Source organism: Pempheris klunzingeri, chromosome 3 (genome assembly GCF_042242105.1).
Source record: "Pempheris klunzingeri isolate RE-2024b chromosome 3, fPemKlu1.hap1, whole genome shotgun sequence".
Classification (NCBI taxonomy): Eukaryota; Metazoa; Chordata; class Actinopteri; order Acropomatiformes; family Pempheridae; genus Pempheris; species Pempheris klunzingeri.
In genome coordinates, this window is record NC_092014.1 from 19,790,710 (window position 1) to 19,910,497 (window position 119,788).

Here is a 119,788-nt window from a genome sequence, read left to right on the forward strand (position 1 = left end):
TGATGTGATAAGAACTTGCCACCATTTAAATGTCCCCCTTATCAATTGAAAGTGCCTTAAAAATGCTTGCAGAGAACCTTAGATTCATCACAGCAGTCGAGGACAAACTCTAAATTCATTTTGATTTGAAGGCTTCTTTAACTGTGAGTCCTGTTGTTTCTTTTTCTGTTTTAATTGGTGTGGCAGAATAGATGCTTTGCAGTAAACAAGTTTAGTTTTGCCTTATCTTTGTGCAGACTTGTACAGCAAGGCAGTTGAGACCAACCAAAATTTGCTCAGAATTTGACTGGAGTTAAGGTAAAAGGTTATTATTTGAGACTGAACCTGCAACTTTGTGGAATCCCAGTGGCAGTTTCACCAAACAGCATCAATATACTTTATATGGAACATAATAAACTGCCTATTCCATTCTTTAAGGCACCCACTGTATAAAGAAAAATGGTAAACAATTTGCCATTAGAGAGGTCATTGCTGTCGTTGTTGTAGTCTATCAGTAACATGACGTCATAGCAGATTCACGAAAAACAAAGCCAAAAGACAGACAGACACTACAATTGGTGGGGATACAACCTGCACCTTCACATTTTGAATTGAAATATGTGGATTTACACACAACGCACCATATGACAGGGCAGCAGAGACATAATTGGACAACTCTGTCTCAGCTCATGGTAGCAGGACGGCGCTAGCCGCCAAGCGTAGCGCTCGCTCTCCGGTTTATATCACAACCCCACCAAAGAGGAAGCCACTTAAAGTGGCTCTCTGTCCCCCTGTTCCCACTGCTCTACGTCACTATTTTTTCAGGCACTTCCATGTTCACCAGAGTTAACCCATTTAATCCCATCGGTCACAATAGTGACCGGAAAAAAATATTTTGATTTATAGGACTGTTGCTAAGAGACATTTCAATGCAATTCCATCAAATACTGAAATAATAAAAGGTCTCAATGCAATATGTGAAGTGTCACATGTTTAGAGTAAATTGTCACATGACCAGAGCTGTTTATTTCCTGGGTGCACCATGAGAAGAGGATGGCGGCATCAAAGCTCCAAAACAAAAGGTTTATTTTTGTTAAAATAAAGATGACAAAAATATTTTTTGATACACATTATCTCTAAGGTGTCTAGTAATGATGATATGCATTTGCAATTATTCAATATTGTTCAGTGTGGTCATAGAATGTGTAAACATGTTGATGGTCACAATAGTGACCGATGGGATAACAAATTGTACCTAGGTGCGCTCAACTTTCATGTACATATAAATGTGAAAAGTTCCCGTTCTACCTAACTTTTTCCTTTTTTTTAACTTTTAGATTCACTTTGAGTGATGTTCTGGATATGTTGGATGTAGGTGATGGTCCAGAAAAAGTATGCAGCATTGCAGTTATCCCTCAAAATGAGAAAGATGCTGTTGTCAGTGATTGCGACAGTGATGGGTCAGATATGGACTATCAGGGGGACACAAGCCATTTGCCAGCCAGGATGGTGAATGCATATGCTGAACTTTTGGAAACAGATAATGATAGGAACAATAGTATCAGTGACGATTATTTCCCCCTCCCCAACATCCCTCCCACACAACCCTCCATTGTTGATAATGAAGCCACTGTTGGTAGTGAGGGGCCAAGGGCCACTATTCACCAGAGGAGACAGCATCCAAGGATCTCCAGCCGCCTCAGGGGCCAGCAAGAAGGGCCTCCTAGGGCCTCTAGCCTCCAGAATGGCCAGCTAGAAGGGCCTCCAAGGGCTTTTAGCCGCCAGAGGAGCCAGCAGAAAGGGCCAAGGGCACAGCTGGAGGTGGTCAAAAACAAAGATCGCATGTTCAAACGATCAAAGAGGCCTGCCACCGCTAACATCCCCAAACACACAGTATACAGCCCAAATGCTGCAGAATTTTTAAAACAAAATCATCCCAACCTAATGGATGTTTTTCTGCAAATGTATCCACCCACTCTAAGAGAGATGACCATTGAAATGTCCAACCTCTACTCCATCCAGACAAAGGGCAAGCAACTGGGTCTGAGTATGGATGAGCTTCTTACATTTTATGGGATTCTTATAGCATCTGGCTACAGCACTGTTCCAAGAAGACATATGCACTGGTCACTTGACAGTGATGTACACAATGAAAGCATTTCAAATGCAATGCGGAGAAATCAGTTTGACGAAATAATGGCTTCAGTACATTTTGTTGACAACTTGAAGATCACTGAGGACCCATTTTTCAAAGTAAGGCCCATCTTCTCTAAGCTCAACAAGGCGTACAAAGTCATTCCATATCCAGAATCGCTGTCAGTGGATGAAAGTATAATACCATATTATGGCCGCCATGGATGTAAGCAATCATACGAGGCGTCTGACATATCAAAGTTCAGATCATTCATTGTTCATTGTAGTCTGTAAATTACAGTCCTCAATTGTAAATGTTACTTGTATGTTCAATGTGACTGTTAGGACAGTAGGCCTGACTGATCATAGTTCAAAATAGTGATGTACAAACAAATCGTGCACTTTGTTCTGAAGTTTACCTTAGCAGTTATTTGTGAATATTGCACTAAAGTACAAGTTCAAATGTTACAATAAAGTTACAATACAAATGTTTCAACACATGTTACACTAATGGTATACTATGTGGAAATAAAGTAACATTGATAAATAAATGAAGTGACAACACATTATCCCACCGGTCACAATTGTGACCGACCAAAAAACGAACTTTTTTACCTACTCTGGTAAAAACTACCTACCACCTGGAGCTGAACCCGCTCAAGACTGTGGAGATGACAGTGGACTTCAGGAGAAATGCCCCGACACCTGCCCCCCTCACCATCCTCAACAGCACAGTGTCTACTGCGGACTCCTTCAAGTTTCTGGGATCCACAATTTCCTGGGACCTAAAGTGGACTCAGCACATAGACTCTGTCCGGAAAAAGGCCCAGCAGAGGTTGTACTTCCTGCGTCAGCTCAGGAAGTTTAACCTGCCACAGGAGCTGCTGATCACCTTCTACTCTGCCATCATCCAGTCTGTTCTCTGCACCTCTGGTTTGACAATCAGGTCTGCAGAGAGAATAATTGGAGCCGATCTGCCCTCCATCCAGGACTTGTACCTGTCCAGGGTCAGGAGGAGGGCAGGTAACATCTCTGCAGACCCCTCACACCCCGCACATAAACTCTTCAAACTCCTCCCGTCCAGTAGGCACTACAGATCACTGTACGCCAAAACCACCAGACACAGAGACAGTTTCTTCCCCCAGGCCGTCACCCTGATGAACTCTCACTAACCTCAGAGTCTCTACTTTGCACTACTTTCTTGCACTGCAATTCTGCACTACATCTACCTCCATTGTATGTACCGTTGACAAAGAGATCTATATTGTTTATTACTGTACATAGAGAGTCAAGTTTCACCAAGTCAAATTCCTTGTTTGCCTGCTCAAACTTGGTCAATAAAGTTGATTTGATTTGATTTGATTTTGATTAGTTAACCCTAACATCTTATGGCACTAGTTTGATGAGTAGGGACAGCTAAATGTAGCAGTTTAAGTTTACTTAAGAAAGTTACATTTTTTTTTGTTGTACATGGACATTTTATTTCCCACTTTTCTCTAAAGTATAGCAATAATGCTGCTGAAATTAAAGTCAGAAAGACTGACTTAATTTCAGCAGTGCCTTCTTTTTGGAAATATTTCTCATGAGATATACAGTATATTGTAAAAAAAAAACTCACAATACTTATAGAATCTAAATACATAACAATCACAATGTGTATTTATTTGGCACCCAAGTATTGTCATAGTATTGAATTGGGAGATGTAATGTCCTAGCCCTACTATTTACACATCCAGCAAATATGGAGCAAAAACACCAACAAATACAAATTTTGAAATCAGGAAGAGGGAATTTCCTCTGGTTTGCAATTCAAAACAGCTAAATATTTTTAATATTTTTGAAAGTGAATTTCAACAGTCTAACGTACATTTGAAAATTGGCCAGGAGGTCAAGGTGTCAGCTGATGAAAACACATGTCCCACAGTACTACCGCAGAGCTCATTACTGCTCAGGTTTAGTGAGAGCATGGACTCCTGATGCAAGGTTAATCCAGTGAATGTGAGAACAAACATGTTGATATTTTACCAATCGATCTGCACGTTGTAATTCAGTGAGTGCTCTCTCTCAGGGTGACCATAAGTGAATTAAAAAATGAGCCGAACGCAAAGAGCGTTAAAGTGCACTCAACAACACTGATAAGTACGAGAGATGACAAAGACAAAGGGAAACAAAATTTTCAACAAAGCTTTAAAATGACTCATACTTTTTTCCGCTATCCAAAGTTCCTGAAAACTGGTTCACTATTGATAAATTGCTGCATGAGAGGAGTACTTAAAACATTATGCATCATATAATTATGCAAATACGTAGAGGTGAGAATGTAGTGCATTATCACATGACATGAATGAGTGGGTAAACAATATTTTCTTCCAAATGATCTTCCAGCATATCCACACGTACACCATTTTACTGTACTTCAGCTGGTGAGAGGCGTACCATCACAAACAAAACATGAAATTACTCAACGCCTTCTCAATGAACACAGCTGGCCAACACACACAACTCTGTGAGAAAGTGTGTGTGATGCTACTTTTCTTTGCATTGATTCAGAGAAGCATCCATGAAAATATTTATCAGTGTTTCATGGCAGCATAATATGATGTATATAGTGATTAATCACATATTTTGTGAACAAAAAATAATAAAAAGATGTGTTTTGTAACATCTGCATGACTACTGGTGCTGTACAGTTCATATTAATACACTGATTCATCCGGTGCATTCAGGCAGCACTACATCTATTTCCATAATAGCTTTCAGGCAATTGCTGTGATATCACGCAGTACAAGTAATGATAAGACTCCTTTTGTTTCTTTGTGTCATATTAACACAGTATGAGCATGCAACTGCATGCTCACACATGCTAAAAATTTCTGGACTCTGTAGGTGTTCCTACAATCCACCTACCAGCTTAATTAACATTCTACAGGACCTATCTTAGACCCGGGGCAGAGCGGTGCACAGCACAGAGTGTTGTTGTTAGTTTGCAAGTATCAAGTGTACTTGCGCCCATCTGTGCGGTCATTGGTGCGTTGGTGTTAAAATGAGGATGGGTCAGGTACATTGTTGCTGCATTGTTATCTTGAAGCAGCAGAACGCACACAGTCGCTTTTAATAACAAAAACCTGGTCAAAAGTCAATGGTATAGTATTTTCACAGCTTTTTAAGGGGCACATTATTCAAATGGTAAGATACCCTGATTTAGGCGGGTTAACAACGTGCAGACACTCTGTTAAACACATAAGAATGTAGCAAACAACCATTCACTTCTTCAGCTTGACGAATCTGTCATTTAAACAGCAATGCGACACACCCATTTTTTAAAAGGAATGAGAGATGACACTCTGATTTGTTTAATTATTGTTGCACCCAAAATATACCTGATTACTCAAGAGACTAAATACAACCCATCTATGCCTTGTGCCTAACTTTGTGCTGAGATTATGCGCCATGTAACTAACAAAAGTGGAAAAGGACACGCCCTAAATGCACTTGTGCTCTGCACGTTAGACCATGCACTTTAGATTGTTTAAATAGGGCCCTACATCTCACTGATTTAATTCAGAATTAAGTTGCAGAGTAAATCTTATTATACTTTAAAAACTGCCTACATGATGAACCTTGTTACTTGGCTTCATAAAGTGACATTCTAGACAGTCCTGTTCTCTCAGACTTTTGAGTGCCACTTCACAACAGACTTCATCACTCAAAACTTTCCTCTGAAGGACTATGTTCAACCGCACAATCGTTATTCCAGATGTGTTCTTCTTATCCTACACCTGCACAACCCAGAGCTCACAATAGCCCTCTATTGTCTAGGAACCTCTCCTCTGATCTTCACCTCACTGAGGCACAGGGCGTCTCTGACCACAACAAGCTCATAATGCAGTACCTGGCCCATGCGGTGCTCTGCAGAGCCGAGTGAGAACAGAGCACCCGGCTCTACGTGAGGGGCATTCATGTTCACTTGCTCTCTGGGTTCATGAAACCATGATAATGATTTTTTTTTTTTCCCAGTCTGTGTGAGATTCCTCCACTCCGCTGCTCTGCCCCTCCCTATCCTCCGAGATCGATTCAAGGCGTTCAGGAAAAAAAGCTTTTCTCTGCAGACCTGTGGTGCTGACCTCACTGATCACATCGGGGTTTTCTACCAGCCTGATTTAGAAGCCAGAGGGTTTTTATATTAGTGATCGGAAAAAAAATAAAATGGTATATGCCTCATATATCATTATAAGTTTTCTCTTCATGTTGGGAGCTCATTTTGAAATGTCTCTACTGTGAGTGTGACTTGCATTATTCCCATCCAAAACTGTTGTTTTGAAAAAAATGCAAATTTTTTGGCTATTGTTTTACTGTCCCTAAGTATGAGAAAGTTTGACAGTTTTTTGTAACTTTTTTAAAAATTTATTTCTCCTCCATCGGAAAATATACTTTTTTCGCTCCTACCTGAATTCAACAATACCTGAATTGTTCTGTCTGCAGAGACGTTAGAAGTGTCCTTCCTCTTCTTTCACATGTATTGTTGTTAACAATTTCCCGTCTCCATCGACTGGCGACTTTGGCGTCATTTCAACAGGGTTCTGTACACGCCCATCGGACTGGAAGTGTTATCCAAATAACAAATATTAATGTTTTACAAGCACAAGTTTTTTAAAAGAGAGACTGAAACAAAGAGAGAGGAAGAGTCTGCCAAAGTACAAAGGCAGATGTATTGACGTATTTAAAAGGCAATCTCCGCCATCAGTCCTCAGCAAGGCCATATTGGACATATCGAACTCCCCAGGGCCCATGCCACTGATTCACCACTGACTATACACTGTGAGATTTCTGACACACACATTTGTGACAGAAACACATCAACTACACATGCAGCATTCATTGTGCCTTTAAATCATTTCCGTAGCTCAGTACGCAGTCCGTTGAAGGGCAGACTGACTAATTGAGAATTTAAAATAACTTCTGAATACTGGTGTGGAAAATGTGTCCATGGGTTATTTAATAATTACAGCTGCTGAACAACATGATGTTCTGTCTGCTGAGAAGTGAAAACAAATATAGTTCCAAAAGGCAGTAACACTTGAGTAGCTGTGATGGGAAAGCTTCCAAGGGTAAGTAGGCAGGGTCCAAAATGAAGGTAAGAAACAAATTGCATTTGGTTGTTAAAGCTGCATTAATAAATGCACTAATAACCCCACCACTTGGGAGCAGGACGTCTCCAATACAAACTCAATGCAATTAGCCTTTAGCTTATCACGTTGTTACAGTGAACATATTGGAAACCAATTTTGTTCTTAATCCTCCAGCACAAACAAAGCAATATTATCATCCCACTGGAGTTGTCTTTCTGGCCACCTGACAAATGTTCAATATTCACGTAGCCTTTAGGTGTAATATCTGAGTCATGTCATTGACCACAAGCCAAAAAATCCAGAAGACTTAAAACGCCTCTTGACTGGCAAGAGCAACCCCTTTCACTCCCACACAAAAAAAAGCAATAACATGTGATTCTTGATTCCATTTCTGTATTTGTGGCCTGTTAGTGGCTCATTATTCATTATTCATTGGCAAATGATTCACTTACAGTCAAAGGTTTCTCTTGAAACACTGTCGGACTATAACTGCTTATATATTCCAGTTGAATTGTTTCTTCCTTAAGTGCTCTGTAGCACTGCAGCAGTTCTCCTCGAGGCCTTGCTTTTAGAAAAAAACAAAAAAAACATCTATTTAAGCTGCTGGTGAAATGAAAGCAACAAGAAAAACAACAGCAGATAGAGAGAGAGAGTGACTTATAGAGCCCTGATCATGTTTTTGTTGTTTTTTTTCCCATCAGGATTTGAGAGCTCTTAAGTCAGGTAAGTTGTGAAGTGAGTAGCAACAACATCGAAGGCAACAACACTGCAGAAAAGATGGATGGCCTTGCATGAAAAATGTATGTTTTCTCGTATACAGACATATGTTATCAGAGCAAATGTGTGTAATAATCATTTATGATGTCGTAGTAAATAATTAAGCTAATTTTTCAAACCTGCCACTCAGTGTTGTGTCACATTGTCTGTTTGTGTGTCTCCATTCAGCTTCAGTGACGGGGCATCAGAGACTTTGGAAGCATAACAACTGCAGGCACGATTTCCATAAAACTTTTTTCTTTTTCGAGGTGATGATTTTTGGTGAGTTCCTGGTGGGTTTTTTTTGTGCCAAGATTTCCCCCAGGCAACACTTTGTGCCATGACAACATACTGCATCGAGCCTGACGGCCAGATTTCCTAATGTGACTTATCATCTGGTACCACTATCATTTTCCTCATTTTCCACATTCAACAAATACCAAAACCTAATGGATAGAATTTTGCCAAGGCATTGGGAAGTGGAACAAGCTGTAAACATTACATTATCTCTTTGCAAATTAGCTGTGGGAATTATGTGAGCAAACTTTTTTCCACATTCAGCAGACACAAAGCATTATCATTAAGCATTACATTAGCATTAAGATGAATATAAGGCCAGTTGATGGACCAACTCAAACATCTGCCTCCTCAGCTGCTAAATGCTCCACTGTGTTCACCAGCTTAGTCCCTAACTTTGTCTTTCTGTCATTTGGTGATGAGCAGGTAGTTTGAAAAGTCAGCTATGTGTGGTCGGTCTGGTTTGGTCCTAATTTGGACCAAATGAACATGGAATAAATATAGATGTATAGAAATTAGATAAATATAAATTATATTACAACAAAATTGCTATTACATCTTATTGTTTTTTCGTGTAAATTGTGCTACACAGATATTGATATTAGGTATATGTGGATTAATCACTATGCCCCTTTCACAGATGGTAACTTGATCCATTTTTTATACAAACTGTTCTGTGTTCAATCTGTGTAGCTTTAACTTCAGCAACAACATATAGAATAGATAATTCTATATGTTGGCAGACTGATGTGAAAAGTATTGAGCATATTCATCTCAAGGTGATAAACCATTTCAGTGGCCGGCCACCGTCGGGGCAAATTGTAAATTTTTATCTCTTAACTTATGCAGCAGTTTAATGTTATGAGCTCTAATGTTCTTCACGTTGTAGCTACTTAGAGGAGGCAGCTAGCTTTTTGTCTATGCTGTCTGTCATCCATGGATAACTTGAACTCTTCAACAGTCCACATACTGTTTGTCTGTCCTCTGTTTTGTGGTTTGTTCTTGTTTACTGTATTAATTTTAAAGAATTGTGCCTTGCATTTATGCAGGTGTATCCATCTCTTTAGTTCTCAACTCTTCACCTCATGTGGGCTGTGTTACTATTGTGCAGGGATTATTTGTAGGATTCAAACTGTGCCCTCGTTTTGCCTTCCTTTCAGCCATGACAAGAAGTGATTTGGCAACCAGTGATTTTAGAAATATGAGTTTTGTGTAACAGAAACATTCAAACCGGGATTGTCTCCCTCTCCTGTGGAATAGGTGTGGGACAGGCTGCGTCTGCCTTGGTTAGCAGTGCAAGACTACAAGCGCTCAGAGAAATACAAGATGCAACATGGCGTATGATTACATCTTTCAGTTGGCAATCAAAGTCTGACAGCATCTGGGCAAAACTGGGCAGTCAAGCTATAACAGCATCTAGGTTGAACGTGTAGCTCTGAGCTGAAGAAAAAAAGCCCTGACGGCGCACTTGTGTGGGTTTTAGCACCTGTTTGGAGACAAGCGGCAGATGTGAATTCAGCTTTTGTTTTCATTGTCAAATATCCAAGACTTGAAAGTATACAGCTAGAGATTAAAAAACAAACAGTTATTTGATAGAGGATGGCCTGGAGACGTAACAGGCCAGGCAAGCAAGTTGGGATTCAAATAAAAGACAAATAAAACGCTCAGCAGAGGGAGAAGGAGACAGGGGAGCAGGAAGAGCGAATAGCGAGCAGCAGACGAAGCAATGAGGCTAAACAATGACAGAACAGTAAAAAGAGATCAGCAGCAAAGGCAGTAAAAAGCAGTAAAAGGAGAAGCAGAAGATAGCCAACACAAATAACCTGAGAGGCCACTTACACCTGAGGGGAAAACATGTTTGTTTATGACAGATGGAGAGCAGCAGGAGCAAACACAGACAGAACACGGTAAAACAAACACAAAAGCGGTGAGGCATTAATCACTAATTACACCTGTTCAACATTTGCAACAGTCTACAGTAATTTAATTGGATTTTGCAGGGCTTTCAGCAGCTGTTTTGATAATGTTAAAGTTTTTTTTTCTTCCTTTTCATGAACAGATTTGCACTGTGCATCAGTGGCAGAGCTATGGATGTAAGGTTAAAGTGTAACTTCACCCCCAAGTCTGAGACTTACTCCAAACACTCCATAATTTTGAAAAATGCTAAAAAGTGGGCAAAGGTCTGGGGAGCTGCGGCTGACATGAGTCGCTCAGTGGTGTGATCTCCTGGCCAGAGAAAAATGGAAAGAGACAAAGAATTGCAAGGCACCTTTGCCACAGAGGGCTCTTTTTAGATGGAGGGCTTTCACCGTCCCCTGAAGCAGACATTAGTGTGGTGGTGGATTGTAGTCCTGAGCCGTAAGAGTTTGCAGCACCAATTCGAGCTGTTAGCTTCAGTCCCAATAATGCTCCAGATCCCTCAAAGATCTCTCTTTCATCATCTTTGGTGGCAATATGGTGATAAATGATAATTGCAGATGTGCTTTTGGACCACTTTTGGTGCATGTTCACACCAACACTGAGCCAAATTTTGCACTTTGTGCGAATACAAAGTCAATACAAAGATATGAGTAGATTTTTAAGTTGGGCTGGGTGACAGGAGACGTGCAAAATTTGTGTGACCTTTGAGTTTAAACAGAGTTGAGCATGAAATTTGTATTATTCATGTGAGTCTGCATGTACTGAAACTCGTGCAAATAACACAAGGTGAAAAATTGTTTCACTGTTGGTGTGAATGCACAATAAAAGAGATCCAAACAGCTAATCATACTGCTAATCTTTTAGTCACACTCCTATTGTTAGTGCTATAGTCACTGCTAGTACGTTGGTTGCTGTTTGTGTTGTCTCTCTCTCCCTCTCTGTCTCTGTCTCTCTCTCTCTCTGTCCAACCTCCACCCAATGCGGACCCCTACAGAAGCCGCCCACATTGAGCCTGGGTCTGTTCGAGGTTTCTTCCCGTTAAAGGGGAGTTTTTCCTGCCACTGTTGCTCAATATAATATCTGATGCTTGCTCATATGGGAATTCTTGAATCCTTAATTTTGAATTCCTGAATCGTTGGGTCTCTCTCTAATTAGAGTTTGGTCTAGACCTGCTCTTCATGTAAAGCGTCTTGAGATAACGCTGTTGTGAACTGGCGCTATATAAATAAGGATTGATTGATTGATTGATTGAAACAGCGTCCTCGGTTTCGATGATGATGCCTGTGATACTTCTTTGGAATTCTTTCCTATAACCTATTTGAATCTCTCTGACACTGATAAATTTCCACTCTCCATGGTTTTCAGTTCTTTCCTTCACACATCTATTTATCTATTTTCCTCAACATGCAGTTTAGGTTAATTTGGTGACTCTGTATCATTTAAGTGTGAATGTGTCTGTGTATCAGCCCTGTGATTGATTGGCAGCTTGTTCAGGATGCAATCACCTCTCATCCAGTGTCAACTGGGATTGGCTGCAGCCCCCCTGCAGCCCTTTAAGGATCAGCGGTGATGGATGGATGGAATACAATCTTCACCATCAGTCACTTGTCATGTTGCTCTCTGGGAATTGACCCTTCAGTTCCCCTTAGTTTGTTGCTGAGCGTTAAGCTTTCCAATCTTGCACTGCACAAGCACAATGTTGACAGATTTATCATTTGAAAATATTAACAGTGGGTCACTCAGGAGTAAATAAAACTTCTAGTCGGCTGCCATCTGTTTTCTCAGCTAAAATGACACCTGTTGCTAGCAGTCTATCTAGCTACTAATCTAGCTAGCTACCTGATGCTAACAGTGAGTTTGTTGAAAACTACATCTCCAGCTTACTTTATTATGTTTCCAGGTGACTCACTTTAAATAAGAACACATACTAGGGTCTCAAATATACACATGCCGATGGCTGATAGTGAAAGGCATGTTGACAACTGAGGCTAAATCTCTTTTTTTCAAGGCAAAAATCAGTTTCCCCACAAGTTGATGGTCCATGCAGAAGACAAGGGGATAAAGAAATAACATTGTTGATATGATACACTGCAAAGCTAGTTGGCACTCATATCTTATAAGGAAAATGTCATTGAAATGATTGCATCCAGCTTGGATGGTTGCTATAAACACAGGTTTGTGGTTTATTGTTCATATATTCAAACAGTATGTAACATTTCAAGTCTTTGAGGATGAGTAGAGGATGAGTGAGGCAAGCTGAAGGCTATCTCGGGTAAAGAGATTGTCTGGAGTCAAACGTCCCTAGATTAAATAAACAGCAGGGCTGAGCTTACATTAAGCTCTGATATAGAAGCGTCTTGGTTTCTTGACCCCACAAAATAATGTGGCTAACAAACGATAAGCTCCTTTTAAGCTAATTAGCCAGGCATGCTAACGTTTGCAGTTTACATTAGAGCAGATAAACGCCCTGTTTAATCAGCTCCTTACACTTTTGCTCTTGTCACTACAGCCCCATGCACACAACTAAGGCTTTTGGAGAAATCCAAATCTTGGTAGGCCTGCTGGTTCATAATCAGAGGGCTTTAGTGAAGTTTGAGGTCATTACCACTGTTGTGCTTGTAACTCTAGGTCGATAGTGTACAGTTTGACTGAAAGACAATGAACACAGGTTTCCCACTTTACCCTCTTTTTAAACCAACAAGCTATAAATTTAGCATTTCAGATGCTTCAGCGTCTCTGATCTGATAGCAGCTGCCAACTCTCCCCCGTGTTACATAACAAAAGATGCCATATTAGCCAAGTGGAGCAGATACCAGCCCCCTGTTGTCTTTGCATAAATTAATTGTACTAAATGTCAGTAGCTGCTGGCAAGGATGCAGGCGATTAAAGACAGCCATCATTTAGCATCATGTAGCTCGTGATTTTGATAAGGGCAATTAGCCCACAAGCTGCTGCAGAAAATCAATGGGCGAAGGAAAAGGCTGCCACCCAGAAATTCCCAGAGACTGCCAGTGCTAGGAGGAGTGGAGGAGAGAGGTAGAGACTCATTTGAACAGAACAGAAATGGATGCAGGTGAACCCTGAGACATCATCTTCTCCCAGCAAACTTTGAAAGGTATGGCAGAAAAAGAAATAAAGGCTTGTTATGCAAAACAGGAAATCAAGTTGTCATAAAGCCGTTGTTTGACAACTAAAGTGAAAGGCGAAAACAAGGACGTTGTAAACTTTTTTGAGTTTGCTCAGATCTCGGATCCAACTTTTTTTATTTAATGAAAGCACAGTTTTCATACAACTCCAATCAAAGTGTGCTTTCATTTGTTCCAAATTATCTAGCGGCTCCAGAGGCCATTATTCAAAAGCAATAAAACCCTGCAACGCTTAATGTCAGAGCATTATGGATTCCTTTCCAACTTTAAATAATATCATTTACAGAAAAGACTTGATGTGTCAATGAAAGGCTTTCCCTCTCCCATCCTTTCAATATTCATCTCCATTCCTGTGATTATGTGCCGCTTGCAGGTTTGGTTCATATGCATATGAGTGATACTGAGGGCAGATAAACCATCCTGTGGTAATGAAAGACTCTGCGGCTGACAAATGGCAGTCTTCACAGCTCAAGCTTTATTAGGTTTAGTCCTCTTTAAACGTCTCCTTGGTGGCTTGAGAAAACTTTCAGCTGTGAGGCGCACATGGCACAGACAATGTTCAGGGGCTTTGACTTCTCTCATTCTCAAGGTGGTGTCAGGCTGTTGCTGCCTATCAGGTGCTAGCTGTTCTCTCACAACCTGAGAAAACAGCTACGTGCTCATATTGATGTATGGTTGAAATTTTACTGTGACATTTAGAGTCTCCTACACAGAGGCCGTAATATCGACTTGCTGTGTCTGACACGAGAATCTGTCAGCTACACCGTGACATACAGTGTTAAAAAGATGATGGAAAATATTGCATTTGTCAGTCAATGTATGTCACAGGCCCTCAGGTCACAGAAGTGATCAGAAAATCCAGGAAAAATCCTAAAGGTTTTCATAGCAAGTGCTGGTGCGGTCAGGACAAGACATCGTCTTCAGGGATTTTTTTTTTCGTTTTTGACATTTTGATCTTTTGTGGATTATTTTTCTTTAGCAGACATGTGTCGCACTGTGGGGAAAAAGGCTTTTCATTGCCCTTTGGTTTCCATAAAGTATAAGCATTCTTCATTCACAGACATAGACTTTATATACTTTCCACTTTAACCCCAAAATCCCACCAGGTACATTTGCGTCGCATTCTGGCTGTGGTAAAGTTTTGCTCCATCATCCAATGGGCTTCATATATATACATATATAGTAGTATAGTAGGCTCAATCAGCGACGTGACACAGAAGGTCCTAGTGGGTTTTAGTCCTTAAGTCTGTGATGAAAAGTAAAAATATCTTTACATATGTATAGTAGGCCTGTTGCAGCTTTTCTGCTGACCAGATTTATTTATTTTATCTCCATTAGCCAGAGAGAGAGAGTCTCTAACATAGTTCAGTGTAGTGGTGAGTTCAGGTAGCCAGACATTTTATGTGGTGTCCACATGGTAAAAGCATCACAGTGTGTACATTCAAACGTAAATCTATAAGACGACAGAGAAAACATTAAATTGAATTGTTACAATTGTCGTCAAGTTTATTCTTTACTTTTTAAACTGTTCAGACTTATGGTGCTGGTGTTTTGTCTTTGTCTGGTTGATTTTAAGAAATGCATTATGCATATAAAATAACCCTTTCTATCTTTGTGAAAATTAAATAGGTCTCACAATAGTTTTATTTATATATTTGTATTTTTTAATTGCACTAACCGACAATGAACAAACGCAGATATGCATATTCATTATCATAGTAGATGTCTGAGAGGGCAATAGAAATGCTAATGTTGTATTGTTGAAATTATATAATTGTAATATTGCTTTACTCGTGTCCCACTGTAAATTAATACATGTATTTCTGTTGAAATAAATAATGTATATTATAATATCATAATAAACAAGATAATCACTGTCAAGATATTGTTTTACACGATTTTGGCCAAGATGATATTGACAAATGCTACACACACATTAAAAATCAGCCATGATTTACATTTTCATTACGTTCTTAATCTGCAACAGAAACTCTACCTTGCTCAGTTTTCAACAACAGTGTCAGTTCATAAAAAAGAAAACAGTCGTCATTCACACAAACACTAATGTGAATCCATGTACTGCTGTGATGCAGTTACCCTGAGTGAATTCATTGCCAGCTCACTCCTCTTCCTACTGCTGCTGCTGCACTTTAGAGAGATAAGGAACCTCAGACCAAAGTCTAATTCATGCTCATCGACAAGCCATAAAAGCACATCTGGAGCGTCCAAACCAAACCAAACCACCATGATGATACGGTGTCGAATATAAAATCCCCATTTAATTTCCATTGTTGTCCTGTGATCATTTGATGTTTGGACAAAAGACGACTCGTAAAAACAGGAGAGCAGAGAGGTTTTACCAGCCTCACTCGTACACTCAGTGACCAGTTTCTTATTCTTTACCTATTTTGGAGAGGGTTCTGGAGAGGGTCAGTATAAATACATGTTTTCTTTACTGTCTTTCTGTTTAAATCTATTCATTTATCTGTTTTTGCATATACTGCATATGCTTCATGTTTTTATGTCTCTTTTTAAAAGTAAAGCACATTGTGTTACTCTGTAATGAAATGTGCTGTACTGCGACCAGAAGCACACACAAGAAGCCGGAGTCAAGCTCATGCTCAACGTGAAGCAAACAGATGGTAAAAGGTGCAGTTTATTGCTGAGCATGACCAACAAAGACAAGGCACCAAAAACAGGCACAATCCAAAAAATTTCAAACACCAACCTAACTAACTAGACTCAACTAGATACTAAAACTGACTACAACACTCGACGCAAGGGCACAAGACGATCTGGCACAGGACAGGGGAAGACGCAGACAATATATACACCAGGGAAGGGAGCACAAGTGGAAACAATCAGGGTGGGGCAGATAATCACAGGAGCGAGAAACACACACAAGTGCAGGAAGTCAAAGTGTCTGAGATGAAAGGGAGAAGTTGAACACCACAATAAAACAGGAAATACACATGAACACATGAAGTAAACTTCACAAACTTGACCTAACAGTGCTCTATAGATAAAGCGCGGACCCCTACAGAAGCCGCCCACATTGAGCCTGGGTCTGTTCGAGGTTTCTTCCCGTTAAAGGGGAGTTTTTCCTGCCACTGTTGCTCAATATAATATCTGATGCTTGCTCATGTGGGAATTCTTGAATCCTTAATTTTGAATTCCTGAATCGTTGGGTCTCTCTCTAATTAAAGAGTTTGGTCTAGACCTGCTCTTTATGTAAAGCGTCTTGAGATAACGCTGTTGTGAATTGGCGCTATATAAATAAAGATTGATTGATTGATTGATTGAAAGCTGTCTCGCCTTGCTTTCTAGAGTTCATTTTATAGACAGTAAATCTTCAGATCACGTTACAGGCCATAAACAATGACAGGCAGTCGTCCAGCAGTCTAAAGATCCCCAGACAGAGGTTATTAGAGTCCACAGAGGCAAAATACCTCAAGGTGTCGCACCTGTGCCAAAGCTGAGCAGTTTGTGAACAGTACAACAATGCAAAATAATGCATTAGAAATGAAAGATGACATTATTGTACCTAGTTTAAAAAGTACATGCTTAAAAAAGAGCTTACACCTGCCTCTGTTAATCACTGATTTAATGCACCACCCAGCGAGAAGTGACCCAAATGAGGCACAGCCAAGGTGGCACGTCACCAACAGGTACATGCTTGATCTGGGTCCGGCTAGCATGCTAAATGTTGAAATGCTCACAGTCAATCCTCCAGTGGTGATTTCTACATTCACTGAGAAACTTGTACTTTCAGTGAGCTGTGTGGGGCCTTTCTAATGTTTGTAACAATTTCTGTCACAGCTGTGACTGCAGAGTGTCTTCCAGCTCAAAATGTTTGAAAACTTTGTGGAGCACAGTGGGACAGTGTGGACTGATTGTAATAAGCTTCGATAATGAAACTCACTGTACAGAGAGGGGCATCAACAAATACTGCATTGCCTGGCAATGCTGTGTTCTGTGCACGCTGTAAAAAAAAAAAAGAAGGGTTTAATATGGGTGTTTGTGACTGCAGCCTCAGTGGAGTTTGTATGGTTTATACATCTCTGTGTTGGTTGCCTTGGTGATATCTTTTTCTGCTGCTAAAGTGGCAGAAATTAAATTTATTTAGCCTAATATTGTTGCACCTGCTGTGGTGTCCATATTTCTTTTTGTTTAATGTTGCTCATTTTTGTTTAATTGTCCGTGTTTTGTCACTTTTCTGGTTAATTTAAGCGAGGCTACACTGAGGTGCAGGGCAGCTGTAAATTTATATTTGAGAAGCAGCTGCAACGTGTCGTCTACATGAGTGGAATTTATTGTTGATCTCAACACGAGGACTCAGTGATGTGATGTTGTTGCTGGATTGACATTTAACACAATTTATTTTGTATTTTATATTTTGTAAAGGTGGTATTTAACATTAGCATCATATATCACCCCCATTTATAGATTATCAGTTGCTCACAGTACATTTTAATTAACTTATTAATTTTTCTCAGTACACTCTCATACCAGTAGTTAAATAACATTTTAGTATCCTCTCCATTTCTGGAGACTAGCTGCACTGGTATGACCGTGTCTCCCCTGGGGCTGCTTCATAACAAGGTGTTCTTTGCCAGTGTGCCTGCTGAACAAAGGCTGAAAGGTGTTACGATGCAATACATACACAATCAGCATGGTAATTAATTGTGTTAATCTCCTCCTCCAGACCTCATCTAATTGTCCAAAAACAACAACACTGTCTGAAAATGTGTTGCTGAGTCACCGCAGGAAAATGGTTCAACAACAAACACTGAATACAAAAGTGTTAATTAGCTGCCTGCTTTGAGCTATAGAGAATATGCAGGCTATGAAACATCAGAACAGCCTGTTCCATTTTTACAAAGAAAACTTGTTACATTACTTGCAAAGCATATCAAATCTCATGCATACCTCTACAAATATTTGTTTAAGCTATTGAGCAAATGTTTTACAGATAAAGAAAGAGCAGTGATCGGGCGGTCGAGAGTAAAGAACACCCTGGTTTTCTTTCACGATCCTTCACAACGTGTGAGAACAGCCTGATTCCACAGAAATAGATGAAATGACCACAATTTCTTAAAACTGCATTATGTGGCGGTGACATATAACGTGGTACAATTACATGCCGACACCAAAGAAAAACACCAGTGGAAAGTCAATTAGGATTTTGCCATAGTGGACACACAACTTCCCTTTTTCAACAGCATCATGCAATAGGTGTTGGTAGTCAGTTGACTGCTGTCTGTGTTCTGTGTCAAATCAAAAGACAACATTGATTTATTTTAGTTTACATACATAAGTTAACTTGCATAATGAAATCAATTTTAGTCACATACATAACGTAACTTAATTTACCTAACTAAAATACTTACTTAATCCAAACCATGATCATTTCCTTTACCTAACCAAACTGTGACCACATCACAATGTTAACCATGTGTTTATTACTGCTACCATCACAGCGAAAGTCTGGTATGCTGTTGCTGGTACTTTCCAACGGTCATATATATCATGTAAAATGGTTCCTGTGGTGGCAGCACGTAATTTGAATACATTATGTGCCGCCACCACGTAATGTGGTGTTAAGAGGCTGTCAGCATTTCATGTACTTCTGTGTGATCAGGTTGTGTGTGTAAAAACTACTTTTCCCGCTCTCTGCTTCATTGTAATTTCTCCGTCAAAACAAAAATTCATAGAATAGCATCTTGTCCCATCAAAAAACACGCTGTGGGAGGAATGGTTCTCTCCCTTTCTCTTTAAAACTCTGCGTGTTATGACAACATTTCCATTTAGGATTCATGTGAGTGATTCATGTGGTTGTTGCTTTTTCACATAACAAGGTGTTGTATTAGTATCACCTCTCTGCACTTTGGGGAGATTGAGCAGAAAGAGGGAGGGCCACTAATGCTAGGAGCAAACACTAATCAGAAAAAAATCTCCCATTGGGAGGGATGAATGAAACACAATGCATCAAGTGGCAAGCGGATATTGCCAAGGCCAAAGTGTCATATGATGAAACCACTTCTGCAAATTAGATATTTACTCATCTTTGTGAGAAAAATGGAAGAGTGGAGCTAGGTGGGGGCCGATGTAATGTGGATAAACAGCACAGAGCAGACAGTGTTTAACGATAATGTCTAAATACAGAACAGACCCCGGGGTTTGGGTCGCACCAAACAACCACATGTTTGTGGCCTCAAAACACTATAATCATAACCAACAAATCACTTCCATTAATACAAATAAAGACTCAATTTTCTTAGTGTTTAGGGTGCCATGGCACAAGGTTTTATTATATTACAGACACATATCACAGAGTAGAGATAGCATTGTCACAAACCTACAATTTTAGTGTGAATTTTGATATCAGGCTCAGGCACTTTCATAACATAATGTTTCCGCAGCTGTACTCTGTACTCAGCGCCAAACAGCAGGCAGACACAGTTAGTGACTAGCTGTTGAACACGGCGGAGCGTCAGCAGCTGAAGAGCCACATAAGTTAGACGCTGGTGCAGAGATAAAAGGAGAGAGTGCACATTCATCGTTTCATTCATCGGGTGAACACAGACACAACTGCTGGACATGCAAATAAACAACTGTTTGCTAACAGGTTAGGTTTGCCATATCAAACATATCATGTTTTAACATGATGATATGTCAGTGTTGTGATCGGTACTTGTTTCCACTGCCCCCAAGTGACCAAAAAGTCAGTTATTGCAGGTTAAAGTGAAAGTACTGAAGTATTATCAGTGAACTGAAAACAGCCCCTGTTAAGTGTTCAAATCTTAATTTGTTAATGTGCACTCACTGCATTTCCATTGTGTTGTAAAATTAGCTGTTCATACATACAATAGCTTATCTGTAATTAGAATTGTAGAAACCACAATGAAGGTCTTTTCAGTTCTGCTCAGGCAGCAGTGATATTTTTACAAAAGTTACTTTTTTGCAGAGAACCTCAGCACAGCTGCTGCAGTTTGACTATACCTCTATTCAAACCCTTCTCCTGCTTATTCTTATTCTTTAAATGGGATTTCAGCTTGCGGAGTCAAAGTGCATATTGCATGAATACTTAATTCAGCACTCCAGTGATTTTCTTAACAAACTACGGGGTTACGTCACAGAGTCATGGAAGCACAACAGCACTAATAAAATTAGGCACAAGGCACACTCTGCAATAAGATTAAAAGCCAAAAAAAAACATTGGAAGTTTACTATGAAATTTGATATGAAACTCTCTGATAACCCTGGAAATTTAGGAGATTTAGCAGTAAAAATAACCTCTAGGATATAAAGACAAAAGAGAAGAATGGAAAAATGAAAACCACATACACAAACAGTTTGTGAAAGAAACAAGCATGCACTCAATCACAAAACACGAAGACAAGCTTACTGTTACCGGCAGTGATGGGACTCAGCTCCTGTCATTTATTCACTCATTCAATTGCCTGTTTTATGATGGACAGACCTTCCTCTGAGTAAACAATCTTTTCCCAATCAAAAATCGCTGCAGGCTGTGCCAAAAGAAGATACCTCCCCACTCCGTAGCAATGCCTTGCCTGCCCGTGTTTATTTGCTTTTTGTTTACAACTAATACCCAGAGGATTTCCAGTCATGTCAATTCTAAACAACAAAAAGATTTTCTTTTTCATTTTCCTGCTTGTTCCTTCTTTGTTGGTCTGTTACCTTCTAATGCCTGGGTCAACATGACTGCAATCATTTCTCCACGGCAGCAGATTTAGCTTGATAAAGCACTGGCATGTTAATTGTACTGTTTGTGAATGCTCCAGCTTGCATTGCTCCTCCCCAGCGTCACATAAGAATGATAAGTTCATCATCCCCTTGCAAAATAACAGGCTAATGGCAGCATGGATGGAGCACATTTGGGAGGCCCCTGAAATTACACACAAGGTCCCTGCAACTGAATCCCCCTCTGGCAATGTTATAATTCCTGTCCACCGAAACGTGTGTGTTTGTGTGTGTGTGTGTGTGTGATGGGGGGGGGGCTCCAAAAATGTAAGGCAGTTGTCTCTTATCTCCAGGCAGCAGTTGCATCCCTCTGCCTTGTGTCTGGCTTGTTTTCATATTTATGCAACAAGTTCCCACTTAGTCAAACAGCCACTGGGGAAGAGAGGTCACAGGATGCAAGAGGAGGGAGAGGAGAGAGGATAAAAGGGAGGAAGAAGATGGAGGAGAAGAGGAAAGGGGAAGGAAATGAAAGGGGAAAAGAGGTGAAGATAAGAGAAACAGCAAGGATAGGAAAGGAAAGGAGAAGAGAAAAGGAGAAGGAAATAACAGGGCGATGACAGAAGCGAGGAAGAAATGTGTGATAAGGAGACAGGGAGGTGGAAAGTAAAGTAAGAAGAAGGAAGGAAATAAAAGAAAATAACAGATGAGGAAATTAGAGAAGTACAAAGGAGACAGGCAGGAAAGAGGAAGAAGTGAGGAGAAGAGGGAAATAAAAAGAGGAAGGAAAGCAGAGGAGGTAAGGAAGTGAAACAAGAAAATAGGGGAAAAAAAGAAGATGAAGAAAGGAACAAAGGAGAGAGGAAAGGAGACATGTAAAGGAAAGACAGAGGAGACAAGATTAGATTCAAAAAAGGAAACAGCAGACGAGGCGCCAATGGTGGAAAGAGGAAGAAAGGAAAGAAGTGGTAAGAGGAAAGAGGAGGAGAGAAGGAAAAGGGGAAAGAAAGGAAGACTCAGAAGAAGAGAAAAGGAAAGAAAATTAGAAGGTGGGAGGAAAGGAAATTAAAGATGGGAGGAGGAAATGAACAACGAAGGAGGGAGAAAAAGACGGAAGGAAAGAAAGGAAGAAGGAGAGAGGAAATAGAGGAGAGGAGAGGAGACGAGAGGAGGGGAAGAGGAGGAGCAGGGAGGAGGAGGAGCGGGGGTGGGCAGTTCCAGAATAAGCTTGACTGTTTATCGTTTAATTCCCCCACGAGGGTCAAAATCCTGTGAGAACTGACTACTGTGGAACCCTGGACAGACTCCATGTGTACAGGGCAGGAGGCACCGGGCACGAGCACACACACACACACACACACACACACACACACACACACACACACACACACACACACACACTAGAGTCTAGAGCAGCCAGCTACATCATAACTCAGCAGGGTGCTAAGTGCTGAGGACTATTACACAGCGACTTGCCACCTGCTCAGTCAAAATCCATTTTCAGAGCAGAGATATTGATAGAAATATGTTCAGCGACAGTTTACGGCATTAAGCCATAAGAAATACATTTCTTCTAGCTGTCTGCGAATGATTAATAAGGATGACTGATAGCCGGAATGTAAACATCCGCTCACTGGACTTGATCAACTTCTCAAGACGAGCCTGGCAAGAGTGCGACGTGTTATGAACTGGGAACGAAGGTTGTGAACTGTTTCCCAATATGTGATACGTCAACATGCAGTTTGATCATCATGTCACGTCAACTTTTGACTAAAGCCCAACCGACCGCTGAGAGAACAACTCTGGTGTGTTTCTATTTCTCCTGCATGTTATGGGAGATTGATGTCTGTGTTTCCCTCAGTTAACTCCCCCACGGCCCGAGTAATTCCCCAGAAACAAACAAGAGCCCGAAAAACGTGACGAGGGAAGGGTCAGAGACTGCGCCAGATGTCGTTGGTTCCCACTTCCCCCCCCCCTTCCAGTGCTGACTAGCTTTTTCATGCACAATTGCAACACAAATGATCATCCCATCAGCATTCACAGCCAGGCCCTCTCCCCGCTGCCGTCTACCTATCCGCTGGCAATGCGGAGCGTCTCTTTCTGTCTCATTTTTCACATTTTCTGTTTCACATCTCTGTTTCAGCCCCCCTCCAACTCCCCCCCCCACCCCCCACCCACCCACCCACCGAAAGGCTCGATAAATTAAAGAATGAGAGAATGAAATAAATGAAAGCAGTGGTTTTGACATCGAATCTGTGCGCTCAAAACGTATCCCCATGGGAGGGGAAGGGAAGAGGCAGATGGAGGAGAGGTCAAAGGGCAAAACACAGTGGAAAGCAGAATCTTCTCTTACTACAAAGATCAAACTGTGTGGTAGTCTGAGTCTAACTCCTACACTCTCAACTTAATACACACGTACAAATCACACACACGCATGGATGGACAAACACGCACCAGGACGCCGCGCTGTATTGATTAACAGTGCCCCGTGAAACTGAGAGCAAATAATGTGGCTCCCTGCAGACTTGCTCAGAGAGCCATTTTAAGGCTGACCTTTGTTGGGGAGAGATGCTGTGAATTCATTGGCATAGTTTAGAAGCATTTCTGCTGAGCACAACCTGAGCAGAGATCAGGGAGCCTCACAGAGGAAAAGCTCTCAGATGTGGCCGAGTGAACGGTCCTGCGTGGGGACAGAAGACCGTTGTGCAACAGGAGGCCCTGTCCCTCCATTTAAAGCAGCGCCGCTCAGAGTGGATGTTGGGTTTTTAGAACAATGCCTCGTGCTCTTTTTTTCACAAATAATAGCCTATTATTTGGACAGTTTAATGCAACCATATGTGCTGCAACAACCCCGCGTTATCACTTCATTTGAAGGAACAATGCCAACATGGTAGCAAAGTCCAGCCGTCGCCGCCACTTTTCCCCTGATCCAACAAAGGAATATTTGTCTCCCACCTGATTTCTCTTGAGCAATTATGTTCCATGTTACACAGTTCAAATATTTACAAATGCACACTCTCAGGGGAGCATTAAACTCAATTTGTGGATAAGCGCTCTTTGGGAGAGGCCACGTGGCGGGACTTTGGTTCATTTTCTAAAAAAAACTCAACAGGCGGCACACTGATTTTGTGTTGAAAGAAATGAATGAAGGCAGCCAGTCAAAGTGAGAAAGCATAGATTTGCTGGCGCTCTACTTTGACACAATACGATATGCAGCTGTTTTTGTCATGACTTTTTCAAATGTGCACAGTGTCCCAGGGGTGCCAAACCCATATTCTCCCAGCCGCTCCTCTGTTTAATGTACACACTACTTGTCCGCTGCCTCTTGATTTGCTGGGAACGTTCCAGAGAGAATACCGGTAGTTTTCTTCCATTTGTGTTTGCCAGCCACATAACCCAATTCACCCATAAATATGGGCTATCATGTCCATTTTCCATGCCTGTGCCTCAGACTAATTTACCACGAGCATTGATATGAAAGATGAGCCTTTTGTCTCAAGGAAATAGGATTATTCTCATTGATGGGAAGAGGCAGAATCACATCAGCTTTGATAAAAAGGGGACTGCTGCATCAGAAGATGACAGTCACAGTGCAGCTTGGGTAGGATGTAACATATACAGGAATTAGCAGGGCAGAGCTTGTAGAGGTTTCACGCTCTTGTCATGCAAATTAAGCAAAAGGCTTTAGCATATAAATGAGAAGGTCTTTCTGTTCCCGCCAAAGTGGCTCGTGTGCTCACCACACTCTCTCAGTGAATTTCTCTCTCTGTCTCTTTCACTGCATCTCAGACACGACACACACCTGCTGCTCGGGATCCTTGGGCTCTCTCAATTAGCTGTTTGTTTTCACAATATCAAATCATCCCAGGAGTTCACCTACTACGTTTTGTCTTTCTCCCTGCCTCTGTCTCTCTGTTGCCACGGTCTCCTTTGTCTTATTATTACGTTTCCACAAGCATTTTCATCCGCCCATCTTCCATGGAACAAATGGGATCTATATCATGATAACATCCATATATTCGATGATAATCTACACCATTTGGACCCATGATCGCCGACACATCCCTTACAATTTTCCATGGTTCTGATAATTACCTGTAATGCATTTCTTGCCTGTGATTTGCAGGCTTCCAGTCCTGCTTTTAGCTCCACTGAAAGGTTTAAACTGCACGTAAAATACCATCCTTCTGAATTATTCATATTTACCAGGCACTGGCATGACTACTATTGTGTAATGAAATGAAATGAAATTACAAGTTGGATTGTTTCCACAAGTGTGTGTAATTACAGTCCCATAGTGCAATGTCTTACAGGTGATTGTCACTCAAATTAAGATTACAGCTCAGATACAGCTGATGGAGAGCACATCAGTGAACAGCGAGGCTATTAGATGAGAGTAAGAACAAGAACGTAGGAGGGAACAAACTATAGAAACGGGGTTACAAAAGGCTACAAATGTGTTGAAAACTGTAGTGCTAATTCTATATTATTTATTTACCTGTTGTCTTCCTGCTACTATGCGTTGTAATTCTACGACTGCTACTCCTTTCTACCCTTATAGAAGGTGTCGTCTTTTATAAGAATGAGGTAAGTTGACTACACAGGATGGAGACCACGATATTGTGTCACAGTAAAAAGCCACTCTTTAGTTCTATGGTGTCTTTAAAATTTACAATCGCATCTTCTTCAGAAGTTCACAATGAACAAAAGACTCACAATGCACGATAAAAGTAAAAGTAAAAAAAAATCACATCACATTGTTGCTATGGCAACTAGTCCTGTTTTCTTTACAGCTGTGCCAGGTAACTTCCGTCTGTCTGTTCAGGAAACATCTTAAAGGCCCTGAAAACTTCTTCTCAGTGACTTTCTGACTGTAAGTGATGGGCTACTGCATACACATACCACAGTGCTGGTTATCATGAGAGGTGTCTGTGTTTGTGTTTTTGCTCTGTGCTCCTCTCACTGGCTTGAGGTGGGCGGGGCTCCGTGGGGAAAAGGTGATGCCGCTGTGAACATGCTCCAATCAGAGTTTGGCAATGTTCAAATGAGAATCTGATGACTATTGGTGAATAGTTTTCTCACTGCCACTATCAATAAAATCTCATCAAACCTCACATATGGTTTCTGAAGAAGCAGAACAGCTGCATTAGAACATTTTTAACTTGAATTGGTTATTTAGTCAAGACTGTTTAATGCCATAGAGAATACTGAGAGACTATTTATTGTCAGCACTGCTACGGCTGCTGCAATAACACCGATCAATCCTGTAAATTACAAGCTGACAAATAAAGGAGGTAGTATTAAGGTCCCAGGGTACATCAGAGATTTTTGAGGGGTGTAGAAGACACAATTACTGGACTGTCTCTGGAAAGAGGAAAATAACTGCTGTTGCAATAAACACTAAAATGGGACCAGGATCGATACACAGTGTGATAAAGTAACCATCATTTTATATCTCAAAAAAGTGGGTTTAGTTTTAAATTACTCTTTAAGTTTTGAAACCAAGTTTTAATGAGCACTAAAAAGTGCTGCAGCATCAGAGCAGAAAAATCCATTATTACCATCTGAAGCCGAGTACCTTTGCCCCATTTACCAAAGTAGTTGTTTACGGACATTTCTCTAATCATAAGAAAAGAAGAAATGAGAGAAACATAATCACAGCAGTGAGTGAGCCTGAAACGCCACAGCCAGTCTGCTTGCATGCTGTGTTCAATTTACTGAAAACACCGCACAGGATCTGTGAGAAGTGAAGTTCACATTTTTTAGCTGCCTGCCCTTAAGATCCACTAATGTATCAGGTTGCCTAGTGCAACTATAAGGGTCCATTTGATAGTTTGACTGTTTCATAGTGAAATATTAACTTTTGACTCATTACCGGCATTGTGGTTGACCCCTATGGGATTTAAGCGGACATAAAACACTTACACATTGATATTCCGGCCTGACACTGTAGTGCTGCACACACAAATGGTGTATTTTATCAAAGAACAGAGATGCTGAGGCACAATGTTTGAATGCGAGATTCACCCTTTTAAGTAACCTGCAGGCACCAGACAGCAGAAGCTTCAAACACATCTTTAACGTTATTAAAAGTACGACTGCAGTTGTGACCTCTGACCTCCTGTCCAGGGTGTCATTGTTGTGCCGAGTTCCGTCACCAGCACAGCATTTTTGCCTCCCTGTCTCTTTAAAACACCCCCACACACACACACACTTGTCCAAAATCAGGACAAACACAACAAACCAGCTGCTTTCATTAAGTTGCCGTCATTAAGGGCTGCAGCGATGAAACAGCAGAGTGCTCAGGTATAATCTCCTTCAAACGCCCACCGGCCTATCCATCAGCACATACTAGACAGTCATTACGACACTACAGCAACCCACTTCAGCTGCCCTCTCTGCTTCACACTGACTTCACTGTTCCTGTGTCACTGCACAGATATTCTTCTCTGCTGTCCGTCACTTGTGGAGAGGTGCTGAGTTGCAGCACAAAGAGTCTGAATAATAGAGAGAAAGAAAGAGCTCAACTCTTTGTTGCATTTATCCATGATAATTACGGAGTGACACAGTGTCCCAGGGCCTACAAATGTGTTGGTTGTTTTTTTAATCTTCCACCTCTGTTAAACACTCTTTCATAATCCTCTTTAATCATCGTTGTGCCCTGACACCACTCGGATATTTCAGCAATGTGTCGTGTGCCCATCATGGTGACTGGCAGTTTAACAGGAAGTTCAACTTGGACAGACAAATGGATTATTCAATGAATCAATCAATCAGTTAACAGAAACTGAACTGAGAACTTAACCTAATCCTAAAATTACCTTTACAGGTTGAGAAAATGTACATATTCTTAATCTAAATAAACCAATTAAAACCCCATTGTATCATCTGAAAAATGCAGTTGCAAATCCAAAAGCAGCGATGATGTGTATGTATATGCATAACTACTTTTAAATGTATTGCCTTTATACATACACTATATAATTGAATTTAAGACCTGAATAATTTATCAAGCAGAAATGTCAGACTGTTATTATGTGACTGAAATTAGATCAAGCCAGTGAGATGTGGCGCTGGAAAAAGTGAGTAAGTGGACTTTACAAGTGGTTGCAAAGCAGTCCAGCCCCTTTATTTCAGCAGCCTGCTTTGCAAAAGTAACGTTTAAACAACATGGGTCAACCAACACACTGACAGAGATGTTAAACTATTGGTCCCATATCATACAAAATACACGTCTTAATGTCTTTGTCAACTTTAAGATATGTCCTCGGTGCGTCTAGAGAATGCCAAACTATGAGAAAAGACCATCCTCTCCATTTTTCTCCTGCTCCCTTTCACTTGAAAAACATGCTGTTTAGATTTGTCTCCCTTAATGATGTCATAAGGGGATCTGCTGAACATGTGACCTCCTACGACCCTTCAGCAGACAGGCTTTCCCCGCCCACTGAAATCCTTCTGAACAGCTCCTGGCAGCACAAAGATGTCAAAGGCGAGAGCAAAGCAGCAGATTGATCTGTTCCTCTAAAATGTAAATAATGCAAAGAGGCTGTGAACAGCTGGAGCAGCCGTGTCTGCTAACCACTAACCATGTAAAACTGTTCTAGTAGGAGCTCCAAATACAAGCAGGAACTTGACAAGGAGCAAAATATTGGACCTTTAAACAACATTCACATTACTGCACCTGTGTGTTTTGGGTGGTTGGTCAGACAAAAACAAGCATTTTAAAGATACCTTTGAATTTGAGAATGTTTCATTGGCATGTTTTACCAAATGATTGATTAATTTATCAAAAGTAAAGGAGCTACAATCAGAGACACATTTTATTCATACTGTATGAAAGGCTGCCACTGCATGCAGTCACTTTTGAAAGGCCAAATGTATAATGTGTATATAAGTGCTGCACTTGAACTACATGCATCAGTATCTCACCTTTATTACAAATTCCCAAACTAGGTTGTAAAATGTTTCAGGTACAAAATTGGCCTTTTGGAAATCGATGCCCTTGCTGCTCCAACTCCCACATGTTTTTTTTTTTCTTTTTTATGCAAGGCACTGCTATGTCAAATGCTCCTCTCTACAGCCAGAGGGAATTACCTTGCAGGTCTAATAATCACGTCGCATAATGCTGTGTGGTCTCTGGGCCGATGGCAGCTGATTGCGCTCGATCATAATGAGCTCCCGGAAAATAGATTTGTCTAGGCAAATTATTTTCCAGGGAAATATCCACTGCCCAGCTTTGCTTTGTGTCTCCAATCAGACCCAGAGGCCTAACAGCCAATCAGCACAGCATTAATGGCACTGAGACACCATTTTAAAAGATATCTCGGAAACACTTTCGAGAGTCCTGATTCAGAGAGGAGCTGACTGCCAACTATGAGCCGGCTGTTAGAAAATATGATCCTACTTCAATAATATGTTCTTGGATGGTTTAAAGTGTAATTTAGATGACAAATACAGACCTGTGAAGAAAAGCAGATGACGGTAGAGGGAGACAAGAGTGAGTCATCACTAACACTGTGAATAATTTCGAATATTGCAGTCACCTCGAATAGGCGGGTGTCACGCTGAAAAAAAAAGATGAACAGTTTGTAACATGTGGGTGCCTCACTTGACATTCATCGTCAGCATGACCTTTTCACCCCGGCCACCTACGGCACACGTGTGCAGTGCAGACACGCCCATCCTCCCACATCTACATATAAAAACACACACGCACGCGCGCGCGCACACACACACACACACACACACACACAGTCATTTCACAGCCATGTCAAAAGCAACTTAATCCCCCCTGACGCCCACATCCTCCAACTACAAATGATTGTTTGTCCTGTATGATGTTTACGGCTGCTGACATTTTGTCCCCGTCTCCTCGAATAGCGGCCGCACTTAACCACTATGCTTTGCCTTTTGGAGACGGATGTGCACTCTAACCTGATGATCCATGCCCCGATTCCCAGAGGCTAAGTGTGTGTGTGTGCATGCGTGTGTATGCATGTGTGTGTGTACGGAGAGGGGTCTGCTGACTTCAACAGCTGGCTTTTTCCAATAGGCTGTCAGCAAGCACGTCCGCCTAATGATATCACTGCTGCTTGCTGATGTGAGAGGTGAAGAGAGGCAGACAGAGAGGGAAAGGAGACAAACACACACGTGTTTATCACTGAATGTCCACTGACAAACCCTCCGTGCTGCTTTACAATGTTGAGGGATTTGTTCACATTTTTCAGGTCTGTCCACATGTGCGTGGAGAGAGTCATTAGTCGCTGTGATTGTTCTTCCTGTCTAAACTGACCTGGACGAGGTCACTTCTTCGCTCGATTCCAACAGGAGTAAGTATGCGCAGAAATGCATTCAAAAGTTTGGTGGAAGCTAATATGAGACTTCATCAAGCCTGAGTCCTTTGTTACTTTCCCTCTTTGCACTACCGTCTCCCTGCCACAGCTCAAGATGAATAAAGGGAAATACCTCAACTTTGGACGATAGATGCTCACTTGGTCTAAATAACTCAGACAGCAAGAAGCCTAAAATTATCCTTATGTACATTTGGCTGAACAGGGGCCACTGCAGCTACAGGTGGCAATTGTTTGATTATAGTAAATGCAGAGTAACAAGTAATGCCCAAGTACTGAAGAGTCACAAAATCAACAAACTGACTCAGAAATGGGAGTTACACAGAAAAATCTATCTAACATTTGGCAACATTAGCTAACATAAGCTCCACAGGCCTTATCTGTGAATCTATTAAACTGAGGAAGGATGCCTATCATTGCTTATTATATTCCACTTTTGTATTTGTTTTGTATTTATGAGAGGGAGAATGTGTCATTATTTATTTCAAAAGTTACACAGACTGGCTTTAAGTATGCATCGACTAAAAGCATCTCCACACATTTTTGCTTTAAGTATGTATTTTTGCACACTGTTGATTTTGTCCTCCATGTGATTATCGTATTATGACATACTTGGAAAAAAAATGTTTAGCCTATCCTTTGACTTGAAAACTGGCAGCTTTGTTCATGTCAGAATAGATTTAAAGCCCTTTGCTCCTAAATGAATTCATCTGACTTTCAAATTTAGTTTTCTGCTATAATCTCTCATTTGTGAGCATCAGTCTGAGACCTTTCTCTCTGTTTAGATTTTCTCTGCAGTAAATCTTGGATTTGTCTCTGGCCCGAAAAATCGCGCACAACACTGAGCGTGGAGCATCAGCACGACTGCAAACCTCATGCGTTTGTATGTGCCGCAGATACACGCGGACATTGTCTCACACACACTCCGTCTTTCTCAAGGACTCTTGTAGGTTCTGTAAACGTGCAGGGACGCACTCCACCATCACAATATGCACCAGGCTCTGCCAGACGAGGTGCTGGATATACTGTCAGAGACATTCCCAGAAGAACCATTTAGCTTTCTGGAGAGAGTGCTGCTCAACTGCCTTCCTGACTGTCAAAAGGAATGCATTCACTTACACTCTCCCCACTGGGAAAAGCTATATTCTTTGTATTCACTGCACAGCTGATAGTCGATCTTTTGTTTTATTCACCCGTTCTCCTCAATCTGATGGGGAGAGCAAAGTAAGAGAGAGAGAGAGAGAGAGAGAGAGAGAGAGAGAGAGAGAGAGAGAGAGACCGACGAAGAGAGAAAGACCAGTTAATCAGGTTCTGGTTTGACAGGCTCCATGTCTTTACTTAATGACGCATACCGTGGCAACACAAAACGGCAAACGAACCGTTACTTCTCCACTTCCCGTGCCTCGCAGTACAACTGTATCTGACATACACAGCTGATTCATAAACTGACTATGAAATCCGAAGCCTGAGCAAACACGCAGTTGAAAGGAAAAAAAAAAGATTAAAAATTTCATTTCGTTTTGGGAAACCGACATCTGAGACAAAAAACATCCATCTAATCACAAACACGATTAATCTGAGCAACAAAGAACATTTGCACATATTCCATTCAGGCTCATTAAGAGCTGAGCTCCTTGTTAATCTCTTGCAAAGGTCAGATTCAACGGACCGGTGAATTTGCACTTTTCTCTTTGAGTGCAGCTGAAGCACCAGCATGAGAGGACTTGTGGGTTTTGCCCTCTTGGTCCCAAAATTTTAACACCGTCACATCACAGGTAGAGCAGCCCCTTCCTCCTAACACCAGATCACATTCAAATTCAGACTCACATGTTTTCTAGACCTGCTCTCTACTCTTCTGCTGCCTTTCTACCTTTCCTAGCCTCTACTGTGTGTGTGTGTGTGTGTGTGTGTGTGTGTATGTGTTTCAGTGTAACATACAAAATAAGATAACGTCATCAACCTGATGCTTTCACTTGCTGTGGAGCCTTCACACCAGTTCAGGAAATGGGTTTTATTCTTTTAAGAACCAGCATTTTTCCCACACTTTGTCGTCACCATTGTCATCATCAACATCACCATTATTCTACCCGTCGTCGTCATTACATCATACAAAATGGCACAATACTGTATCCATAACAACGAAAATAGAAACAAATATTCAGACAGGTCATTTTGTACAATATACTGTCATAAAGTACAACACATATCATGACTGCACTATGTTGGTTTCATTTATAAAAAATAAAAATAACATTGACAATAAAAACATGGTTTCACTGTGGTGTTCTGCTCTGTTTGGACCTCTCGTCGTGGTCAGTGTCGAAGCTGCACGGTGGTGGAAGTTTTGAAAACGCTGCACGTAAAGCTCATCCTTGGAAAGCCTTTACAAGCACTTACACAAGCCAGTGACCCATGCAACAATGGTTGATGTACTTCACAATGTAAGTACAATAAAGTAAAAAAAAAGTATGTACATAAAGATGGAGTCCATCATACATATCTTCTAGCGTCCCTCTTGCACAGTATTTTTTTGAACGACCTCCTAAAGTCGTTGTTGAAGATGGTGTAAATGATGGGGTTCAGTGCGCTGTTGCAATAGCCGAACCAGAAGAAGAACTTGAACAGGGTGTCGGGCACTGGGCAGGACTCGCACAGTGTCATCAGCATGTATGTAAAGAAAAAGGGGAACCAGCAGATGACAAACACCCCAATGACCACAGCCAGGACGAAGGTGAAGCGTTTCTCCCGGTTCTGACGGCCCTTCCAGCGGCTTCCCTTGGTGCTCGGCACCCGTCTGTGGACGTCATTGTCCCCCGGTTTGATTTGGCTCAGCTTGGTTTTCCCTTTGGCCGCTTTCTTTTTGATGGAGCAGGGATTGTTCACTTTGTGGTCAGAGGAGGACGACTCCTCCAGGTCCACCCCGTTGACCTCGCCTTTCTCCTCATCTCCTCCTCCCACTCCCTCCTTCAGCTCGATGACCCGCTCACCGTTCAGCTTCTCGTGGCAGAGGCGGTCCTCTGCGTCGCCCACGCCGTTCTCCTTCTGGTTGGTGGCGGCAATGGTGGCCGTCTTCTGCATCTCCTTCCGCTTCCTGTCTCCTGGTGGCGCCCGCGTCCTCTTTTTGGCGATCTGGTAGATCCTCACGTAGACCAGGACCATGATGACGCAGGGGAGGAAGAAGGAGCCGATGCAGGAGGAGATGACGTACCACTTATCATTATTGATCTTACACACAGGTTCCTCCTCACTGTTTTCTTTCTCCATGGTGATTAGAGGTGGGAAGGAGATAACTGCTGCGATGACCCACACGATGACGATGATGCACTTGATGCGTCTCGGTGTCCTCTTCAGGTTGTACTCGATGGCCTGCGTGATGGACCAGTAGCGGTCTAAGCTGATGGCACAGAGGTGGGCAATGGAGGCGGTGCAGAAAAGAACATCAAGTGCCAGATATATCTCACACCACACCTCGCCAAAGTACCAGTATCCCATGAGCTCGTTGGCCAAGGAGAAAGGCATCACAAGGGTAGCCACCAAAATGTCCGCCGACGCCAGAGATACCAAGAATAAGTTCTGCGGAGCCCTCAGGGCCCGGCTTGTAAACACAGCTATGACCACCAGCACGTTGCCAAACACCGTCAGCAGGATCATGATCCCCACCAGCACAGTGAGCGGCAGGGAGATCTGGAGGCTGTAAGGGGCCACGTCTGGAAGAGTCTGGTTGGTCTCGTTGTCAAACCCCATTGGAGCAGATTGGCCCACTTCCTACGTGAGTTCACCTGAGGTTAACAAATATCATCACCGGGAAGGACAGAGCTAGTAGCTCACAGCAGGGCTGAGAGAGGAAGCAACTAAGTCACTCCTCTGAGGCTTTCCCGGATTTTTCTCTTTCATCATGTACAGGCTCCTCAAGGATACGCTTGTGTTATTCATAAGGCTGTCAGTTCATCTGAAAATGTGAGGCAATAAGAGGAAACATAAGACACCTTTGATGCTATTTAAACTTGCTGTTTTCCCCCCAATTTTTTTTTTTATAATATCACTGTTTTAATTATCTCAATCAGTATCTCAGGTCTTTTCCCCGAATAAATCAAAGGGGGGGAAAAACCCATATAGAGATCGAAATAATCTTACCTGAAGCAAAAAGCGGTGGCACAACCTCTCCAGTGCCAGTAACGAACGGGCATAGAGGAAAACTGTCAGCGGGTAACTTCTTGCAGCAGATCAATGGGGAGCAAAGGAGATCCATTTGGCGGATGAAGCGTGAAGTCCTCCCTCTGCGTCTCCCCCCTCTCCCCACACAATGATCCCTGTGCTGCATCTAGTTGTGCTCAGTAGCGGACCTAATAGAGCGCTAATCATGTTATCCCGGGCGCTGCCGTGCTGCCGTCTGTGTGTGGAGTCTCTCTCCTCAGTGTTAACCAGTGCGCCACTCCCTCTCTTTATAGCCCGCACGCTGCAAAAAGTGTCCCGCTCCCCGGGTCACTGTGCGTCCACGGAGTGTCAGCGTGGACAGACAGACTGACAGACAATGTGGGTGTGACAACACGTGACACCACAGACAGCAACACCGGCTGGAGAGAGGGAGGAAACGAATGATCACACAATGAATTTATTCATACACACACACACACACACACACACACACACACACACACACAGGTGCAGGTGAGAAAGAGAACAGGTCGGCCTACACATGCAGCCTGCTCCAAAATACTGTTAAATTAACGAGCTGGGTGTGTTGACTTCACTTATCAATAAGTAGATATGCTCTGCCTGTTTCACACTGACAGTGTTCAGTAATACTTTCTGTAAATATCTGGTTTGCTTCAGTGTGGCAAAATGTAATTTTTAAATTATAAATGTATTTACAGCTGAAAGTGTTTACATAAGGTGAAGACATGCCTGTAAAAACAGAATAAAAGGGGAAATAGAATTAGCGTAAATTGGATAAAAATAAAATCAGATGCAAATACACGGATAACTACTGGTACAGTGCAGTTATTAACCTGAGGTCAGTGACAGAAATTAAAGTGCAGTAAAGAAATGAATCAATCAAAGGCTCAGCAGAGCAGAGATTTTATTTTAGATTTAAAAAAGTAAAGGGTTCGAGTCAGAAGAGTCAAGAGGAAGCCAGCTTGTCTGTTTGCAAGTTTGTTAATAATAAAAGTCCAGTTGACTGGACAGTCATCAAGATCAAGTTCAGCCTGATTTAAAGTTGGTTTCATTTTTATCTCTTTACACTCTTCAAACTTCAATTTTATTTTCCATAAAAATTGTGGATGAAAACATCATTTTTTTTGTCGCTGGGATGATGAAGTATCAGCATCTGTTCGGTCTTGAATCTGTTTAATTTCCTTCACTGAACTGAAAAGAACCCGTTGGCAGACTGAAAACACAGACATTTAGAGAGTAAACCACACGACCTGCTGGGGAGGACATTTTTTGCAGCGCATGTGCTAGACTGGGTTGCTAAGCAGCAGCCAGAGCCACACCACATGGATATCAACAGAGGCGTTATATTACTTTGTCCAAACTCACTTTATTTAGCCGCCTTTTACACTTCATGCCCAACACACAGGGGAATTCCCAAACGCTGTTAGGAGCAGGACTCAGACCGCCGACCAGCTACTTTGCTGTGTGTGACTTGGGTGCAGTGAGACAGGCAGGCTGCTACTCATCCTCACCGTGCTGAGCTTTACAGTCTAAAAGATTAAACCTCTTGTGTGTTTTTTGTCAATCTGTGGCCTTAAAGCTCCTGTAAACCTGCAGGTTTGTTCAGCCTGGTGCTTGAACAGTCCCAGAGAAGGCAGAGGTCAGGTGGAAACATTTCTGTCTGCCATGTAGAAATTTGATCATTAGAAATCCGGGTTATGAAGCACAATCTTCTCTGTGTACAAACAGCCAAACATGCATGACCCGATTGTTGAACTCAGCGTCCCAACTGGAACCAGCAGTAACAAGGCAAATATTTAAGCTGACTGGCCATCAGTTTACCGAGTACTGTTTAACTGGACATATTCATGTGAACATCATATCCCTGAAAAAACAAGCACCATCCTGTTTGCTTTCTCCACACAAATAAGGTGTGGCAGGCGATGGTAGACATGCAACAGTTTATGTGAAAAGAGTTGATTGTGGAAGCAGAGTTGGGGGTTTCTGGAACAACTTCACTGACTTCCAAAGTGCAGAGAGGAGAGAAAAATGTCTGAGGAGGTCAAAACTCCAGCAACAAAGTTATACCTTAAGTGTTGCTGGAGTTCAATACGTTTTTAAAAAGACTTTTTTGGTTGGTTAGACCCATATTGAATAAGTATGAAATTACCCAGCAGTAAGAGAGACAGCATGCAACAGTTCTCCAATTATATTAGTTATTATAAAACAGAAAATGAAAAAGCTCTGAACAGGTTAACTTATATCATCAGTGTCAGGCCAGAACACTCAGTTTAACACCAACCCTGCGATGGATGGAGCACACTGGTGGATACCCTGCGTCATTTCAGCAAATCGACACAAAAGAAACAGCATGTCCTCAGATTTCACCCATCGGGGGGATTCCTTCCTGGAACTGGAGTCCTTTCTTACCACAAACATTTTGACTCTCAGTCACACAGATTCATTATCATTTGTCTTCCCTTTCTCTGGTGAATTTAAACTCACTCTGGGAGGGCGGCATGGAGGAGAAAAATTCCTGAGCAGCTGTGGGAGGACAGAGAGTACAGTTCTCGCCATCCCTCTGCTCTGGACGTGGTCACGTTCGGTACGACTCACAGTCGTGTCCACGGGATCAAAGTGCCCTGTAGTTTTGCAATGATGTTGACTACATTACCCGTGTTTATTTTATATAATGTTATTTCTCTGTCTGGCCTTGATTCTGTGTCTTCTATTCATTTATGTTCAATATTTAATATTCTGTTCTGCTTTAAGTGTGCAGCTGCTTTTGAATTGATGATAGAAATAATATGAATAAAGACAACACAACAGATAACACTTTATTCTACAGGTCCTTCAATCCCACATACTTTCCATAAGATTTTGCATGGAAGGAACTGTGTAATTTTGTTCTTATTATTGGCAAAATAAGGACGGTCAAAGTACAACAGGTCGCTTAAACATGCACAAATGAGAAAAGAGAAAAAAGAGATTTGTCTACGGGCAAACATACGATTTAACCTAATGAAGAGGTAAAGATAGACGACCTGATAGCTGAATATTTACTCTAGTTTAACCTTTGATGCATACTTCAGGTCTTTAGTGACCCAGAGCTGCATTACACCCTCCAGTCCCTGACATTACACAAACTATTTGTCTTCAGCAATATTCTGGTGTCAACATGTCAAGAATGATGAAAAGCATCGTTTTCCCAAAACTTTATGGGCGCTGTAAACCTTCGACAGCGGTCCCAAGAGAAGCCACGTCTGCTGTGGGGGCAGGGACGTGTAGAGGATGTTAGAGGGGCAAATGATTAAATAAACATACGCCTGGAATGACTTCTTTAACAATATTGTTAATGGGATTTTAAAATGCATGTATTTAAAACAAAGCCGTGAGTGTTGGAGCGCGGCCACGTGACAGCTAATTAATGTCACGTGAAGGGTATTTCAGTAAATTCTCCTCACATGTTGAGCAGCCCTCTGACTGACTGCCTCACTAGCAGAAGCTCGGCTGAATGCTGCTGACAAAGACACTCCTCCTCTGTCGCCTCCATATTCCTCCCTCAGCACGTCTCTCCTGTAATGACGGGCAGTAAGGACAATGTTAATATCAAGTTAGAGGCCTGCAATTAAACTCATGCAGTTACTGTTAAAGTCCATTGGCCTGTTCGCCCACCAGAGACCCCAGTCAGCATGTGTGATATTAGAGAATATGTATTTTCTTTAACAGGACTGAGAGAGAGTTAATCTAGTACATTAATACAACAATAAGACGACATTAAAACTGCTGAGGGTTTTTTTTTCAGTGGATGGTACAAGAAGTTGACCAAATTTCACTGATTCTAAAAAATGTATCAATGGTAACAACAGCTAGTTGGCACATTTAGAGCTGCTAAATAGTTTCAAGCACAGATAAACCTCACCTGCCTGAATAATATCAAGCAGCTCCTGGGGTGCATCAGTATCATCAACATCACTGTAGAACAAATATGAACAGTATATTTACTGATGTCTGCCTCAAGATAACTCGACACACTGACTCATGCTGACTGTCCAGTGTCTACACGAATGCACGCAATATCAGGTGTGTGCAGAGATCAGGTGGGAGGGAGGGTGGAGGACGTCTCCAGGCCTGATGTTCTGATTCAGTCAATTTACTGTGTGTGAGAAACGTGAACTTTAACAGGCTGCACTGAGATATTAACGGGGAAAAAAGCATGAACATTTTCTGACACCTATAAAGGATCTATAAAGGAAGTCCATACATGGCAAATATTTTCTTGTGCGTTTGTTACTGTTAATAAAATGATTTTGAAATAATTTGAGCTTTCCAGCAAACTCTCAATGAAATTATCAAGTATATGCAACCATAAAATAAAGCATAACCTTTAAGTTTTACACTTGGAAGATATTTTTTTTTATACCTCAAAAAGAATTGATTCGAGTTTAGGGGGGAAATAAAAGAGGATCACCACAGTGACGTGCTTTCTGTCCGTACAATGAGTGTGATCGGGGCTCTGCATTGCTTGGGTGAGCCGGGCACGCACCTGCGCTAAGTGACGTCACTCACACCTGTTCCCCACCCGGAAGCGGAGGCGTGTCATGTGACCCCCGGTCTCCCCCTACCGAGCGGGACCAAGAGAGACTTTCAAAACCTGTGAGTGGCATGAACGTACAGCTGGCTGAAGACGGAGCCTAATGGATTATTAGATCTACCATTTCCCCTGAAACCACCGAGTGTCTGTCTGAGGGAGGCGCGAGAGGCTTTTAACCACGGTGAATATTCAGATATTTAAAGCGCCCACCTGTGAGACAGCGCTCACACACACACACACACACACACACACACACACACACACACACACACACACACACACGGTCAGCCCGATCATCCTGTATTTCCAGGCTACTAAAGACTGGCTGCGTGTTGTGGGGTAAATATGATCGCACCGTGGCGCTTACTGTTGCATGAGGGCGCAGGCGAAGCGCAAGGATACAGTGACACCTGTCGTCTCCTGCAAGACTTCGGGAGGGTGAAGTGATGTTTGCAGCCGGAGGTGTGGTGACAGCTTAGAGGATGAGGAGCTGCAGCTCCGTTTTTTTTTTTTTTTCTTTCTATTTGAAGTGACCTGCTGTAGTTTGTACGGGTGGGAGCGTCCAGCAGGTGGAGAGATCCACAGTTCAGTGAGACTGGATGATGGACTCCGTTCATCTGCCTTTCAGGTGAGATGCGATAATGACAGTCATCAGACCTCAGTGTCAGAGGAGCACAGGCAGCTCCGAATGAGACTTCATTTCACCAGCAGGGGGCGGTGCTGCACTGGAGCTCAGGCCACCCAAAGAGGACCACAGGAATAAAAAGAAAGACAGAGACATATTCACCTGTGGCTGCTGCTCTTTATACCTGCTGTCTGTCTATGATATATGGTGCGAAAGTACAAGCAGACAGGGCAGGAGCAATCAGTTTATTCTACATATGACTCTCAGCAGGGTTTGCAGGTTTATTCCCTGTGAGTGATGTTTATGTGACTGAATAGAATAATTAATATTAATATTAGATAATTTAATATTTAATTCTATAAGCAATTGCGGAGAAGAACAGGTTCAGTTAGCTGACTCAGGTCAGCGGTTACAACTTATTGTCACATGTTTTCACTTATGATGAGAAACTCACATATCTGTTGATTTTCAACAGCAGAAGTAGAAAAGTAGGTATTAGGTTTGTTGATTTTTGAGTTTTTGTTACTTATTTAGTTTGTACTTATTCATTGTTACATTTATCTTTGTGCAGTCTGTTTTTTTTTTTTAATTTATACATGTACTTTTAAGTGTTTGTTTCTTTGAAAATGACAATTTAACTGTAAAGTTGAAACTTTTGTGTTTTCATCCCGTCAGCAACTGTCTGGATATTTTCTCAAGAAAAAAAAAAATCTGTAAGAAGCAAATCTTGGTTAAAGTCGATTTTTTTTAAAAGATGCTATTCGTCTCAGTAGAGATGTGGACAACATTTTTTTTTTTTCTTTTAGGAAGCTTGAAAAGACGAGAGGCGGCCAGAACACTTGATAAGTACAGAAAAACAAAACCTGTTGAGCAATGAACTCCTCAAGTGTTCCAGCCTCACCATGAACAATGCACACAACACATTGTAAATTTGTAAATATTTATCAGTTTATTACAGTTAAAAAGATGTATGTACATACAGAACATCACCAAACATGGTCATTTTCACTCATTTGCAAAGTAGCACTCTGCAACTAGTTGGTTTCAGGATAACTGTCTTACAATGGGGCGGCATTGATTAAGTTTGTCATTTACAACTAAGCACACAAATCAGTGTATTTTTTCCTCTTTTTCATTTGCCAAATAATACTTAGTAAAAGGCGTTTAACCAAAGTAAAACAACAGAAGGATGCTTAGTGAAACAAACTGTTGAATTGCTGGTCCAAATCCAAGTTCCTGCTGCCACCGCCGGGCTTTGTATGTACACAGGTAGAAACACCTCAGACTGGATCTTGGTCACTGTGGTTAGCAATGAAGACTCACATAGAGGTAGTCATGTCTGCATCTGCCCGTCCAGTCAAGAGACAACTGACCCAAAAACAACATCTGCTCAATCCGTGGACCCAGATCCCTTTACTGACATTAAAGAGAGAGAAGAAGAGAAGTGATTATCTGTCTTTCTTGATGAACTCAAACGGCCATAAAGGTTTTGCTTGGTGCGCATAAGGCAGTCAAGTAAATGTATGGAGATAGCGGAGCAGGAGGCGTGTGAGTGTGTGGGAGGGATTCAGGGTGTCAGGTAAGAGCTGGCGGCTTCACATTAAAAGGGCCATTCCATCAAAATTGACTTGTTTTAGTTACAAAAAGTGGAAAATTATGTGGTTATGTGCTCTCAAGATGAAGGACACAGGATCCAATAACATCAACCTCAACTGTCTAAAAAAAAGTGCAAGCCACATTTGAGTATTATTCCTTCTCGTTTCTGTTAAAGTTTCAACAATCTCAGACTATCAAAAAGCTGAGGTCACACAATTGCAACGGCATGACTCAAACCTGATACGACTCGCGAGAAAAACACATGAGAAAGAAAATTTACAAAAGTAATTTCTGTGGGAAAAGCTCTGCCTTTGCAGAATAAAAATGCAAGTCAGTTTTGGTGGAATTCCCCTTTAATGCCAAAGACAAGTGAGACGCAGGCTAATGCACATCCACTTGGTAGCATAATGGCATTATCTTCCATTGCAGTCTGTCTTTTTGTAAAACTCTCCTCACATTACAGATTTTTGTAATACTGAGTCTACCGTAACATCAGATTACTGTACAGAGTAAAAGGAAAAATAAGACAGAAAGAAACTAGACCCAAATTTACATTGTAACGACCAGTTGCTTGTCATCAAGTACAGTCAGTGGCCATAGACACAAGGAATAGCCAAACAAACACATAAAAAAAGACCATTAAGGCTGCTTGTCAATGTAGATTAAGTAGGATTAAGCATTGCCACACAATGCTTCGATACCCTTTGCAATATACAAAAAGGGAGCATTTGCAGATACACCAAATAGCCACTAAATCGAAGTCCTCTATGCAAAAACGCCCGATTCTGACCCAGACAAATCATGTCAAATGTGTTCAACGTGCTTGTATCCTGTACAAAATAACCAGGCAAGAAAGAAACAAGTTGTATGATCCAGAAAGAAGAAAAAGATAGCAAAAAAAAAAAAAAAGGAGCGAAATGACTTTGATTCTGCGATGCTCCCCATGGCCTAAAATCACAGACAATAGAAAAATAAACACCAATTGTTTTGGATGCACCAGTATGCAATACATCGTCACTGTTTTGATCCAACGAGTCACACCTTGAACTGAGCGGGCCAGTGGGTGATCTCCATCGCCTCCACAGCACATTAAAACTACATTCCAGGATCTGATAAATGCTCTCCGGTCGATTATCCCAGTTCAGTTTCCGCCCCACCTCCCATCATCCTCTGCGTCTTCATACACTGGCATTCTCAACCTTGCAAAATGGCACATGAAAAAAGTAAAAAGAGAGACTGAATGTAAAAATGGGTCACAGCACTCTCGCTGCATACCTAATGCACATCTCACTTTTGAGTACTCGTTGAAGGCATTTTTCACAATTGTTTACAGCTAAAAGTAAATACACACAAAAAAAAAGAAACTTCCAAAGCTTTTATATAAAACCCAGGAATGCAATGCCTCCGGTGTGTTGTTGAGCGTGAACACAGAAAGCCCTTTTTACAATTTTTTTTTTTTTTTTGTTTTTTGTTTTTCCGACAGTCTTGTACTGTAACTGCGTTAAGCTCAAATATGCACCTTGTTGTGTTGTCTCATCATTGTGTCCGAACGATTTGATCTGTGAGAAAACCACCGGGCCTGACGCCAAATCGAAAAGGTCAGTGGGTTTTTGTCCCTCGTCAGGTTTTCGAGTGAAGTCTGTTATCAGTGTTGGGAGTGGATCATTTCCCCCATCTCCTGCCCTCACTCTTGCCCCAACCCACCCCAGCAACCGCCCCCCCCCCCCCTCCTCCACCACCAACATCTTGTACAGCATATGTTTCAGTCCACGAAAAGCAGCAACAGGTTCTGCTGGTAAAAGAAGCAGCGGTACATCGTCCCCCAGACCTGGCCCCGCCCCGAGCTGAGCTGTGGCGCCTCCCTGCGTAGGAGACCGAACCACAGCCCACGTAAAAAACACACCAAGCTGCTGCTGCAAAACAAAGTAGACCCACACATTTCAATACAAAACAGAATCATGATTGAATATAGAGCTGGGAAGCAACACATTTTCAAAAAAGAAAAAAAAAATGTTTGGTTTGATTACCTTTTTGTTGGGATTTTTAATGTACAGTCACTTGAAAATAATACTAACTGAATACACATTTCATCGTTTAGAAAAAAGAAAAAACACTCAATGGAAATTGATTTAAAATAAACAATCCTGATCTGAACTGCAATAAGCCTTTTCACTTGCAATGGAGAAAGCAGGATATGGGAATCTCAAAACATCTCACAGCCACACAGACCCTTTTACAGTTCAAGAGAGCAAGTTCCTTTTAAGATTGACAGGATAAAACTTCCCCAAAGAAAGTTACTAGTATACTCTGAGCCCGCTAAACTCAACATTTATATTCAAAGTGATACAAATTTACATGATAAACTGTTTCTTTGACAGATAAAATACTTCTTTATGAAACAAAATGCCCCCAATCAAAATCACAGATGAGGGGCTATTGTGTGGTTTTTCTTAATATCGAGGATGCCAATGTGTTTTAAAAAAGTGCATAAGAGCAGCAGCATTGCTGGGACAGTGTGGGACAAAAGAAGATATTTTCAAAAAGAAAATTAAATTAGAAATCTAAAAATCAAGGGAACATTTTCCATCATGTAACTAAGATTCTTAAGAGACCCTGTAAAAAATAGAGGAAAATTAAGGATATTAACAAAAAAAAAGGAAGTGTTACCTGCCAATGTTTTATTATCAAACCCCCTCTGATACACTCACCACCTGCTCCAGAGACCCGGAGAATGTCTTTCCTAAAACGTCTTTTGATATGTTGGTCGATGATCAACTGAGTGACAGCTATGCAGCCCAACATTGAAGATAATTTCAAATAAGTAAACAAAACTAAGAATTGCACTCAAGGCAACAACCAGGATTTGTATACATATATAAAAACTTCTCCTGTCATTTATTCCATCACCTGTGTATGTTTGACTTGTTTTGAATACCTTTTTGTCACACAAAAGCAATATAGACGGGGGCCGTGACACCACCCGTTTTGGAGACGAGTCCAACTTGCTTCTTTTTTTTTTCCCTCCAAGCATGTATGATTGGCATTTCTCATATGTGTTACATTACTAGCTTAATGTTTAACAACTACTGCTGCTATTTGTTAAAAAGATCTCCAATCACCCTATTTTACAACTGATATCACTTGCTTTAACAGATCAATGGAACAGCAAAAGGAGCACAAAAAAAATCTAAATAAAAATAAAAAGGAAAAACCAAAGTAAAAACAGCAGTAATAAAAAAAAAAAAAATATTGAAATAATTTATATCTTTGTATTATCATGGACAATTGTGTTTAGAAATGAACCACTGGATCACTCTAAACATAGGCACAGTTTTTAAAAAAGAAACGTAAATAAAAGGTAAAAAAAAAAAAAAAAAAAATACAAAAGAAATTATAAACACGCCATCATTAGACCTTTGTTCTCTATGGTAAAGAAGCAATTAACATAAGTTATCTTGAGTGAAAGTGATGTAAAAAAAAACAATATATAACAAGATGACAAAGTTAAAATTACGCCAGCAGCAGTAAATGTGAAGTTCCAAAGACTTTTTTTGTTTGTTTTTGCATACAATTGTATCCTTGCTCAAATAGTAGATGCTTGTAATTACTGTAAATACATTGGCAATGGGAGCACGGCTTATATGGTTAAAAGACTTGCCACTTAGCTCACAGTTACTCAATATATATATAACTTTATATACCTTCAGTTTTGGCAAAGAGATGGAAACATTTTCCTCTTGTATGATTCGGAATGAAAGATGAGCGGGGGTGGCTGGGGTCCCAAAATGACCGTGATAAACTCTGGAGTAACTCATAAGTCAAGTCTCCACATGTTCCCCCTCGTTTCTGCCCAAGGATGGTGGATGAAACATTTTCTCCTTCTTCCTCCCTCCTCCTCATATTTGCCCCCCCCAACCACGACACTGATTGTGGCGAGTCTGTTTTCTTTACAGTGTATAATACACGTAATGGGGGCGGGCAGGCGAGAGGGTGCAGAGCAAGTGGAGGGTTTTGGAGTTAAGCAGGACTGGGATTGAGCTGCTCTTGGCTCAGACCATGGCACGGTATGGTCCCTGCATCTTGAGGAACTGGATGATGAAGGAGGGGCCTCCTGCCACAATCTGGGGCGGCAGGTGGCTGAGGGGACAGTTCTCGATGCTCATGATGGACAGCTTGCTGCAGAGGGCCAGCTCGAACGGGAGGCTGTGCAGGTTGGGGTTGTCGTTGAGGTACAGTTCCTCCAGGTTCTCCAGTGTACCTGAGGACAGACGTCAGTTACTGTTGGTGGAGGCACAGGCTGTGAAATCAGCCACCTGTCAGCAGTACACGTCGACAAAATACGACTCTCAGGGATAACAACAAAAAAAAAAAAGAAAAAAGAAAGAAGTGTCCAACACCACTCTTGATGCAATAATTCATTTGTTATGCTAAATTGTGCTGCAATTCGAGCATACGCTTTGAAAAAGTTACAGCACGTATGAAATAATATAATGTCTTACTGGGCTGCAAGAAATTATTATTTTCTTATGTTTTCCTTCCAGATAAAAAGATGCAGAAAAAATGGCCATCTCTATTTCTAAGATCCAAAGGGACATCTCCAAATTCCTTGTTTTAACTGAGCATCAGTCCAAAAGTATTGGATTTACTATATAAGATGCAAAAAAATATATAAAATTCTCAAACAATATTAGGCATCTTTGCTTAGAAAATGACTGAAACAATTTATTAATTTTCTATCTAATGATTCTGTATTGCTGCGTCAATTATTTGTACCACCAGTGAAACGACCTGATTAAAAAAACACTGTAGTGGCCCTTTAATTCAAATTCCACCGTATCTATGTTGTGCGGATGAGCTCGTAAGAAATCACTACACCAAGACACCAGAGAAAGGGAAATCATTAACAGCCCTTGAGCAGTGATGAAGAGACTGCCATGGTCTTCCTCAGGGCTCTGGTATATCTCACAGTTACACTAAGGATACTTTTTGTAAAAAGAAAAAGAAGTGATATTATTAGACATTTTATACTGTCACACTAAACGTGTATCGACATGTAGTTATTTCTAACGACAACCTGAATACCTCCAAGCCACAGGTATAATTCAATTCTGGGTCTGGGCTGAATTCTCTAAAAATACACCTGTAGTTTCTTTCTCCACCCATTTTAATCTCTGGCTTAACCTTTAGCCTCAGCAGTAACTGGCCTAGCCATGCCGGACCAATCACTTGGGAGGAAGGGGTCAGAGGGTGAACGTTAAGCTCTTAAATCCCAGTGGTTAAATTTAGCATTTGTAAAAGGAAATAATGTTACACTTTAAATGACTAATTAGCAAATTATATTCTCAAAAGTGGCATCCACTCATCAGATACAAATCAAAATATGTGATGGTACATGTTAGAGGTTAGCCAACTTGTGTCCTCCATTAAATGCCAAAGTGTATAAATATAAACATACAATGTGCAGGTCTTTCACCATGTGGGAAAACTCTGAGAGAATGTTGTGCCAAAATAAAAGATTGTGTTTTCAGACAATCAGCCAAGTAGTACATATTTCCATTTCCTGGCACACACAGAATCCAGTTAATTCCCAATGAGGTATCCCTGGATCGCTTCCAGTTCCCCACCAGCACGGACAGACACTGTCCTTCCAGTAGTGAGGCGACATTTTTCCAGGTTAACTGAGCACGTTACTGATCTGAGCAGTCGGGGTTTGAGGGCAGTACTTACCAATCTCCTCTGGAAGGTGTTGCAGCAGGTTCTCCCCCAAACCGAGGTGAGTCAGGTTGGTGAGGTGGCCGATGCCTCTGGGTAACGTACTCAGCTGATTATTTGTCAACACCAATTTCTAATGAGACAGTAATAGCAGAGGAAGTTTGTAATGTGCTCTACAAGTTTGGTAAAATGAGAATAGCATTTACCAGTCGAACAGTAGGATTACAAAATGGCACCTTAGATTAAGTTACCAAACATACTGTGCAAATAAAAATATCCCTCTCGTTGTCAACACAATCAAACCATTGAACACCCAGTTATATCCAACACCATCGTCCACTCCTCACTGAGACCATCTGGGGATGATTACATAATGGCCAGACAGCATGTCCACTAACCAGTTCCTTAAAACTAAAATTATTTGTATATTGTGAAGAATTAAGCTCTCAGTTTTCTAGCTTGTTGTAACGACACTACTCCACTCTGAGTAACTTTCAACCCACTAACCTAAGATTGATTGATTTTGCCTACTGATTCAGTTTCCTATTAGTTTCTGGTTCTAATCACTGGTCTATCATTAGAGCAAATAAAATCAGATTAAAATCAAATATCCACTCTTTTATAGTGCGAAAAATCGCCAAAATCTGATTTTGTCAAATCCATTTACAAGCATCCTAAATCATGAACTGAGATGAATCAAATGCCTTTAAAAATCAAAAAGAAGCAGCTAAGACTGAAGCAGTGACACCTTAAGGTGGACAAAAACATTATGGTTCGTGGCCCCTGTATCTATGTAGTAGTAGTAGTAGTTGTTGTTGTTTCCCATAGCAACAGATATGACAAAGCTTTTGAGACAACAAAAAACAAAAAACATATAATGGAGTGAAGTGGGTTCCTGGAAAACTTACCTGTAAATCTTTAAGATAAGCTATTTCATTAGGTAGAGATTCCAACTTGTTTTCCTCCAAGTCGAGCTCCCGTAGCTTTCTCAAATTCCCAATACCATGTGGTAACTTCTTGAGAAGGTTATTGGACAGTATTAGAACCTGTTAAGACAGGGAAGTTTTTCACAATAAGACACAGATCTAACATGACAGTCTGGCATAATTACAGTCAAGCAATAAAGCCGTCACTCCTGACATGTAATCGCCATATATTCTCAAAAGATGTCAGATAGTCCATGATGAAAAGTTTAATTCAAGTGGAACCATGGACATTTTAAAAAGCCTAACAAGGTACGCTAGATCACACTGCACTTGTCCGCTCACCTTTATCATTAATGATAAGAACATAATAACTATAATTCAAGGTCCTATAGCTACCCATGTTTAGTACACTAGTCATTAGCCTCAAGGATTCCCACATACAAGAAAGGGTTTAATTCCTGGACAATACTTCTATTCCTAATTGGAAACCTGGTTCAACAAAATGATGATTTCTGTAATGACACTTAAGACTCACTGGATACTGCACTAGCAAGCTAAACTCAGTGTGTGTGTGTGTGTGTGTGTGTGTGTGTGTGTGTGTACACAAGAGACTCACCTCCAGAGACACTAAACCACAGACGTCCTCTGGGATCTTTGTCAGCTGATTGGTGGCCAGGTTGAGCTCGACCATGCTAGTCCATGTGCCAAAGTCCAGTGGCAGAGATGTTAACTGGTTGTCCTGAGGAAGACAATGGCATACCTCTATTAGCAAAATAAGTGACAATTCAGAGAGTCAACACAAGGACAACACTGTTCCAGAGGCTGAGCAGGGCACTGTGCCAGCAACATAAAATGTTTATTTAAATCCAAACTACCTCTGGTATGGACAAATGGCATCTAACATGTTAAAGGTTTTAATGCCTGCCTGGCTGAAGGCCAATACAAATTCAGACAGTCTTAGTTCTGAACAACGGTTGAGATAAATATGAGATAAATTTTTCCAACACAGTTTCACTCTACTGTGTTGAACTGAATGGCACAACTGGCATTTAATACACACATTTAAATGCAATTGTTTATTTCCAAATTTCCTGCATTACTACCTCTCACTAAGACAAACCCCACCTTCGAAAATAGGTGCCCTAGAGGAATGTGCACATCTTAGCTTCTTCTAAATACTGACAGATGCAACATTGGACCATGTTCTGTTTAAGTGTACGATTATGTCCACCTTTCCTGTAGTAGCTTGGTTGCATTAAAAATGTAACCAAGATGCTCAAGAAGACGGTGGATTTATCACTTCTGATTTTACAATTTCTGATTCTGATTTGTTCAAGATATTACTTATGTGAGAGAATAATTTCTGTTTTCGACCCAGTGTAGCTTAGGTTTGACAAGGTCCAATTGAATCTCACATGCTCTCAGAGGAGCTAGAGATATTTTGACAACTGTAAGTATAAAAAAAAAAAAAAAAAAGTCAAAAAATCATGGCTCAATTCCAATGGTCCATGGTGGCTCACTGTCACAGCTTATTGGGACACGTGAATAGAATAGAGCCATTATTAATGTTATCACCTGTGCTTTTCCCACTATGAAAAAATGCTGCTGTGAAAAAGGTCTGTTTATCACAGGTTTTCATATCGTGTGATGCTGTGATAACACCCGACTTTGGCAAAAATGAAAGTATGAGGCAGACAAAATTAAGGTGGTAGTGACTCATGATTATTTCGACACCGTTTAGAAACCGTACACTGAAGAGTTTATGTGACTACTTTAACAGACAAACATGCATATCTACCTTCATGTTAAGCTTGCTTAACACTTTGGCTCTGGAGAAGATACCAAAGGGGATCTTGTTGATGCGGTTGTGCTCCATGTTGAGAGAATAGATGGTAGAGAACTGGGATGGTCCGCCCACAGGGTACGACTGGAAGCAGTTCCTCGCCAGCGTTAGACTGGTCAGGTTGACCAAACTTGACAGTAGGCCCTAATCAGTCACAGAAACACAGACATGACAGAAGCCACATGATCAGGACGGGACTACAGGCTGTAATACTTAATGTGGATGCACTAGTAGCTCTCGGACATACAAGAAGTAGATTTGCTCTATGCAAGCATCTCATCTCTCTATGCGAGCATAATAGAAATGAACTGCAACTGATGATTATCATCATTATTTGTTATTATATAGCAATTATATTTGAAATTACAAGCTATTTTTGGTTCTGCTTACCTCTGGCAACACTGAAATGTTGTTGTTTTCAAGGTTTAGCTCCTCCAGTTCTCGACATTTGGCTAATGATCTGGGGATGGCCGACAATCTGTTGTATCTCAGACCTAAGCGATTTATGCTTGCCAGATTGCCTACAACAACAAAAGAAAAACTTAGTTGAAGTGAACTTTTTTTCACCTTCACAACATTTATCAAATCTAGCTGGTAAAATAAAACAAAAAGTGTATATCGAACAATAGCAAAGATGCAATAACTTTAATTTTGAGCCTTAAAATGCATTTAATTCACCTATAGTCTCTGGGAGGTCCAAGAGCTCATTGTGCTGCAAGTCGAGGTTGGTTATCTGAGTGCAATTTCCAATCTCCTTCGGTAGGTGTTCCAACTGGTTATGAGCGACATCCAGAGTTATGAGGTTGCATAGCTCCCCTGCAGAAAGATGCAGACCACACTGAGATATTTGGCAAGTTCAAGATGAAAGTAATTTCAGTGTCAGATGCCGAACACAGGATAACATAGGTTTTAGAGCCAGAACTCTATGTTACTATTAGACCATGCAGAAGTTACAATGAGTAGCTGGATTCATCAATTAAACGTTATGCAATTTGCGTGTGATTATTAACAGGCGGATATGTATTACTACTGAAGAAGGGCATGGACTCAATGACCATTAGTGCTAGGGTCCAGGATAGCACAAGACTGTTGTACTGAACAGGACAGGATGTGTAAAATACATTATGAGCACAAGATGACCTGCACTCTGGATGGAAATTTAAATAGCTGAATACAATAAACACTGCAAACTGCAGCAGTCTACCTCTTTCCACACAGGTTTTGCTCACCTATCTCTGCGGGCAGCTGTTTAATCTTGTTCTCACGGATGCTGAGCATAGTGAGCTTGGATAAGTTTCGGATGTCCTTCTCCACTGTCGTGATGCGGTTGAAGCGCAGGTAGAGCGTGGTCAGAGATGTCAGCCGGTAGACCACAGCAGGTATCTCTCTGAGCTTGTTGTGCCGGAGGTCGAGCATTCGAAGCTTCTTAAGGGAGTCCAGGGAGTCAGGCAAACTGGTGAGGGAGTTCTCGCTCAGGGCTAGAGTGACCAGGCCTGACAGGCAACCCACCTCAGCCGGCAAGCTCTGCAGCTTGTTGCTGTACAAGTAGAGTTCAGCCAGCTGCGTCAACTCCTTAATGGAGGTGGGCAGCATGTGAATGGACCGTTTAGATAGATCCAGTCTCATTGAATTCTCCTCCCGGCACTTGTTAAGCTCTTTGATCACCTCGGCATTGCTGGACTTTTTGCGTGTACCTGGTGCCGGGTTTGGCCGCTTTATCGTATTGTCAACGGAGAAGGCAACACCCGGTGTTGAGCTGCTGGTGTCCTTCTTTCCTTCTTTGGCATCTTTCCCTTTGGTTTTCGTTTCTTTGCCACCATCCTTGACTAAGCTGGCTAGAGCCTTGGCCTCCTTTTCCCTTTCTTTCCCAGCTGGACCACCTTTAGGGTCCTTTTCTTTCGAATCTTTTTCTTTGCCTAAAGTACTACTCATGTCGACGTTATCGGGCCTCCTGCAGAGTTGCTCATGGGAGTCTCTCTTGTCAGGTTACTTATTTGGGAAAAAAGGGACACTGACAGCCAAGAAGGCTTTTAAAGAAAACATCCCTGTGCAGGTCCACACATTTATGATTATCCTTGAAATAAAGGCCTTGTGATCCAAAGGTTCTTTTGGACACTTTTGATACTTTGTTCCTTTGTTAAAATGCCATGGGAGAAAAAATCCTTTGAAGTAGCTGGATTGTGGCACCCATGGGCCACATGCTTAAGTGTCTGAACTGCATACAATCCCAGGACCTTTGGTTGTAAGTTCTGTCAGGCTGCAAAGGTCCTCAGTTTTTTTTTTTTTATCCCTCTTAAGATTTGCTGTTGGAGAAAAGAAAAATACATTTGGTCACATTTAAAATTTCATTTTACAAACACTTTTAGCATTTTAAATGTCAACAATTGAGGTGTTAGTATTTGTCACTTGTTTCTACAATTTCAGATACCTCAATCCCTGAAGCTCATCCTTTTTGTTTTATGCCAATTTGCAGAGAGAAATTAACGCATATGCGCCAAAGGAACACAAAAGTAATTTTCATCTGGATTTTCTGTCCATGTGCATCCAAAACTTTTCTATTAAAACAAGACACTGCTCACCACAATTAACAGTAAACTGAATCTTCTTGTGACAAATACTGATAAGATTATGCTTCCAAGGTTAGGAAAAGAGGAGGAGGAAATTGGGAAGAAAATGCAAATAAGCTGCGTATGTTGCATCAGATTATTTTCCCTCAATAAAACAGAGTTATTTCTCAGGTTAAAAACAATACAGTGGAGACCGCTGTCAGTGATCACATCTGTCTGGGTCAAACTGATCACTGTAAAAGGAAGAGTATTAAAACCTATTTTTTATTTTTTTCTGATACAAATTTTAATTTTTATTTGTACAAATTTTAATTTGTATCAGAAATAAATTTGGAAAGGACAGCATTGCTATTCATTACGTTATGCATTGTGTGATCTGGCAGTATCATAGTTGATGAGGGCGGCTTCATCAACAGTTGTCTCCCCTTGCGCATTTGTTTTATGTCTCCATCACCAGCAGCCACGACTTCTCACTGTTTGAGTAGACTACATAAGGCACCCTGAGGAACACCTGATTTCGCTGCTGCATCTTATTGGTTCGTTTTGGCAGTTTGTCATAAGCTTTGGGAAGACAAAAATTTTCATTGAGAGAAAATGACTGTCATGTCATGTTTTTCCTGATGTGCATGCAGCCTCAGCTAGCCAGCTGGAAGCAGACAGGTTACCGCCAGGCATGGCACCATAGGGGTGTGTACAGGAATTATACCATCCCAAGCAAATGTATATATATATTTTTTTATAATTGACAGCATTTTGGTTTGTTTGTACTAAATAGATAACCAGAGAAAAATGTTTTAAGCGTTGGTGAATAAAATGACTTCTGGCCGCTGAGTATAACCCTCCACCATCATCATAAGAGACTTAACAAGCTTGGATGCAGCTTTGGGAACGATCCAAACACACTGACATTTTTTGGAACCGTATTAACTACATTAGGCCCAAATCATTTCCTGATCCACTGTATGTTTGCTCTGGTGGGCAACGTAAAAAAAAACAACAACAACAACAAAAAAACTATTGCACAGCGATTACCACGAGTTAAGACTGACAGTGTGAAACCGTGTAATGTGTACAGGGGCAGTTTCCTTGTTGTGCGCCTATTTCTGCGACATTTTGCAGGTGAACCACACCTTTAAAGAACTGCCTGACAATATTGGTCATCATTTAAGAGACAAAAAAACACTTCAACAGGTTTGCTGGGTTGTCAATGCAATGAAGTACGTGGTGTTGAGTGTGTAGTGCCAGTCCAAGCAAATCTGTTGAATGTACTAAGCATAACCTCACACCAACTCACTCCTACTAAACAAACATGGCCCAGCGGGTGTTGACATTACTGTAAGCCTCCAGCCCCACCTAAACATGCATTCGACTATTTAGCCATCCCCTATAAAGTCTGTAACGCAACAATCACATTGAATATTTATGTCTCAAAGACATGCAGACAAAACACACAGCCCTTTGGATCTTTACAGGACAAACTGAGCCAGAATGTCTCTGGCGGCCTGTCTCTGTTTAGTCTCTGTTGCTGTCGTACCTCTGTGACTGTGTAAAGCTAGTGCAAGCTAAGCCGTGGCAAAAAGAAAGGCAGGTTTGGCTCAGGATCAGAGCTAAGTGAAAAGGTTAGGACTGCTGAGAGTAATCTTTAGAAGTGGCCTTCAAAGCACGAAGCCCCCACAACAACAGGTCATATGACCTTTTGGGTAAAAGAAACGTTGGGTCAATAGCAGCACCCCTTACATGATAAAATGCTTGACAGTGTGTTCTTTAAATAAAAGAGGCATCCACTGCTCTTTCAGCCTGTCATAAATAAGAGGGTGAACATTTAACACTGGCTGTAATGGGCATACCTGTGGACAAAATAATTATTAACATAAAATGAGAATAGCCAGACCAGCCCAATTGCTGGGGCCATATAAACCAAACTGTGCAAGCAACTTCCTTTTATGGTTGTAGTCTCCATGTCCCTGCCTGGTACATCACTCTGTTTATAACAAACTGCATGTAAAAGTTATCTGTATAGATTCATCTCTGCATTTAAAGACTTACCTAACTGAATGGGACCAGAGCAAACGTTTAACACAGAGGTGATTTCCTAGTTCATTTTTACAATTTGTAATGATTATTATATCAATACTGACGTTTTTGGTTAAGAAAGCTTAGTAGCTAATGCATGAACACTTTTTCAATTCATTGTTTGGCCAGGTCATGAAAACAAAACATCAACCAAACCAAAGCAGGCATACTTTTGGTTGTGTCTTTCAAATGCTTTCAGACTTTTCTGTAAAACACTCTGACTTCACAGAGAGGAAGACGCAAACAGTGGGTAATGGTGGTATTAAAAAACCACAGAGCATGATCTTCAGTTACTTTTCCATTCCTGACAAGCTTAAGGCAGTGCCCCTTTGTTGTGCATGAATGTCATGACTGGATAGCCTGAAAAGTCTGAGCATAAGGGAAGGGATATGCAGAGATACAAACAACCCATTGAATCACTTTTTGGCCATGCAATTGACAGATTTTGATCAGAAAGCTGCATTATTGATGGGTGCTCTGTATCCGTTTAGAGTCTTTCTGTCAACCCTCACAACTGTCTACTATCCAGGTGTGGCTTATGCTGGTCAGACCCATTAGGTCAACAGACAATTTAACTGGCTATGATAAAACTTGCAAGCATTTTGAGTAAAGAGTTTAGCTCCACTGGGTTAGGGCCACACGTTTAGTACATGTAAATATGATGTTCAACTCAGGTATGGCATCAGACAAGCTAATATGCGTGCAACACCACCATAAAGTGCTCCTACACACTTGGACTTCACGGCACTTGTAACCCACATAGAGCCTAATGAAGTTTCCATTACAGATATCTTGGGTCCATCCGATAATGTCAGTGCATTTAGGCCTAAGCAGAGCCATCTACTCATCTACCAGTTCCCTCGTGCTTTTGAGCATACATGGCATTGTCTTCTGGATTAACTAAGAAAGGCGTTAATGTCACCTAATTAGAAAAAACAATAAAGAACTGAGGTGCTGCGATTTGTCAGAGTAAACTACAGAATCTGATTCAGGAGGTTACCACAATTCAAGCTCCTGTGTTACCGCTCAACAGTGCGCTAGTACCAAAGTACAAGAAATGACACCCCAGGAATGACTTGGCCTGTCAGTTTAAATGGTTATCTGTGTACAATTAGGAGTAAAATAGCAAAACTGAGGTGAGGTGGCAGCTATGAGCTACTGCTACTCCACAGGACGCAGCTAGCTTAATGGCTACGTGTGCCAATGACAAATCCTTGGAAACAGATTACCGACCAAACGCGAACAGGTCGGGAAGTCAAGTCACCTATGGAGCTTCATTAATTTACATAAGACGAACACACAGGGAAACATCACCAGGGCTGGTGGCACTTTATGGTGCACGGTGTGACAGTAGTGCCTTGAGGCGGACAGCATTAATGCTAACTTAGACGGTAACGTTACGCTGTGACTGTTAACGCCGACCAGCTAGCTGTTAACTAACTAGTTGTCGTTAGCCAAATCACGTCGGCTCAATCTGTCAAATGTTAGCTGAGCCAGTCTTGAACCTGACAGGGAGAAAATGTCTACAGCACATATTCTCAAGCGAACAACCTTCAAAAAGAGAAATACACAGTGGATAAGCCTCCTAAAACGACTGACAACAAGGCAGGAAATAAAAGCTGCTAAGCTAAACGTCAACAGCGAAGCAAACGTCAGTGATGCCAGACTGCTAAGTTGCTATCGTCAGCTAGCGAGCAAGTTAGCCCACCAGCTAGCTGACAGTGTTTCAGCGAGCGATCCTGCGAGTCAAACGATGAAATAATGAAACAGGCCTCTGTTACGGCGCGATTTGGACGGAGCAAATGCTGTCGAGGTTTCCCTCTGACATATTTACTCACATCCAGCGGTTAGCTTCACATCAAGCAGAGCGACCTGTGTATGTGTGTATGTGTGTGTGTGTATGTGTGTGTGTGTGTGTGTAGGCCCGAGCAGAGCGGACCGAGCCGTCCGCCGTGAGTCCGGCCGAGAGGGGAGACCTCTGCTGCAGCCAGCTGAGCGCGACCGGGCAGCGGACACCCGAGGAGGAGCAGCCGGGCGGAGGCAGCCGATATCCCGGCGGAGCGGCCACTGAAGGCACACAAGGGGCGGACTGAGTGCAACGCGGTGTCTGAGCGCCGTTCCCGTGTTGAATATTAGCCGAGGAAAAAAAGAAAACACTCAGAAAAACAGCGGCCATTCCGAAGCTGAACAAAAGAGTGCGTTCGTACTCACCACCGCAAAATGACACTTTGGCGACACACACGCGTTAACGAGGGGCCGACGAGCGCGTTATCTCCGGGGGGACGCGTGGCCCTGCTGCGGGGGGAAAACGTCCACTGTTAATGTGATAATATAACTGTTTTACCTTCAGAGGTGTGACTCCGCCATCCTCACCGCTTCCTCCTCTTTTCCTACACTGCCGCTCCGCTCCCCTCCCTCCCCGGCCACCAAACTGCGTCATTCGCACGCCTAACCAATGTTATCACGAGACTTTGAAATACAATCAAATATTCCTGGCTTCATTTACATACAGGCTGTATATTACACAAGGAGAGCACTGGATTCGTCACAGGTTTCTATAATAACAGTAATCAGTCCCACATTCAAATTTTTGGCCTAAAGACCCCCTCCAGCATGGTTTAAGGCATATAAAGTACTAAGTAAAGTAAAATACTTGGAATAATAATTTGTGCTTGCCATGATCCCTCCTCCCCCAAAAAATGTTTTAGAAAATATCAGATGCACCCATTTCTCAATTCAAAAGCGCAATTGCTGGACACAAGGATATTAATAATAATAATAATAATAATAATAAGAAGAAGAATAGTCACTCAAATTAAAGTTGCAAGGTGCTTTGCATGGTTCACCCAGGATTTAAACATTTTGGGAATGCAATGAGACAATAAAATCAAACAGAAATAATAATAATTAAAAAGTCAAAAAGAGTGTGTGACCTAGGGGGGTTCAAGTTTTCCTCCTCAGACTTGGCTCACCAAGATTGGTTTCCAGGCGAGCTGTGATTTCACAATATCTGGCGTGTACGTACACGCCTTAAACTGAGTTTTAAGATGAGCGCAGAGAAACTTTCCTCCTTCAGGAAATTATTGTGAAAACAGCCTTCTAGTGTCTCTGTATATACTGCATTCTGCACAGTAAAGCTCAAACATCCACGTGAAGTAACATACAGCAAAACACATTTTAGATGGATCGGGACTTTAAGAAAAACTGCATAAGTCTCAGCAGCAAAAACTTAAAGTAAGTAAGTACTAATTATGCAGAATGGGTCTTTTTGGAGGTTCATATCATCATATTTGAAGTATCTGATTGTTATTAGTTCATAATCATTAATAGATAAGTAGCATTTTCATGTTGCAGATGGTGGAGCTGGACCAAATTTTAACTAATTATTACACTGTTGGACAATTTCATTTATAACAATGAATCATATTTCATGATATGATTATATGTTTTGTCTTGTCCAATGGTCTTCTATAATGTAGCCTGTAAATGTAAATGTCAAATGAATGCAGAGGAGTCAACAGTACAATATTTTTAAGCATCAAGTCGTATAAAATGGAAATGCAAGCACCTTACAACTGTACATAAGAACAGTACTTTAGTAAATGTACTCACTGTCTACCACTGAATTATTGCATAATACCAAAGCTAAAATTAACAAAAGTACTTAAAAAGATGTGAATTCATATATGAGTCACCACTGGGAAGTTGTAGCTTTAATGTGACAGAAAAAAAGTAAAATTACAACACTGTAAATGTGAGTGCTTGTAGTAATTGAAAACACTGTTCAAAAACATCAAACATTTAACAAGCAAAAATGAAAGAAAGGAGCAGTGTAAAAACACCCAAACATCTTAGTCCAATATGATTTTGTGTGGACTTGTTCTGAGAGCCGCCTCTAGGTGTCAGTACAGTAGTGTAGCTGAGGAAGCGAAGAAGAAGGTCACGTGATTACCACGGAAGTGTTGGCTTGACAACCGCGGTAATCTTTTGCTGGTGCTAAAGGTGAGATTATTTACAATTCACTCTCATGAGCAGTGTTTTTGATTTAACGGTCTCACGCACGGCAACTGAAAGATATTTCAGCGTATTGTCAGTGATAGCAGCGATATTTGACGGGTAGTTCTCTAAAAGAGCAGCTGGGCCCATGATGTGTCGTTTAGTTAGCGTGCTAACTCTAGCTAGCGTTACCTTGGGCTAACGACTATTCGATTCAACAATCTGCAAATTAGCTCAACGACTCAGTCAGTCACTTTGCCTTAAGGTTATTGGTAATATACTTGGACATTAACCAACTAAGTAACGCATTTAACGCTACATCAAACAGGAAACACAACTGTGGTGTAATTATGCAAATATAGCACAGGACAAAGGCGATAATAAATCATTTTTCCTTCAGGATTATCTGGTGTTACCTGTATTCTCATCTCTTCCTGAACAGCCCGATAAATGTTGGTGTCATGAATCTATGTCAGATAGAATATTTCAACCAAATGCAATGAAGACTTCTTTTTTTTTTTTTTTTTTTTTTTTTTAACTTGCAGGGAGCTCTCAGAAGACACAATGCCAGAAGTCAAGTCAATATTCAGAGAAGTTCTGCCCAAACAAGGTTTGTACGACAGCAGTTAGCTATTTGGACCGCTGTAGCTGCAAACAAAAGGTTGTTTGTGGAGCTCAGTACAACATGTGAACTGTTTAGAAATTTGCAAAAGCTTGCAAAATTAGTCAGTGGGTGCTCTGTGCTGTGTGCTGTGTGCTCCCTCTTTACTGCTCAACACCATTGATATTGTTGCTGCATAAACAGTTATACAATCTGGTAATAAAATCTGGGTCAGTGCCATAGCTGGATAACAATGTTTTCTAATGTGTACAAGCTGCTCAGGGGCAGAGCACCAGATGTGTAAGTCGTCCAGATGTTTCATGCAGTGACATTGGTAGATGAACGCTGACCATCAGTGAAGCAAAAAATTAAAAACACTGGCCACAGGTAAAACAAGTCCACCAATGAAACATTGGGCTCCGCTTTAAAATCTCGGGGTTGCAGGCTACTAGAATGTGTTTTAAAAGTTTAATTGGAGGTACTTCTAATGTGTTAGAGGCTTTTGTGAAAAAATAGCAACAATCTAGCCAAGTGTTCTCATGATCTTTGCATTCGAGCCAAGATTAGTTGATGAAATGTGAGAATTTATGTTGTAGTGTTTGTTTGTTTTTTTCTGTTTTGGCAACGTCCTCAGGGCAACTTTCCATGGAAGATGTCCCTACCATGGTACTGTGCAAGCCAAAGCTGCTCCCACTCAAATCAGTCACTCTAGAAAAACTGGAGAAGATGCAGATGGAGGCTCAAGAGGCCGTCAAACAGCAGGAACTGGCAATGAAGGAGCAGTTGCAGTAGACGCCCAATGGCGGATTCGTTAAAAGAAGGAGTAGTTGCATTGGTATAACATTCCTCTTGATGGATGGCACAAATCCAGTGTTTTCAAGCGCTGGTCGATTATGTGTTCATATGGACAGTAAAGTGCAATGCCAAGAAGTTAGTAAAGCTGTGCTTCAGTGCAGATATGAGAAGTCTTGCTGTTACCGAGTTATTGTCAATCTACTGCATGTCATTAGTGAGGATTACATCTATAGTTTAAGAGATTGTCCAGTGTGGTTGGCGACTAAGACCTGTACATTTAATCCGCTTTCTGTTTGTATTATTGCATCTGTGATGTGGCATTAATGCATCCAAGAAAGTCCGTTAATGGCTTCCTTGTGTGTGGGACAGAACAATTCACATGTGGATCAGACAGTTAGGCTGCAACATGTAGTTAGTGCTGTGTCTTAATACTGTGACATTCACAAGAACAGTCTTGGATTATTCAATAGTGATTTAATGAATAAACAAGGAGCAATACGTGGTACATTTCATACACCAGTATTCCCCAGATATAAAAATAAACACTCTAAACACCATTTTGTGAAGTTACCCGACTGGTATTTGTTTTTGCACGGTACTCGACACCTCGACACCTTTCACGAATGACATCTTTGTGTAGTTTAAAGGGTAAAAAAAAAAAAAGTCAAGCACAGCATAGAAACAGCAGCTAGTTAGGGAGACAGTATTGCTTTTAGCCAACATGCTCCCCCTTTATTTATTATTTTTTTATACCCCTTTATAAAGCTCTTGACACAAACCAGTCATCTCTGTACAAACATTGCTTTCTAGAAAACACAAAAGGAGTGGCAGTGAAATCAAGAAAATACTGTACAAAACAACATGGAATGACTGACACTGAGAGGTGTGGCACTTTAAGGGTTAGCTTATGTAAATGTTTATATTGAAACACTTTGGAGAAAGTGATCTACTTCAGTTTCAATCAAAAGTGCATTTTTTTTTAAGCCCACCTCAATTTCAGAAATGTACATTCTTTTTGACTGTTAGAAGGGGAAAAAAAATTGTACCCAACTATTTTGAAAAATATGCAAGTAAAAAAGTAGCTTTATCCTCTTCTTTTCAGGAAATCTGGCACATAAAAAGAGCTCCTCAGTAGCTTTCAAGTTTGACAACACCGCCATCTCCCTCGCTGACGAATCTCTTGCGGCCCCTGAGAAGAGACAAAAAACCACAATCAACAAACCACAAAGAACAGGTTAATGTGTTGCCCGTCAGAGAGGAGCGTAATGTACGTGTCTGAGAAAAGCCGCAGGGAGCACTTACCGACAGGGACAAAGATCTCTTAACTTTTCATCAATGACTCCCATACTGAAGCTCTTATCAACAAACTGCTCCAAGATGAAATATGCACGAGGAACATCGATGTTGATTTCAGCAATGTCCATATAAACTCTTTCATAACCCTATAAAAGAGGAGAAGAAGTCACTGTGAATAGAACGGCACCTTATGAGGCTGCCAAACTACCGAGCAGGTGCACGGTGAAATAAATGGGTGCAGTGCAGGGATTCAAACACTAGGTGGCACCTTACCCTTTTCATTTGGTCCACAGTGATGACGGAGGAAGCAGAGAGCGACTTGAGCAGCTGCAGAACCATTTTGAACGTTTTCTCTCCTTTGGACTCCAACACCATCACTATTGCCTGATGGGTAAACAGCAGTAATATTCACAGCCTTGTCACAGCCACTAGAAGCCCTTGCTGCACGACCAAACAGATTTATCTTATTGACTTGTTTTAGTTTAGATCAAGCCATGTTCTGCTTCAGGCTAAAACAGTTTACCTCGTAAACAAACTCGTGGTGGAAGTGAGGAACCTCCAGGTCTTGCAGGCATCTCTCGGCCTCCTTGCTGTCTCCTGACAGGATGAACTCCTTCAGCAGCAGGTTCATCTGACGGGACAGACAGAAGGAAATTACAATTATTGTGGTTGGAAAAGGTGAGAAAAGTAACAAAACATGAATAACAAGATACTGGGCTGTTGCTCACAAAGAACAGATTGGTCTTCTCATGTAATTTACCTCTTTGATGAGCTGTATGACAGGTCTCTGGCCCCCGCCCGCCCCCCACTGGTTGTCAATGCGTAAGCCACCCATACTCATCTTCAGCAGCACAGCCGCCCGGTCTAGTGCAGCCCTGGAAGATGAAAACAGGCAACATTTACACTCAGCCATCTTTTCGCTACTACCTGCGAGAGAACATGCTGCTTCTCCTCTAATATGCAATAATCCCCCTTTTTTGCAAAAATAAGAAAGGCTCCGTTTGATATTATTGACAGAACCCCCCCGCTTATCTTTAGCAGTAAATATACTCTCACTTGCAAACACTTAAAAGCCAGAAAATTCAAATCACAGCCACCAGAATTTGGCCAACAGGTCACCCACCTTGTGTATTCACAGTCAACTCTGCCTTTGTAGCCCTCGATGTAGGTCTTGGACAGTATTTGGTCGCTAACAGCGCGTGCAATGAATTGGCCCACCAACTGGAGAATAAACACAAAAGCGGGATAAAGGTTAACAAACCAAAACAAATTGTACAGCACCAAGTTGGGGATGGCACAGTTTGATTGAAACTTGATCCTTAGGCCCGTCACTCTGTCTACCCCTCATGCAGAAGGTCCCTTTGTTTAACATGCACAAGTCAAAAGGTGTCGGATGTTGACATGGCATGGACTGTGTAGAAGAAGTGGGTGTAGCCACTGTGACGTCATCCACTGGTTTGTGAACTCCTGTTTTTAAGTGTCGAATTTGGCTTCACGGGCATCGTTATCTTGCTTTTTTTGCAGCCAAAAGATTAACGTTCATTCCACAAAGACAGTCTCTGATTGGTTAGTTATAAGTCACACGTTTACCGAGGCAATAAATCAAATGAGATGTACACTCATTGTCTCACAGACTTCCATACAATCAAACTCCTTTTTGGAGCCAGTGTGTTGCTCCCTAGCCATTAGGAAGAATGCAGGTTTAAAGCTCTTCAGTATTGGCTTTTCAGACCCAGAGGCTACACCCACTTGTTTTATACAGTGGCACGGTCAGGAAAAATGCTATGTGTGGGTTGTGTTTTAGACTGACATTATCTTAGCATCTACCATAACGCTACGCTAACAAAGGGTTGACTGTGCAGCAAGTTTTCAACATGCAGGGTGACAAATTGCGGAGCAGCTGATGAATCTTATACTTTTATTTGGTTACCAGGCTGACAAGACCCACACCATCTAATATATGATTGGATACCTGAAAAGGCGATAGTGACAACACCAGCACCTTCCTGAAAAGTTCAGAGATTTTCAACTACAAGTGCTTGCAGCAACCACACAAACAAGTCACAGCGCTCTGGTGCCACTTGGTGGCCGCACACACACACTCTCCTGATTGCAAACAATTGAGAGAAAGACGCTGGTGCTCAGAAAAAAATGCTATGTGGACACAGGCCCTTACAGATGACTGACAGTGGCCTCAGGGGCGTGTGTGTGTGTGTGTGTGTGTGTGTGTGTTTGTTTACAGTAGTGTGCGCACATGATTTAGGGACATGAAAGAGCTGGCTTTGCACTTCTAGCTACCACAAAGCCTGCGCTCATCACTCATCATTGTTCCTGGTCAGACAAGAGGCAGCTCCATCTCATCTGACCCCGTGGCTTTGGCTAGACTGGCAGGCACATTGGGTGAAAGAGAGGAGTGTGTATGTGTGTGTGTGTGTGAAACTGAGAGAGACTGAAAGGGATAGAGGGAAGGAGGTGGGGGCAGGGCAGAGTCATAATGCCCCTTTAAACCCACAGAGAACTGTGAGAGTGGGACAGAAATGACTATTGAGCCCAAATGAGACAGTGAAAGGGGGGGATGTGGGGGACGACGACCAATGACCCTTTGAGCGTCCTTCGCTGAGCTTGCATTTTGCGAGTGCTGACAGACAATAGCCACAGATCTCATGTCTGTGCAGGCTGAAAAGGAAAGCGCTCAAAAACACACACCACACACTTGCTTTTTCTCACACACACACACACAGTGTTGTTCCCCTGCACCCCACCACAGACTGTAAAAACTCACACAGAAAGCACACTGAACAAATCCCATGTGTTTACTGTAATGGGTAGGAGCCAGTTCTGCTGAGCATTTTGTTAAAATATCCTTCAAGGTCACAAAAACGTTAAATATCCTAACACACAAATGAGTTTACCCAAGTAACCAGCCTGAATTCATGAATATTTTCAATGTTAAAAACACACACACACACACGCGCACGCAGACACGCAGACCCTCAGGAGGCTCACCTGTGGGGCCCCAGGTGTGTCCAGAACAAGATCAGGCAGCTCTCGGAGGAGTTTGTCGAAGGACTTTTCCATGTCGCCGTGGGACAGAACGGACCCACACAGGTCAGCCAGCAGCCTGGAGGTGAGCTCCCGTTGGCTGGCTTTGGCCTCCAGGGCCAGCGACACAGCCAGTGAGGGCACCTCGCTCTGCATGGGCCCCAGGTTCAGTTCTGCAAGCAGCTCCTGGATGTGGAGAGAGACACGTTACCTCAGCATGTTCTTCCTGGTTGTGTTATCTTTAGAGCACTTTGTAAAAGATCGATTCCCATCTAGATTTCTGCTTCTGTTACGCATGTCTACTGACAGATGGTCTCCTGCTCACTTACCACTACTTCATTTGTGTCGCCGTGTTCAAAGTACTCTTGCACTATGGGAGTGACGGTCTTCTCAAAGTCCCCCTCATCCAGCGGGGGGACCACAGTCTCATACACACAGTTTTCCTGTCAAAACACACACACATATTCCAGGTCTAGTGTTTGGAAGATTACGTAAGGACGACCGGCCAAAGCAGTTAGTAATATTATCGGGCATCAACATTTACAGAAAATGACTCACTTTTACAGTTTTATGCATTTAAATGACACATTGTTGTGTTATCCACCATATAGATAAATTAGAGAAAGAAAACATGTAATATGATGGACTGTACTACAGCAAACTACACCCTCAAAAATACAGTGTGAGCAACAACAAAATCTTAACAAAAATAATACATTATTATTACAGGTAGTGATGCAAAAACACTCCATGTCTAATGAAAAATGTACCGTGTCAACACTTCGTACCTGAGCTTCGTCATAGTTGGGGTCTTTCTGATCTACCTCCTCCGGTCCATAAACTTCACCAGATCTGCCCCACACGCCCTTCCCTCCAGCACCACCTGCGGACAGTGACAATGTTAGAGACCATCACTCGTGTCTAGGCAATGAGGTAAAAGAGAAAGACCAGGAACGGTGTCACTCCTAAAGGATTTAGTGGCAAACATATCTTGGTTACCTGAAACATGAGTTGTTTTGTTTCTTAAAAGAAAACCACAGACACACAAAGTCAGACTTAACATAGTGTCCCTGAAATATAAGCCCCTGACAAACACCTTCAGAGCAGACGAGTTAAGAAGGTGGGGCAGTGAGGGTTACAGGGCATGAAACCATGTATCACAATTTTGAGACACGGGAAAAGAAGGGTGATGCCGATCTACAGCAGGAAAAACATCTCATATCTCAGGTGTTCTTGTTGTTCAGTTTGTGTTTCACTGTTTAGAGAGGTGTTGATTAAACTGTATTGTCATTCTGAAGGATGGAGTTTGTGCTGCAATTGAACTCTATTGCATTCTACAGAGAGGTGTTACTGTTATTTAGGCCTACCCTCACTAATAAAAACAGGCTGGACACAATAATAGGAACATCTGCCAGTACGACACAGTATAATTCAACAGCAACAAAAGTAACATCCTCCAAAAAGACAATACAGTTAAATCTACACCTCTCTGAAACAGGTTCAATATTAACTGAACACTATAACCTTCATGAAGGAGGATTTATTGTCGGGCTGTTGTATTCCCAATGCATTAGTGTACCTAATGTACCTTGGTGTACCTAATAAACTGGCAACAGAGTGCTAGTTGCTATAATAATATTACTTATGTCGTGAGGATCATTGTCTGAGAGTATAATCTGTACCAACTCCCGTGCTACATGCTGTGATATAATCCCTGCATTTGGAGAGGTGACACCATTGTATGTGTTACACGAACAAACATCTGCTGGGTCTGAGGTCAGCACTAACAGATTGCAGACAGTTTAAGAAGCCCAACACCAAGCGGCTTGTGCGACATGCTTTGAAACCCCCATTAGTTCCAATCCTATATTTTGCATGTGACATATGTGCCACTATATTTAGCACACTGGTTATGCAAACCTGACCAACTTCAGCGTAAAAGATGGCATGCACTAGTTTGCTCCGGCCAGAAACTCGGAACATCCACTGAATTTGGCTTTCAAAACTGTAATGCATAAACTTTTAATGCAGGAAAACGCAGCTCAAACAACATGGCTCTACTGGCATGGCAGTTCTCTTATGTAACCAGAAAAATGGACAGACACTGGCCCAAGAGAAATCACACTTGGTCCAGTTCCACTGCCCATGGGAAGAGTGAAATGACTGAACTGTGCTGCAGTCTGCCGACAGTCTTACATAGACACTGCATGCTCACATCACCCCATGAGGACCAGCTATATTATCAGAACAGGCTGACAAATTAATACTTCTTTGATGAGTCTGTGTGTGTGTGTGGGCCAGGACAAGGCAGGTCAGAGGAGCCATCTATGGTTTGAATTATAGCCTGGATAAGACACCATCGTACGCCATTATGCAACAGTTTCAGCTGAATGTCAAATGATATTATTAGTATGATCACACAGAATGAGATAGAATATATCCAAATATAAGACTGTGACCGGGTGCACAAGATCATCTTACTCAGCGCCACAGAAACAGACAGGCTAATCTCATGCACAGGACAAATGCTCCATAAACCCTTTGGCAGTCCAAAAGGTGAAATATGCACGTCCTATCCACTGCATTGACAGAATATCACAACAGAAAAGCGACTCATGGTACATTATAAGCAAAGGTTGACAAAGTTATTATTCAACCCTCAAAAGGAGATTTCAATTAAAGCTTAGCTGAGCAGACGACAAGAAAAGGGCTCTTTTAAATGTAAGTGACCTGCTTGGGATCACCTCGCCATTTGTGTACATGCCAACTGGTTTATGGCTCCCAAAGGGAAAGCCTCCAGGTGATGACTACAGTGGGTCACACGGTGACGAAGGCCTTCCCTTTGAGGCACAGAAACACCAGTGGCTCTTTGATCAACTTTTACTCTCCTGTGGTAACGGCCACCAAAAGGTTGTCTTTGAAACTAGAGAAACAAAGACATTTGATCTCTTTGGTGTCTCAATGTTACTTGATAACATATCATCATTCTGACATATTCAGAGAAAACAAACTGGTCTGAGGTCTGAGGTTATTAAAATGTTAAACATTCTTACCTTTCTTTGGCAGACCTCTGCCCTTGCCAAGCCGGGACTTTCTGTCCAGCAGCTTGCTCTTGGGGCTGGTGGGTGCAACCGCGGATCCCCTGACCACTTCCCCGTTGTCGCTGAGTGAGTCCCCCCTGCCAGAGTCCCTGGAGGAGTTCTTCCTCAGCCTCCGCTTGGCCTTCGCCTTGAGACGCGCTTCGTGGATGCTGTTGCTGGACGAGGACACCCAGTTACCATTGATCTCATTGTTGATGTTTTTATTGGCGATAACCACCCCTCCATTGTCTTCATCTCCTGAGGCAAAAGAGTCACTCAGGTCCTCTGCCTCTGTTGAATTACAAGGAAAAAAGTTTTAGTTTGAGTTGACAAACTATGAGCAAACAGAAATAATGTGCAGGAAAGATTTCAGGCCTAAGCATATAAAAGACATTCTTTTTTATTTCACTGGGGGCCACGTGTCAGCACATCTCACTCAGAAAAGATGCCTTTAGTGAGACTGAAATAAACTGTTGTCAATGTCTATCTGCAGCCTCCCACACAATGTGGGTTCGGCTGCAGAACGACATCAGAGCCAAATTCAACATCGCTAAACCAGCAGGCCGTGCAAGAAAATAAGCCATCAACCACTTCCGCACGAAAAAGTCCCAGTGCCCCACATCAGACACAGCTGATGGAGCATTTCAGTCGCAGGGGCTGGCTCACACGTAGCTGCAGCCTCTGGGCTCACACTCACCGACGGGGTTTGAGTTCAGCCAGGCCTCGCAGTCAGTTGCCATATTTAAAATACAAAAGAGATTTTGCAGCGGAACAGCGTGCAAAAAAAAAAAAGATCTTCAAATGATACCTGCAACGTAGGAGAGGAAACAGAAATGTTATATGCAGACATGCGTTAATAACATGCCCAGACATGCTGCAACGCATCGGCCTCCCCTCCCCCTATTCATTCAAAGTCTCTCTGTTGGTAAACAATGGCTAACGCTACGTTAGCTTCAGTGCTCGCTGGCAAAGGAAATAACTGCGTCAAAGCACCAAACTCCACAGTAACTGCAGAAAGGCACATTTACGTCGAGCACTAAGCACCAACACAGTCTGTACGTGCAGTTTACAGCTTGTTATGCTCCCTAAACATCGCTGACTCGACATTTATCTGGTGTTGAAGCTCAAACGTCTGTAAAAAAATAAAATAAATAACGTTACAATCTCACTGCAGAGTCCGTTAGCGTATCTTAGCTACGTCGCTAAAATGGTTAAATCTTTCACAAGGCTGACACGTAAAGCATGTATTTTAATGCCCATTGCTCTGTCGATTAAATAACTCACAATAAAATCCCTGACCGTCTGTTGTGTCCGAGCTTCAAACTCTAACGCCAACCCTGTTGTTTTTGTTTCATCTACCCAGCAACGCAGGCGCGTAGGTCTGTGTTCTCCTCCTCTGATTGGTCGACAGTACGTGGGGGTTTAAAACTAAGGACCAATCAAAATAGAACACGGGATTTTCTTCTCGCACCTTCTGTGTAGTCCGTGTGTCTTGTGAAGTGCTGCCCCCTGTCGGTGGCGGTGTGGGACAGCTCTTTCCAGTTTAGCGCATCAGCTAAAATATAGTGGTTATTTAATGATGCCATTGATTGACATTGATCGATTGACTCTGTGTAAATAATCATTATTTATCTAATTTTATGTTTTCTGAACCTGCTGTGTGAGTAAGCAGAATGGATGTGCGACATAAAACAATCATTTTGGACAAAATCAGTGTTTAAATGTCAAACACAAACATCCAAACTGAGTTCAACAGTTTCATTTAGACCTCCAGATCAAGATTCAGCACCCAGATGTATTTTTTTTGCCTCAACACTTGGGGGAGCTCTTTTACCACACACCCACTCACGTCCTACTAGAAGGTGTTAAGTTACTTTGAGGTTTCTGTTCAGTACTGGAGTGTTTTTTTAATTCACTTTATGCCATATATTTACACACAAAACATGTCAACATGTCATTTTTAAAAAAAAAATTTAAGCAAGATTTTGAGGTTTCAGTTTCTCATTTCTCAAACATGTTGCTGCAGTAAATATCATTGTGAGGTTTGGACAATAGATAACCAAACAATAACTGGCCTGGTCAAGAAACAAATTATCAGATGAATCTGTAAGGAAATAATTATTCATCGCAGTCCTATACAAAATAGTTAATAGTTAAAATGAGCTCCACTTTAAACAGCTACAGCAGTGATACCCTGCTTTTACATTAATGCACGAGTAATAATAATCTAGTGGTAGTATGATAATAGTGACAATAACAGTCACAGTCAAACTCCACCACTGCTTTGTGTGTGTGTGTGTGTGTGTGTGTGGGGGGGGGGGGTCATCACTGTATCACTATTATACCACACAGCATACACAATATACTGAAAAAAGCAAACATGTCTATTGAAACAAGTTTAAAATGTTTATTCAAGTTTTTTTTGCATCAAAAATCTTATGAAAAGTTTGTCAAAGAAAACAACACTATCACTGATCACAGGATCAGTATTCACAGTATACAAAAACAAATTCTGGCTTGAAAATCCCTCCGTATAAATCATTTTAACATCAAACACTGCATGTTTAACTCTGATAAATTAAACACATGGTCCAGTTTAAGGTCTTCAGTATTTAAGGCATTACATATATTGGTGCATGTGACTGGGATTGTCTTTTGAATTCAATTCACCACAAAACTCCAAGGAAATAAAGATTGTTTGCATAGTTGAATCATTATCAATCCAAATGATGGACATTTTTACCTGACAGACAGATATTGACAGATATGAAATCAGAACAGTAGGAGCCTTTAAAGGCCCCGATATAAATAAAAACGTAATTGTTGAGTACTGAGCTTTACATCAAAATCTGTTCAACGAATACAACAAACCTGAGAATCCGCCTCAGTTTTTTCACTGAGTAAAAACATTCCTTGGCACGTATTTCAAGTCATTTTGCAGCTGTAAATGTATCATTGTCGCTAGGATGAGCATCATTGATTCAAACTGAAAAAAAAATGGACTAACATGAGCCCATACTGTTAAAGTTTATCTTTGCAGTAATTAGACATAATTGTAAATACATTTCCATTCAAATAAAAGAACAAATCTGATCACACACAATCCAATGAAATAAACTATAAGAAAATTGATAAGCCAAAAAAAAAAAAGTAATTAAATATTGTAGCCTTATTATACAATACACATCAGATATGTACAAGATTGAGAGCATCTGTGACGGGGATTGGTGGTGCCATTCAACACATCCAAGCATCCCTCCCCCGAAAATACCAAAACCAGTGCAATTGTCTACATACTCGATTCCATGTGTCACATTCTCCGTGCTGTAGTTTTGCACCAACAGACGACACACACGAATCCTTCCTCTGCTGTTCGCTGTACAGAACGTGAGAGGTTCGGCTGGTGTCACTGTGCTGCTGACGGTTCATCGACTGTATCCGTCACAGCGTCCTCTGCCAGCTGGGACAGGTATTTCTGTGGATGGGTGGAGGAAAAGACACACATAAAGCCCAAATCGAAAAAAAAAATTTTTAACAGAGGCATGGCACGATACCAACACACTGACGGTAATCATCTGATTTTACTCAACATTTTTTAACGTGTTTTTGCTTTTTGAGAAGGTTTTCCACTCATTATTATTTGTAAATTTAAAGTATTATGCATCTGCATATAATATCACGATTACCAGCTTCAGGCTGAGAAAGTAAAACCGTAGCCATTTAGCTTGATTGCAATCTGAGACTGAGAGCCTTGCTCAGTCAAAGCCCCACTTTTTTCTTCAAAAAAAAAAAGCAGAATAAAATCAACAAACAACAAATATTGAGTGTCGAAGTGAAGCAATGTAGATGAGTGAAGAAAGTCAAACAGAAATCTTTGATCAAAAAAAGTACAAAAACTAATCTAAAACTAACAAAACACCAAAATGCACACACACACACACACACACACACACACACACACACACACAGAGCTGTGACAGACAGCACAACTGTTTAAAACGGTTTTTTTCCTCCTGGAATGTAATCCATCAGATGTTGGGGAATCGCTGCTCCTCCAGCTCGCCTCAGCTGTGCTGCTGCGATGAGAGACATGCAAGATGGCTACATGCTGAATGGTCAATAATCGGAAACCTTATACAGTTTCACGTTTACATGCAATCTGTATTTTCATGCATTTTCATTCTTGATTAATCTGCTGATTCTTTTTTCAATCAACCGCTAAAGTCTATAAAATGTCAGAGAAGAAAATGCCTTTAAATTGTTTTGTCCAACAAATGGTACAAAAGCACAACATTTAACAACATTTCATTTAAAATCATAGAAGTCCTCAAATTTGAGAAACTGGAACCAGCAATTTCTTTTACATTTCTCCTTGACAAAGGACTTTAAAAATGAATTAATATTATAGGAATGATTTCTGATTTCCGTTTATTAAAAATTGTTGTTTGTCTAATCGTTTCAGAACTATTAGCACTATTGTGCATATCGCCAAAATTAAAAATGTTGGAATCTACTAAGAAGAGCATTACAAAGAGATTAAAAATGTACTGCGTAGTCTTGACTCATGTCCACTTGCAGATATCTCGTAATCTTAAGCACCGTTTTTGATGAAACATGTCAAGTAAAGCCTATCCCCAACATAAGACAAGTATTAGAAGAAAGGCAGAGAAAATTAATATAACATGCATGTGCTGAATGTGAGTGTGAAGACATTATTCACCAACCCCACAACAGGTGGTGTGAAAACGATTGCTACCAGACCACAGTGACTGTGGACCACGCCAGCAGTGCCCTCAGCACAGTGGAGCATGCAGGCCATTCTGAATCTGTGACACTGTATTTACTGGTGTGAACAGAGTGAGAGCAAATGCACAGGCAGACAAGTTGCATATGCGCATACATTACACACACACACACACGCACACTGGAGTACACACATATCTACTGCAGCGAGGGTTAGCCTGCTCAATTCAGGGAAGACAGAATTATTAATGTAGGACTTCTGTATATGCGTACCTGTAGGTTCCTGTAGTGTACGGTGCTGCGGCAGTGAACGGTCTTTGCAGCGTCCTCACTGGTATAGAACAGTCCGCAGAGTTTACAGTAGAAGCCAGTCCTTGGCACAATGAACTCCACTCCTGTTCAAAAGCAAACAAAAAAAATACAATTTAATCCCAGAAATCACCACCTGGCGGGTGACGGTGAGAAGATTTCAGGCAATATTGTGATCCAGGTGATTACGAGCTGTGCTTTGTGTCTTTGTTTAAAATTGACATGTTTTTAAATCGGATTTAAAATTTTCAAAGTAAAAATATCCAGTTTCTTTTACTCACTTGTTCATTTGTATTATTATTTTTTTTAAATTTCTTTCAACAGTGACAACGAGAAACTAAATTATGTCTCTGTCAAAGGCAAGATATAAAATGTAACATCTCCGGGTGCAGCCCTCACTACACCACTCTCTTTTGCATTGTGTGTATGTTCGTGTGTGTGTTCATTAATCATGGCTGAATTCTATTCAAGTGCTATTCCATATTGTTTAGGTGACTGAGAATATGGCCTGAAAACATGGCTGTACAGCCACATCCATGCCTACACCCACGCTGTAATACAGCACATCTTTGAGCTGCCTAAGAGCTGTTGGATGTGTTTGAACGCAGCCAGGGGTAAACTCCTTCATACCACTGAGAAGGAGGGCACGATGACTCTGGCATGCTGTGTCTGTCACAACATGAAAAAAGCGCTCCTGTACCACCTGGAACAAAGTGCAGGCCTCAGCCTGCAGGACTCACAGCCCAAAGTGGGACCTCCTGCTGCACGGCTGCAGTTCAGGCTCACCGTGACCTAATGCAGCGTCTCTGATGATGATAAGGATAGACAGGATATCTCAGAGGGCTCAACCTTCACTGCTCCAAGCCTTGTTTTTGAATTCATTTTTTATCGTTACTCCCTGGCTTCCACCTTGGCTGCCATTGTCTCAGTTTCCTCACATGTGAAATTCTTTTCCTTTAGTGGTCATGCTTCTCTCTCACACATCAAGTGCACTGCATCACAACTCTGAAACCGCCCCTCTCAGGGTGACTAATGACCTTTTAACGGCTACCGATGACAGGATGTGCTCAGGGCTTGGTCTTCTGGACTGCCTTGGGCACAGTCAGTCACAGAATTCTGTTAGGCAGTCTGAGGCACTGGGTAGGAATATCTGGTACGGCTTTAAAATGCTCCTCTGCATGCCTGGTACACAGGAGGCTCTGTGTCCATTAATAACCATGTCATGTTTTGCTTCTGTCATGTATGGTGTCCCTCAGGGGTCAGTGCTGGGACTAATTCTATTTTCTCTGAACATGTCCCCCCTGCTACATATCATCCTATAGACTTGGTGTCTCCTTTCATTGTTAGGCAGATGACACGCAGATCTACCTGCCTGTTAGAGGCACTGATCCTGGTATGCCGAGTTCACTGTATGACTGCCTATGTGATGTCAAAAACTGGATTTCACAAAATTTTCTGCAGCTTAACTCAAGTAAAAGCGAGACCGTCATAACTGGCTCCCAGCACACAGTAATATAAATCGTGTCATGTGTTGGTTCCCCGTTGGAATTTGATAGCAACTTCAGCTTTGAGCAGCACATAACAAAACTGGTGCAGTCTTGTTTTACTCGTCTTAGAAATACTTTCATCTATTTGATCTTTGAAAGGCACAGGGACCATTTATACACCTTCATCGCCTCATGGCTATTGCAACAGCCTCCTACCCTGCCTCAACCAAAAATGTATTCATCAGCTCCAGACTGTACAGAACTCAGTGGCCAGGCTTTTAAGCAAAGTGACCATATCGTGCCTGTTTTAGCCTCCTTGCACTGGCTCTCAGTGTGTTTTAGAATTGATTTCACCGTTGCCTTTGAAGGCTCTTCATAGCCTCTCTCCGTGCTATATATCTGACCTCTAAGTTTGCAGCCTGAGATCCTCAGACAGAGAGTTTTCAGAGGGGCGAGCTGCCTGAGAAGATCATGTCAGCAGAATCATTGATCTCTTTCAAATCTGTTCTCAAAACATACTTTTATGAGTGAGCGTTTCCTGATTTTATATTTGATTGTATTTACTGCCCATTTGCTAGCGATACTGTGATTGGTTTTATTTTTATTTTTTTTATTTGCCTGCAAACACTATTTAATGTGGGTTTAGAAAACTGGCCTATAAATAGATTCTTCATTATTATATTGTATTATTATTATCATCTTTAATGCCAGCAGTGCTAGCTACGTGTGCACTTTGTATTCCAGTACAAATATACCTTGATGGCTTGAAATTAGAGAGTAAGTCTGCATGTTATTTTAGTTACAGAAAATTAACGAAATGGCAATAACAACAACCACATGACTCATCGGTGTCAAAATTGACTCAGTCACGCTATCAATGGACACAGTTTGTTCTGGGCACACGCACACACACATTCTTGGGGCGTCATGCAACAGAAATAGCCACACTCTTGTGTCTGTACTGTCTATTGTTGATACCCTGCACCAGGGCTTATGCAAGTCTCCATGCAGCAGGCCCCACACCGGCCATGTGCTCGGCCGTGTCATTCTAGCCCTAATGATAATATAAATACTCATCTCTCAGGGGTGCATTTCACAACCTGCTCACAGAAATAGGTCAGCAAGTAGCCAAGCAATTCCAGTCAATTAGAGCGCTAATGCAAGAGGTTGTCAGTGCACATATTAATGGTGAACATGATAACACTTTATCTTTAGGACTACGACCAAAGGCACTATTCTCAGTGTATTTAAAACCATTCAAGTTAGAATTAGAGTGATAATGGAACTTATTATGCTTACCCAAAGGGATGCTGTGTTCACTGACAGCTTTGTCCTGCTCAACAGGTGACGAGAGGACCTTAATCTCTGTAAAAAGCATATAAATTATGAGAAAGACAGGATGCACAAAACCTTAGAAAAGTATGCTTTTCCTTGGGGAAGAAAAAAGCTGTTTGCAACAATCATTCCTGCAAGCAAAGCTCATATTCTATAGCTGTAATAATAACCAATCTGTCCTTTAACATGCTTAATGTAACTGACACTAGATCTCGTGCCATTCTGCTGCAAGCATCTGATTTCTAATTTGAAAAGTACCTTTTTTAAGACTGTCATCCTTGTGTTGTACCCCATTATTGATTGTTTCTATGACCTGTCCTATTTCCAGGGTTTTGCTGTCCACTGATACAGAAATGTGATTCTCTATTGGCTCTTCTGATGGCCCACTTGTGGATACTTTATCCTCTAAACACGTCTCATCCAGTGCAGCCTTGAACTCCTCATTGGGGAAGTCACTAATGTTACTAGTTGGTATCTCAGGAGTCACTGGACTGAGTTTGTGGTCTTCAGGACTTGTTTTTGTTAAAACATTCCCTGTTTTCTCAGTTACAGAGGTGTCTGCCTGGGCTCCAGCATCCTCACAGAGCTTCTCCTGGTTAGACTTTTCGTCAGATGTCTTCTGCGCATCCAAGGACGAGGAGATGGGTGGTAATGCGTGCTCCTCCACTGCTTCATCCTCTTTAGACTCTTTGGGGCAGGATGCATTTTCCAGCTCAGGAAGGTCCGGCTCAATAATGGAATCATCTTCTCCTCCCACTTCATCTACGGTAACCAGTTCCTCCATGTTCTTAGGATACCAACACTCCTCATCAGTGTCGTCCCCACTTTCCCACTCCTTCACCTTAGAAAATGGGTCAAGAAAAGAGCCGTTAATACTCTATTCCAGCTACAGTCGCAGTTATGTACAGCTTCAAATAGGGTACCAACACCTTTACAGTTAGCCTGGTAAATAAAGGCCTGAAGGAGTGAGTGTGTAATACACATCTAAATGCTTACTTACAGTATCTCTATCTTTACTACATTCAGTCGTCTCTTTTGGTTTATTGCTTCGCTGAGGTGACACCGATTTTTCTTTTGACTGGTGATCCTGGGAAAAGACATGACTCAGCAGTTACAAGGGTGTGCCGCATAAAACAGGTATACAATAATTTTGTAAAAAAGTTACTCACAGTGATTTCAGTAGCATTGTCTCTCTCGTGCCTTTCCGCAGCGGTGTGCCTCCTGCTTGACTTTTTACTCCTGCCCCTGCCAGGTGAACCCTGCCTCTTGTCTTCTACTGTTCTGCGAAGTGGCTCCTCCGTCATCTCAAACTCAGAATACCTCGCTCTACTGTGGTAGTCACCACCATCCCTCCTTTTTGGCTTCACGTCATGCCTTTGGTACGGAGGTCTGGGCGGCTTGTCTGACTTGTACATTTGTTCCTTCATGTAGAAGTCGTCCTCCATGTTCCTGTAGGAGTTGAAAGACATGCCTTGAGGGCTGCCTCGTGGGTGCCAGTCTCTGTTGCCCCTCATCCCTTCACCTCCTCCTCCCCCTCCCCCTCCCCCTCCTCCTCCTCCTCCTCCACCTCCTCCTCCTCGCTCATCTGCAGATCTTGAATTGATATGATCCAGGGTTTTCTGGTAAGCCTTCCGACGGTCAGCTGCCCGTCCATTAGGCCGTTCGTCATCCGCGCTGCTCCCGTTTCTCCATGGGTCATCTCTCTCCCTCTCGTCCTCAGCCCTTCTCAAGTGTGACGACCAATCCCAGGAGCCCCGGCGGGGGCCCAGGCCATTGCTGCCTCTCTCTGGACCCCTGCATGATGCCCCCTGGGGGCTGTGGGCTGAGCTGCACGATGTAAAACTGGGGCTGTGGGAATGAGGACTCAGAGAACGGCTGATAGGGCTGCGGGAGCGTGCTCTCTCTGGCATGTAGCTGCAGGGAGATGATAGGTAGACACATGGAAAAGTCCTCTAAAGCTGTACTGTGCAGTAGCTTTTTTCAGAAATATCACATATAGATCACACACTTTTAGATGCATTTTTTCCCTCAGTGACTCCAAGAACATGGCCACATTAAACAAGCATTTGAGACTGAAAGGAGAGTGAAATGTTGCCTTACTGTTCCAGTTCTTGCATCTCATCCCTCTCCCGCTGAGAGCTGATATCCTGGATGATTGACTGAACATCTTTACCTGGTTTCTATACAGAAGATAAAATTCAAGTTTAGTCATTGGATAACACACCCTATTGCTGTAAACTGCTGTTTACTTTGTTCCTAAGTCTTACCTTGAGCTGCAGCTCCTTGTACCTCTTTGACATCCGTATGAGAAGTTTCTGATTGTTAATCATAGCTGGAGTAAGTTGGTAGTATTGAACCATGGCCTGAGCTGCTTCAACGTACGCCATCTCCAGAAATGCCTGGGAGAACATAAAGTTGCTGTAAACAATAATCCCCTTCTGACAGTTATATGGTCTTTCTTGCGGGAGATCGGCGCAAACATATTCCACATCTCAGATGTCAGACTGGATGTAAGCAAATCTTTGAAAATCATCATCACAAGGTATCACCTTTCATTACCGTAGTAAATCAGCACAACAGTTGCTTTGGAAACCAATACAAGGATTTTAATACGATTGCTTTAAATTTGATAGCAGTGATATTAATGTTGCAGTTCAGCTATGATAACTGACACCTGGGAACCTGAGAGAGCTGTCATGTCCTGGTAGTTAAACAGCCAGTAAGTTATGACAAAGAGCATGATATACACAGCTAAAAATGTACTGTGGTGATCTTCCAAGTGAAGTAATCACAGGTTCAACACCCTCTGTGCAAGCATGCACAGAGGGTAAGATGGTTTTGAGTTTGAACAAGAAGATGACTGTGACCCTGAACTCTACATGGTGTCCAGGGTGTACTCCGCGTTTTGCACAACATCAGCTGGCTCAAGCCCTCCTGCGATCCTTAAGGTAAACAGTATAGACAATAGATGGATGGATGGTTAACCTTCTTGTACTAAAATGCACAATATATGTTGCTCTGAATAGGCGTGTCAGCCGAGCACCAAAAAAAATATCTATAATTTTATGATAAACAACCAACAATAAAATATTTATTGATTAATATGAATAATAAATAATTGGCAGATAATAACGAATTGTACCTGGTGGGTGGAGCGCATGAGGATGTAGTTGGTGACTTTGCCAAAGGGTAGCCCCAGGTTGATGACATCATTCTCTGTACAGCTGCCTTCAGGGAGGTTGCAGATGTGAACGACTCGTCCTGCAGTGGCCTTTCTGGGTGGAAATGGCTGCATAATCAACATAATCAAAAAAATTGTTGCCATGACTATCGTTTTAAATATCTGATCAGAGGGGAAAATCTGTTGAACACCTGAAAACTGGGTCAACAACCTTTATACCGGCATACCAGTATTTAAACATTCAAAATCAAAGTAACTTCTACTGGATTGCAATGACATTAACAACATGATCTTTTAACAATGTTTGTAGCACATCAGAGTCAATCATAATGTAGGGAACTAGTCTGTCTAACATCAACGTAACACTATCACACAGGATATCATGTTATTTTCCCTTCTTGATAGAGACTGTTGCGTCTATTAATAGTTCCCTGGCAGTAGAGCAGCAGTGATAATGAAAGTTTTCTTGTTTGGATTTAGACACTTGTCAGCTGACTGGCCTCAGACATTTCACACATTTGACACGAATCCCTCCAGACCACCAAGTGTACTGACCTGCATTTCTCAACATCCCATTGTCTTTCCCTCTTTTTAACTTCAAGGAGAGAGGATAAATGAGCACTGAATTACATTTTACTTCATGGAGGCTGTGAGGACACAGTACAGAGGAGGTAAAAGTAATTTGATCTGTCCTGGTTTTAGATGTCTCTGGACTCTGGTTGTTGTGGTTCAGGGGCATGTAAACTAGACTAGTATCCATCATGCATTGTTTACACCCTTTTAAATGTTGTGATGATCTAAATACACCTTTTAGTGGTTGTTTCACCTGTCCCATTGGTTCCCCTGGACAATTTGCCTACTTTATTTTACAACTTTAAAAACACAAACTACCACTTTGTGATTTCATGTGTGTATATCCATCATCAAACTGGCCCGTGGACATACCGTTTGGCACCTCATGTTCTTTTAACATCATTGAGGAAAGCAGCAGTAAATTAAGCTCGTCATATCACGGAGTCTTATTTCTGCAACCATTGTGCTGCAACTGCAGAATTTCCAGTGCCCCTCCTCTTCCTGCCTCTCTGGCTGACGGACCTGATAGACAGTCCCATGTGTGGGACAGACTGGGGTCCTAATTCCACCTCGGACCAGCAGCCGGGGTCTCTGTTTTTACAGGGGGTTTGTTCAGGGAAAATCCAACAGCAACATAAACTTCACACTGGGCCAAACAGCCGTGAAGTGCAGAATGTATAAAGGGGACGAGGAAATTTTTACAATCTCGAAGTCACTTTACTATGCATGTCGAAACATAATCAGAGGCGAGTGTATCAGTGTTGAAAATGTACATGACGCACTGATCCGAAGTAGTACATAAATAACCTTGGTCTGTGTCCCACCAAAAAACCGACTGATAACTTATAAAAGATAGTTAGTAAACTGAGGATTCACACTTTATTTTAAACGGGGACTTTGGGATAACAATACCAATCTTTTATAAATCAATTATTTAGTACTTTTAACAGGGATTGCATTTTAGATTGTAGAAGGGCCATCTTACTGTTGGTAGTACCCCAATCAAGAGATGACCTGAATGAGCTGGATTACTGGATTTCTATGTCACAATTTGAGGGTTTCTGGCCAGCAAGCTCACATCAACGGCTTCAGATGTAAGAGTGATAATTCTATTAACAGCTCTGTGCCAGTGCTGCTTCCACCACCAGAATACATAAAGGTCAATGCAGGTTGGGCTCAATAAACAGATCCAGGAATAGGCTGTTTATGTCCTTGGAATATTAGAGAGAACAAGAGTCTTGCTCACTGCACTCACTAATGTCTGACCTGTAAAATGTTGTCTGTGTCTGACTGCCCAGACAGTTTGACCACTGCATTGATATCACTGTCAGGGTTGGCTCGGGCTTTGAACAGTAGCTGTTTCTGTTAACTGCAAACCATAAGCTCAGCGTTAAGCCATGTAATTGCCAACTCACCAGGAGGCACTACACACACTTCCAGGGGCTCCTGAATGGTGCATTTTACGGATGGGACTAACAACAAAAACAAAACAACATCTCGTCTAAACAACGTCACAGTTTTAGGCTTTGAATCACTCACACAAAACAGATTATGTAATGACATTCACGAGAGTGTGATGCTAAGGTTTTAAAAAACACAACTACAGGAAGAAATACATGAGATGACATACTGTTTATTTTATTTGCCTGGTTAATAATAATGATTGTCAAGAAAATCTTTCAATTGAACTGGGAATTTATCATGATTGAAATGTACCTTGTGTAATTAAACCCCTTCTGTTCATTAGAATTTATTACACTTTTTATTAAAAATGTTACTTTTTAGTTGTGACCCTAAATTAAGCCTAAACAAAACAGTTGTGAAAAAATACAGAAATGTAATATATTTTGTCATAAATCTACTGATCAGACTTTTTGCACCGTGCACTACAGACAACAGTCAACTCAGGTAATGGCTTTAACTGCTACAGTTTGTTCAGCCATTTGCTCTATAGCTGAACACTTCACACTCTCAACACTCTGACCTAAGGGGCGACGGTCAAATGGTGTCAATGATAACAACCATTTCACACAGTGTTTTCCTGTTTTCGCTGACAGCTTGCTGACTGACATCAGCTGGAATCTCTCCTCAGGACGTGTCTGTTTATTGTATCTGTGTAAAGTAGGATCCATGTTGGAGGATACAGGGAGATGGTCAGGCTGGTTTCACAGTTTCTCTCCACGTTCCTCTGCAGAGCAACCGCATGCTGATCTCTCAGATCACTTTACCAGTCTTTCACCAGTCTGAAACTTAACACCGCTGCCTGGGGTGTGACCCGGGGGTCTTAAGGTCTGTGCTCCTAACAGCAGTTAGCTGTAATCCTGTGTTTATCTCTGTTAGAGTTATGTTTTCACATGAAGCTACTGTGTTACTTCAACTTGGGCTGCTGGACACTGCCGTTCAAACTAAGGACTGCTTTGTGTGTGCAAGAATGCACGTGCTTTTGCATATGTGTGTGAGTTTCTGCACATAACTTGTAATAATTGTTGTTGTTCTTAATTTTGATTTAAAAAATCAATTGTGTTCAAATTCAATTTGCTTGATTTCTACAGTGTTTCTACACATTATACTACATGGGTTAACCTTTTAATTCTCATGTCTACATACACAAAAGAATACAACGAATCTAAGTATGTAATAAGTATGTAGTTGTGTGAGTGCTCTCTGTTCAGCAGAAGGCTCTGAAAGCAGCAAAACCCCACCTGTTCTGCTTAGACAGGTGTGTGTTTATAGCAACTAACATTAGCTCCTGTGGCACAGCCTATAAATGTTTTCCCACTGATTCAATAAATCATTTTGTCAATAACCAACCAATGAAGCATAGAAGAAATCGCTGATAGAAAAAGCAGAGTTATGGCCGCATGTTTGAATGGATGAAGTAGTTTTACAGTGGAAGGGATGTGATTTAAATAACATGGCCTCAGAGTTTGGAAGAGACCCCATCAATCCTGCAAGTCTTTGTTCTCGGATCTTAAACTTTCTTTATGGGGCCCAAATTGTCGTGTGTATTCTAATCTTACTCTTCACTTGACAATTTATTTTTTTACGTATAGCATTAAGATGTCTTTTTCCTTTTCCTTATTTTATAAGATAAGATAAGATCAACTTTATTGATCCCGAAGGAAATTACTTTGCCAGAGTACAATACAAAAGTTGAAGCAACAGTACAAAAGTTGAATAATATCTGTATAAATGTGTGTAATATTTATTGACATTTCTGTGAAAATCTCACAATGTCCAAAGATAACAAAAACATCAGGCTGAAATACAGATAAAAGTGTTAATAAAGTGATTTGTGAAGTGAGATATATTGCAGCATCCACCCCTGAAAAATTTTATTTTCTAAAATAAATATACACATTTTAAGATGGCAAAAACTGGATAGCAATAGCTTTAAACCCATGTCAGCATAAATGTTCTGTAAAGCAGTAATATAGAAGAATCAGGTTAAATCTGAAATGTGTTTCAAATGTGTTATACAATAATATATTCATACAACAATACTACAGTATATTATAGCACTGGAATTATGCTTGGTGTTTTGTGTTGTTCACCAAAGAACATACATATCTCTGTGGTAATTACATAGTTTGAATTGTGTCAGATCAGTTTTTCTTTGTGTTGAACAGGACAAGGACATAATGCTGATCCTATCCTGGGCACATTGTGCAGTTCCTGCTCTTCCTCTCTCATCTCCATCACCCTCTCTTTCTTTGACTCTGAGTCTTCTCCCTTTCCAAAGCAGAGCTTCGATTGACAGTCTTAACATTTTTTGTCTGTCTCAGTGAACAGAGTAAACACTGGGTGAATTGATGTTTATATGTAAATGCTACTTGACTCCGTGTGGATAATCTTGCTATGAAAACAAAAATATATAGACTAATCGATCATTTTAGCATGGGTTTCAACCCTTTGCACAAACTGAGCTGAGAGAAAAGTATGCCAGTGCGTTCTTCGCTCATTATGTATATGTTAGACAACAGCTGCTCTTTTTTAACCCTTGTCAAGAACCAGCACTTTTGAAGAGGCAAAGTGCATGAACGGCATCAAGCTGTCACAGACAAGGGTCAATTAATGAATGAATTAATTAATTAATTACAATACGTAATTCGTACAATGCATCATCTTTGCACCATCCACTGTAATCCAAGTGTTAAATTTGAGTATGTTTACAAATTGTAGGGCCAATAAATAAAATTGACATGAAAAACGAGAAGCTTCATACTTAATTAAGTTAATTATGCTGTTATCTATACAATATGGATAAAGCTATCTGGATGAATGTCCCTTTAATTTTCTGTTGCTGTATTACTATCTATAGATGTACCGTGTCATGCAAGTGTCACTGCAGCAGCAGCTCCTCAGCAGCATATTTAAGAATATTATCAAAGAATATTTACAAATGTACAAACAAGAACTTTTATTAAGTTCTGCAGTTACGGTACGTGTGTGATGTAGTTGGAGCAGTAGTAGGGCCCGTGCTAAGCTTAGGAAGACAGCTGCTTTTGCTAAGATGAAACTTTTTCTGTTCTGAATTTGTAAATGTGTGTCACCCTCCCCAAAATGGAACCAATGAGTCATTTAATGTATAAACATAGCATGCACGGTAATATCACAAAGTATGAATAATTTCACAAAAGTCCATTGCTTTACAACATCTTCCTCAATCCAAAGGCCATTCTGTTATGTATCCCTATTGTTCTGCTTAAATTGTACCCACAGGCTGGATGTTAATTAAGTGGTGAAATAACAAAATATGGAAAATCTCAACACAGAATTTCTAGCCAACACTGTAATAGCCTGGTTATCCAGTTGAGTGGAAACGAGTTATAAAGCCCAGACAAAGCCTGTTTGTGGGCCCCAGCAGCTGTCAACAAGGGGATCTGGGTCCATTCATTACGCAAAACGTTCATTGCGCTACTTACACACTTTTTCCAGAGCCACCAAATGTTAAAATGCAATGTACAGAAAAAAATGCAGTGGTTGATGTAATTATAAATACAATGTAACAACTTGTCGTTCTATCAGGACTCTGCACCAAGGAACACCAAGGAAAACTGACCAGTGCCCTTCGAGTCCACTATTGAGGGAGTGATTAATATGAGTCAAATATTAATAATTCTATGAAGCCTGTCACAAAATTTGACTCATATGTCGAGGGCAAACTCTAATAAACAATAAACTCTGATAATCCTGAGAAAAAAAATCCATACATTTGTCTGACCTTTGACTCTTGCGGGTGTGAGGCAAATCCTGTGTCTGACATGGGATAAGTCTTCATGGCTGCAGCTGGCAAGTAAGATGTATTTGCTCCTGAGGATACATCTGTGGAAACAATTTGAAAATTGTTGAAATTTGGATTTTAAATTATCCTCATACAGTGGATCAAGTGAGGAAAAAGTTACATCTGATGTCTTCATAGCAAGTCATTCAAAATTTTCATTCACAATTCTCTCTTTTTTTGTTACTTTGTTGTGTAATTACGGAAATGGAAACCACTAAGGTAGAATAATAAAGCTCAAAACATGCATCAGTACTAAGAACAGAAACACCTCTGGGAAGTGTGGTGATACTCTGCTGCAATATCAAAATACCCTCAGGTCCTCAGTTATACTCTATGGGGTTTAAAACACACAGTTCTAAGTTGAAAACTCCTTTTTATGGAAATTTCGGGGTACCTCTATAATATACATCTAATTGTTAAATCAAGGCTTATTCACAGTCTGAGGACGAGGTTTAAACTAAACCTTAATTAGTTGAATGGGCAGTAATTATACTAACATGACTTCACTACAATGGCCCATGGTGCCTACTACACCATCGGTGTCATGGGTAGCTTAGAAAAAAACACAGTTTTTCCTTCTTATTTACAGCCATTGTTCACCAAAATTTCACAAAATAATTAACAGAAAAAAGAAGAATCAACAATAAGTTACTGGTTGTAACCATAGTTCTCAGAGTGAAGAGACTATCTTCCAGACTTGAGGCTGCTTAAAGACAGCCACCCACGAGTGGTCTGACTTAAAGTAATTATACATAAGGGTTACATATAGATACATATAGATGTTGGGTGGACAGATACTATCAATTTGTTTCTGTGTAGAGCACTACACTAGAGTCTCATCAGCTTTTTGGTTTCGCTGTCATTAACATGTGAACCAAAAGTTAGAAACAAGTACAAATAAGGGTTTGGGTTACTGTTGTGGTCCACCATATGATGGACTTCAAAAGAATTTATTCTACCAGCATATATCAATGTATCAAAATACACCGTGTCGAGTTATAAAAAACGTGTTGCCTCATACCCTCACATAACTCTAAAAATACTCCTTGACCTCCATCTATCACTCTGTTTCACAAATTCCTGCGATTAGAAAACACGACTCTAACCTCACCAGCAAACAGGGACACTTTGGGTGACCACTGGGTGATCCTACCTTGACTTGCAGCAGAGTAGACCATGGAATTTGTCCCTCCGGTGTTCAGTCCTCCATCAGAGGGCCTGCCGACAGCGTAGTGAACAGCTCCAGCTGATACCACAGTGGAGCTGCAACAATCATAGAAGGCTGATTTTAGCTGCCTCTCCCCTGCCTTGCTCACTCATATCTTGTGACAGAGCTCATATTCATAGAAAGATTAAGACAGCTGTACCCGGAGTAAGGAAAAGGAAAACAAAATGCTTCCAACACTCAAGAGAGATATTTCCTCTGAACTCAGTATAGTGCAAAAGCTAAAAAATCACATGTAAACACAGCTGGTTGGTCAAGGACAATAAGAAATGCAAACCTCATTATTATTATTCTGGAAAATCATCAGAAAATAGGAGACAATGGCTTTATGAACATTGTAAATTGTTACTCAGTAGAAATTGCAAATAACTCACCTTTCGTTTGTGTACAATGTTCGGTTCTGCAGGTGTAGTTTTCCCTTCACGTGCTGGTCCCAGTCCTACAAACACATGCAGACACCATCCAAACATAGACTCAAACAACTTTGACACCCTGGAAGATCACTGCTTGCCCTCCCATGGTAACTCTGACATACCTATTGTATAAGCTCATGGCTGAGTGCAATTAAAGAGATATCGTCATAGATTAGTTAGTTAGTTCGTGGCTGCCCATAAATTCAAAACATTTAGCTACAGTATATCAGATACAGAAGTTTCCATTTCCTCATCCACAACCAGGCCATTAACAAATTTTAGGGTTCGGAATGAGCATCAAACGACCTCCTATTTTATTTGAAAACAAGCTGCTTGAGGACTGGATTGCTCGCTCGTTCAACTCGCCATTGAGTACTTTTGATTAAGATGTGTGTGAAAAATGTTGCAGGCACATTTGCCGGTGAAGAACTTTAGTTTAACTTCAGGTGTTCAAATTCTATTGACAAAACAAGCAACTCCTCCTACAGTTACATGCATGCATTTATATTGTGAGTGATCAGTTGACGCACCTTGAGGTTGTAGACCTTCTTGTCACAGATGCTACACTGGTGTGGCAGTTGAGTGGGTGTGACTGCGTGGTAATCATTGACTTGGTATGGCTGAAGTGTCCTGGTACCAGAAGATAGGGTTTCCTCACTTCCATGCTGGTAGCCCCCAAACCCGTGTGTTCCACTTGAAGCAAAAGAGGAAACCCCACTACTGGGATTAAACTTGGGGTCAGGGGTCGGCTCCTCTGGGTTATACAGTTCCGTTCTTGACCGAATCGACTGCCCAGCTGCTGTCCACACACTGGCAGCATTAGAAACTATATCCACCTTTCCAGTGTGACTCAAGTTAGCGGGGCCTTTCCATTGATCCTTAAGTCCAGTGGAGTTATAAACATTGGTGTTCTGCTCATTGACACTAAACCCAGCTTGTTGCCCCAGCATATCATGCCCAAAGAAATCTCTCTGAAAACCAACACTGTTCATGTTTTTCGCCTGAGTGTTAATCACTGAGTACTGTCCATCACCAGCAGTGGCTGATGCTGCAGATGTCCCCCCACCTAAGTTGTACTGAAGACGCCTGTCGGTATCAGAAGGGTAAGTTGACCCTGACTTTTTACCATATTCCGCAACCTGTTGGGCCACTGCGCCCCCACCACCAGGAAGGTTCAGTCTCACATTCCCTGGGTTTTGGTTAAATCCTCCACCCACAAAGGCCCCCAAGGCATTTGAAGAGGGAAAACCTAGCACCCCTGTGGGGAAGGCACCCTGAGGATTCCCAACCATAGCTGAAGTCCGTAGCTGATTGAACAAGGGTTGGGACATGGCGACATTGGAAAGAACCTGATTGAGAACAGTGGCGGCAGTGGCTGTATTGCCCTCTTGAGCCAGTTTGAGGCGGTGGAGGGTAAGCTGGGCCTGGAGCTGAGCGAGCTGGAGGCTGGCTGGGGTCAGGACGAGCTGCTGGTTCTGCTGCTGTGGCCCTGCCTGCACACCGCCTGGAAGCTGGCCCCCCACCTGGACACTCTTCTTACTGGTGCTGTCCACAGGCACTGCACTGATGCTATTGAAAAAGAAAAAACATACCATACACATACCTCAGGAATCAGGACAATTTAGACATTTTAAACAGAGATTACATACACTTAATATTGTGTGAATGAGTGGAAGGTGGTTCATTTTTCAACAACTAGGATGGAAGACTGCTTTTGGCTGGTGACCAGTCCAGGGTGTACCCACCTCTTGCCCACTGCCATACAAAGACCATTTTTGCAGAAGTGGAAAGGGTTAATGAACATTCATATGAGGCTCTGCAGACCAGCAACGACCAGCCAGCTATGTTTCATTAGCTACTTTCATTAACCACTAACCTAACCCTATTCTTGTTGACACCACACCTGTTAGAAAGTTTCAACTCTCCACACAGTTATGTCCCTCACAGCTAGCATCAGCAAACAAGGCGAATCTTAAAGTGATCAACCAGCAGATTGCCAGCAGTTGAGCACAGCCATCAGCTGGCTGTCAGTGCTGCCGGATTTAGGATAAACTTAAGAAAATAATCAGTGCCAAGAGGTATTACACAGCAGTTTGTTCCTGAGGAAGTTGCTCTTTAACCGAACAATGTCTTCGTTCATGATCAGTAAATGCATTTTAATTTGACTCTATGGCTAATGAAAGTAGCCAGAGAAGATTTGACTTGAAATGCAACCAGAAATCTTAAATTTCATAACACCGTAATCTCCTGTGTTCTAATGTCTAATGTCAATGTAAAGTGGTGAAAACATTCTAAATATGGCGTACATGTAAACTGATGTTGATTTTTCCTGCTGACAACGGTACATTGCTTAGCGTCTTTGCTGAGGCTCCTGTCTGCTCCTCTGAACTGGGGGCATGCTGACCACAGGCTACCGTAAATAATACACAGACTAGGGATACGTACCTCATACACCCCACTCCAAGGTTGAGGACATTTCAATTCAGCTAGATAACATGAGATGATATAACAAGAACCATTGTAGAGGCTTTGCTATCTTTTGTAGTTCAAGCATCATTTCGACAACTTTGCACCAAAATGTGGAAAATTATGGATCTGACCTTCCACAGAGAGGTCACAGCACCTCAACCACAGACTGGGTGGTGTGACATACATTTTCAATTTCTTGAATACTTAAGAATTATTGGAGTAAAAGAGGGGCGGCTGTATAGAGCACTGTTCAAATATCGAAAGCTGAGCTACCCAAGTGTCTATTTGCCTACTGCAATACTGTACCATACACCCGCTTCCTATGACATGAACTGCTGTAATAGAACCACTTAGAACCACATCGGCGACTGGTGCTGTGACCCTGTTTGACTGGTTTGTCCTTTCAATTTTTGATGAATGCTCTCACATGCTGTCTAAACTTAGTCTGCTCAACTATTCATCACTTCATCTATGTTAAGCACCTGGTACTGCCCTATCTAGCCACTGCTCCAACCAATCCTGCTGAAAGGTGAGAGACCAATCAGATTAGGCATAACAAAATTGTTTTGGATGAGGATTTGTCAGCCATGGCGGTTTGCACGAAGAGACATTGATGTACTGCAATTATGGTTATTTGTGATCATGTTTATGCAGATACTTGTGCTGCATATGTGGAGAGATGGATTTTTAACACAGGTTATGGTTGTCTTTCTTAAATATAAATAAGTTCAAAAGACATTTTTCAAATATGAATTTATGCAACTGAATCTTGTGGAGGATTATCGCCTCTTGGTCTATCTTCCTTCTAGCTTCTGTAGCGATGATACGGTCTTGCACCTACATTGCCACATCATAAACTCATCATATCACTCATAGTCCCACTAAGCTATGAACTATCCTCATGTAGACATATGGTCCTGAAATCACATGTAAAACAATGTAGGTTTGTTGAGCAGTTTGAGATGACTGAAAAACCTAAATACTGTGACTGATATCTAATAATTACATATATTAGGTAGGTTTTTAAGGTGCAATTATAGCTTCACTATGTGGTGTAAGTACTGACTAATAATAATGGTAAATAATAATAGTGTGTCAAAGCAATTCTACAGCCAAATACTCCTGATCATGATCAATATTTCTTTAATTTCGACATTTACTTGTCATACTCTATATTATGGCTTAGTATCACAGCACTGACTGGCAGTCGGACTGACTTGGCAGAAGTGTGACTTCACATAAAAAGATAATTTTGAATCACGCTGGATTAAATTCTAACCAGAATTCCAACCTAATAACAATACTCTAATATATAAGGGAAACAGTAGATATTAAATCCACTGAAGCTACGATTTTCATATAAAATTATGCCTTGTAACTTTTAATATTGTAAAACACTGTTTAACGTTTTATCACTTTCACCTACTGTTGCCCCATCAGCTTCAAACGTAGTAGACAACATTGCAACACAGATGAAAACCTAATTCAATCACTAAAGGTATGACTGAGAAAAAAAAATTAAACAATGAAACAAACATTAAAATACATTTTCATTGTTTGTATTTAAAACATTTGTTGGGTACTGAACTCAAGTCAAAAACATCTGATAGACGTTTTAGACTAAAAAAATTGCTAAAACTGTATCAACTTCTCTCTATAAAACACTTTGTTCAGAAAAGTTTTATAAAACAAAGTTTTCCAAATCCAAAACCAATTGCTGCCAAAATTATGTACATTAAGTTATAGAACTGCATGCTTCTTTTTACATAGTTTAAGTTTTATTTTGATACATAAAATTGCAAAAACAGTTTTATACTCGTGCAAAACCACATAGCACTGTCTAAAATGGACTTACACATATAATTGTGACAACTGACTCACTTTGGATAATTGACAGGTCCCAGTTTCACTGCCGATTGTACATACTCTTAAGTGAGGAAGCATGCTGATGGAGAGATACACTTACACCATTCCAGCTCATGACTCAAGGCTATAAATACTAGAGTTGCCCCCTGCCATCCAGACACACAGCGTCCTTAATAGACTAATATGGACTCTTGGGCCACTGGCACAGTGTGCTAGACACTTCAGACCAATCTTGTGATGAAGACAGGGAATATAGATGACAAATAAATTGAAACCAGGTGTAGAGGGGAGGGTTTAAAGGGGAAACACAGGATATTCTGTAAATAAGGATGACAAAAGAGAAAAGCTTCGTAATGAAAACATGAAGACAATTAACCTCACAAGGTCTCACTGTGACTTAATGGTCTTATTTTGAAATAGTCCACACAGCCGCACTTCTAGGAGACGCCTTTACTACAACTGTTTAAGTTGAACAGTCTGTTTAAGAGTACAAATTCCCATTATTTTCAGTCCCACTACACCCTTCATTGTTGCATCACAAACAGAGCACTGTTGCAAATACTTATCAAGTACAGGATCAGAATATAGTACACACAGCAAATTTCTCGCTGTCATTTTTTTTTTTTTTTAACCCTTCTTGTTTTTTAAATGTATTGTTCAAATGTGATGCCAGTGTGTTTTTCATGGGTTACTGCTGTCCTGCTCTTCAGGACTGTGTCTTTGGAAGCCAAAACAGGCCTCTGACAGTCAGAGCTATGTCACAGCTGAGCTTCTTCGCCAACATAGATTAGCTCAGTCTCGAGAATAGCTTCATGTAGTCATTTAAAAACTTAAAATGTACACGTGTCAAGGTATTTCTGTTGTTTCACAATTAAAAAGTAGAGAAGTAAACAAAGCATAAAGAACAGCTTAAATGCCATATTTGTATCATTCCAGTGAATTAATGACATCACAATTAAACTAGTAGGCTTTGTGTCAATTGTAAGTCGTCTGTAGTGTTTAAAGCATTGTACTTTAGCAGCTCACAATGCTTTAACCTGCGGCTTCTTTCATTTATTTTACCAATTCTGACTCAGAAATGTGGCTCCTGCTGTTGCTAATACCTGCCCACACCACATCTGTTTTCTGGCTTTGACCAGGTTTTATCTACTGAAAGAAGATGGCTTCTGTCATCGGTAGGTTTGCTGATCAGTTTGAGAAAACATACCTTTAATTTAATTGAAGGGCTTTATCAGGCGAATAATCACATGTCATGAAGCTGCGATATGTGAAATTACTGTTATGTATGTAATATTAATTTAGGATTAAAAAAACACAGGTGTAATTAAGATATTACAAGATATTACAACTTGCTACACTCTGGCATCCAAAACACTAAAAGTAACAATTAAATGTGACCATTAACTGGCAACAATTGACAATTATTACAGAAGCCCGTGATTCACTGCTGCTTCAATCAGTTGGCTGAAATAAAAATCATCTGGGATTTAATACGGTCTAAATGACATCAACATCAGTAGCTATTGATGGATAATGGTTTCCTATCACGTATTAAAAGCTTTTAGGGTTCCCAAGTTTCAACTTTAAAGTTAAACATGCATAAATATTGCAAAACATTACAACTAATCTGGAATCTCAACACACATGCCTTGTGGCCAAACACAGTATATGTTTTGATGACACTTTCAGCAAACAGCATCTAATATGTACATTTGTCAGGATAGCTTCAGAGAACAAAAGCATTCTGTTTTTAATTCTACACAACCTTATAAAAAGAAGGAGAAAAAGAAAGAACACGACACACACACTTTGACAAAGGTCAAAGACAGCTCCATAGTCATAACAAAATGCCACATGGGTCCAATCTGTCCACAGAGCCTCATCCGTGGAAGTAACAAATTAGAGGAAGGATTCAAGTCCAGTCCCGCCACAGGACAGCCCTCCACTGAGTCCAATTAGACATCCAACAAAATATCCCACAATGTCCAAACACACTGCAGCTGCACCACATACAGCTATAATTCCTGCATCTGTGTGGATCCCCAACACAGTACAGCTGACATGACTTAACACCACACACACACTGCACTACAACAGGCTCATATGGAAAGGCACACCTGGAGGTACTGAAGAAACACACTAACCTTGGAAAGCCAGGCAGCGGAGGTCCAAGTTACACCCCTGACACTAAACTCTGCACTGCTTCTCTGTAGTGTGACCTCTGCACAGCAGCTGAGACTGACGTGTGCCTCTACCCTCTAACATGACGACTACCGCAAGCACATGTACATTAGCACAACATCACTGCTAGTGGTCTTCACCCTATGTGATTGACGCTGCGTCCCTGTGTTACTAAACACTGGACAGGCAGGGGAGACGCATGTAATGAAAAGTCACAAGTGGTCATGTGTGTGTGTGTGTGTGTGTGTGTGTGTGAGGACGGGGGTAGATCGACACACAGGGAGGAGAGTATTTACAGAGGAGGCCTTGGGGTAAAGCTGCTGCGTCCATAGCGGCAGCCGTTTGGCCCACGTAAAGCCTGATAGAGTCAGCAGTCATGTTCACAGCAGAAGAAGACAGTTGTCAAACTACTGAGCTATTACCACCTAAATCTTGTGTTCTAACATATGTAATGTATTAAATCACAGCTGTGCAAATTGCATATTGTTTAAAAAACACCAAACAGTATGCCTCTCACAGATATAACTCATTTAGTTTATAAGACACCGTGGTTTTGATGGACTCTTTCATGGCAGAGATTTGTATTTTTTCCTGTGTGCCTGGTGATCAACAGACAGGGGGCATAAGGTACAGTGTACTCAATAATAAGAGGGCTTCAAGGAAAGGCTTTTGTAGCTCTGGAGAAGTGTTCCTACTGTACAAGTGGCTTCTTTGGAAAATTCGCTGTGATATAATCAACTATTCCAAAAGGAAAAATGTAGCGGGGAAGAGTTCCTACAAGACTGGAACAAATGTATCGTGATATGCTGGCATTACTCTTCATGAGTTTGAACAACTACAATAAAAAAAAGTTGTCATGAAATTCTATTAACTTGCGGGACATGAACTGTTTAAAACTGATTTTTACTGGTTTTAAGTGAAATATCTCTTCTCGAGTTAATGTGCAGCGCAGGCATTTGCTGTGCTTCTAGAATTTCAGTTCAACTTATAAAGTATCAAGAAGCTGCCTCCCATTGAACTGTGTGCACAAGTTGTTTAACAAATTCAATCCTTAAAATACCCTCAAACAAAAAGGGAATTTTCAGGGTAATTTTAAGAATAATGTTTTACAGTGAAGGCGATCAGCAAGTCAATTGCTGACTTTTCCAAATTAATTACTAAAAATACGTATTTACTATTTTGGTCACATATTCCTATGTTCATAGAAATGTTGAGCAAAATTGAAAATGGTAGCTCAGACCACTGGGTAGAAAATAATTTAAACTACTGTATGCCACACATTAGGCCAAATAAAGCTTTTTTCACTAAACAATCTTTTTCTAATTTCTAACAATAATCATTTTATGAACATATCCAAAGTCGTTTTGACTTGATCAAAAGAAGTAATGAAAATTCTTGAATTATAATTCTAATTGCTAATTATGCTCATTTCTGCTTTCACTGTATGATGCTGCCAGAGGGAGAGCAGCAAGCCTGAAACACACCGACACTGGAACAGCTGCTACTCTAAACCTTATTCTTGCGTTCTTTATGTCCGTCAGTGCTGGCTCTGTGTGAACACATTTAGCATGAATTGTTCATATTTTTTTTTTACATTTTATACTGAAAGAATTTCTTCCGTTTTTATGTGTAGAAAAAATGAGGTTGTTTACTTTTCATGTGAATAGAAATTATTTTCCATTCCATACAATTAAACTACAAAAACATGTTTGTGAAATTTATAATTATTTTCTGCTTCTGTTTTTGATATACAGTATCATTATATGAGGGCAATATTTCGAATTCTCTATCATGTTCCTCACTCCCCAATTGAAGATGGCAATCAAATCAAAATGTTTAATTTCTTTTTCATTCATTTTCATTCATTCTTCTTCTTCTTTTTCTTCTTTTGTTATTCTATGGCATCGTGTTTCTGTCAGCAAAACATCCAGTCTGCTGCGGTCTGTTGCAGACAAAAAAAAACAAAACTTGATATGAACCATGATTAAAAAATCAGTAAACTGAGTCTACAGTTTCATCCATTATAATTATCACTCAATTATTTTTATCTTCCTCTTCCACAAAGCTCCATCTGTAGATTTTTAGCAGCTATAAATGAGCCCGTTACTTAAGCATACAAGCACTCAACTCCCACTGAGGTAACACCCTGACAGATTTACGGTTACTCCATCTGTTAGCATCACACGCCGTTCGCAAAAAGAGAACAAGACGCTTTTTATCCAGAGCCAATACCGTATGCACTACACCACAACATAATATAATAGTAATAATAATAAAAAATAATAACAGTAATAATAATAATAACATTATTATTATTATCATTATCGTCGCCGTCATCATTATTATTAATAACAATAATAATAATATATTTTATTATTATCATAAACCTGGCCAGGTTTTATTCTACCATACACTTAAATATTTTCTATGTGGGTTCACAGGTAATACCATCTCTGCCAATGAGATGGTCTGTCCAATACTGTGTGTGTGTGTGTGACCTTCAATGTAAGATTACAGTTATCACATAATTATGACATCAGGATCCATTTTCAGAACAATATTTCTGAAATTGAGACATATCACATTAAAGCTGAGATCCAACAGACAGACGCAATCAGTAACATGTACAATGAAGAAGAATGATAATAAGAATATTTGGTCATGTTGTTTAGTTTTTTTAGATTCATTTAAAAACAGAACTTTTGAACTTTTGTTTTGTAGCTGAAATGTCTCATGATGCTGGTCGCTCCATTGTAGAGCCGTCCTTATTTGAACAGCAGCTGTACATTCGAGTGGGTGTTGGTGTGGAAGGTTTGGATCCAAAACAGATGATTTACAGCTGTAAATCTCAGACGTATTGCATCACTGATATTTACTGAAAACTATTCAACTCCTTGCTGATTCGACTCCGTGAAGCGACACTTGTGTTTTTGACATTTCATTTTAAATTAATTTATAAATTAATTGAATTGTATTTCAACTTAATTTAATTGATATAAATACATAATTTTTTGTTCATTTATTTTTGTTGTTTAGCAAATCGTCTGTTTCCTGTGTTGTAGAACAGGACACAGTTTATGATTATGGTATTAGGAGGAAAAACACACACAATCACATTCATGCAGCACAGGTGTCTTGTAAAACTTTTTTTCTGTGGCCCACTAGGTGGTGCCACACATCACCACAACTGGCCCCAGGAGGTCTGACAGGGATGTATCAGCCTGCCATATGAGGGCACTGTACTCATTTTTTTCAGCAGGTCCTGTCTCCAGCCTGCTAGAATGGGATCATGATGTTTACATTTGCAGGCAGTGATCCTCATACTATAACTCATAATGTCTCTTTGGTTAGTCGCCGTTGTAATAGGCTTAGAAGATACTTTTTCTAATCCCTTACATGTAGCTGGCTAAAACTTTGCTATACAGCCACACAGACAGAACGATCATTGCAGAAAACAAATGCATGCAGACACATGTACTTCAGAATAGGAGATCATGCAACCCTTACTCTTCCCAATATGGCATAAACAGTTACTGGCATTCCAGAGCCTTAATTTAACTTTTCAACAAATCAGACACGTACCGCGGCCTGCATAGTCAACACATAGCCACCGTCATGCCATGAGAGACGGTTTCATGGGGCGAGGTATGGGTGAGGAAGCAGGGTCAGCTTGCCTTGTTCCACATTTGGCACAGATGCATACGGGGTGGTTCTTGATTTATGGTGCCCTTGCAATGGGTGAAATATCTTGGCCATGGAGACATAAGATCGGGCCCCTCACAACCCACGACGAGACTTTGACTCATACAAGGTTTTCTGAGGATGCTTGTAAAATGGCCCGGATTTATGCTGGGGATCAATCATGGGGTTTTATGAAGTCATATCAAAAGGTAAACTCAAGTTTGTGAGGTAACTAGAATCGCATGTACCCAGCCTTGGCCTATCACTGTCAAATAAGCCTTTAAGTTCACATGCTTGGCATTCAGTCACTGAATCTCATCGCACACAACCTCACAGTAGGCCCATCAGAGACATGCAGCTAAACCATGAGAGGCTTACGCTATAGAAACATTTTTCTCCACTTCTCTCTCACATGCACATGGTAGCCATAGGTGATCTTGTTTCAACCATTAGGACGGCGTAACGTGGGACACCGGGGTCGCACAGAAACATACAGGTCAAAAGGAACCTTCTGACTTGACAGCTGCCTCCCAACTGTGGAACTTTAAGAGCATTCCAACAAATACGTCCTCCAGCAGGAAAACTGCAATTAGTCTTTCCAGCTCTGCTGACAGAGCGCCCACTTGACTGACACCTGTTTAGGTCATTTGCCATGAAATAAAATATCACTGGGAGCGTGATGACAAACCTCTAAAAATCAAAAGAAACAAGGCAACGTCACAGAGCATACAGCCTGGGTTTCTTGTCCGGGCTAAAAAGGTGCACATCATGCACTTTTCTAAAGTAAACCACACGCTTTCAAATGTAAACCATAAATTCTGACACCACCGTTTTTTCTGACAGATTATCAACACTGCTGGCCTATCGAGTGTTCCGTGGTTACTTTTGATGTGAGCGTGCTGACTAGAGCTAAGAAAAGCCCTCCAGTTACCTGGGATCCGCTGACATTGAGTGTCAAACTGGGTGCTGAGAGCTGCGGGCCAGGTGACTGAGTCTCCAAACAGCTTGCTTGGACTTTGGACAGAGTGACATCAGAGGTCCATGTGGCTTGTCAAGAGTTGCTGCCGGCGAAAAAAAAAAAAGGATGGAGACCGCACAGGCTGAGTGGAAAGTCTAAACTTACAGCAGCTATTGCCCCTGTCACAGGAGCCTCAAGTTTGACAAAAAACACCCTTAATCCTTGGGTCAGTCAAACAACTGAAGGAGAGGAAACTACATAAGAGGGACAATTAAAGGAAAATGAGGTAAAAAAAAAAAAAAAAGAAGAAGCAAGAATTTCCTCAGCATGTTAATGTAGTTTAAACCAGATTAGAGAAATATTTGTCAGACTGGGATTCGAGCACAGAAAGCGTCACAAGACTCTGGAGGTGAAGTAATATGAGGAGTGGGGGATGATTGTGTTGGCTTTGACAACTGAGCCAGGCCAGCCATTTTTCCTGCTGCTCTGAAATAGTTATTTATAGCCGCTTCCCTGGTATAGACAGTAAATTTCTTTTTCACTGGCTGCTGCGGTGCTCTCCGGTGTCACGTTAAAACTTATAAATAATAAATGCACTTTTTTGATGCAGTTCCAGCTATGAACACAAAATGACACACTACTTTTCCCACAGGATTACTAATTTGTTCTATTCATGAGGAGCTGCAGGGTACAGTAAGGAACACCTAACTGGAGTCTTCCCCAACCGTGGTCAGCAACATCGGAGCTATATCGGTGTACAAGGTGACGTAGCGATGATTCCCACAGCCCCTCCTTCAGTCTCTCTCTCCTTCCTTTCATCACACCCTCTCTGTCCGTTCTTACCTCACTCCCACTCTCCTGTCCAAAGCAAGCATTGCATTTTGCCATCTGTCACTGCTGTCGTGCTCACAAATACCAATCAAACCCAGCTGCACCGTCGCACTCGCTGACTTCCTGGCCAATAGGGGCACAGCTCCCTTTTCACCTCCCATCACTTAAAATTACTTCATTGCCCTTGAGCAGGACTAAGCCTAGCCTCAGGGTATCCTGCCCTGTTTTTATAATATTGTGTATTCAAGGGGAATTTGTAAAACTTTGAAAAAGCAAAGCAAAAAGTAGCACTGGAGAGTCAAAATAATGTATTGAGAGTAAACAGACCAAGCCAGAAACCTCTGCACCAGGTGGTTGAACATGGCTGCCAAGGGAAACCGTGTGGTTCAAAAGACTGTTCAGCAAACAAAAGATAACAAATAAAAATAACCCTGTTCACTTAGTGTAAAATACACCAAATAAGAGTATGATGTTGAGGCCAAAAATATAACAAACAGTAAGTAAGAAATTCATTTTTCTTTAAATGACCTCTAACGTCCGTCAACAGGCATGGGATATTGGACATTACAGTATGTCCATGTGCCTGGACGAGAGTAAGACGACTTCCAGGGTCGCGTAGATTTACTCACCCCAAGCAATTCTCTTTTTACGGCAAGCATGTGATTGAAAGTGATAGTGAACCAAGGCAAGCATGCTCAGGATTCCCTTCATGAGGGGGCCTGCACAAAATCTGACAGAAAAAAGCAGGAGGAAAAAGGGGAGAGTTTTTAAAATGCATCTTATTATTTGGGTGACAAACACTCCTTCCCCACATTTCTTGTCTCTCTTCACTATCAAATAAGTGCATAAAATGCCACCAAAAAATTCTTAAAAAAAGAAAATGTATCCAATTATTTAAAAAAAACAGGCATATTAATATGTTTACAATATTGTGTCCGGTGTTTGTTTCTGCTAAAATTCCAATACTGGCAACTGTTCAACTAGGAGGGATTCCACCCAAAATGTGTTGAGTGTAGTTTAGTCATCTTTAATTGACAATGAAAATGGATTAATATGGTTGTTTCAAGTGTCTTGAAATGTTGAAATACAGTATCATGCCATTACATTGGCATGATAAATCAACAGGCACACCACAAGGCAAAACAATGACGACAGCCTTGTTCAAAGACAACAGATGGGTTAAACATTTCGGGGGAAAACAGCCAGTCACACACACACACACACACACACACACACACACACACACACACACACACACACACACACTCACGCACACACACGCACATGGCGGACACAATACAGGTCTGACAGTGACAGGGAGGGCCCTGCGGCCATATGTCTCGACATGTCTCATCCCAGGAAGCTCCTGGCATCACAAGCTGCTCTAACAGCCATTAGCAGAAATTACACAAACAATATGTGAGTGAACTCAGCAACTTTTTCCAACAGCTGCTCAGAATTCCCAAAATGTCAAGTGAACAAAAGTGGGAAAAAAGGAAAAAGAGAAAGTTGCCCAGTAAAACCCCAGTGTAAGTGAGAAATCCCCCTCAAAGCCACTGAACAGAATGGGTTGGCTATGCCCTGGAGTAATGACCATCGAGGGATTTCTCTGTGGAGCCCGGTCATTGAAATAAAACAAACTCATAAAATGCGACAATTCATTTTGTGTTTTATCATTTTATGGCTACAAATATACGGTATCAAGATCTAGATTTAGTTTCATGCACGTATAATTCTAAACCAAACAAAAAATTAATCAACATTTTTCCACACAACATCAGAGACTGGGGAAACCAGAGCTACTGGCAGGAGGGGGAAGCACGTCCGATTTGAAGAAAAATGACATGAGAGGATACTGCTTATCTGTTTCGAAAATGCTCATGGATAATATCAGTAGACATTTTGAACACCTGCACAAGACAAGAGACTGCTAGAAAAGCAAGCTGAGATAGAGATGTTTTATCTTCTGCTTACTGTCTGCGAGGGGGAACTGGAAAAATCCACATCGCAGGGAGACAGGAAGGTTACTGCCCTGCTATCTTCACATTGACGGTTCATTGACAGCTGTATCTGAGCTGTTCCAGACCCACACACAAAATCGCGAATGCAATTCTAATTATTTCTCACACCACAGCTTTGCACCACACCAGTTCATGCTTCTCAAAGAAACGTGGAGGGGAGAGAACAGATATCACATCAGCAGTGCAATTACAGCCAATTACTTAATAGCAGCCATCTAGCTATCTCAAAAGGGCGCCTGTGCCCTCCCATCTCCCTGAGGTGCAATTGATTATCTGCGAGGTTAATCGACAGGAAGCTCTTTGGCATGCGTTTTGACCTTGTGCTGACAAACAGAGACCCTCTAGCGGCCCTCCCTCGTCATGCTGGGTATTTTAGGTGGCCCATTAGCATGCCTGATTTCTAATCTTTTCCTCAAACTGCCAGGCATGAGAGCGCCGCTCTTTTCTCTTTCTGTCTAAAGGTTCAGTTTAAAGGTTTTCCACCCTCTCTGTCTTCCCTCTGTCTCCCCCCCCTCGGCCATGTCTCCCTAGACGCACAGAGACATGTCTTCGTCCATCCCCGACACTCCCTGATAACGGTAGTAGTGAGGCTGATAGCAGAAGCCAGGAATAGAGGTTGACGTAAAGCTGTTTCTACCTTGGAGCCAGCACCATGTGTTATCGGTGGAAATGGAAGCTTAAGCATGCAAAGTTAAATGAAAAAATACGTGTTTCTTTTATTATAACAGTTAGCTGGCATCTAGTCTCAAATACAATACAGCTTCTGAGCCTCTTTTTGCAGTATTTACCTCCCGCCACATTTCCAGGTGATCACACATTGTATTAACACTTCAGAGGATGAGCTCTCTCTCTCTCTCTCTCTCTCATGATTGATTTGTAAACAGCCCAATTCTCACAAGTGCATCATACTTATACTTACTTACATACTGATTTTACTAAACGCTTCACCAAAAGCTCAAACAATATGCAATTAGATTCTGTAAACCTCTCCAACGAGGGTTGGACCAATGAATAGGTGTGATCACACCTTCATGGTCATCTAACCCAGTGTGGGTGAGGATACGCATGAGCACAGAAATGCGCATGCATATGGGTGGAGAAAATGAGAGAAAAAGATGATAATGACGTAAAAAGAACAATGTGTTATGGACTGAAAGAGACAGAGAGAGTTACATAACAGCAGTGATTCTTTTACTTTGACTCACTCATTTGCCGTTAACCTTCACGACCAGCTGAAGACCTCAGAACATTTTCAAAAATAATTGCTACCCCCAGCAAAAAAAAAAAAAAGATTTACTCTGAGCCTCAAACTTCTTGTTAACTCAACACAATGATGATGCAAGCCCTGACCTAGTTTCGAAAGTAACTGTTTTCGTGTTATGTAAGGTTGATAGACAGTGCAGTGACTCATTCCAGACCTGCAAACCTTTGCATGACTCACCGCTTCACCCAGAATATTCTAAAGTTTGAGCCCCTGCTGCTCTTCACTTTGAGATGCTCACTGGCACTTAAATTCAAGAAGAGGTTCATCACAGATGAGACTCTTTGAATTGAAAGAGGACTGAACATTAAGGCAGATTTATGCTTCGGCATCATGGTGCAAAGGCATGTAGCGTCACAGATAATACTGCTGGAACCGACCTTTAGCTCTGGCAGGCATGAAAATATTTCAGCTACATTTCTGCCGGAGATGCCTGTTTAAATTTAAAGTAAATTTCCCCGTATGAAAACATGGCCTATCCTGTCACTGAGCCGACTGTCACTGAGTCTAAATGCTCCAGCTAAAAATAAAAATAAAACTTAGTTGCAGAGTCATAGATCTTAATTAATTAAACATAACTTTTAATGCACCTAAAATAAACCAGCGTGGTAGGTTTATGGGGCATCTGTGACTACTGACCAACTGCATGTAACTACATTTTATGACCATATTATTACACAGTGCAGAAACAAATTCTCTGATTTTCCCATATCCCAATTTCTCCCTAAAACCTGAAATCGATTAAACAGTCAACACTCAAAGACGCTAAGCTACAGTTACGGCGATGCTCTCTGAAATTACCTCAGTTTTTGAGTTTGGAAAACATATTCATAAATTACACTGCCGTTAACTCATTAACTATGATGGCACAGAGAGTTTGGCAAAGTGCCATGGTTTTTGATTACGGGAAAAATAATACAAAGTGGGCTTGCTGACAGATTGAGTGGCTCTCAGTGGTGGCAATGTGGTCTCTTGAGAGTCACCCTTCCTATTGCCATCCTGCTCAGACCATTTAAATCTAATCCCTGAATGTAAATCTGCTCTAAAGCTCTGTGGGATCTCACTGGTGGGTGTAAAATCTGCGGCTAAAGTGCAGAATAGCTTCAGGGAAGAGTGGTTAGGTTGTTGTGTAACTGTAGCTGCAGTGTTTCCACAAAACAGAGCTCCTTCATTGCAAAAGTTGCACTCCTAACAGCACCCTGGAGACACAACGTGCAACATAAAACCCTTCTATCACAAAGACATTGTAGATAACATCATCATACAGAAACAACTTAAACTACACAACTCAAATGTATTTATTTATAGAGCCAACGCCGAACAAGGCCAAAAGCCACTATCATACATGGAAAGGTCAGGTCGAATTGTCGTACATTGGCACTACATTTTAAAATATTGGGGCATCAATGAGTCAAACAACAAGCAAATAATTAACTTTCAAGGTGTAAACGTAAAATAAATAATTGGCAGGGTCTTCACGACATCTGAATGCTACAACCATAGCAATTACAAGCAAAGGCATTCTTACTCTTGCTGGTTTCTGGGACACTGTGTCCCAAATTACTCCACAGTTGCCTTATTACCACTGCTCACTTAATATGTATGTGAAGGCCCACAAACATCCTTACAGCTAAAGGTCAGCACTTTAACCTGGAACATGTTAGTTTCATTTCAAATGCAATGTGCTGGAGTAGTTAGAGAAAAACTAAACCGTTATCATTTTCCTAATATTGTCTCCCTGTACTATAGTTATTAAAAAAGAAAAAAAAAATGTTTCTGGTATCTCTTACTTATCTCCTATGCCACACGATAGCACCAGCCTTCATTTATTTTGACACAGGACGTAAGGTGGCCTGTTCCCAACTGTCAACAACTCTATATAATGTCAGCGGTCCTGTTCACTTGGTTCATCTGTTGGCAGAAAACGGTCACATGATCAAGACCTGATACCCCACAGTGGATATTAAGACATTTCTATCCATTAACATTGCTGTAGATTGTTATTCATATTACAGTGACTGAGTTGTACACTTGTATATTAACCTCTAACTCTGACTACATGACCTTGTCCATATTCCAAATACACCTGCTGGTAAATGAAGGTGGGGAGGGCTGGAGGGTGGGTGAGGCTATGGCATGTCTGATAATTTATACACTGCCCACCTGGTGTCCTCCTGATACCATATGTTCTGAACGTGCCAGGATGAGAACAGCGTCTATGTTGACTGCCTCAGCCCAGCTTCCCCTTTCACCTCAGGAGGGGTAAAACAAATAGGAACAGGTCAAAAGGCAACTTGAGCCAACCCTATTATATGTCCAACTGTATCGCAGCACCATCACAAATCATCAAGCTTCTTCAAGAGATGGCACTCATTGCCGCATATGGACAGAAGTGTACAGAAGTGTGAACAGTGACGTTTAGCCTCCATCTGCTCCACGTTTGTGAGAGTCCCATACTTGTATTGTAGAAATGCAGTGACAACACCGAGGCATTTCACTAGACTGAGTAAGACTAATGGTGGTAATGGTGTTCCTTAAGATAGAAAATAACTTCTACGTCCTTGTGGTACACCGCTGAGCCCAGAGCCATAAATCTGGATTTGAAGGACAAGCAAGATGAAAAAAAAAGCTTGTAAAAGCTTGTTTTAGATCCTGTTTTAGAGCCTTACAACACAAGCAAGCAAGTCAGTTGTTTGCCAGTCGGTAATACTTAAGTACTTTGCACATACAAAAAATGAAACTGAATGATCACACAAGGTTCGGAACCACTGTCCATGATATGATATATCAATGAAATAAAGAATACTTTTGAATCACTGGTAGCTCAAATCTTAAGAAGAGTGAGGAGATACTTATACAAGTACAACTTGCCTGATGATAGTAATAGTAGAATGAAATGGAAAAACAATACAAGACTCAAAGATCAGCTACATCAAGATGTAACCGGAGATTCAAATCTAATTGTGTCTGAAATTCATCAAATATCAATATAGCTGTCAGAGTGATTACACATAGTCAGACCCCTGCTGATGAGATGGGGGCCACCTCACCATAACAGTGACAGATTTATGCAACCAACTAATCTAATATTCTAAACAGTGACTGTTTAAGCCCCTGACGTTGTGTATCCTGTATGTTTTTTTTTTTTCGTAAGTCTGCCTGCCTTCCAGTCATACATCCCTGCCTTTTAGATAAGATACGAAGCGATTGTTTTAACAGAGATCATCATCATGCAGTACAATAAATTCATTGCAAATAATAGTTTGTGCCATTTTAACAATATAACTGAGTCTCGTTACAACTAATACCTACTTGAGCTGCTCCTGCCAGAACAGGAGGATAAAACTGATACATACGTTTGCGTCTGAGCTATAAAAATTACAGCTGATTCAGAGTCGACAAAAAGTCAGCATTTTAAACTGATGCATTGACTCGTTTTTTTTGGTTTTGACCAAGACTCAGTTTGTAAGGTCTACATTTCCTGTGCTGTTCCTCCTGCATTGTTTTGTGTACAAAAACACAGCTAGCTAGAGCTAGAAGGGAAAAAAACCTAAATGGATGGGACAATAACAAACAAAGAAGACATCAGTACATATAACGCACAACAGACGTAACAAGACAACACACATTAGAGAGGGAGACTGAGTCGAGGAGAAAAGCTGTACTTTTTACTTTTATACTTTGCGTACGTCTCAGAGTCTGTACCCGTGCTTGAATAAAGAATATGTGCTTTAGCCACCTCTGATCAGGCCTGTGCAGAAAAAGACCCACTTGTTTTCTGACAGGCCAGCCCCCCCCACTCCAGCAGTAGAAATGTGTGCTAAAGTGACAAAACACTCATTCATTTTCCTGTGGCAGATTGTCTATCCAAAGTTGAAACGGACAAATCCCTACTTGGTATACAAGTTCATTTCTGACCCTTCTGTCTGTCTGTGTGTGTGTGTGTGTGTGTGTGTGTGTGGGTTTGAGTGCATGCTGCACCTGTGTGTGGCGGAGGTACAGTAAATTTGATTTCCTGTATTCTGGTCCTCACCGTGTGGATGAAAGCAAAATGCCTTTGGGGTGAGCACACGTGCTGCAATCTCCCCTGGCCTCAGCTGTTGGTGCCGGCCTAACAGAGCAGAGCAGCGTGGCTGTGTGGGACTTAAAACAGGGGGTGGGTTTATATGTCCTTTAGATACCCCTACCATCTGACTGTTAAACCTGGAGGGCAACATGCTTTCAATACATTCTCCAAATTTGTATCTGAGGTGGTTCAGTTAGCTGTGTGTGTGTGTGTGTGTGTGTGTGTGTGGTGTGTGACCTTGCTCATGGTTGGCATAACTGTATTGCGGGTTGATATCAAAACAGACATTTACTTCTCTCCCTAAGGAAAGAAGACATTAGGAGCTATAATATACTAAATGCTGACCTAATATTTATAATAGTATAATCTTTCGCAAATTGTCTTCAAATAGTATCTTACTGGAACTTACTTCCAGGTCAAACTTGGCCAAACATCACCTGCCATGTCTTTCAAATGCACACCAAGGTCGACACACCCACCTGAAACATATTAAATCTGACACTGAAGAAATTCATTTCATCTAAAGTAATCAGACACACCACTACACTACAAGAGATGTGCTGGGAAGCGCATTATAAAACATCTGAATTCTAGTTTATTTGGTCACTATGCCTGGTTTGGAAGAAAAAGTAGCGGAGACCTCCTACTTGGTGTTAACCTTGTCAGAGGAAAATAGCACAGCAGTATTGACAAGATCTTTAAACAGTATCTGACTCACGTATGACTCATGGAACCAAATGTGGGAATTAATAATACTGAATTCAATTAAGGTGCCCACATACCCCTGCCTCTCTGCACTGCTCAGTACCTACAGTACCAGATCCACACAGTGATGAAAAAGTCAAGTGGACATTTTTTAGAAAGTGTCATTGGTGCCGCGAGCACAACTTGTGCTGCTATTTTGTTAACCATTTTGCTGCAATCCCCACAGCAGGAGCAGCACGGCAGAGCTCTTTGCATGGTAGAATTGTGTGCAACAACCAGGAAGGAGGAGAAAGCCACGTCTTTCCTGTAACCAGGCATCCATGCATGCCTCAACAGCAGACCGTTATCTTAACCAAAGCACAAAGCATGGTTTGTTTAGCTTGATTCAAAAAGATCCAGCATATCCAAGATATGATGAGTAGTCTGTTACTGTCAGTCCCTCTATTGCCATGACTGATCTTGTCTTTTGCTTCTGACCTCAATGCTATTAGAGTCAAACACCTTGCAACGACAAATGCCAAAAAAGTCAGTTGGGACCTCATAATTATTTCTACATAGAGGTTAGACATAGAGAAGGTTAACTGCACAGTGAATTCTTCCAAAACAAAACATGGTATCATCTAAGGTCCCTGAGAGTTGATAGGTGAAGACAACAATTATGTAATTTCTCCTTTTGTCTCCCAAAAACTCAGACAATATTGCCAGTTTTTAACTTAAAAAAGTATGATGATTACGGCTGTCATTATATACATTTTGACAGCGTAAGATTCAAGTGTAAAGACACACAACATGCACACAAAGACAGTCATTATGTGCAAACACAGAGATACACATGAATTTCATGAAGATCTTTATTCTAATCTAAACTAATCTAATATTGCATGTTAGTCTCGTTTTAATTATGAGCCTTGCAGCCTAGACCTTGTATTTCCCAATTGGCAGTGCAGTTCACTGGTTTCATATGAACAACCCTTTAAATTTAGACCGTGTTTAAATGAACCTTTAAACTCTGCCAGCGCATATATTTAACCATTAAGGACTGAGAAGGAAGTGCTGAAGCGCTGATCCCCCAAGGACATGACTGATTGTCTCCTATAGTTTGAGTTCAGGTCAACTCCTGCTTAATGTTCCAGGGAGTCAAAATGACATAAAGGTAGCTCTTTGTCACCATGACTGTAACTACACGTATTCAGTCGAGAAGTAGATGAAAAGAAAACATATTATTCATTATTCAGTTTATTCTCCACCTGAAAATGTCACAGTTTCCAGAGCAAAAGTGTGTAGGATACACAGCAACATGTGTAGGTGATAGAATATGAGACTTTTGTAAACATTCACTAGCATTAATAGATATCTGGCCAGCCAGTCTGCTCACGACTCTGAGCAACTGTAACCAAGCCATAAAAACGATATCACAGCTTCTCATTGTATTAATATAATATCGTACATGCTTACATTTTTTCTGCATCACATCAGCGGATCACTTCGCCACTTGAGTCACATTACAGCTCAGTGATTACAGCTTAATTTATCTCGGCCCCAGAACTAAACCCTGAAACAGTGATGATTTTAGGATTAACTGGTGTATCCAACTCAAGCCTGTCCAAGTTATGTGCAAATCTCATTGGTAAATATTTGCAGATGGAAATATTTGATAACGCTCTTTTCTCATTGCTATCTTTTAATGTTGAGTCATTTAAGCCTCTTTATCTCTGCCCACTCCCATTATTCCAGATAGATGGCCCTGCTAAGTCTACCAACTCAACACCTGTAAACCCCTTTCCAGGGACATATTACTCTACGCTACAGGATGAGAACCTCAGACAGACATCACAGAACTGGGGGATATTTGGTGACAAGTTTTGCGATGAAATCTGACATCACGATGGTGAACAATCTCTGGTATGGCAGTAAAACAGAAAGCTAAATGACACAAAAACACAGAATTGACTTAAAACTGCTCTTAGATGTATGTAATGGTGCAGCAAACCGACCAAACAATCAAAGCACCTTTACAGCCAAGATTAATCTTTATATTCTCCTGTATTCTCTCTCTCCATTCAAGAGGAGTCTCCACAAATTCAATCCAGCAGTGCTTTTCCTAAACATAGTTTACAGACTGCATGGTAAAAGAGTTTAAGAATATGTATTTAATAATTTCGGCGATTAAATCATTGTCCGTGCTTTCCACAGAACAGCATTATGCTGATTTAATGGTGTAATTAAAGGATGCACTTGGACTTGACTTGTGAGAGAAGGAAACGCCAACATGGCCATGGTAACTATGAGGCCTCGGACGCCCCTGCCTGGTGCCATGCAACTGTCAGCCATTTAACATCAAGATTAGCCACAGTTGCTGCCACGTGTCAACACAGCAATGAACACATGCTTAAGGTGGTGGTGGTGGGGGAGGGAGATGGTAGAAAGACTACAGGAGGCGAAACAATAAATATACCATTTCTGTAATCAAAGGGAAAGAAACATCTTCTCATCTGCAGGTAAGGTCAGGACATGGCTGAACGACGGCCTCCACAGTTAGCTGTACTGACAGGAACAAATAGCATCTAGCAGTGAGGATTTAATGTTACTATCACAAAAAAATCTCCTAATGGTAATTAAACAAATACATTTTGTAGGACGCAGCAGATACATTAGTCTTTGTTTACCTACAACCAGCTGGCTTGTAAAAAATGAAAAAGTTGCAGGATGAAAAGAGAAAACATATGTCCCTCTCTGAAATGAAAAAATCAAATACTCTCATAATTTATTTTGCTCAGCTTTGTTCAAACAAATGCCATTGATTTCAACAGAGCTGTAAAACCAGCTCACTAATCAGTCGTCACATCTAAGTCCAGACAAGAATTTGAGCAGAGCCACACAAAAGCCGGCCAGATTAGCTCTTGTTAATGACCTTGGGTGGGACAGGACTGAATCTCTCATTTCATCATACAGGTTAAATTATCTGTGGAGATTTGTTGTAATATTTTGAAAGCTTTAATGACATACCCAGACAGACAGAGATGGATGGGCAGATGGGTAGTTCACAGATCCGAGAAAAAACAGAAAATCACACCTACTAATCAAGGCATGATAACGAACCAAACGTGCAAGATTAAACTAATGTTATTGGCTTGAAATCAGTTACAATGCCAACACAGTGCTTGTTTTCCACCAACCACGGTTAAATATATCAAATTAGGTTAAATACATAAAATTAATAAACAAAGGGGGACCAAAATTTTGGAAAATACAGTTCTTTCCATTCTTTTGTAGTATGGCCATTACTCATATGTCCTAATACTGTTGAAATTGGCATCAGACACTGGAGTGATGTGAAATAAACTGGCCACCTGGTCACTTAGAACTAGCCACTATAAACTTACAACTAGCCACAACACAAAAAAGACTTTGTTTATACTGCTGTTCAGCAAAAAGGCCCCCTTTACAAGCCCGAGTGTCAGAAAAGCAATATAACAGCATTTGGTGCCTGCAGGTTATGTCATGAAATGTAGCTGCGGCTTTGCTGGCACTGAAGTTCAAGAAGAAAATCAAACCCATAAACACGTAAAGCGTGACCCCCGATAAAACACAACAGAATCCAGAAAAGCAGTGGGATTTACCTTTCCTGTGGCATTTTCACACGTCAGTGTGCTGATGAAGCGCAGCAGGGACTGCGGTACAAGGTAAAAGTTGCTTACACAACTTTCCCCTCTGTGACATGCTGCCAGAGTGATATAGAGCCAGCAGGTGGGGAAGAGCGGTGAGATGAGGAAAGTGAAATAGGAAAAACAGGGAAGGGGTGACCGCTAATGTGAAAATGATGAGACAAAACATGTTAACCATGCTTTACTAATCTCCTCGGCCACAAATCTCTTGAGGCACAATCCATCACAGAGGACTCAGCGCCAAACCAAGAAAAACACCTGGATCCTTCAGTTCCTTCTATCAGTCCCATTATTCATCATGCTGTACGTCTCTGACTGGCTTTCCTGTGTCCACAATAAGGAACTACAGTAAAAGGCCAGCGGATTGACTTGTATGGACACACATCTGTTTGTGTTTTTAATCTGGGCCTGACTTTACGATTTTCACTGCTTATTTTGCACAGGTTTACACCACAGTTCACGCTCGAAAGAAAGAAAGTCAGCAAAGAGTATACACAGACATGCTAAAGCTATTGCCAAAGCATCACACCTTTGATGGGACAAACGCAAAATAGACAATCTTTCTTATTATTCATTTTATTTTGACCTGTAAGGACTATTTTAAGAGTTGTGTCGACAAGTGAAAAAATATTGAAAAGTCGCCTAAACTGCGTTTTAACAATGTGGCACTGGTGCAACAAATTACTTTTATCTTCTAACATCTCCTATTCTGCTTTGTGGTACGGATTTATACTTTGCCGCAAAACATTTCCTTTCTGGATATATATGCACATGCAAGACTGAATGAAACAGACACCTCGGTTTTAGTATTTGAAGGTCTGTTCAGAGAACAACCAACACAGAAGAGGTTTTTATATCACTTAAGAGCAGAACAAAAGAACTTAAGACCACAACCTTTATCCTGTAACCGTGTAACTGAAGAGACCTCGACAGGTGCTGAGACGGCAACAAGGACTATAACAGAACTCGGACTCAAACAGAACAACTTCAACTTATTAAACTTACAGAACAAAAATAGTTTAAAAAAGGACAATTAGAGTGGATTCAAAAAAACAGTAAGATTGTTTAGAGTGAGCATTAAAAGTTATAAAGACAGAGAAAACTTCCTCATCCACTCAGACATGTAAAGAACTGCTACTGTACTTTTTCATGAGCAATGTACCTACTTGCTTTGGATATATTTGATCTGACTTACTGTATATTGGTTTTGCTATATCTAAATTTGTCGTACTATTATCCTACTGTGTGTTACAGCTTTCTGTTCATTATATTGTTGGTGTTTTTTTGTTAATATTTTTCTGATTGGCTCTTTTTGCCGGCCTACCATCACCTATTGCACCCTTGAACGCTCAGAGACGACGATTTCTCTGTGAGTAGCCTCCACCAAAGGTCCTTTCACTTTTTTTCACTCTGTTTTCATTCACGCTTTTTTTTTTTTAGAGAGTATTGCTTAATAACTGGGCCAGGAACTATTGTTAATGTGGTCCTAATAATATTCATCTCTACCACAGTTGAATAATGCAATTTTGTATTCTGTTGCATAAAGTCTAGCTGCATTTGTAATCTATTAATTCTGTAATTTGAAATTTTACTTGCTGTGTGGATCATGAGGGAAATTAATGGTCTGTGACAGTGTGCAAAAAATAAATAAATTACATTTATTTGATTTGACTTGAACTACAGTGAAATGGCAACATACACTATGCAAATATGATATATATCGAAATATACAACCTAGCAAATATGGCCTGGTGTTGTGAATTAACATACATTTATGCAAAAACATTTCTAAGAAGAAATCTGATGGCTAAAAAAAATCTTAGACAACCCTGCAGGATATCAGGTGGGGCAGCACATCCTTAATTTGTTGACGATCTAAAATAAGCAGCAGGCAGAAAATCCATGTATGGGCTGCTGGACTCTTTTACCTTGTACCATAATCAAATGAAATGTTGCCATCAACACATTTGCACAAAGTAAAGACTCACAATTTGCTCTTCACTCCAGGGTCCATGACAAATCTTTGACCAATAAAGCCAGCTTTTAGTAGCATCTGAGAGTATCCAGTATCCAGTATAATACACAGTAAGGCTGCACGGGAATACGCTGTCTTAAATGGTCACAATCCAATACTTAATCTTTAAGACAAATAACACGTTTGTCCCGTTCACTGTCTGCTAATGTGGACAACACTACTGAATTAACTAATTAATGCACAATGCTGCAAAACTTAGATATGATAAATTCACAAGTGTCTCATGACGCCATGCAGTGCTAAGTGAGATACAGCTACATAGTGAAGCTGACAGAATAAATGCAGGCCCATGCCATGTTTTCACAGCAGGGGGACTTAAACGACTTCACCAGCTGCATTTTTGTTTCAGGGACATTACGCTGTAATTTCCTACATCTAAATAAACACATTTTTTTAAATGTCTTTTTTAACTTTTAAAGACAATGTATGTACATGAATGAAAACATTAATTTTCACTTTAAAGCTTCCATGTGCTTAACTAAGCTGTACAAATGCTATATGTTCCCTTGTGAGTACAGTTATAAGATAGATAGAAAAGCGGCAAGTAGTTCACTTAATTATATTCAACATACGGTCATCAAACATGTTTTAAACCCTTGTAAAAAAAAATAACAGTCAATAACATCTTTTTTATGAAGTCATAGTAATTATAATGGATCCTCTTGGACGTTCACAATATATGTTACAGTAAAAAAAAAAAAGAGAGATTTAATTTTGCAACATCTACCAAAATCTTCTCTCTGTAAAAACAACCAAAGATTTGATTTAGTGGTAGATATAATTAAAAACACGGGTCGTTTTAACAACAATTTGTTGCCAACTTACGGTTTAAATATAACCTAGTAACAATGTTTAGGTAATTAGAAAGACGGAACACATTAAATAATTAATTGCATGTTTGTTAGTTGCAAAGCTGTGTAAGAATATTAGTCTATAATACAAATTAAATGTTGACATATACAGTATATGCTGTTTATCTCCAAACATTCGAATTAAATGATCTTGATCTACTCTCACCTTAATAGAGGAGTCCTAAGGCCACTCTTTACTTACACACAAACGTCTGTATTATATATAATTTGACACTTTCTTTTTTTCATTTAAAAAAAAATAAAAACAGTACTTTAAAATGACAAGACCAACAAATATTATATAGAATAATTTGGGTTATTCTATTTTAGAGCATCTATGCGTCTCTTTCAGAGTGTTTGGATATGCTTTTACAAGTTTTACATTTTTACACTTTTTTTTAAAAATTTCATTTATATTTTCATGTTATTGTATTAAATACTGCTTTGTAGAAAATATCAAAAAATTTAGTTTATGCGACAGACTGCAGATAATGGTTTTGTTGATTTCAAATTCAGACGCACTGCTGGAGATCTGAAGCAGGCGGACATTCCAGCTCAGATATAATTCATCTTCCAAAAGTATTCATGAATGCCACAACCCAAATCCCAGTGGAACTAATGAATTTTTCATACAGCCATGTGCACACCAGGCATGTGCCTCTTCTGTATACACCTTCTGATTTTGTCGTGGATATAATTTCCTCTTACCTCTGCAAGAGTTCACTTGTTGTCTCTGGGGGGTAGCCACCACCTTGTCCTTTTCCCAGCATTTTTGTATGGCCTTTCTTGACACTCTCAGTGCTACTTGTCCGATCCCAAGCTTGCTGCATGGTAAAACAAACTCCCTAGCACCACCTGCAGCCTTAACACCCCCTAAGCTCTCCAAACACCCCCCTCAAAAATAACTACCACAGTCCAAAGACAGCAAATCCTGTTGAGTCAACTTTCTGTAGCGTGCTGTTTTTCCCTGCCCTTACTGCATGGATAGATGACAGAGAGGCTGGCAGGCGGGAAAAGAGCGGCTGCTGAGCACTTCAGCAGGGGCTCTTCCCCACCGTTACTCCTGATCGACAGCAGCAAAGGCAGAAAAGCCTCCCTTACCCACTTCTCTTCAACTCTCCTTCCCTATAAGCTACGCTACATGCCCTTCCAAGACTTTCCTTCACTTCCACTCTTTTCTCCAGTGTCAAAAGATGAGGTAATCACAGCAGAGCCTCTTCAAAGGGAAACAGGAGGTTGACTGTGTGAAGTTTAAGAGGGAATAACAGAAGAGGTGGGCTCAGGGGACAGCAGAAGGGGGTTGAGTTGAAAGAGACCAACTGGGAGTCCCTGCCCGGGACAACTCCACGAGGCACAACAACAGGGACAAGAAAGTCCCTCCTGCCACTGCTGATTATCACCTCTACAGTCCCACACAAACACACACCGACAGACATACACACCCTCACATAGTCTGGCCAATGAAAGGATGCACTGGGGTTCTGGGAATGCCATCAGTCACTCAGTAGGTGTCGGGATCAATTTAGCTGCTGAATCATTGGAGGGGTCCAGTCTCCAGGCCCTGGAACACAGTGTCAGATTATTCACATTTTGTAATGGTCTAGCAGTCTGAGGTTTCACATCTGTGAGCCAAAAGGTAGGGAGTGTCTGGTACTAAATCACTGTCTGGGGAAGAGCAGCGCTGCCTTACAGCACATCAGCAGTCCCTGAGGATTACACCACGCCACAAAAGGAAGAGACGGGGTCTAGCTTCAAGTGTTGCCTGACTGGATTCCTGATTATTTATTTTGGTTGGATGGGGAACTGTCATTTGACAGGGGAGTAATGTTGTGACTGCGAACCTAGAATGTGTCTCAAGATCAGTCTGAGAATCTCAGTTTGAGTCTCCTCTTTAGGTTAGTAGAATACGAAAGAAAATATTTCTATGTAAAAACAGAATTATTTGAAACTAGATATGTGCTAAAAAATGACTGTTCAACTCTACAACATATTGTGCGACCTGTTAAAATTCCTAAATCAGATGATAACTCACACAGATAAATGACAGCAAGGGTGGATACATTCTACATTCAGTTTGGCTGGTTTGTTTGTTTGAACATACTAAAGTGGTGTAAAATCAATGAATGTAATTTACAAATGTGAACAAAAATGTTGTGGCAAGTGGCTTTAGTTGTCCTAACTCAAGCATTCTTATGGTGTAACCAGAGATACATATCCTGGGGCTTTGTGAATGTACATCATGTCCAGAGATGAGAGGAAAAGACACTGGACGGAGGTAGAAATAAATGGAGTTCCTGGTCAGCTCTGAGATTAGTCAGAGGCTGAGCTGTCACACACATGGATGGTGTGTGTACAGTGGGGCAAAAAAGTATTTAGTCAGCCACCAACTGTGCAAGTTCTCCCACTTAAAAAGATGAGAGAGGCCTGTAATGTTCATTATAGGTACACTTCAACTGTGAGAGACAGAATGGGGGGAAAGAATCCAGGAAATCACATTTTAGGAATTTTAATGAATTAATTGGTAAATTCCTCGGTAAAATAAGTATTTGGTCACCTACAAACAAGCAAGATTTCTGGCTCTCACAGACCTGTAACTTCTTCTTTAAGAGGTTCCTCTGTCCTCCACTCGTTACCTGTATTAATGTTGTTTTTCTGCAAAGGGACCAGGACGACTGATCCGTGTAAAGGAAAGAATGAATGGGGCCATGTATCGTGAGATTTTGAGTGAAAACCTCCTTCCATCAGCAAGGGCATTGAAGATGAAACGTGGCTGGGTCTTTCAGCATGACAATGATCCCAAACACACCGCCCGGGCAACGAAGGAGTGGCTTCGTAAGAACCATTTCAAGGTCCTGGAGTGGCCTAGCCAGTCTCCAGATCTCAACCCCATAGAAAATCTTTGGAGGGAGTTGAAAGTCTGTGTTGCCCAGCGACAGCCCCAAAACATCACTGCTCTAGAGGAGACCTGCATGGAGGAATGGGCCAAAATACCAACAACAGTGTGTGAAAACCTTGTGAAGTATTGAGATGAACTTTTGTTATTGACCAAATACTTATTTTCCACCATAATTTGGAAATAAATTCTTTAAAAATCAGTCAATGTGATTTTCTGGATTTTTTTTTTTCTCATTTTGTCTCTCATAGTTGAAGTATACCTATGATGAAAATTACAGGCCTCTCTCATCTTTTTAAGTGGGAGAACTTGCACAATTGGTGGCTGACTAAATACTTTTTTGCCCCACGGTATATGGCTAGCTAGCTTGTAGCTACTGTCTGCTAATACATTGGCTTTTTGGGGTGAATAAGCAAAGACTGCACAAACAGTCCAGTGAACAAAGTCATGCAAATAAGGCAAAACTTTCGTTTGCGTTCTGTCTGAACACACATTTGTGGTCTTTTTCAAATGTAAGTGTGTTGTGAGTGTGAGTTACTGTCCTCTATAGAGGGACAATGATCAGCTCAAACCTCAGCTGATTTGCGGACAAAAGCACGCTGCCTTGCTTCCATAAATCATAGTAAACATCAACCAAGAGAGGATGACATTCTCTCCATCTCCACATCGCCTGTTTCTATGATAAATGGCATAATTCAAAAAATATCTGACTGATTCCTTGCTGACAACCACCAGGAAACTCTCACTACGTATTGCATGTGTGCAGGCGTGTGCATATATTCATGTGACAACTCTACATAACAATCCCCCGCTTATTTTTGGCCCTGTGAGAAAGCAGATACCACTGTAGCATGAAGTGGTTTCTATAATGGTGCGTGCCTGGATGACTCAGTGTTGAGCATGGCGGTGACAGTGGTGAATTACAATTAAACTGTTTGTCCAGTGAATCTCCTGCAATCTTTCAAACCCATCAAACACCACATCCACAATACAGCAGTTTGTTGCCTCCACAAATGTTCTGAGAGGATGTTTCATAAACATGTAGTGTTACAGTTCCCTTGTCCGTAATGTATTAAAAAATGCACCATTCTCCAGATAAAATCAGGAGGTGGGCAAAAAAAGGTAATGGCAGGTTGTAATTTGCTCCCTAAGCCTGATGTATTCACATTTAATGGGTTGTGGCAGAACAATGGAAGCACAGTCACATTCTGGACACCGTCCTCTATGAAAAGAAAAAAATGAGTCACCGCAGCAATTCAGGGAATGGAAAAAACGTTTTTGAAAACTAACACCTACACACACACATCAAGCATTACTGCTGCTAATCCAGCCATTGAAAATTATCACAGTAACACCCATGTCAAGAACATGTTTCTGAACGAGTCTGTGTGTGTGTGTGTGTGTGTGTGTGTCCATCTGTGTGCCGTCTATGCAAAAACGCTGTGTAGTTCTAATCATAATGGTATTTGCCTTTGCACTACTCGAAGTGTGCCATGAAACCACATTACCCACAATTCAGCAATGTAGCCTGACTGGCTAACATTCGCATTGTACTGTCAAGGAAGAACACGCTGAGAAATGATTTGTGGTTGAAAAGCCGAGTGATTAAAAATGAGAGTGGCAGCAAGAGGCCTTGCAAAGAACTTAACAATGACGAAAAAGGTTTTAACTGAAGAAAATATATATTTTATTCATCGCTGAGAATATTCATTATGCAATAATATTTGTTTGCATTTTAAGCTGTTTCAGTCTTTCAGCTATTTGTGCGTATATTTAGAAAAATAAAGTTTATGCCTTTTACTTTAGTTACATTGTTGTTTCTCTACACTTGAAATTATGATTTGTACATGCTATGGGAATTAATGTTTTGAAAAAAATTTAATTTTCAGGTTTTTATGGCAGTGGTACAAAATGTCCATCCTCATGAGCACTGCTGATACATACCGAAAAGGAGGAGGAACGTGCTGCCTTAGTAGCTAGACCTGCAAGATTTACATTATGGGAGAAGTTGGCTCTGTCGTCTGCAAATATGATTAAATTTAAGTGCCTGAAATGCTGTAAATGTGTGAAAGAAACTATTCAAAGAATTATTTTGGCAAATGATCGTGACAGATATGAGGCCAGAGCTGTCTGTGTCTGTATGTGTGTGTGTGTGTGTGTGGGAGGGGGGGCGCTTAAGCTCGAAGTATGTGTGTCCAACTTGGTATGTGTGGATTTGAAAGCAGTACAGTATATTTTATCACGCAAGCAGCCATTATCATGAAATTAAGAGGTATTTCGAGTGTCTCTAGTTTTACAGGGATAAAGGGAACAGGGAGAGGGTACCTTGTGCTAATCTTGTCAGACGACAAATGAAATGGCATCGCGACTTCTCTGTACCCGTATCATCATCATATTTTGTGACACAATAATTCAGCGAGACAAAGACAACCATAACAATCCATACCATTTGCCAAATGCCAAAGTAAGATTGTGCTAAGTAAGAAGAAGTCCCTTTCCAGGCGATCAGTTTTCCAGAAAAGGCTCCCGCTGCAGCTGAGAATGCCGTTCTGGAGCTGAGCATTCCCATGAAGAGGGGAATGTTTATTTTGCAGAGGATTTAAGCTGACATGTGTGAAGCCATTAAGCAGGCTTAGTGTGTTAATTAAAGTCATTCTAATATTCTACCTTTAGCCTCATTAGAGGGAGACCTCCATGTTGAGAACTGAGCGGGGTACAGCATGTGACAAGCCAAAGCTCACAAATTCATTCACGAACACATGTGGCACACTTACACACACACATACACATTGAAGGTCAAATGTGGCTATGGCCATTGCATGAGAAGACGGTATCTGTTTCAGCAGGCCCCTTTTATTATATGCACACTTGAACAGGCACACCAGCTAGCACCACTGACATACACAAACATGCAATAGCGTTTATCTGGTTTGGGGTTGAAGCTGTTTCACATAATTACATCTTAATCTCTTAAATGATTCATTTAAAGGCCAAACATTTCAATTGATTTACTTCTCCCAGGAGGGCCTACTTTGCAGGATGGAAAAGCCTCCGACAGAGGATTTACACAATCACAGAAAACTAAAAGTTGCCAATAATGCCATGCCAACAGAATTCCTAGATTTCTCGCTGTGTCATTAAAGTAACGCCGTGCAGGTTTTTAAATCCTGAAGCTGTTTGCCTTAAAACATAGCCTCACTTCTTCCGTATCGTAAGAGGGACAGTTAATAATACACATACAGCCAGACACAACTGAATTTTCTAATCTAAACCACGACAAAAAGAGACTTCGGCAAATGCCATATGCAGTGCAGGCACTGGTGCCCTTGTGGCCAGACTTCAGAGAAGTTATGACCGGCTATCAGCATTTGGCCAAGGATCCAGAGAACATATGACCTCATAAAACGAGCTTATAAAAGGAATGAGGCTCCAGCAATCACTGACAACAACAGCTTGTAAATTCCATTGTTCATGACAGCAGATGCATTTTTTTATTGTTGAACTAAAATAACACAGTGACACAGCCATGCCACAGCATACAGAATCGCTATTGTGCAGTCGTGATACTGGCTTTGCGGAGGACAAAAAAAAGCCTGTTTTACACAAGGTTTATAAACAGTTCATGTTTTATAGACCTGAACGACACCTGCAGTGGAACCTGCATCAGATCCTGTGTAAACGGACTTAGTCCCAAACCTGACAAGCTTTAAACAGCTCAGATTAGGAGACAGTTTGTTAACACTTACACATTTTATGGGCTGCCCACGACACAAGCTTGCTAATACCTAAGCAGCAAGTCTTGTAAATAGATTGTATAAATTCTTGTAATTAAAGTGGTAGTCTAATTTGTACAAATTACAAACCTCACACTTACCTTAAAATTCCCATCATCCTTCATCCTTTGAAGGACAAAAGTGAGTAAAGGCGGCTTACTCAGTCGATGTTCCTGTCAGGGAGGAAAACGGTATCAGATCTTTATTCTGTACTTGACTTAAATGTTACTCGAGCAGAATTAAAATTACTGGTATAAAAAGCTATTATGGCTATTAAGGCTGCTTTCAGTTACACAAGATTTCTATGAAATCATCAAAGTGGAAACGTGGCTGTGAAAAATTATGGGCTATAGGCTACTCTGTAATTTTCACCAATCAGAATTATTGAGAAAAATACTCAAAAATCTACTTAGAGTTTAAGGAAAGTAGATATGCGCAAAATGCCTCTCAGTTACGACACTACCTCTGAGTGAAAACGTATACAAATTTAAGCCCTGAAAAGTAATATCAGTTTGTAAAATTAATAAATCTATAATTATCATATATTTCATGAATTAAAAGATTCTCAGTTTGTCAGAGGTGTTAATGTTGCTGTTATGAAATACCTGGTATTGGTCGGCCTTTCCCTGGATGATCCCTGGGACGTTCAGGACACTCTGCCTTCCTTTAA

At 41.0% G+C, this 119,788-nt stretch overlaps 4 protein-coding genes across 5 annotated transcripts; all 4 read right to left on the bottom strand.

Moving 5' to 3' along the window:
* Nucleotides 1-32,407: 32,407 nt before the first annotated feature.
* adra2a (adrenoceptor alpha 2A) lies at nt 32,408-34,809 on the bottom strand. 2 transcript variants are annotated; one of them, XM_070856636.1, is made up of 2 exons: nt 34,546-34,809; nt 32,408-34,190 (listed from the first exon to the last, which is right to left on the bottom strand). In XM_070856636.1, the coding sequence occupies exon 2, from the start codon at nt 34,153-34,155 to the stop codon at nt 32,902-32,904; it is 1,254 nt and encodes a 417-aa protein (XP_070712737.1). In that variant the 5' UTR covers nt 34,156-34,190; nt 34,546-34,809; the 3' UTR covers nt 32,408-32,901. The 2 variants fall into 2 exon arrangements, with proteins under 2 accessions (XP_070712737.1, XP_070712736.1); XM_070856635.1 differs by having other exon boundaries at nt 32,408-34,360.
* Nucleotides 34,810-40,736: 5,927 nt separating this feature from the next.
* Nucleotides 40,737-56,914, bottom strand: shoc2 (SHOC2 leucine rich repeat scaffold protein). The gene is made up of 10 exons (XM_070827604.1): nt 56,847-56,914; nt 51,092-52,165; nt 50,541-50,678; nt 50,253-50,383; nt 49,818-50,006; nt 48,636-48,758; nt 48,002-48,139; nt 47,109-47,226; nt 45,083-45,639; nt 40,737-41,201 (listed from the first exon to the last, which is right to left on the bottom strand). Exons 2-9 carry the CDS (start codon nt 51,792-51,794, stop codon nt 45,431-45,433), a joined length of 1,749 nt encoding a protein of 582 aa, XP_070683705.1. The 5' UTR covers nt 51,795-52,165; nt 56,847-56,914; the 3' UTR covers nt 40,737-41,201; nt 45,083-45,430.
* A 3,438-nt stretch (nt 56,915-60,352) lies between these two features.
* On the bottom strand, nt 60,353-68,680 carry pdcd4b (programmed cell death 4b). The gene is made up of 12 exons (XM_070828198.1): nt 68,597-68,680; nt 68,010-68,120; nt 67,286-67,603; nt 65,021-65,115; nt 64,562-64,675; nt 64,197-64,418; nt 62,314-62,411; nt 61,951-62,065; nt 61,714-61,821; nt 61,464-61,574; nt 61,197-61,336; nt 60,353-61,083 (listed from the first exon to the last, which is right to left on the bottom strand). The coding sequence occupies exons 2-12, from the start codon at nt 68,050-68,052 to the stop codon at nt 61,023-61,025; spliced, it is 1,425 nt and encodes a 474-aa protein (XP_070684299.1). The 5' UTR covers nt 68,053-68,120; nt 68,597-68,680; the 3' UTR covers nt 60,353-61,022.
* Nucleotides 68,681-69,746: 1,066 nt separating this feature from the next.
* Nucleotides 69,747-113,282, bottom strand: rbm20 (RNA binding motif protein 20). The gene is made up of 14 exons (XM_070827686.1): nt 113,161-113,282; nt 86,393-87,431; nt 85,824-85,888; nt 85,378-85,487; nt 84,165-84,265; nt 78,329-78,475; nt 77,454-77,585; nt 77,287-77,366; nt 76,356-77,100; nt 76,187-76,273; nt 75,445-76,027; nt 75,151-75,216; nt 72,329-72,450; nt 69,747-70,787 (listed from the first exon to the last, which is right to left on the bottom strand). The coding sequence occupies exons 1-14, from the start codon at nt 113,280-113,282 to the stop codon at nt 70,719-70,721; spliced, it is 3,468 nt and encodes a 1,155-aa protein (XP_070683787.1). The 3' UTR covers nt 69,747-70,718.
* Nucleotides 113,283-119,788: the final 6,506 nt, after the last annotated feature.

Bases quoted from the DNA above. Each gene is read 5' to 3' on its own strand.
- adra2a (XM_070856636.1), bottom strand. From the start codon at position 34,155: ATGGGGTTTGACAACGAGACCAACCAGACTCTTCCAGACGTGGCCCCT.
- shoc2 (XM_070827604.1), bottom strand. From the start codon at position 51,794: ATGAGTAGTACTTTAGGCAAAGAAAAAGATTCGAAAGAAAAGGACCCT. The intron at 50,679-51,091 runs GTGAGCAAAACC...ATCTTTCTGCAG, and splicing joins ACAGCTGCCCGCAGAGATAG to GGGAGCTATGCAACCTCATA. The intron at 47,227-48,001 runs GTAAGTTTTCCA...CTGTCTCATTAG, and splicing joins CTTATCTTAAAGATTTACAG to AAATTGGTGTTGACAAATAA.
- rbm20 (XM_070827686.1), bottom strand. From the start codon at position 113,282: ATGCAGCAAGCTTGGGATCGGACAAGTAGCACTGAGAGTGTCAAGAAA. The intron at 72,451-75,150 runs GTAAGCATAATA...GCTTTTGAACAG, and splicing joins TGAACACAGCATCCCTTTGG to GAGTGGAGTTCATTGTGCCA. The intron at 70,788-72,328 runs GTACGCATATAC...ACCCATCCACAG, and splicing joins TACACTACAGGAACCTACAG to AAATACCTGTCCCAGCTGGC.
- pdcd4b (XM_070828198.1), bottom strand. From the start codon at position 68,052: ATGGCAACTGACTGCGAGGCCTGGCTGAACTCAAACCCCGTCG. The intron at 62,412-64,196 runs GTGAGCCTCCTG...TTTATTCTCCAG, and splicing joins ACACACCTGGGGCCCCACAG to TTGGTGGGCCAATTCATTGC. The intron at 61,084-61,196 runs GTAAGTGCTCCC...GTCTCTTCTCAG, and splicing joins AGAGATCTTTGTCCCTGTCG to GGGCCGCAAGAGATTCGTCA.